The 144179-nt window shown below is 47.8% G+C and overlaps 3 protein-coding genes across 6 annotated transcripts in view; 2 read left to right on the forward strand and 1 right to left on the reverse strand.

Annotated features, from left to right (window-relative positions):
• The first annotated feature begins 56140 nt into the window (after positions 1–56140).
• On the forward strand, positions 56141–92646 carry LOC137437409 (homeobox protein BarH-like 2). 2 transcript variants are annotated; one of them, XM_078766505.1, is made up of 4 exons: positions 56141–56506; positions 78400–78521; positions 81850–81934; positions 92120–92646. In XM_078766505.1, the coding sequence occupies exons 1-4, from the start codon at positions 56317–56319 to the stop codon at positions 92209–92211; spliced, it is 489 nt and encodes a 162-aa protein (XP_078622631.1). In that variant the 5' UTR covers positions 56141–56316; the 3' UTR covers positions 92212–92646. The 2 variants fall into 2 exon arrangements, with proteins under 2 accessions (XP_078622631.1, XP_078622630.1); XM_078766504.1 differs by having other exon boundaries at positions 56176–56506; positions 78371–78521; positions 92120–92625.
• Positions 92647–92669: 23 nt separating this feature from the next.
• NDUFA12 (NADH:ubiquinone oxidoreductase subunit A12) lies at positions 92670–99142 on the reverse strand. The gene is made up of 4 exons (XM_068133186.2): positions 98845–99142; positions 94463–94545; positions 94205–94292; positions 92670–93003 (listed from the first exon to the last, which is right to left on the reverse strand). Exons 1-4 carry the CDS (start codon positions 98934–98936, stop codon positions 92829–92831), a joined length of 438 nt encoding a protein of 145 aa, XP_067989287.1. The 5' UTR covers positions 98937–99142; the 3' UTR covers positions 92670–92828.
• Positions 99143–127082: 27940 nt separating this feature from the next.
• The window catches only part of MTMR14 (myotubularin related protein 14), a 50865-nt gene continuing 33768 nt past the window's right edge, over positions 127083–144179 (forward strand). For 2 of the 3 annotated variants that reach the window (XM_068133194.2, XM_068133195.2), the window contains exons 1-7: positions 127186–127407; positions 128109–128266; positions 132338–132446; positions 132550–132625; positions 132870–132933; positions 136853–136978; positions 137225–137298. In XM_068133194.2, coding sequence (XP_067989295.1) covers positions 127318–127407; positions 128109–128266; positions 132338–132446; positions 132550–132625; positions 132870–132933; positions 136853–136978; positions 137225–137298 — 697 coding nt within the window. In that variant the 5' untranslated portion in view covers positions 127186–127317. Of the gene's footprint in view, positions 127408–128108; positions 128267–132337; positions 132447–132549; positions 132626–132869; positions 132934–136852; positions 136979–137224; positions 137299–144179 lie in introns of all 3 variants that reach the window. The other variant, XM_068133193.2, reaches the window with a different exon arrangement.

The raw sequence follows: 144179 nt of genomic DNA on the forward strand, positions 1-144179 counted from the left end.
GGACTTGGTATGTGGAATGAATGGTGTGGAACGAGTGGTGTGGAGTGCATGGTGCGAAGGAGTGAATGGGGGAAGATGGACCCCTTCACGGATACTCGGGGAGGGTAGTTTAAAAGTCAGGTAGAGGGTTTAGGTAAATTGTTGAATATTGACACCTGTGGTGCAGGTAGTGGCAATGAAGTGCTTGGATGGGTGTGTGAGTGAGTGGAATGGCTGGGCGTGTGGGCTTTGTTGGTGCGTATGGTTATTGGGGCACTCCTCCACAGGTAGTTTGTCGGCCAGGTGAGGCCGCAGGTAGGCTCTGGGAGCCAGTCAGAGTAGTGTTCAGTGGGGCCCGAGGATCCTAGGAAAGGACCCAGGTAGCCCAATGCCAGAGAGGGCATCAGAGGGGTGAGAGAGCCAGGAGGGGCCTTCCCCGATTTAGGGTAGTCGCAAGGAGCAAGGTAAGCTTGGGTGGCGACTTCAGTGGCGGAGGTGCGCAGGCAGGTAGACCTGCTAGGGGAGCCACATGACCCAGCCCCAAAATTGTGCAAAGGCACAGATTGAAAAATTGGGAGTGAGACCCAAATTGGAAGGCACCACAGGGTGGGTCAATGGGAATTGGTTTTTAGAACCACATAGTGTAAATATGCCGATTGGCAGGGCATGACCCCGGGTAGTGTAACGGAGTTAATGTTATTAGAGTATAGTTAGGATGAGGAATCTCTTCGCACCATCCACATCCACTCACCAAGGAGACGGAACTACACACCGGTTTTGTGAACGATTTGGATGGTAAAGACGCATCATGACGTGATTTGACATTGTGTGTAATTCCATCTCTTCCTTCTTGGGAGGGATTGGACGACGAATTTGGCATAGAGGGGGATATGGGAGACAGATATAGTGACGAATTTGTAAATTGTAAATACAGTGAAGGGCAAGGGTAGTGTAGGCTGACATGGGGGGTACGAACGGTTAGGGACGAGCTTTCTCTGCTCGCTCTCCCACGCCCCTCATGTTGCATTGCCTTGTATTGTGTGTACCTTTGCGTCCTTTCCTTGGCTAACTGTGCTTTGTCTTCCTCCTCACCCATGGACCCATTTTGTAGGGGAGTGTGCAGGAATCTTGAACTGTGCGCATGGCTACACTTGTGCGGCGCCCCTGCTACCTTTTACTGCACCAATACACCTTATGGACCACACGTTCTGTGGCCTGGCATCTTTACTGAGCGGTCATTTGCTGCGAACGTTACCTTGCACCTGCGGACCACTGGTTTTAAGTGGTGTCGATGTCACGCAGATGGACCAAAAGTTTGGCTCTGCTGGTCAATAAAAACGGACACGGTTTGTGCATTTTATTCTGGTGTGTCAGGAAAGAAGACCTGTAGGTCTTTATTATGGCACACCGAAGACGAAGCAGGAAGCAAGAAGATGCAGCCAAGCAGCAGCCAAGCAGCAAATGTAACATTTTAATATGACATTTGAAATGGTGAACTGTGCATTTTTGTGTATTGGTGTATTGATGCATTGGTGCATTGTTGTTTTCCCCCCTCCAAATTTCTTTCCACAAAAGAACAGGTCCTGGGTTATAGAAATTTATATAATTAGTTTAGTGTTGTAAATAACATGCTCCCCACCGGCTTTATGTGTAGTTTGAGAATTCATTCCGCAATTCGGTTAGCTGTGGGTGTGAGTCTGTAGTTAGTTACACAACGCAGTAGGTACAGGTAAAACTGTCACATACAGGGTGTTAGATTAAATGTAGAGGGAAACCACATCTAAGTGTCACACATAATTTGTTAAAACTAATCCCGAACCTTTCTCAAAACCGGTCGTTCTCACCTGTGTGAGTTCACCTCGGGGACGAGTCTGGCAAGGGAGGGGGGCAGTGCTACGCTTTTGAGAATTGCACATCTTGATCATTAAAGGTTAAAGGGTTTCCCCCCATAGTTAGTCCACGAGCAACACGTAGGCCACCTGTAGTATTACTTATGTCATAGTATGTGTAAGTATAGGCCATTTCCCCTAGTAATATCTGCCTTGTGTAAAGACATGAGTTTAGGTCCCGGTCATTTTGCGTCCACCCTCCAATTCCACCTCAATGGGCATAATTGATCCCGCGCCCCATTTGGCTGACCCGCTCCGTTTATTACGCTTTGGCTGCCCGCAGCATTTTGCTGCCCTTTGCTCGCTCCCTAGTCGAGTAACACGAGGTAGGCCTAAGAAGGAGGAGCGCGAGGTTGGTGTGGGGCGGCATCAAGGCGGAGCGTCAGAGGCGATGATGGTAATAGCCACTAGCCAACCAGGGCTCAAACGGCATGGCATGAGGGGGCGTGGAGAGGCGCGTCTGGTGAGTTCTAGAAGGTTCGCGGGGCGTGCCTGTATAAGTCGATGCACAAAGCCCTTGAACAGGACTCACGAGGACTTGTTGGGAGAGCACTTACATCGGAGGACTTATGAGAAGGACTGGCGCTGGAGGACTCGCCTGCACACGGCATTGGTGACAAGACTTGTGTGGAGAGAACTTGACTCGCATCACTCGCTTTGGAGGCATTGAACTGTAACTCGCGCAGTATAACGTACGCGCTAGAGGAGAGGAAGAAGAGGCGTTGAGTACACGGCTGCACCCAGACGCGCCGGTGGCGAATAGCGCCTACTTCAGCCATGCGAGTAAACGCGGTAATACCTGCCAGTGATTAACCGCCGAAGTCCGCTCCCTACCAAATCGCCCCGTATTAACCCTTGTGCGCCAAACGACACGTGGAGAGCTCCTGCCTTCTCTACTTACCATCTGCAGGGGCGAGCCGGAAACGGGAGGGAGCTGCACGGGAGCCATCCTTGGATGCGGACCATCATCCTGTAGCTGCAAGCCCCATGTGAGTGTGTGTGTGACGGGCCCGTTTGGCCTGGGTATTAAGTTAAGACTGTTTTAAGGCTGCACTGTGTCCCCTTTTTCTCTGAACCATTGTGAATAGTGTAAATAAATCTGTTCTTCCTTTTTCCAATTCGACCGCTTTTATGATTTATCCATTGACTAAGCGTGGTACGAATAAGATCGCTAGAACCGGGTTCACCATATAAACGGCACGGATCGCGTGTACGCACCGCTCGGCGTCTCAACACGCGTGGTTCGTGAGGGGCTTATTTCCTCGTTTCACGGCAGCGTGAGTAATTAGGTAATAGCGATTCTAGTCCTAATACCCTATTTCGCGCTGTCTGGGAAGGACGTCATAGGTCCCGGGTCCCACCAGGCCAGTCAAAGACAAGGGGACTAATCTCCCCTTGGTAAGGGGAGAAGGCCGGCGTCGAGATCCGCAACAATATATTGACCGAAGCATTTCAACCTTTGAAATGAATTTCTTCTGTTTTTATTGATTCACCAATGCAAATAGATGATTGGTTTCTTTTTCTGTCTGTATAATGTATTTTTTACTATGTGAAATTATTTACATTTTAAACTTGACATTATTAGTCCGTGGACTACAGTCATGTACATTTTTTCTTTTTTTTTCTTTCATTCTAATAAAACCGAATTGATTGATTGATTGATTGATTGAACTTTATAGTCAGCCCAAGTGTATGTTCGTTCGGCAAATCATCCAAAATATTCTACCATCTGCTCATTCACCAAAACAGAAGGAACCCTTGAGTTTAGAAAGATTTTGAACAACAAATACAATCAAAATGCCAATAGCTGTAACGACAAAACTAACAAGACCATCACCTACCATGGAATGAATGATTGCCATTCGCTGAAGAAGAACCGGCGTACAGAAAGGCCGGAATCACCAACGTCACGTGGACCAAAATGTATTTGAAATTATTTTACCAAACTATCCCATTTCTCTTACTCGTATGTCCGTGTGGCCACCTTCAGGAGACAGGTGCAGACAACATGCACAATCTTTGGGAGAAATCTCAGCTTCCGTGCCTCGTACCTGGTTCATGTCACACACATCAATAAAAGGATTAGACAATTAGAGAATCAGGATGAAAAAGTACAAAAACTGATTACTTTGCGTTAAATTTTATCGAATGAAAAGGGCAAAGACTTTTTGTCTAAACTTCATATTTGTTAGTAATGGTGCCTCTATCCTAGTTCTGATGATGTTCATTGTTCTGCTCTCTTTCAGGTACGGCACTACGTTTTGCTAATGGCAAAAGTGCAATTCAATATGTGGCAAGGTGGTTACTTCAAAATAACCTCACAAAGTATTATAATATGAGTTACCTCACAAGGAACTTTGATGCAGGAGGAGGCCATTAGGCCTATCAAAGCATGTGCAATGGTTGCCAACATTTGGTTGTTTGGTCTGCTGCTCTATTCTTTACAAATTTCGAGCATAAAGCAACGAAGCAGCTCGTACCATTTTTGAAGTCTTTTGTATAACTCAGCCGGGATTCCAACCAATGACCTACCAGACTCAGAGCGGACCTTCAAACCATAACCCCACACAGTCTGGTTCTATTCCTTTACGTAAACCGTCATAAGTCCATAAGTCTAGTGTTATACTGGGTGGTTTGCCATTGCCCTCCCAGCAGGAATTTGTCACCCTTCCCGTGAAACACCACAATGACAGTTTACAGCCAAGTCGAGATTCGAACCTAGATTAGATAGCTTAGAGATGAGTGTGTGTGTGTGTGTGTGTGTACCCTTCGGGCCTAGGCCATCCTGCCAGCCTTTACCTTCTATAATACCAGGTTAAAAAGTACTAAATAATCTGCACAGCACAAACACACCCATGAAGTAGATGCTGCTGGTGCTTAAGGAACTGTGAAAGGTTGAAAGGTTGAGTTGATGCTCTGGGTTTGTCCTCGTTGTCTCTAGGAAGGCCTGGTACACCAGGGAACACAGACCGCAGTGGCCAGAGGAACTGCGCAAACTTTTGTACACACAGCAGCTGTTCACGTGTCTGTACAGCGTTAGGGCGGCGTCTACGTACAGCTAGCACGGCCTGATCAGCCGAGAATCGAGCAGAATACACCAGGTAGCATGATATCAGCACACCTGCAACAGCGGATGCAATGGAAATAAAACATGTTGATAATTTTGCTGAAATCTGAATTTTTTTCAAAAGTTGGAACATTTTTGCCATAGTATCAAAAAACCAACGTAATCGTTATTTTGTCAATAAAACAAGATACTACTAGTCAGGTTCACTATGTTTTTTCGTTCAAAATTTTGGGATTAGCAAAACTATACATCATCACTGTCCTGAGTGTCATTTTCGCAAAGGTGTCTACGCAAATGTAAACATTAATTTTTGGATTCCTCATGCTCTGAATATTCCAAAAATGTATAGTTTTGCTAATCTACCAAAATGTTGAACGAAATTATATTTGTTAACATAGTGAACCTGACTACGCCATGGAATGAATGATTATCTTTAGTTGATATAACTAATGAACTAATATAGGAATGGAATGATATAACTAATAATATAACTAATGATGTAACTAATTAATATACGAATGATATAACTAATACAGGAATGAACGATCATTAGTTGATATAACGAATGGTTTATGGAGAGCGGGACATGCATTGATAACAATGATGATGTATGCATAAAGAGGGTTAAACTATAGTACCGTACATAGAAGGGAAAAACATGATGAGAAAGAAAATGCATGAAACGTCACTCAGTAGAGAGCAAACTGTACCTCCACCTGGTTGGCCATATCACTCAATGGTGAAGAATCACTTTAAAAATTCTACGAGCTGGATCCTGATGCTTACCAAAATGGAATCGATTCTTCCTTGTCACACACACAACCTGTCCCACAAGTTTCGTCCAAATCCATCCATAACTTTTTGAGCTATTCTGCTATGTATCGTTTTTGGCCCTGTCTCCCAATGGTGAAGAATTACTTAAAAAATTATAGTAGCCGGATCCGAATCTGTACCTTCACCAAAATCGAATCATTTCGTCCTTGTCACATACACTACGTCTCTGCCAAATTTCGTCCAAATCCGTCCACAACATTTTGAGATATTTTGTTCACAAACAAACAGACAGACAAGACAGACAGACAGGGGGTGAAAACACAACCTCCATCCACCTTTGGTGGCGGAAGTATCTAGAACAGCGAGCAGTGATGATAGTCTTCAAGGCAAAATGGCTGCCATACCACATGACTGATGTCAGTTTGCAAAAAAAAATCCTCATGTGGATACAATCATACGTATGAAGTTTCGTATTGATCCCTTCAGCAGTTCTGAAGAAAGAGCTGTTTAAATGTTTTCCTTAAATCCAAGATGGCCACCATACCACATGACTGATGACATCACAGTTTACAACTATTTTCCCCCATCAGTAGTTGATCATATGCATGACATTTCGCATTGATCCGTTAAGTGGTTCTCTGGAAAACGTTATTTAATTTATTGCTTAAAGCCAAGATGGCAGCCAAACCACATGACATGACATCAAAATTTGCAAATAGTTTCCCCCCATCGGTATGTGGACATATGCTTCAAGTTTCGTATCGATCGGATAAGCGGTTTCGGAGAAGTGTATTTTTAAAGTTTTATGTTTAAATCCAATATGGCCACCAAACCGTGTTATTGATGAAGTTTCTTTTGGAAGCCTAATTATTGAAAGGAAAAACAAAACAATATATGGTATAACGGCCGAAGAGTGTTCCAGAATGAGCATTCGGTGCCATCAGTTCACTTATAGTCTTCTGCTGACAAAGTCTCACTCAGACGAACAGGTATCTTACCGGTACGGCCCAGACCAGCATGGCAGTGAATGGCAACCTTTCCTTCCTGCAAGGCAAATGTCAACACCTTCACCATATCCAAGATGGCGGTGAGGGAAACCACACCATAGTCTTTCCAGCAGAAATTGTAGAAAAATACTGGCAAGGTAAAAAATAAACAAATAATTATAATACAGGTTTATAAACAGTAATACAATCAGATTTATTGTATATTCTTACTTGAAAGACAAGCTGGCCTCACCGTTTGTTAGGTATTTTTTGTGTTGAAGAACACGTGACTTTCGAAATTATGAAAGAGTGGCAATTTCAAAATGGTAAACCTTAATTATTCTGTCCATGGATGCAAAATCGGACTTACGGAAATATAGGAATGCGAGACATATCCGTGGATGAGACGTGTCGAGTTTGTACCACTTCCTGTTACTAGAAGCGAGCAGTGGCAGTGCAGCTACCATATAAAACACAGTGTGTGTGTGTGTGTGTGTGTGTGCGTGCGTGCGTGTGTGTGTGTGTGTGTGTGTGTGTGTGTGTGTGTGTGTGTGTGTGTGTGTGTGTGTGTGTCTGTCTGTCCCCCAAAAGACCCAAAAGAGCCCGAGGATCTAAGGGACCCAAACAACCCTGAGGACTCAAATGACAAAGAGGACCCAAAATACCCCAAGGATCTGAAGACCCAAAATACCCTGAAGACTGTTAAAGACTCTGGAGATCCAAAAGACCCAAACAACCATGAGGACCCACCAACCCAGAAGACCCAAATGACACAGAGGACCCCAAATACCCCAAAGATCCAAAAGACTGAAAAGACCCTGAAGACCCAAAAGAGCCTGAAGACCCAAAATACCCCAGGGATACAAAAGACCAAGAGGACCCAAAAGACCCCAAGGACCCAAAAGACCCCCAAGGGCTTTGAAGACCCAAAATACCCAAAAGAAGAGCAATCATGCCTCTTACATTGGAATTGTAGACGGTAGCTTGAAAACTACCGTATGTGGTGAGGACACTCAAGCCTGAGCCTCAAGGCCGGTGTACAGAAGCGGTATTTTTGTAATCACAATGAATACAAGGCACAGGGAGGCGAAATTTGCTGCACGTGACGTGCAATGTGCGCAGAGTAAAACGAGTGTTCATTTACGTCTGATATAAGCACCCCTGACACTAGGCCCAGACTTCAGACTTTGGCATGCTCACGCAGCTGTACCGTCAAAAACTGTTCCAACCCGTCATTTTTGACGGGCTTTATACTAGTAAATAAATAAAACACCCACACAACCAAGGACATAATGCTCACGGACGACCTGATGATCCCATCCGGCGTGAACAAAGAAAACAAAGCATTGTGACCTTACATAGTACTCAGGAACAAAAAGGAAAATAAATATATATATTTTACTTTAAAAAAAACAAAAAAACTTTTTGTGGGCCTGGCGCCACATAAACTTGTAGGCCCCCATTTGGGTAAGCATTGCAAAAGACAGGAGATTAACGCAGAAGTCTTAACACAGCACACAGGTGTATGTACGTTTAAATTACAATCTATCTATAATTCCAGTAATCTCTGTACGTCTGTACGTTTGTACGTCTGTACGTTTGTCTGTGACCGCTGTTTCTCGACAACCACGGGTCCGATATACTTTTAACTTGCCAGGTATATTGCTGGGGACCCGAGGATGTGCCTTTTCAAGGTTTCATATTAATCGGACAATTACTTACCGAGCTATGTCCAAAAAACGATTCAACCAATCAGAGAGCAGCGAACGATCGCGTGTGCCGAACGTGGAAGACACACTCTGCCTCGGATGGCACATTTGAGAGCGTATTCATTTATTTCACGTTTGCAAACTATGTTGGCGTTAAACTATGTTTTAAAACTAATAAAACCGAATTTGCGATTCATTCGCTTTCCTGCGCGTTTGTGCACGCGATGGCGATTTCTTTACCAAACTCCGGAAGCCGTTCGCTTTGGACCAAACCATTGCATGTAAATAGAGGGGGGGGGATATAATTTTAGATATAGATATAGTACGGGCAATGCCCTAGTATGTATAAATTCAAGTTGCAGATGGAGCAGGTCAGGTAACTCGTCAAACGTCAGGTCTGGCCAGCCGTTTTGTGAAGACTTAGGCCAACCCACAATAAAGGTGGGATAATGGTGACCGTTAAAGAAGAAGAGGACGTGTACACTTAAAAAATATCTTGGTCGCTTTTGGGCACCTTCTGATTGTGGGTCCGGTGCCATGGTAACCCGGCACTGACCTTCGTTTACCAAGCGAACTTTCAGCATTCATGTATGTGGGATGTATTCATGTATGTGTTCATGGGATGTATTCATGTATGTGTGAGTCATAGAAAAAATAAACAAGGTCGCATTGCGAAAAATAAATAAACCATGCTGCGCGGCCATCATGGTAGGCCACACCGACATGAGATTTACGTCATACGCTAAAGCACACAAAGCCATGTGCACCATGACATAGATAATGGAGAAACAATATTACATGCTTAGAGAGGAAGAAGAAGAGAACATAAAGGAATTTGTGTAATTGCAACGATGCCGAATGCTAAGGCCGTGAGTGCTCATTTCCACGCCAGTGCTCCAACATAGCATGACTTACAGGTAGAAATAGAGTATGAATAAACAAATAAAGAGTTTGAAGGTATCAAAATGGGCATAAAAGACAATTTATAGAGATATACGATGTATTTATATACGTAGATATTCAAAAAGTGTAAGAAGCTGAGATTCTCACTGCCATTGTCCATAAATGTACGAGGTAAGTAGGTAAAGCCACTCTCAGGCTTCAATGGAAACCCACAGCTGCTGTGTTCACCCCTTTGCTGTAAATTGATCACTGACTTGATGTTATTCCTGAGGATGGGGGGTGGGGAGGAGGGACAGTTGGGGTTCGGAAGGGGAGGAGAGAGAGCAAAGATTTGACAGCTTTGGAAGGAGAGGTTGAGACTTTGTCTGGCCGGGGAGAGAGGTGGGATAGTTGAGAAACTGGGGGGGGGGGGGGGGTGAGGGGTTGAGGACTTTTGGTTGGGGGGGTAGTTGATGACTTTTGGTTGGGGGTGAGGAGTAGTTGAAGACTTTTTATTGGGGGGGTGGGGGGGTTGAGGAGTTGTGGTGCAGAGAGGGTGAGGGAGAGGGGGAGGGTTGGGAGGGGTTTGAAGGCTTGGAGTGTGGACAGGAGGGGGATTGAAGCCTTTGGTTTGGGAGGGGGATGTTGAGGACTTGGGAGTGGAGCTTGTTGAGTTGGGGTTTGCAAGGAGAGCTTCAAAACTTGGTGTAGTGGACTTGAGGCTGTGACCGGTGAAGGGGTTGAGGAGTCGAAGTCACATTTTGCATTACGCGAAATTTCCACGGGTCCTGCCATTATGCTGTCAAAGGACATTCCTGTCAAACTCCCTAAATATTCCACTCCATTGGAAACAAATTCCCTTACAACAGCCTAGTGGAACCAGGTTATCTGCAAGTCTATCGATATCTCCCTAGAAGCCTGGTATTGGCTTAATAGTTAAGGTGGCTGGCTTAAGGCCCTAGGGTCGGCCCATGTCGTGCCGTTGAATTAACACCAGGAGGGTTGACTCAGCCTGTAATCCTTCTGAGGTCAGCGAGAGTGAGAAGAGCAGTAGGGAGATACAAAAACTGGGAGTTCACCAACCCGCCTGCATGGACGACAAGCAGATTTTGGTTGTTTGGCCTTTTTCTGAGATAGACCAACAACATGGAGAGCCATGGACTTCATAGTCTCGAGGAAAGCAAGGTGGGAAGTAGCTACTCCAGCCCAGATTGGGGACCTTATCTTCCATTGTACTTCAGATGAAGTTATTATATACATTGTAATGCACTCTAAGTGACTTAAAATGGACTTTGCTCTCCAGAGAATACCAAGTGTCAGCCAGTTTTACTGCCCAGTTTGGCGATGTGATCCGTCCAAGGATGACAAATTGTGGGCCTAAGAGCTCCAGGGACCTTGAGCCAGAGACATACACTGGAGGAGGAGAGCAGGCGGGTGGAGGGGTTGTTGAAAGCTAAATCCTTATGGAGGGAAATAATGAGAGCATGGGATTTTCCTGCTTTGAAAGATATATTCCAGGTAGCTGACCAACAACTTATTTGTGTTCAACATCATTGAAATGAATCGTCTGGGATTCGCATTGATGAATCACCTCCTGAGTTTATGGCTGGTTCAAGACAATGTAAAAACAACTTGGGTAATGAATCACCATATTTGCTGGACAATGTCCACAGTAAACCATATTTGATGGACAGTGTCCACAGTAAACCATATTTGATGGACAGTGTCCACAGTAAACCATATTTGATGTCCATACGCTGTCATATCCCAGGTGCTTCATTAAGGCCAGGATCAATGAGCAATACCTTCCATTTGAAACATCCCCAAGTCATGTCACATCGACTATCGTATCTACGAAAAAAAGCAAACCCGATAGGAAGTATAGAGTGAAGTTTGAGTTATTAGTACCGTGAAATGGGGTGAATAGGGACAGCAAGGTGAATAGGGACACAAACTGAAAAAAAGTTCGGAAACTTTTTTCGCTGAACATTGATAACCATACTGATTTGTTGATATTTGGGTTGAAAGTGTTCTCTTGTTTTTTTTAAAAAGCAACTTATAGTCCCTATTAACCCCATATATGGGTTAAATAGGAATAAATAGGATTTTTATGGCTGTCCCTATTCACCCCGTTTTACGGGTGAATAGAGACAGTCACTAATACAAAAAAATAATAATCAAGAAATCGGGACAGTTTGGAGAAACTTTTTATCCCATATTTTTTTTCATTGGCACCGTGGTTTATATTATGGGTGCATATTATGTGCATCCATCTGAGCTATCAATTTATCATTAAGTTGGAAACTCAGGATTGTTTCTTGATTATTATTTTTTTGTATTAGTGACTGTCCCTATTTACCCGTAAAACGGGGTGAATAGGGACAGCCATAAAAATCCTATGTATTCCTATTTAACCCATATATGGGGTTAATAGGGACTATAATTTGCTTTTTAAAAAAAACAAGAGAACACTTTCAACCCAAATATCAACAAATCTGTATGGTTATCAATTTTCAGCGAAAAAAGTTTCCGAACTTTTTTTCAGTTTGTGTCCCGTTTCACCTTGCTGTCCCTATTCACCCCATTTTACGGTACATAAACTGTGATGGAATAGACACAACACGAGGTAATAAAAAGGTACGACACAATGGCATAACTCACTCTTGGAACTGCGTAATGATGTCATATTTGTGAATGACTTCTGTAGATGGGCGGGCCATGGCCAGGATGCCATCCGTTACCCTGCAGAAAAACAAGGCATGAAAAAGGCTACAGAGTTGCACAAAAACCCCAAAATACACTCTTCATCAATATCCTTCATAGTTTATCATTCAGGAGTGTCTAAATGATTTTCGACGTGATGAGGAGCAATGGTGAAAAAGCGAATCCGAGGATGACAACTGGACACTCACCAAGAAGAGTAGACCCCGGAGAGCGCTTGTTCCTCAGGGCGAAGTCGTTCAGGATTTTCATACTTGCACAAGCGGCCCCGACACGACACTGAGCATTGAACAGGGCCAGGGACGGTCCGCCGCAGCCGCTCGCCCATACGTGAGTACTGTGGCAAGGCACGCCGGTGACCTGCAGAGGAATAGATACGGTGAGTTTACAAAGGGGAGCAAAGAAAAATGATACCAGACTTGAAATCTAATTTAAACTATAAGAGCACTCAGTAAAGAGCATACCTCCACCAGGCTGAACAGTCTACCTGTTATATCCCACCGATAGGCCGGATCTGGATCCGGACCTGAACCAAAATGTAATCGGTTTGTTCTTGTCACCTACCCAACTCATCCACCAAATTTTGTCAGAACTTGTCCACAACCATTTGAGATATCATGCTCACAGACAGACAGATAGACAGACAGGGTGAAAACACAACCTCCATCCACCTTCAGTAGCGAAGATAAGAATGGCACATACGACAAAATCTCTGAGCTTCCAGAGGGATGTACATGGGAGGAAAATACTGGATATGTATGTCTAATACTACATCTCATGGGCACAATTCTTCGCACCTTGTGGGCCAGTCGGGGATGATGTTTGGCTTGTTTTTCACAAACCGACAGGCCAGGCCTGACATTCGACTGAAAAAAAAACAGGAAATTGTAGTTTTTTTTGCCTTGGGACGGTGGGTGGCAATAACTAGCCCACTTTTCATAACCGACACCCTGGGATCTTTAACGTTCACCAAATGAAACACTGGTACCAGTTGAATACCAGTTCACTGGTAATTCCCTGCTTGTCGTAAAAGGCGACAAAAAGGGTTGGCGTCAGGAAGGGCATCCGGCCGTAAAACATTGCTTCAAAAAGGGGACCAAAAAAAAACAACAACAACCACGGTCCCCGAAAAAGGCCAACCCCCGCTTTGCGAGGAAAAATGGCCTCTAAATGTGGTTATTAAATGAAACAACTATTTTCTGAATGATTTGTAGCAATAAAGTCTCTGAAAATTTCTGCTCATGTGGAACCCTCGAAAATTAATCTACCATTTTTTATCCATATGGTAATGAATATTGGGAGTTCTTTTTGTGCTTAAATGAGTACACCAGACTTGACCTTTCATCCATTCAACGGGAATAAACAACACAACCAAGAATATCTCAATCGGCATCCCTTCTCATTTCCCAAACTGTGCCATATACAAAGTTATTCCAAACCCTATGGGCTGAAATCTTTCCCTAACCCCCAACACTTTGCCAACCTAAAAAAAGGGTAGTTCATTAAATGTCAGTCCCTGCAGAGCAGCTTACCTTTCATGTGCTCATTAAAAGGTCACTGTGGCAACACAGCACTGAATATAGGACTAACAGAAAACAACAATCGGGGCTATAAATTGGAAACATAGCAATGGATCTTGTCCACACAGGGATAATGTTTCCAAAAGTGAATCTCATGGAATAATTACAAGGACATCAACACCGAATTGCTTTGCCCTGTTTGATGTTCCTCTTTGGGCACTTTTTATGATGCTGTAACAATAGGTTCATCCCAAACGTTGTGCTTATTTATCTACGCCTTCTAATATCCTTGTTACCCATAAAAAAGTACTTGTCAATTGTCCAAACCAAAAGCAGATACTGGTGTGCATTGTCCAGGCAGACATAATAAATATAAATGTAAAGCTAGAAAGAGCAATCAGAGATTGCAGACCCTTGCCCGGATGTGTTTTAGTGTTTTTCATGCTTTTAAGGTTAAAACAAATATGGCGGCAGAACCACGTGACCGATGACGTCATCGTCTTATTTTTTTCTCCACCAATTTATCCCCAGGTGACGCTCAAGAAATTTCATCTTGATCGGATGAAGTTTAGTACTTGTCGAATTATGACGTCATAATGGAGGCACCTATGACATCATTACCATATATATTATTCCCCATGGAGAGTTCTTTACAATGGGCCATGTCTCAATTTTTTTTAGAGTACACCAGAATTGACATTAGAATTTGCAGCGCTTTTGGAGATAGAGAGGTGCAAACTTTTTGATTTTTCTAAGATGGTGCCCACACCACGTGACCTATGACGTCATAATTATCTTTTTTTTTTTCTTTTTCTTTTTGTTTGGATACAGATTCGAGGCTCGTTAAAGAGCTAACATTTATTTCACAAACAAATCAAAGAGGCATACAAAATATATAAAAAGAGGGAGCGGAAGACAAGATGGGGAGAGAAGGGGAAGCACACAAACACAACATTTGAGAGCAGGGAGATGTGTGGGAGGGAGAGGGCTTGGGGGGAGGAGGCGTGGAAAGGGGTGGGGGTGGGAGAAGTATAAAACACAAGGACACCAAGGACTTCCAGAACAGAAGTTGGTATTTCAAAAAAGTGGATTTGGGGTGAAATTAGTGGGGGTAGAAAAGATCAAGGTTTTGGATGGGGGAAGATAAGAGATGGTGGTGAACAGCTGTTTTAAAGACCTGGAGGGTGGAGTGGGATTGAAGAGAGTGAGGGAGTTTGTTCCAGAGGCGGGAGAAAAGACGAATGAAGGAGTGAAGGTGAGCAGAGAGTCTGAGTCTGGATTTTGGCAGTTTAACCATAAGAGGGTTGCAGGCAAATCTTGTGCGACCTGTAGGAATATTTGGGGGACAGAGCCCAGAGAGAGCTGGGGGGGCAAGGCCAGAAAGGAGTCGGTAGAAGACGGATAGACCACCAACCTGCCTGCGGTGAGTGAGTGAAAGGCCCTTGGAGTTAGCTTCATCGCGGGAGATTCCAATGATTCTGAACGCTTTGGTTTCAACAGCATGAAGACGAGCTAGGTGTGAGGCAGGAGCACCAGCCCAGACGGGAGACAAGTATTCCATTGAGCTGCGGATGAAAGCCTTGTATGTGGTGAGGAGCTCAGGTGTGCCAAGGAAGGACTTCGCACGACGGAGGATGCCCAGTCGGCGACTGGCTTTGGAGGCCAGATTTGAAATGTGGTTTTCCCAGGAAAGATCATGGCAGATAGTGAGACCCAAAAGCTTGAGTGACAGAACTTCTTGGAGAGGATTATTCAGAAAGTGGATGGGAGGGTTGTCCAGTCGGTCTTTTCGGAGAGACATCGTAAGAGTGTGAGATTTGTCAGGATTGAAAGACATGTTCCACTTGTTTGCCCAGTCTGTGATTTTGTCCAGGTCTGCAGAGAGTGAGGAGGCTGCAGACTGCCGATCTGAGGGATGAGGAATGGAGCGACAGAGAGTAGAGTCATCAGCAAAGAGATAGAGAGGATTTTCAAGAGAGTCAGATAGATCATTGATGAAGACCAGAAAAAGCACAGGGCCCAGAACACTGCCTTGGGGAACTCCAGCCTGAACAGGAAGAGGAGATGAGAGAAACCCATTCAGGGCCACACGTTGACTACGACTAGAGAGGAAGTCCGCCAGCCATGCTGGGAGATTTCCATGGATACCAAAGGAGGAGCGTTTGGCGAGCAGAGCGGGGTGCCAGACCGTATCGAAGGCACGTGATATGTCAAGGGAGACAGCTCTAATTTTCTGTTTGGCATTGAGGACCTCCATCCTTTGTTGAGAAAGCAGAAGCAGCATGTCCAGAGTAGAGTGACCAGGTCTGAAACGAAATTGATGATCAGAGATCAAGCCATTGGAGAAGAGGAAAGATTTCATATCCGAAGCAATGATGGATTCCATGACTTTGCTGATAATTGGGAGGAGGCTGATTGGTCTGTAGTTGCTAGGATCTGTTTTTGCACTTTTTTTGTGCAAAGCAGTGATGTTGGCTGATTTCCAAGCAGATGGCAGATGACCTTGCGCAAAAGAGAGGGTGAAGATAACAGAGAGAGGGAGTGAAAGAGCGGAAGAACAGGATTTTAGGACCCGTGGGCTGATGCCGTCAGGTCCAGTTGCAGAATCAGAGTCGAGGGTTGACAGAAACTTTTCCACCTTTTCAGGAGTAAAGGACACAGAGTCCAGGAGCAGCTGGGTATGACTGGGTATGGTGGGTACAGAGAGGGATGGTTTTGGGACACAAGATTTAGAGGCAAACACAGAGTTGAGGCATTCAGCTTTTTCACGTGCGGAGTCAGTCGTGTAGCCGTTTGAGGTGAGGGAGGGGGAACAAACACCAGAAACAGATTTGACCAGACGCCACCAGGATTTGGAAGAGGGAGACAGATAAGAGAGTTCGGTCTTGAGAACGGAGAGATATTTAATAAATTATACAGGTAGAGTTGCACCTATGGTGAAAATTTCCTGTCAATCGGACCAACGGTTGCAGAGAAAATCATATTTATTCTGTGCGGACAAACAAACAGACGAACAAACAAACAAACAGACAATCTAACAAAAAACAAACAAACAGACAAACAAACGGACTCAAATGCAATACCCTCTCCTCTGGCGAGGGTAACTAGAACGGCACTCGGTCGAGCACATACCTCCGCCAGGCTGAACAGTTTACGTTTTGTATCCACTGATAGGCCGGAACTGGATTTGGATCTGAACCAAAATCGAATCGGCTTTTTTTGTCTCCTAACCAACTCATGCACCACGTTTTGCCATAATCTGTCCACAACCTTTTGAAATATCATTCTATACATCGTTTTTGGCCCTATAACTCAATGTTGAAGAATCAATTTTAAAATAATCACCAAAATATAATCGATTTGTCCTTGTCACACACCCAACCTGTCCACCAAGTTTCGTCTGAATCCATCCATAAGTTTGTGAGACATCCTGATCACCGACTATCAAACAAGAAATATGTCGTTGATAGCACGATACTTGTGAATACCCTCAGTTAAGTTGTTGGCCTTTGGCCTCTGTTGACCTAAAAAATCATTGGTGGTTAAATTCAGTGATCTGATATGAAAATCCTCTTCAAATTTCATGTCAATCGGATGAAAATTGAGGATTTTCGAAATTAGACAAAGTAGTTGACCTTATGGGTATATAGGCTTATTGTCTTATAATTAATAGACATAGACAAACATTGGCAGCAGAATGGGCCGTACTGAAGGGCTCAGTGACTTTCAACGTGGCACCGTCATAGGATGCCATCTTTCCAACAAGTCAGTTTGTCAAATTTCTGCCCTGCTAGAGCTGCCCTGGTCAACTGTAAGTGCTGTTATTGTGAAGTGGAAACGTCTAGGAGCAACAACAGCTCAGTCGCGAAGTGGTAGGCCACACAAGCTCACAGAACAGGACCGCCGAGTGCTGAAGCACGTAGCGCGTAAAAATCGTCTGTCCTCAGTTGGAACATTCACTACCGAGTTCCAAACTGCCTCTGGAAGCAACGGCACAACAACTGTTCATCAGGAACTTCATGAAATGGGTTTCCATGGCTGAGCAGCCGCACACAAGCCGAAGATCACCATACGCAATGCCAAGCATCGGCTGGAGTGGTGTAAAGCTCTCTGCCATTGGACTCTGCAGCAGTGGAAACGCGTTCTCTGGAGTGATGAATCACGCTTCATCATCTGGCAGTCCGACGGATAAATCACGGCTTGGTGGAGTGCCAACTGTAAAGTTTGGTGGAGGAGGAATAATGGTCTGGGGCTGTTTTTCATGGTTCAGGCTTGGCCCTTTAGTTCCAGTGAAGGGAAAACTTAACGCTACAGCATACAATGACATTCTAGATGATTGTGTGTTTCCAATTTCGTGGCAACATTTTGGGGAAGGCCCTTTCCACATCAGTGCCCAACCTCACGAATGCTCTTGTGGCTGAATGGAAGCAAATCCCCACAGCAATGTTCCAACATCTCGTGGAAAGCCTTCCCAGAAGAGTGGAGGTTGTTATAGCAGCAAAGGGGTGTGGGGGGGGGGGGGGGTGGGGTGGGTGACCAACTCCACATTAATACCCATGATTTTGGAATGAAATGTGTGATGTTCGGGTGTCCATATACTTTTGGTCATGTAGTGTATGTGTGTACGCATGTGTGTATGTATGTGTGTGTATGTATGTCTATATACAGTATGTATGTGTATAAACAGTATGTGTATTGTCGCGATCCCGGCTGTGAAATGGTTCCCAGCACGGAATACGGACGTTAATGTCCGGGCTTCAAGTAGTCCACGGAGTGGACAGAGAGAACTCAATAAACACAATTGTGTTTTAATCGGCCTTCTAGGGGTAAGGCACGATGCTTTATTGGCTCGATCACAAAAACCATAAATGGTAACAGAATGGAATACACTGCACAAAGCCTGCAGGAACTGTCGGCCCCAGAAGCTCCAAACAGGACGCAGGTAAGATCACTCGCGGCTCCAATCGACGATCTCCGGGACTCGGAGGGTAACAGGATGGAATTCACCGCACAAGGCCGGCAGGAACGGTCGGCCAGTAGCTCCAACACGAAGCAGGCAATCACTCGCGGTTCCAATCTACGAGATCCGGGAATCACTCGTTCTCTTCCGGAGTTACTCGCTCGTAAAATACCGAACTGTAATCGACCAGCCCAACTCGGCTGTCGTGAGGATTCAAGGAAAGCCCTTTTTAGATTTCCCACTCGGAGCCTTTCGAGTCGCGTCCGTTGCATAAGATGGCGACCGCGCTCTCTGACCCTCCACCAATCGCGTGAGGCTCCAAGGAGGTCACGTCACGTGGTGGGCGGGGCACTCATTTGGGTGAGAACAAAGGTGGTTCCACCGGTGGTTTCTCACAGTCCTCCCCCCCTAAGTAAAAACCCCGTCGGATAGACGGCGTTTTGAAACCAGCATTTGTAGTAGGTGCAAATCACATGGCAATATGATGGCGGTAATCGTGAACAGGCAATTAACGCAATTAACAATTAGTAACAATTATTAACAACAATAACGCACCAACGCAACAATACACGCAACGCAAATACGCAACGCAATAGCGCAACAATAACGCAATTATTACCGCACAGGCAATTAACAGGCAACAGGTTAACAGGCGTTAACAGGTTAACAGGCGTTAACAGGCAGGTTAACAATGAACAAGTTTTTTTTTTTTTTTTTTTTTTTTTTTTCACACAAAGTTAAACACCATACACCACATTAATATCTACCCCCCAAGAGTTACCCTTCACACAAGCACAATAGAGAGGCAAGGGGGCCAACTCAAGGTGGGGAAACGTTTACAGGAGGGAAACGGACCGAGGAGCAAGTCTCTTTCGGGAGGAATAGAGGAACACCAAAATCGGTATCCCCTCTCCGCCCGTGGGCCCCGCTTAACCTTGGGGCTCCTTATCTACTAGATGGCGACTAAGGAGGTCAGCTAGTCTGTTCTCCACTCCTTTCACGTGTTTGACTGTGAGGTCGTATTCGGAGAGGAGAAGCGCCCAGCGCAGGATACGCTGGTTGGAGGTTTTGGCGTGGCTGAGCCAACCGAGCGGGTGGTGGTCGCTGTAGATGGTGATGGGTCCATGGCCAATGTAGACAGCGAATACCTGGATTGCCGCCATGATAGCGAGGAGCTCCTTCTCCACGGTACTGTAGTTCCGCTCCCTGGGCAACAGTTTGCGAGAGTAGTAGATGACGGGTTTCGCAACCTCATCCTCGTTTTGCGTGAGCACAGCTGAGATCCCGAGATCGGATGCATCGGTGAAAATTTGGAACGGCAAGGAGAAATCGGGTGCCTTTAGAACCGGTCGGTTTGCAAGGCTTCTCTTCAGTGCATCGAACGCCGCGTCGCACTCTGAGGTCCACAGAAGAGATATGGACCCCTTCTTACTGCCACGGAGAAGGTTGGTTAAGGGGGCAGCGATTTCCGAGAACCGCGGAATGAACCGTCGGTAGAAACCGGTGACTCCCAAGAATCGTCTAAGATCCTTTTTGGTGGCGGGCGGCGGGAAATCCACTAAGGCCTCCACTTTGGCTTTGACCGGAGCTAATTGCCCACTGCCCACTTCATAACCGAGGTACTTCACTCGGCCGCGCCCCATATGGCATTTGACGGCGTTGAGAGTCACGTTATGCTCCGATAGTCGTGAAAAGACGGCCTGGAGGTGCTTAACGTGGTCTTCCCACGTGTGGGAGAACACGGCGATGTCGTCGATGTAGGCCACGGCGAAGTCGTCGAGCCCAGCGAGAACCCGGTTAATGGCTCGCTGGAAGGTGGCCGGGCCACCTCTGACTCCAAACGGCATAACCATGAACTCAAAGTGGCCAAACGACGTGCAGAAGGCACTGACCTCACGCGCCCGATCTGTGAGCTGGATTTGCCAGTAGCCTTTCATGGCATCAAGGACAGAGATGAAACTCGCGGTCCCTAGACGATCAACCAGGTCGTCAAGACGGGGTAGCGGGTACGAATCCCCTTTTGATACGTTGTTGAGGCGACGGTAATCGACGCAAGGTCGCCAGGTGGCGTCGGCTTTCTTGACTAAAATGAGCGGAGAGGCCCACTCACTGTTGCTGGGTCGACAGACACGCAAATCCAACATCTTGGAGACTTCTTGTCTCATGACGGCAGTTTTGGCCGGGGACACACGGTAGAATGATTGACGTATGGGCGGGTGGTCACCGGTGTCGATGTTATGGAGGACACCTTTCATGGTTCCAATCCCGCCAGAGAACAGACTAGGATAGCCCCGAAACAACACCTGCATATCTTTTCTCTGTGGCTGAGTCAAAGTCTCCAACTGCGGCAACTGATCCTCCGCGGGTCTTTGATCCACCCAATATTGGGTTGGGTCATAGGACACCTCGAGGGGAGTTGGAGTAATATACTCCGGGAGGCATCCTGCGTTGCCTCCGTCACCTAAGAGGTCGCGGCTGTGCTCCGCGGCACCTATTAGGGCGATCGTGTGCGGCCGCCCCACCCATGGCTTCAACGCGTTGACATGGGTGATCCGTTTTTTTATCCGCTTATCTGGCATGTCCACCACGTACGTATGGCTCCCGACTTTCTCACGGATAAGATAAGGCCCCTGATAAGAGGTTACCATGGGCCGTCCGGCATGGGGCAGATGGACCAAAACCGGATCGCCAGCCTTGAAACTCACCGCCTTCGCCTTCCTGTCGTAACGGAGCTTTCGCTCTACGGCTTGATCCGCCAGGCTGATACCGGCAGCCTTTAAGGCATCGTATATCCTCGAGCAAGTCTCGTGGATGTGGTCCGGTATGGAACGTTCAGTGGACGGCGGGGATTCCACCCAACGTTCAAACAGGAGGTGCAAGGGCCCTCGGGGCTCTCTACCATACAACAAGAAAAAAGGAGAATACCCGGTACTCCGATGTGGAGCACTCCGGTACGCGAACAAGAGCCAGGGGATCACCTGATCCCACTCACCACCTACTTGCTCCGTCACCGCCTTGATCATCGATTTGAAAGTCCCATTGAACCGCTCACAGGCGCCGTTGCATTCAGGACGGTACGGACTGGTGGTCAGGTGCTGAACCCCTAGCTCGGTCAGGAATCCTTCAAATACTTCCGACAAGAACACACTGCCTCGATCCGTAAGGAATTTAGTCGGAAGGCCATGCCGACTAAACAAATCCTTGAGAGACTCTACGGCATGGGCGGAGTCAGCTTGCTCCAAGGAATAAGCCTCTGCATACTTGGTAGCCTGACATATGACCGTGAGCAAATAGCGTTTCCCGGAACTGGTTTTGGGCAAAGGTCCGACAAAATCAGCGGCAACAAACTGGAAAGGCTGACTGACCACGGGGAGGGCTTTAGGGGTGCCTTGAAAACCTTCACTCCTTTTCCGAGTCGTTGACAAATGGGACAGCTAGCGCAATAGCGCTTGATGTCTCGCGACATGGCGGGCCATATGAACTGATTCTTGACCTTGGCTAAGGTCTTGGCAGCTCCGACATGACCCGAGGAAATATTGTCATGGGCCAATTGCATGACTGACTGACGATGCCTCCCCGGTACGACAACTCGGTGTCGGACCTTCCACGTCTGGGTGGAGGACATGTTCTTCGGGGAATACTTCTGCATCAGCACACCTGCACCATTCACATAGTAGCCTGTTCGTCCCGGCTCGGAGTCTTCTCCCATTTCCCAGAGGATGGCAAGGGTGGGATCGAGGTGCTGATCCTCCACTAAACTGGTTACCGCAGGCAATGCGGGAGTAACTTCCGCCCCAGAACTGAGGTCGCTAACCGCCTTGGAGGACTGATTCTCCTCCCCGGATTCGCCGACCGGCGAACACGTAGCTGGGGTCCCTGTGTTACAGGCGGGAGCGGTCCCTGAGGAGCACGGCACCTGAGGTTGGCTTGACGGGAGGCTCGGATGGGCTTCAGCTGACGCAACGTCACCGTCGGGAACTGGAGTCGAGGCGCTAGGCTCCTCGGGCCAGAGTGACGATATGTCGGACTCCGCCACTCCCTCCGCCTGTTTACTCTGGGATCTAGTGACCACCCCACAGGTCAGAGTCAATGACTCCTCCCTGGCCATGGCATCATTGCCAATCAGCAAGGAGACCCCGGGTACCGGGTAGTAGGGTACCACCGCACAGGTCATTGGACCTGTAAAAATGTCACTCCGGACCTCGAGGAGGGCAAGGGGATACCGGCCAGGAACCTGGTTAATGCCCCGAAGGATGATATACTCGCCGGTATAACGCATCTGAGAGGCCGGAACTACCCCCGCCCGGAGAACACACAGTGTCGCCCCAGTATCCCGAAGGTATTGGGCCTCAAACTTCAGCATCGAATCAGGGCCACCCACTAAGGCTGTCCCTGAATAATCCTGATACAGCGGATGAATGGCATTAGCCTCGGTGGCAGTGACCTCTGTCACCGATGCCACCGTCGGGTGCGAGGGCTCAATTGATGACCTCCACTGACCTTCCTCCGATTTAACAGCAGGGTTGCCTCGGTAGGCCGGACTAGCTGGATTAGAGAAGCAGCGGTCTCCACCGTGCCCCACGCGTTTGCAGAAATCGCACCAGGACCGTGCCCTGGCCTGCAGCTCGCGACCGCCACCAGTGGAGGGCCTCGGAGAACCCTTCCCCTCAATCCAGCCGCCGGGCAGACGGGGGGCGGTCTTGATCGCATGATCCTCCGTCTTACGACGCGACTGCGTGACTTGCAGCATTTTGCACGCCAAAACATGTTTATCAATAAGGTTGACGCAGTCTGCCAAGGAAACAGTGTCTTTGTCGACAAGAAACAATGCTAAGTCAGGCGGAAGCTGTTGATCGATACGGTAACGCACCAGGAGTTCCGCAACCGCTTGAGGTAACTCCACCTTGCTCCCCTTGAACCATCTCTGCAGCTGTTCCAACAAGGCCCGCGAATGTTCCTCATAGGTTTGACTGGACTGACGAGTCCAGCTGAAAAAATTTCTCCTATAAATACACGCGGACACCGCATAGGCGTTCAAAATCTCGGCCTTCAATGCCCTGTATTTGTTTGCGTCCTCGGTTGCCATCCTCGCATATACCTCCCTCGCCTTCTCAGATAGATGGCTCACAAGATGGCCGACCCACAAGCTCTCATCAATGCCACCGGCAGCCAACAACTTCTCCGCCATCTCCAGATACGCTTCTGGCTTCGTGTCTCCCGTCCAGTCCGGCAAACGAACATGAACAGTTTCCGGGACTCTTGCAGCAGACCCCTCTGCCCGCGGTCGTTCAGTCAACATTCGCAACTCATGCTCTCTGACGTGTTCAGCTTCTGCTGCTGCCTCTGCTGCTGCCGCACGCTCTCTCTCTCTCTCACGCTCTCTCTCTGCTGCCGCATGCTCTCTCTCTGCTGCCGCAGCACGCTCTCTCTCTCTCTCACGCTCTCTCTCTGCTGCCGCATGCTCTCTCTGCTGCTGCACGCTCTCCCTCTGCTGCCGCAGCACGCTCTGCCTCTGCTGCTGCCGCACGCTCTCTCTCTCTCTCACGCTCTCTCTCTGCTGCCGCATGCTCTCTCTCTGCTGCCGCAGCACGCTCTGCCTCTGCTGCTGCCGCACGCTCTCTCTCTCTCTCACGCTCTCTCTCTGCTGCCGCACGCTCTGCCTCTGCCCTGTCATTCTCCCTGTTATACATGTCAAGTTGTTGAACCGGAGTCAGCCCGGTCCAGAAGGGCGAACGCATGCATTTAGTCATGATGGAATCGCTTCCTAACATATCGGGTTTAGTGACTGGGTCAAGGCTGATTGCGTCGCTCGCATCGCCACCCACGCGACTGTCAACATGATCAGGTTGAACTCTCACTTCTCTGGTCGACATAGCTTGGCTACGAGTTATCATAAGACAAGGCACAAAACACAACGCTCAAACACAACGCTCTGTTGGGGAAATACGACACGAACTACACAATATCACCACCGCACATCAAATTGCCAATGAGAAAAATACCACGTACAAATACTCACGTTTTTTTTTTTTTTTTGTCGGTTGTTTGGAGGGATCCGAGGCTCACTTATTCTGCAGTGAAGCACCACCCAAGACAGCGTCCTACGGCGAGAAAGTTCCTCCAAGACGGCGTCCGCTGGTGAGAAGATGCAGAGAAGATGCAGATGCCGAATTCCCGTCTCAATTCGAATGTCTCTCACTTGAAAGATCCTAGGACGAGCAACCCATTTGTCGCGATCCCGGCTGTGAAATGGTTCCCAGCACGGAATACGGACGTTAATGTCCGGGCTTCAAGTAGTCCACGGAGTGGACAGAGAGAACTCAATAAACACAATTGTGTTTTAATCGGCCTTCTAGGGGTAAGGCACGATGCTTTATTGGCTCGATCACAAAAACCATAAATGGTAACAGAATGGAATACACTGCACAAAGCCTGCAGGAACTGTCGGCCCCAGAAGCTCCAAACAGGACGCAGGTAAGATCACTCGCGGCTCCAATCGACGATCTCCGGGACTCGGAGGGTAACAGGATGGAATTCACCGCACAAGGCCGGCAGGAACGGTCGGCCAGCAGCTCCAACACGAAGCAGGCAATCACTCGCGGTTCCAATCTACGAGATCCGGGAATCACTCGTTCTCTTCCGGAGTTACTCGCTCGTAAAATACCGAACTGTAATCGACCAGCCCAACTCGGCTGTCGTGAGGATTCAAGGAAAGCCCTTTTTAGATTTCCCACTCGAAGCCTTTCGAGTCGCGTCCGTTGCATAAGATGGCGACCGCGCTCTCTGACCCTCCACCAATCGCGTGAGGCTCCAAGGAGGTCACGTCACGTGGTGGGCGGGGCACTCATTTGGGTGAGAACAAAGGTGGTTCCACCGGTGGTTTCTCACAGTATATATAGTATACCAGCCGAATGCACCCGGCGTTGCCTGGGTTCTTTTTGAATGAATTTACTACTATAATTCAGCTTTTACTCGTGGCCGTAGAAGATTGACTCCTATAATTCAGCTCAGCTTTTAATTGCGAAATGGGCCCAGCCCGACCGAGGCAGCCCCGTCCCGGGGCCCGTCCTGACATTTTTTGTTTCAGAGGTTTCCTCCTATCTTTCACCGTTCAGGAGAATAGCGCGTGCAGACAAACAAACAAACAAACAAAAACTTTCTTTTATATATATATAATATGTTCAGCGTGAGTACTTAGGTAATAGCGAATTTGGTCCTGAAACCCTATTTCGCACTGTCCAGAAGGGACGTAATAGGTCCCGGGTCGTGCCAGGTCAGTCAAAGACAAAGGGACTGATCCCCCCTTGGTAAGGGGAGAAGGCCGGCGGCAGATCCGCAACAATATATATATATATATATATATATATATATATATATATATATATATATATATATATATATATATATATTGTTGTTATGTTTATGAGGGGTAGGCAATGGAATACCTTAGGCCAGGTAGAATTATATAGGTAGTGTGCTCCGAATGTCGCGACAAAGAAGAAAAACCTCCTGTAATTAAGTAGGGATCCGTTAGACCGGATGTCGTGTAAAGTCGTGTATTTGTCCCCATGGCGAGGGGTGGGGCTATGTTAATTAGGTAGGGTTGAAGGGTAATTAATTCCCTGTATGTAAATGACGTCTGATTTTTCCCTTGTTCCTTATGACACACGCCACACCAGCCATGCACTCGGCACCTATACTAAAAACACCATATAAAAGTAACCGGAACCAGGGCATTCAAATACCGCTGATGCCACCAGCCGAGTCATCATCGGGGACAGTGAGAGGGGCCATGGGGCCCTGCCCCGAGGGGTGGTGATTGGTCCAGGCCATGGAGCGATGAGATGGCACTTGCTGATTGGAGCGGGTGGGTGACGTCAGATAGAAGGTTCGAGGACCGTGAACGAAAAGGCGAAGGAGCTGCCATTTCGGTCTCTCTGGGCTGGCCTTGATCACGTGCAGTTACACATTTGCTCGCTCCGTGTTCGGACATTTGAAGAACAGTCGCATTTCCCTCTCTGGTTTTGTTGATGTGATCGCAGGCAGACGCATTGCTATTTTTTCTCTCTCCTGCGTTGGGTTGGATTGAAGGTACAGTCGCATATACTCTTCTTGCGCTGGGTTTCATCACGAGCGGATGCACTCTTGCTGCGTCGAGGAGCGGAATCATCCTTCGCTTTCCTCTCCTTGGTGCTGGCTTTGTGATGACTGCGTTTGGTGCCGTGTGCACCTGAAAGGAATGTCGGGGCTCGGGGCAGCTGAGCGAGGAGCTTGTGGGAGAAGCTCGGGCCTGTTCGCTTTGCGTCAGCGTGATGGTGAACGGACTTCGCGCCAAGGCGTGTGTTTTCCCGCGCACGGACCTGGGGACACATTTGAGGACCGACAGAGGTTGAGGGTCGCTCAAAGCTGATTATACACAAACACCTTTATTTTTCATTTATTTATTCCCCTTGTGTGTATTTGAGTCTGTTTGGAGGATCCTCAACTTAGGAATATTTTAACGTGCATTCTTTGTTCCCTGGAATTATTTTATTAAACCCGTTAATTGTTGCATTTTCATTCCGTGTCGGTCTTGTTTGATTATCGTGGTTCGAGAACGCTCCAGTGGAAGCCGTCCAGGTAAGTTTGTCATTCTCCTTTCCCTCGGGTGTAAAGATGATCCACCATAGGTTGACTGAACGCCTCGGAGGTAAGCTCGATCGGCTATTCATCCCCAGGGTGTTAACCTCCGGAAACACGACTATATTTATATATATATATATATATATATATATATATATATATATATATATATATATATATACATACATATATATATACATACATACATATATATACAGACTTGGCATTTAATATGGAATATTTTTTTTTTCTTGACTTGGGTTTACTTTCTGAACTCGGTATATCAATCTGGTGAGTTTCTTTTACACTTCGGTGATTTCTTTGTTAAAAGAACCATGTCACTGATTGTCTGTCGCAGCAAGAAGTCAATAACAGGATTATATCACAGGTGGCGTGACAAAATGTACGGACAGGTACATTTGACGATTGGCTTCACAATCGGGTATATAAGGGTTGTTGCGTTCTGTATTAGTGGAAAACAACTGCTGCATGTCTACAAAAGTTATTGCCGCTTCCCCTGGAGATGGTCCGTCAACTCGACAATGCTGTTTGTCATTTAGTGGTGGCTTTACGAAATTCCGGCATGAAACAGCGTGCTATTGCTCGGCAGTATGGCATCACTCAAGGTCAAGTGTCAAAGATCCTGAAACGAAATGCTCAGAGGGGTGTCCCTACTCCATTACCGAGGTCAAGACGTCCCCGCAATACCACCAGGAGGGTTGATCGCCAGCTGCACCGGTTAGTCCGCAATGGCCGTACCAAGTCAGCTAATCGGCTTCGGGCTGAGTGGCAGCAACTGACAAATGTGCCTGTATCCAGAAGGCTAGTCAACCAACGACTGGTTCAAGCAGGCTATCGTGCCAGGCATCCCCTGAGAAAGCCACGTCTGACCAGACAACACCGCCAGCGCCGATTGCAGTGGGCCAGAGAGCACCGTCAATGGCAGCCAGGACACTGGAATCACGTGATCTTCAGTGACAAGTCTAGATTTCTGGTCTATCGTCAATATGGCCGCGTCCGAGTGCGCAGACAAGTGCATGAAGCCTACAACGAAGATTGTATAGTGCCAAGAGTCCAAGCTGGAGGTGGTGGGGTGATCGTTTGGGCTGCTTTTCATGCAGGGGGCAAAACTGACCTGGTTGTTCTGAATGGAAACCTGAACCAGTTCAAGCACAGGGCCATTCTGGAAGAAATATTGCCTCCATTTGTTCGTGCAGCCTTTCGAGGAAACTTTGTCTTCCAAGATGACAATGCACGGCCTCATCGTGCTCGCGTGATCCAACACTTTCTTGCTGACCGTGGTGTGGAGCATATGGAGTGGCCTGCCATGTCCCCGGATATGAATCCGATAGAGAACTTGTGGGCAGAATTAACGCGTCAAATCGACAACTTGGACCAGCAGCCGACCTCTGTGCGTGAATTGCAGCAGGCTATTGTCACTGCATGGCAAGCGATTCCTGTCCAAACCTTGGCAAATCTCGTGAACAGCATGCCTCAACGTGTACGTGCTCTCCTGAATGCTCGTGGGGGTTACACGAAGTACTGAACTGTAATTTTACTGTCCGTAATCCCAGTCGTAATTTAACTTTTGTTTTTGTTAAAAAAAAATTTGGGCTAATGTGCAAAATAAAGAGATACTTCTGGAAAACGCACAGAGGTTTAACACAGTACTGTCTGTGAATTGAGTTCGATATCAGTTTACATCACTTTCAAGGATCAATTTATTTGTTTCGAAATGTCAAATGTGGTTTTTGTTTCTTTTAAAGGTCACATTAACAAAATCTAGAATAATTTCAACATAATTCCAATGAACTTTTGGTTCTAAGTCATCTTGAAAAGTAAGTTCACCCCCACAAAAAAAATATTCCATATTAAATGCCAAGTCTGTATATATAGATAGATAGATACATGTGTGTATGTGTATGTATATATATATTTGTGTAAATATGTGTGTGTATGTGTGTGTGTGTGTGTGTGTGTGTGTGTGTGTGTGTGTGTGTGTGTGTGTGTGTGTGTGTGTGTGTATGCGAGCGTGCGCATGCTTCATTACAAGCCTTAAAGTTAAACGATGTATTTATCGATGTTTGGGGAGGGTTAATCGGTGTAGTAAAGATCATGGTATTGGATGGGGAATGATCTGAGATGGTGGTGAACCCCAGCTGTCTTGAAGAACTAGAGGAAAGAATTGAGATTGAAGAGAATGTGGAAGTTGCCTCCACAGGTGGGGAAAAGAGGGAACGAATGAGTGGAGGTGAGCAGTGATTCTGGATTTTGGAAGTTTCACCAGAAGGGGATTGATGGAGAAACAACATCTGCCCTGATGATACCTGAAGGGGGAAAAGCACAGAAAGAGCAGAGGGTGCAGGCCCAGAAAGGAGGTAGTACAAGCTAGACAGAGACCACCGACCTGTCTGCGATGTGAAGGTGACAGGCCCATTGACTCAGCTTCATCATGGGAGAATGCAATGATGTTAAACGTCTTGGTTTCCACGGCATCAAAATGAGGAAGGTGTGAGGCAAGAGTGCCAGCTCAGAGGGGAGAGCAGTACTCCAGATCAAGCTGCGGATGAAGGCCTTGCAGGTGGATAAGAGTTCGGGTGTAAAGGAAGGACTTTGCATGACGGAGGACTCTGTAAACAACAATGAGAAAGTTGAATAGCTACAAATAGGAATTTGATGCAAAGCAATACCTTAAACACCTTGCTGTCATTAGTTTCCATGACAAACCACATTCCTGGAGTATGCCATAATGGAAATGACATTGCAAGACCCTGCCTTAAGACCAATCCCTGAAAGGGATTGGAAGACCAATCCCAGACACCAAATGATTTTAGCCAATTGGTCAGGTCAATGATAAGCTCATGGGTAATGCCAATGATTGGCCCAAAATTCTGGAAACATGGTATACTTTTGCAGTAGTGAGGAATAAAAGACGAAGAGGGAAGACTACAGGGTCGGTCTATGAAGAGGAAGGATTTATGAATAAGATTGATAGAAATTCTGCAACAGATGTTGGTGAAATGAGAGGTTGGAGCTTGGAGAGGTTCATCTGTGGAGGAGGCTGGTGAAACAAGGAGCAGAGCAGTGATAGGTTGTCGGTGAGGGAGAACAGAGATCAAGAGTTCATCTCACTTGTCCGGGATGGTGTCCGCTGTGTTCTACCACTTACGGACCACTGCAGCGGTGTGGCTGGTTGAGCAGTTCCCAGCAGAAGCCTCAGATGGCATCGTGTCCTTATGCTGCCTCACCTCTGAGGTCGAGGTGTGTCTTTTGCCAATACCTGCTGGTACACACATTCATCGGGGGTAACCTCCATCTTGGAAACTCAGTATCTCCCGAAGCAATGCTTGCACTTCTGCTTCCTTGCCCAATGCAGTTGCAGAAATCAATTAAAATTTGGATGTGGATCTGTGCCAATATGGTGTGCCAATCGCATTCGGCTGATTGTAATCTTCCGACGTCCATCAAACATATCTGCAATCAATCTGACACGGCTGTTCCACCACTGAAGGCGGACGGATATTATGTTTTCACTCATGTCTGTTTGTCTGTCTTTCTCTCTGTGAGCAGGATATCTCAAAAAGGTATGGACAGATTCACAACATTTGGTGGACAGGATGGGTGTGTGAGAAAGAAGAATTGATACGATTTTGGTGAAGATCTAGATCAGAATCACATAATTTCTTCAAGTGATTCTTCGCCATTGAGAGACAAGGCCAAAATCGATACATAGCACGATATTTCAAAAAGTTGTTGACGGGGTCGAATGAAACTTGTTGGATGAGTTGGTTAGGTGACAAGAACACGCCAATTAGATTTTGCTTAAGGTTCGGACATAGATCCGGCCTATCAGTGGGATTCAAAATGCACAGTGTACAGCCTGGCGGAGGAGTGCGCTCTCCCGAGTGCCATTCTAGTTGGTATCTTTATAATGATGTTGATATATTTATTTGTAAGTTGATTATTGTAATAAACAATTATTGTAAAATTATTGTAAAATAAGGCTAACCCCCGCTCTTGCAGGGAAAATGGCCTTAAAATGCCTGTTGTTGTTGTTGTTGTTGTTGTTGTATTATTGTAATAAACACAGATTTTTGTCCCAAGGTCTTATAATGTGATCTCTCCTCAACGAGCAACATTGGCCTCCAATTACCTCAATTATTGTAGACACTAATTGGCTCCAGGCTTGGTAGTGCAATGTCTTCCCCTGGGGTGTGGATCCGCCAAGTCTCCTTAGGTGCTGCTAAGCCTTTCAACGCCCAGTGAGCCATCTCAAACTCTATTCACGTGATGTTTCCTTTGTTATTCCTTCTGTAACCACCCTTCTATGTGGTGACATTCTTTCATTTATGAAGAAGACTGATGGTCACAATATTGAGATTCGTATGCCAAGTGAGTTGAAATTATGGCAATAATGGACATGTGCAAAAGGATATGGTGGATAGTCAGGTGTGCTCATCAAACAAACATTACAATAAATGTCGTGGCACGACAACCAATGTGTTTTTATTGCTGGAAACCCTTTAACCACGTGCACCAGTAAAGCGCAATTGCCATGTGAGCTGTGCTAGTACAGTATCCCAGGCAACCTATTCTCACCGCCATGCTGGTCTGATCCACTCTCGGGTGCCGGTCCAGCCGCCATTCCAGTGGGTGCTGTACAAAGAATTCCCTTTTCTGTAAGAAAGAGCAAGAACGACACATTAATGACAAGATATTGCTAAGAGAGGCATGAGAGTTTAGCACTATGAAATCTGAACCGTGAAATGATTTTAGTTAAAAAAAACTTGTGAGCCAAAAAACAAAACACTCGATAATGAATATTTTTGCTTTAAGGTTTCTTCAGCTCTCATCTATATGAGGAGGGCCCAACCACGAAGAAGAAGACCACTCCTTTTTGCAGATGCAGATGCATATGGCTGCCGGAGTAGTTTATAGGCTATTGGGCACAATCCTGGATGGGTCGCCACTCCGACGCAGGCCACCAACCAAAGTCAGTAGTAAACAACCCTTATCACGATAGGTTCAAACTAGAGCAATGTAACTGTGTCGCCAATATGCCTCCGCAAAGTCCCACAACAACGGGAAGATGCCCTTGTTCACTATCCTAAAAATAAACAAGTTTGATTCAAATCCCTTCAGCTGTTTTCAAGTATCACATTTTCACCAGCCATGACAGGTTTTGCATTGATCCGTGAAGCGGTTTCAGGGAGGGGATTTTTTTAAATTATTGGCTTTCAAGCTTATATGACTGCCACACCACGTGACATATGACCTTTTAAAATGTACACTCTGCATATGTATGGGTAGAGGATCACGTTTGTGAAGTTTTGTGTTGTTCGGATAAGGTTCGTTTTTCTATCCAAAATGGATGCCAAACCACATGACCTACAGCATCATCATTTTCAAGCTATATGCCCCAATGGTGTTAGATGGTATTTGTAAAATTTCACATCGACAGGGTAAGCGGTTTCAGAGATATAATTATTTAATATTTTCCTTTAATCCAATATGGCTGCCACACCAAGTGACCAATGACGTTTTCATGGTCATTTGTTTTTTAATCGCCTTGACTAGTCAATGACACGTAAAGTTTCGAGTCAATCGATTTGGTGGTTTGGGAGAAGATGTTTTTTAGGGTTTGAGGTTAAATCCAATATGGCTAACCAAACAATGTGACCTCTGATGTCATAAATTTAATATTTCGATACAAATGTGTCATAGATCATGTGCATGCAATTTCAGATTTTTAGGATAAGGAATTCGATTATAACATTTTTGGCTGGTATACCACTTCACCGAAGATGTCATCATTATCGTGCTTTTGTTCCCCATTGGGAGTACTGTACTTGACAATGTGGCAAGTTTCAAATTTTTCCATTCAGCGGTTTCCGAGAAAATTTTTTTAATTATTCGCATTTAATTCAAGATGGCTGCCATACATGTATGACATCACAATTATCATAAAAACATTCTGCATGGGTGTCACTCCTACCCTGAAAGATTCGTCTCAATCGGACATGTGGTTGCTGAGAAAAACGAGGTTTAGCCCGAACGGACGGACGGACGGACAACCCGAAAACATAATTCGTCCAGCCACCTTCGGGGGCGGAGGCATAAAAATAAATAATTATATTGCCTTTACAGTTAAAAGCACAAAAAAGTACAATGAATCCTGAGAAATAGCAATGATTTGACTGGTTTAAATACCTTTATATAACAAATTTTACAATTTATTAACAGAACCATTGAAGAAAATATTGATCTAAATCATTGTGTATAAATGCTACTCCATGTACCCACTTAAGAGACGAAGGAACCAATAGGACAGCTCAAGACGACATATATACGTAGACGATACCTATATATGTAGACTATACCTATATACGTCGACGATACCTATATATTGTTGCGAATATGGAATTTGGCCTCCATATCCGCTTGTAAATATTCCCCTATTTTCCCCAATACTCCCCAACTATCCCCAATCCCCCATTCCCAAGTCCCATTGTCTGTAAACAACAATCAGTAGAGCCGACCTTCCCCTTTTTCCCCCATTAAATGTCGTGCCCAGGTCCACCGCACCACACGTAGACCACTTTCGGACATCTTGCTAGTTATTCTTAGTCTATGTCAGTTAAGGCCTCGTTTCCATTAATTATGACTCTTCGTTGCACCAGAATGTGATTATATGGCACCAGTAGTGAGTTTAGGACCTTTCCCATACCTCCTCCCATCTTCTTCCCCGTCTACAACAACAGAGGGGCACGGCGCTGCGCGGGGGGGAGTGTGCGTCCTCCCACCGGCTCGGTTAGCCGCCATCGACAATGCGCTCCAGACAACGCGCTCCAGACCATGCGCTCCACGGGGTTACCACAAAGGGGCTCCTTGTCAGCTCCTCGTCAAGGGCGGAGCCGGTAACCCCCCCGCACGCACCCAATGAGAAGCAACGTGCCGATTCCACGAGGCGGAGCTAACGAGCCGAGGGCGTGTCACTCCCCGCCGGATATACGCGGCCCCGCGCCGGATGTGACGTCAGATGCGCCCCCAGCTGGAGACGAAAAGACGCCACCTCGAGCGCTGTGCAACCTTCCGCATCTCTGGACCGGACCGGGTCGATCCTGCCCTGAGCCCAGGTGCACCTGGAGCCATCGACAACCGCTTTCCTGCCATCAACCCCCGTGTGAGTCAGCCTTGTCCCGTTTACCTGTCGTCTGTTGGGGTTAATATAAGGTTGTGTTTAAGTGCCTATCTTCCTTTGCTGTCCCTCTCGTCCCTGTAATCTGACCTTCCGTAACGAATATAATCTCCTCCGGAGGTCTTGAGAACCGTATCCCTGGTGTCGTCATTTTAATCCCAGCCGTGTGTCTGTTCCTTCATTGACCTAGCATAGCGCGACTAGTCAACTTCGAGTATAATCGGTAACTTGTGCAGACGTGGTCATCCCAAAACCGCTCGGTAAAATAACATCTAAGCCACGTCTGTAACAATTGGTGTCGAGGAGTGGAATTCGAACCCGGGACTAAATTTATTAGGCCCAAATTTGTAACAAGTAGAATCGATTCGGAGCGCGTTTCCCGCGCGTTATTAGGCCCAAATTTGTAACAAGTAGAATCGATTCGGAGCGCGTTTCCCGCGCGAAATTATAACGGCGAAATTTGAATTTGTTTTACGAAAATAAAAAATAAAAAAACCGAATTTTGAAAGTCGCGCTATGGCGGATCAAGACAGCTGGGGTCCGGTAAAGGAGAGTGAGGTAGGGTCGATCCAGGACCAAATTGAGGGACAAGAGGAGAGCGAAGCAGTGAGGGCGGCAGGTTCGCAAAATAGCGCCGTCACGCACGAAGTAGCGGGCGCGCAAAATGGCGCCTCGCAAGAGCGCGTGGTAGCCGAGGCCGCTGTATCAACGGGCTTTAACATGCAGCCGATTGACATGCAGGCCCTCATTGCGCAGTTACAGGCAGCTGTACAGATGAGTATGGAGAGCCAAATTGAGCGATTGGGTGAGCGGTTGGGGAACCGGATGGATGCTCAGGGTGAGCGATTGGAGGGCAAAATAGGGGTAATGAGGGACGAAGCGAGGGGTACCAGTAAGGGATTAGACAATAATTTTAAGGGATTAGACAATAATTTTAGGGGATTAGACAATAATTTTAAGGGATTAGACAATAATTTTAAGGGATTAGACATGAAATTTGGGAAATTAGACGATAGATTAGGGGAAATACAGGAGGGGTTAACGGGGGTAGAAAACAGAATGGCCGCTCAAGAGAATCAAATGGAAGGGATGCAAAAAGGGTTAGAGGGGTTAGAAAACACCATGGAAGGCAAATTGAGGGACATGAGGGACCAAGCGGAAAGGGAAGTTAACCAAATGGGGCAGCAGATAGAGGGGGTCAGAATGGGGGTAGAAACCAAACTGGATGCTCACAGGGAGGAAATGGAGCAGATGAGGGTGGCATCTGGGCAGGAGATGCAAGTGATGGGAGAGGAGATCAGGAGAGGAGTGAGTGAGGAGATCGGAGGAGTGCGCGAGGAGGTGAGGCACTGTAAGGAGCACATGGAGAAGGAGGTGAGAAAGGGGACTGTAAAGTTACAAGGGGGCATAGAGGTCCTGACGCAGGAGGTGGAACAGCTGACGGAGGGACAAAAAGGACTAACGGAGCAGGTTCAAAGGAACACTGCGGTATTAGGAGGTTTAAAAGCGACACAAAACGACATAAAAAACGACTTGATAGCGACAAAGAGGGAATGTCAGATGGTACGTGAGGGACTGACAACGAGGTTGGGCGAGGTGATAGAGGTAATGGAGACGAAGGACCGGCAGGTGAGGACGCACCTGGAAACGGTCAAGGTAGCCTTAGAGGATGAGCTTGAGGAGACGTACCGGGGAATAAAAGAGGTGAAGCACAAATTAGAAGAAGTGGAAGAAGGGATGAGCGAAATTAAGAAGCGACGGAGAGGGGATAAGAAAGAGATAAAAGAGGAGATAAAAGAATTGGTCCAAAGTCTGTGTTTGGATCGTGATGATGTGCTCATTAACCGGATGAGGGATTCGCAGGTGATGGAGGAGAAGCGAAGAGGAAGAGGACCCGGTGTAAGTGGTGACCAATATGGTCGTGCGTATGATGCGCCAGGGGATTTAAGAAGCTTGGGGGTCGAGATAGACCCGGGTGTTCGTGAGAGGCCGTTGGTGAAGTGTGCGACAGGTCTGGTGTGCGAAAAAGGAGGTGTGCGAGAAAGTCCGACTCTGGGGTGTGTGAGGAAAAAGTGTGTGCCAAGGAGTGAGGGTGCTGGCGAGAGTGAGTCGGTCGTAGCGTGTGTGCGAGGGGGCACATGGAAGCGCGGTGTGGTAAGTGTTACAGAGGGTGTGACGGGAGAGTGTGCGCGAGAAAGGTGTGCTCGAGGAAGGTGTGTGACGGACAGGTGCATGAGGAAAGAGTGCGCTGTCAGAAGTAAGGAAGAGTGTCCACCTGTGGTGAGTGTTACAGAGGGTGTAACGGGGGAGTGTGCGAGAGAAAGGTGTGTGACGGACAGGTGCATGAGGAAAGAGTGCGCTGTCAGAAGTAAGGAAGAGTGTCCACCTGTGGTGAGTGTTACAGAGGGTGTAACGGGGGAGTGTGCGAGAGAAAGGTGTGTGACGGACAGGTGCATGAGGAAAGAGTGCGCTGTCAAGAGTAAGGGTGAGTGCGCTGTCAGGAATGGAGGTGAGAGTAGTGAGAGTGACAAGGAGAGTGAGCTGGTTGTGACAGGTGAGCGAGGATGTACACCTGGGATGGAAGGATGCACACCTGGAATGGTAGAGCGTGAGTGGGAATGCACGCTGGAGTTGGTGGTGAGGCACGTGGTTGGGTGTGCGAATGAGGGCACACCTGTGATTGTCACAGAGGAGGTGACCGAGGAGGGGGCGCGAAGCGGTGTATTGGTGAGGTGTGCGAGCAACGAATGTGTGCCAAGGTGTTCGGTGGTCAGGTGTGTGACCAAGGCTGTGAGTGGAATGGGTGTACCTGGGTGTGTAAGGAAAGGTACGAGGAGCATGGGCACGGCTGGATGTGTGAGCAAGGAGCGGGCTGCGGGGTGTAAGCGTCCAGGCGAAGCATCGACGTTAGACGGGGTAGAGTTTAGAACGACTTATAGCCGAGTCGGGCCCTCGGTGCGTGCTGGGCCTCGCTTTGAACGGCCGCGTCCGTGCTCCACTAGGCGGAGCGGGCAGCCCGATAGAAAGGGTCGTCATGGCGACCACTTTTTGGTGAGGCATTCCGGCAGGCCGAGATCGAGCCATTGGATGGCTCCGTGCCGAGATGGTGCGTGGGATCTCGGCCCGGGTAAACCTCCTTCCCTGCACCGAATGCGGGATGTATCCAGCCGCTGGCACAAAACAACCAGCATTCATTGTTTGGCTTTACGAAGCCGGGCTTTGGACAGGAATTGGCGCACCGAGAGGTATTAGTGAGTCGACTGGGTGATGAGGATAGTGTTTTGGACCCAAAATTAGAGAAAAACAAAATTTGATGATTGGCAAGGGATTGGCAGTAGTGATTGGCAGATGATGGGTAGTGATTGGCAAATTTTTGATTTGTTGAAATTTGATGTGCAAAATTGGTAGTGAGAGACCCCCGATGTGGTGGGATGGCATCCCTGCCACCCTTCCCATGGGGGGGCAAAGGAGCAATAGCTTATGGGGTGTATGGCAGTGAAAACTAGCCCGGGTGGGTTAGGATATGGTGTGTAGGGATCTAGCGAGGATTGACATTAGGTAACGTTAAGATTAGTTAGTGACTGATACCTGTAGTGGGGACGCAGGTAGATTAGTGTGGATGATAATGACGAGGGAGCGCAATAGTTTAAAGGGACGACTGGGAAGCGCAAGTTTCAGAGGGGAGTAGTTAGCTGAGATGATGCCGTGTTTGTGAGAATTGAACAGGTGTGATTGCACAGGTGTGCAACTGGACAGGTGTGTGGAGCAGTGTATGAGTAGTGAGTGTGTGGATCAGCGCGAATGCGCTTGGGGAGAGAAGGGTGCAGGTGGCACCAGGTGTGAGAGCACAGGTGTGCCAGTACAGGTGTGTGGGGAGAGTTGGAGTGAGTGGTACGGAGTGGTGTGCATGGTGCGAAGGTGTGGATGGGGGAAGAGTGGACCCCTTTCACGAGTACCCGGGGCGGGTAGTGTAAGTGTTAGGTAGAGGGTGCAGGTAAATTGTGGTTGGATATTGGCATTTGTGGTGCGGTTGCAGAATGGTATTGTGGATGGGTGCATTAGTGTTGTGGAAATGGCTGGGCGTGTAGCCTGTTAGTGTGTGTAGTTGGTTGGGCACTCCACCACTGTGAGGATGTCGGCCAGGTGAGGCGGCAGGTGGGCTCTGGGAGCCGGTAGTTGTGAGTGGGTGCCTGAGGATCCCGGGTGTGGATCGGGCAGCCCAGTGCCAGACAGGGCACGGAGTGGGGAGAGCGCCAGAGGGCCTTCCCCAGGTAGATAGGTTAGGGTAAGGAACAGGTAAGCTCGGAGGCAACTACAGTGGTGGAGGTGTGCAGGTGGGTAGACCCGCTGGGAGAGGTACACGCCACAGCCCAGAAATTGTGCGAGGGCACCGGGAGATGAATCGGGGGAGTGAGACCCCAAATTGAAGAGCACCACAGTTTGGCCAATGGGAATTGGTTTTTAGAACCCATAGTGTAAGAGGGCCAATGGTTTGGCCGGAGAAAGACCCCGGGTAGTGTAAAGTTGTTAAAGTCATTTAGGAGATAGTTAGGATTGATGAACCTGTCGCACCATACGCAGCCACTTACCTGTGGTGATGATGATGACTCCACACCTGTGTTTTCTTTGTTTGTTGCAGGAAATGAGATTGCTGTGAGGATTTGTGAGACGCATCACGACGTGGATGAGACATTGGGGTGATTCCATCTCTCCCTCCCTAGGAGGGACTGATGATGAATTGGTGATGGCAAATTATGATGTTGAGTTGGAGATGGCAAATTTTGATGTTGAGTTGAAAATGGCAAATTTCATTGGTTAGGAGGGAGAGAAGACGAATTTGGTTTGTGGGAGGAACGGGGAAGACAGTAGGGATGTTTGTTGATTTGTAAAGTAGATGTTTATGGGTAGTGTTGTGTTTTGTGGATACAGTAAGGGGTAAGGGAGGGGCCATGTAGGTTACCTGGTGGGGGGGGGGGGGCGTACGATAGGAACGTACCTGTCTCACCTGGTTCCCATGTGCCCCCAGTGTGCATCATCTTACATTGCGTGCACTTTTGCGCCCTTACCACCTTACTCACTTGTCTGCTTCTTTTGTCTCCCACCTCCGAGGATCTGGCTTTGGGGTAGAGAGAGAGGAGAGAGAGGTGCTGGCTACGCAGTTGTGGGCCTGCACTTTCGCTGCTTGCTGCTTGGATCGATACACCATACGGACCGCAATGTTTGTGGCCACCCACAATGGACCGCAGTTCTTTTGCGGCCAAGCACCACCCGTGGAAGGACCTATGGGTCAACGTGGCACCTATGCCAAACAGGTGAACCACTTATAGTTGACACCACTGAAGGCCAAAATACAGAAATGGACGCGGTTGGCGCCTTTCTTTATTTTTGAAAAGAAGTAAGAAGGCCAAGTGCACCACACGAAGGCAAGACCAGCGGCAGAACATCGGCCGGCTGCGACACCACACAATGATTTATAAACACTTTATTGGTGCACCGGATGGTGCTCACTGTGTGATGGGGTGGTGCTTGATGCTTGGAAGGGGTGCTCTGCACGTTATTAAAGGCCGTCGGCCACAGAGCACTCGTGGGTTGGTGTATCGATGCTGGCAAGCGTGCTCTCTCTATGCATAACATCTGCATGTGTTCCTCCAAAAACAGGTCCTGGATCGTAGTGTAAATATCAGCGTAGTCTTGTGTAAATAATGCTCCCTACCGGCTGTATGTTTAGTTTGAGAATTCTTTCCGGATTCGGTTATCCTGTGGGTGTGTTTCTGTGAGGAGAAGGGTGCAACGTCGCAGGGGGACATATTTACTCATTCGTGAATATCTGTAAAACTGTCGCACTCAGGGTAGAGTTAATAGTAGAGGGAACTACATTGCGTGCCACACTAAAGTAGGTAAAAATTTATCGGGTCGGGACGCCCCGAGGGTAGAGAAGGGTGCAATGTTGCGAATATGGAATTTGGCCTCCATATCCGCTTGTAAATATTCCCCTATTTTCCCCAATACTCCCCAACTATCCCCAATCCCCCATTCCCAAGTCCCATTGTCTGTAAACAACAATCAGTAGAGCCGACCTTCCCCTTTTTCCCCCATTAAATGTCGTGCCCAGGTCCACCGCACCACACGTAGACCACTTTCGGACATCTTGCTAGTTATTCTTAGTCTATGTCAGTTAAGGCCTCGTTTCCATTAATTATGACTCTTCGTTGCACCAGAATGTGATTATATGGCACCAGTAGTGAGTTTAGGACCTTTCCCATACCTCCTCCCATCTTCTTCCCCGTCTACAACAACAGAGGGGCACGGCGCTGCGCGGGGGGGAGTGTGCGTCCTCCCACCGGCTCGGTTAGCCGCCATCGACAATGCGCTCCAGACAACGCGCTCCAGACCATGCGCTCCACGGGGTTACCACAAAGGGGCTCCTTGTCAGCTCCTCGTCAAGGGCGGAGCCGGTAACCCCCCCGCACGCACCCAATGAGAAGCAACGTGCCGATTCCACGAGGCGGAGCTAACGAGCCGAGGGCGTGTCACTCCCCGCCGGATATACGCGGCCCCGCGCCGGATGTGACGTCAGATGCGCCCCCAGCTGGAGACGAAAAGACGCCACCTCGAGCGCTGTGCAACCTTCCGCATCTCTGGACCGGACCGGGTCGATCCTGCCCTGAGCCCAGGTGCACCTGGAGCCATCGACAACCGCTTTCCTGCCATCAACCCCCGTGTGAGTCAGCCTTGTCCCGTTTACCTGTCGTCTGTTGGGGTTAATATAAGGTTGTGTTTAAGTGCCTATCTTCCTTTGCTGTCCCTCTCGTCCCTGTAATCTGACCTTCCGTAACGAATATAATCTCCTCCGGAGGTCTTGAGAACCGTATCCCTGGTGTCGTCATTTTAATCCCAGCCGTGTGTCTGTTCCTTCATTGACCTAGCATAGCGCGACTAGTCAACTTCGAGTATAATCGGTAACTTGTGCAGACGTGGTCATCCCAAAACCGCTCGGTAAAATAACATCTAAGCCACGTCTGTAACAATATGTAGACTATACCTATATGCATAGACTATACCTATATGCGTAGACTATACCTATATATGTAGACTATACCTATATACATAGTAACGTAGACTATACCTATATACGTAGACTATACCTATATATGTAGACTATACCTATATATAAAGGACTATACCTATATATGTCGACTATACCTATATACATAGTAACGTAGACTATACCTATATACGTAGACTATACCTATATACGTAGACTATACCTATATACGTAGACTATACCTATATATAAAGGACTATACCTATATATGTCGACTATACCTATATATGTAGACTATACCTATATATGTAGACTATACCTATATATGTAGACTATACCTATATATGTAGACTATACCTATATATGTAGACTATACCTATATATGTAGACTATACCTATATATGTAGACTATACCTATATACGTAGACTATACCTATATACGTAGACTATACCTATATACGTAGACTATACCTATAAACGTAGACTATACCTATATACGTAGACTATACCTATATATGTAGACTATACCTATATATGTAGACTATACCTATATATGTAGACTATACCTATATATGTAGACTATACCTATATATGTAGACTATACCTATATATGTAGACTATACCTATATATGTAGACTATACCTATATATGTAGACTATACCTATATATGTAGACTATACCTATATACGTAGACTATACCTATATACGTAGACTATACCTATATACGTAGACTATACCTATATACGTAGACTATACCTATATACGTAGACTATACCTATATACGTAGACTATACCTATATATGTAGACTATACCTATATATGTAGACTATACCTATATATGTAGACTATACCTATATATGTAGACTATACCTATATATGTAGACTATACCTATATATGTAGACTATACCTATATATGTAGACTATACCTATATATGTAGACTATACCTATATATGTAGACTATACCTATATATGTAGACTATACCTATATATGTAGACTATACCTATATATGTAGACTATACCTATATATGTAAACTATACCTATATATGTAGACTATACCTATATATGTAGACTATACCTATATATGTAGGCTATACCTATATATGTAGACTATACCTATATACGTAGACTATACCTATATATGTAGACTATACCTATATATGTAGACCTATATATAGGTAGACTATACCTATATAAACTATACCTCGACCCTGCTGTTGCTGTCTCCCCTTCTTTCTACTGTTCGTTTTCTTCTGTTTGCATCCTGATCCATTCTGTGTTCTAATTTTTCCATTGAGTCTTGACTCGGTATACAACCCCCCCCCCCCCCCCCCCCAAAAAACATCTTTTGTCAATTCACTGAATTCACTTCCTCCCATCCTTACCATCACCCCACCTTTCCTTCCTTTGCATATGTAATACATAGATGGTGCCCTTTGGAGCGGACTGCCATCAGATTACCAAGAGATTCTGCCATCCACATACGTAGACTTTAATGTAATTTTACATGAATTTCAAGGACATCAGTAGACTAATGGACAAACAAAAATGGCCGCGTATGGTGGCATCTGAACCTGGATTGTCCCTGCACCTTGAGCCAGGGTTTCACATGGGAACACAAACAAGTTTTGGAAGTACACCCTTTAGTGGTCCTATATGGTCATACCATAATTGCGAAGATCTTTATAAAAAATTTTTTTACCCTAATTCACTACACTTACCCTATACATTATTTTACCCTATACACTCTAAGTCTGGCATTTTGGATTTTTAAAAAACAATTTAATTTGATCTTTTTTTACATTTCTCAAAAGTACAGCAAACCTTAAACAAAATTCGGACAGATTCAGCCCAAGTGATGGTTGTTTCTCGTCTCGGGATTTGAACCCAGGTAGCTTCACTTTGAAGGATCTCCAACACCATAAAGCACCTGCAAAACGCGCACTGGCAATCACAGGTACAGGTAGGTACAGCCATAATTGCTATGGACGATTAACCTCATTCCAGGCGCAAAAATCAAATTAAGACGCAATAATGCACAGGATTGCAAAAAATAGAGGATTTATAATTTTAGCACAAATAATCTTGTCAGTCTGTGACGCACGCAATAAGGGGCTGTTGGGTTTAATACCGCGGAAGGATATGATTCCTAAAGTAGTGCATCTCCGAAATATTTACAACACAATATAATAAAATATTATGTAATAAATTACATAATGTATTATCATGGCTGTTTGAGCGTGCAGCGAACGCCTTACCCAGGCTATCGTCGGCAGTGCAGCGGTGTGTGTGTGTGTGTGTGTATGAGTGTGTGTGTATGTGTGTGTGTGTGTGTGTGTGTGCGGGTGTGTGTGTGCGGGTGTGTGTGTGTGTGTGTGTGTGCGGGTGTGTGTGTGCGGGTGTGTGTGTGTGTGTGTGTGTGTGTGTGTGCGGGTGTGTGTGTGTGTGTGTGCGAATGAGTGTGTATGAGTGTATGTATGTATGCATGCATGTATGTATGTATGTATGTATGTATGTACCGAGTCCCAGCTGGAATCCTGGACAGGACGAATATGAAAGATTGAAAGTGCCGAAAATTTAGCCTCAGGCCACGCCCCATCATCGGAGCGAAGGGCCGTCATTGGAAGAGAAAGAGAGCGAGAGGCGGGATTAGCGAAGGGCGGGGCGAACTAGAATTGTTTTCAGCTGAGATGGTTTCCATGGAGATTGACTGAGGTTGCGGGACAAGATATTACATAATTATGAGAGGGTTTCCGTTGTGGGATTGAGTTCCCGTGAATTCTACAGTGATATTTAAATACTTAATCTACAACATTGTGTATGAATGCGATATTATACATACCTACTAGTAAGAAGCGAAGGAACCAATAGGAGAGCTCGATTGACCCTACCTGTATGTAGAGCACCATAGCCATAGGTATAGTCTGAGCGTATCTGGGTTCGATTCTCGATTTCACAAGATCCAACTACAATAAGCTGACTGTCTTGCTTGCCAGCACTGACATGTCCAATGTTTAAAACTACCGGTGCCTTTTTGAAAAAACGAAGCCACTGGGTGCCAACGTGTCCATATTCTGCTCTTCATGTTGCTGGGTGTGCAATGACAACCCGCACACGCTAATCTCTCTCTCAATCGTTTTTGTTTTTTTAAAGATGACCACAGGATGCCTCGAGTCCGACATGATGTTGCAGAGGTAACGCAATAAACGCCCCCAGGGCGGTTATTGGGAACAAGCAAAAACAATCGCTACCAAACAATTTATACCTTTGTAATACGTGTTCCTATTATGAAAAGGAGCATCGTCCATCTGTCCGTCCATCCATCAGTCAGTCAGTCCGTCTGTCCATTCATCAGCCAGTCAATCCATCTGTCCGTCCATCCATTAGTCAGTCAGTCCGTCTGTCCATCCATCAGTCAGTCAATCCATCTGTCCATCCATCCATCAGTCAGTGAGTCCATCTGCCCATCCATCTGGCTGGCTGTCCATCCATCAGTCAGTCAATCCATCTGTCCATCCATCCATCAGTCAGTCAGTCCATCTGCCCATCCATCTGGCTGGCTGTCCACCCATCAGTCAGTCAATCAATCTGTCCATCCATCCATCAGTCAGTCAGTCCATCTGCCCATCCATCTGGCTGGCTGTCCATCCATCAGTCAGTCAATCCATCTGTCCATCCATCCATCAGTCAGTCAGTCCATCTGCCCATACATCTGGCTGGCTGTCCATCCATCAGTCAGTCAATCCATTTGTCCATCCATCCATCAGTCAGTCAGTCCATCTGCCCATCCATCTGGCTGGCTGTCCATCCATCAGTCAGTCAGTCCATCTGTCCATCCATCTGGCTGGCTGTCCATCCATCAGTCAGTCAATCCATCTGTCCATCCATCCATCAGTCAGTCAGTCCATCTGCCCATCCATCTGGCTGGCTGTCCATCCATCAGTCAGTCAGTCCATCTGTCCATCCATCTGGCTGGCTGTCCATCCATCAGTCAGTCAATCCATCTGTCCATCCATCCATCAGTCAGTCAGTCCATCTGCCCATCCATCTGGCTGGCTATCCATACATCAGTCAGTCCGTCTGTCCGTCCATCAGTCAGTCCGTCCATCAGTCAGTCCATCTGTCCGTCCATCAGTCAGTCAGTCAGTCAATCCGTCTGCCCATCTATCTGGCTGGCTGTCCATCCATCAGTCAGTTAGTCCATCTGTCCATCCGTCCATCCATCAGTCAGTCTGTCTGTCCGTCCATCAGTCAGTCAGTCTGTCCATCCATCTGGCTGGCTGTTCATCCATAAGTCAGCCAGTCCGTCTGTCCATCCATCCATCAGTCAGTCCGTCGGTCAGTCAGTCCATTTGTCCATCAGTCAGTCAGTCAGTCCGTCCATTCATCTGGCTGGCTGTCCATCAGCCTGTCCATCCATCCGTCTGGCTGTCAAACTCAACACCTCTCATCCATGGATATTTCTCACATTTCCTATATTTCCATGAGTCCGATTTGCATTCAGGAACATGACAATTATGCTTAACCATAATGAAATCGCACGCTTTCATCTAAATCCATCACAACTTTTTCAGATATCCTGCTATGTATCGTTTTTGGCCCGATCTCGCAATGTTGAAGAATCACTTTTAAAATTATATAATCCGGATCCGAATCTTCACCAAAACCTAATCATTTCGTCCTTGTCACATACACTACATCTCTGCCAAATTTCGTCCGAATCCGTCCACAACCTGTTGAGATATTTTGTTCACAAACAAACGGACAGACAAACAGACAGGAGTGAAAACATACCCTCCATCCACCTTTAGCGGCGGAGGTAACTAAAGCAAGAGGTAAAGTTGCTATTTAATACATGTCCCCTACAGGTATGATATTTTGTAAATCCAAAAAGGGCATAACTCTGTGAAAACTTGACGAAACGCCCTGAAACTCGAACTTATTCTGTAACTTGTCATAATAAAGCCATGTACCAGGTTTCAGTTGAATATGTTAAAAGGTATGGGGGAAAAAGTCTGGAAAACCACATAACAGGTGGGTCGTATGGACGAAGAGACCGAGAGCAAACCTATAACATTCACGAGAGATGGTCGTAGAGGTTGTTGTGGAGGTGGGGCTCGGTGGTGGAGCTAATGGTACAACCCAACTGCTCTCCTGATATCAACTACTCGTTCTCTGACACCAAAACACTTTAAAACTTCTCATTTTATTTAATTAACATTATTACCTCCGCCACCGAAGGTGGATGGAGGTGATGTTTTCACCCCTGTCTGTCTGTTTGTCTGTTTCTTTGTCTGTTTGTGAACAAAATATCTCAAAGAGTTGTGGACGGGTTCGGACAAAATTTGGCAGAGATGTAGCGTATGTGACAAAGATGATTCGATTCGATTTTGGTGAAGATTCGGATTCGGATCCGGCTACTAGAATTTTAAAGTGATTCTTCAACATTGGGAGATAGGACCAAAAACGATACATAGCAGGATATCTCAAAAAGTTATGGATGGATTTGGCCGAAACTTGGTGGAGGAATTGTGTGTATGACAAGGACGATTCGATTCGATTTTGGTGAAGATCTGAATATGGATTCGGATATGCGAATTATTTAATTTTTTAAGTGATTCTTCAACATTGGGAGATAAGGCCAAAAACGATACATAGCAGTATATCTCAAAAAGTTATGGATGGATTTGGACGAAACCTGGTGGACAGGTTGTGTGTGTGACAAGGACGATTCGATTTGATTTTGGTGAAGATCTGAATATGGATTCGGATATGAGAATTATTTACTTTTTAAAGTGATTCTTCACCATTGAGAGATAGGGCCAAAAAATATACATGCGGAGATATCTCAAAAGGTTATAGATGGATTTGGACGAAACTTGTTGGACAGGTTGTGTGTGTGACAAGGAAGAATCGATTCAATTTTAGTGAAGATCCAGATCCGGCTTGTAGAAAATTTTAAGTGATTCTTCACTATTGGGTGATATGACCAACCAGGTGGAGGTATGATCTTTACTGAGTGCCATTCTCGTTTGTTTTATGTTTAGAAACTTATTTTATTTCAAAATGTTATTTAATTCAGGAATGTACGATACATGTAGAGTATTTCAACTTTTATCGTTTTTCTTTTAACGAGAAATGTTCAAAGGACCCTAACTCCAGTTTATACATTAATTTTTATGGTAAAATGCAATTCGTTTGATGTTGCTTCGTTTAAAGTCGCATTTTACGAGAACGAAGCAACGACGTTAAGTGAAGACCAAGTGAAAACGAAGCAACGACGTTAAGTGAAGACCAAGTGAAAACGAAGCAACGACGTTAAGTGAAGACCAAGTGAGAACGAAGCAGCGACGTTAAGTGAAGACCAAGTGAGAACGAAGCAGCGACGTTAAGTGAAGACCAAGTGAGAACGAAGCAGCGACGTTAAGTGAAGACCAAGTGAGAACGAAGCAACGACGTTAAGTGAAGACCAAGTGAGAACGAAGCAACGACGTTAAGTAAAGACCAAGTGAGAACGAAGCAACGACGTTAAGTGAAGACCAAGTGAAAACGAAGCAACGACATTAAGTGACGACCAAGTGAGAACGAAGCAACGACGTTAAGTGAAGACCAAGTGAAAACGAAGCAACGACATTAAGTGACGACCAAGTGAGAACGAAGCAACGACGTTAAGTGAAGACCAAGTGAGAACGAAGCAACGACGTTAAGTGAAGACCAAGTGAGAACGAAGCAACGACGTTAAGTGAAGACCAAGTGAGAACGAAGCAACGACGTTAAGTGAAGACCAAGTGAAAACGAAGCAACGACGTTAAGTAAAGACCAAGTGAAAACGAAGCAACCACGTTAAGTGAAGACCAAGTGAGAACGAAGCAACGACGTTAAGTGAAGACCAAGTGAGAACGAAGCAACGACGTTAAGTGAAGACCAAGTGAAAACGAAGCAACGACGTTAAGTGAAGACCAAGTGAGAACGAAGCAGCGACGTTAAGTGAAGACCAAGTGAGAACGAAGCAACGACGTTAAGTGAAGACCAAGTGAGAACGAAGCAGCGACGTTAAGTGAAGACCAAGTGAGAACGAAGCAACGACGTTAAGTGAAGACCAAGTGAGAACGAAGCAACGACGTTAAGTGAAGACCAAGTGAGAACGAAGCAGTGACGTTAAGTGAAGACCAAGTGAAAACGAAGCAACGACGTTAAGTGAAGACCAAGTGAGAACGAAGCAATGACGTTAAGTGAAGACCAAGTGAGAACGAAGCAACGACGTTAAGTGAAGACCAAGTGAGAACGAAGCAACGACGTTAAGTGAAGACCAAGTGAGAACGAAGCAACGACGTTAAGTGAAGACCAAGTGAAAACGAAGCAGTGACGTTAAGTGAAGACCAAGTGAGAACGAAGCAGCGACGTTAAGTGAAGACCAAGTGAGAACGAAGCAGCGACGTTAAGTGAAGACCAAGTGAGAACGAAGCAACGACGTTAAGTGAAGACCAAGTGAGAACGAAGCAGTGACATTAAGTGAAGACCAAGTGAGAACGATGCAACGACGTTAAGTGAAGACCAAGTGAAAACGAAGCAACGACGTTAAGTGAAGACCAAGTGAGAACGAAGCAACGACGTTAAGTGAAGACCAAGTGAGAACGAAGCAGCGACGTTAAGTGAAGACCAAGTGAGAACGAAGCAACGACGTTAAGTGAAGACCAAGTGAGAACGAAGCAACGACGTTAAGTGAAGACCAAGTGAGAACGAAGCAGCGACGTTAAGTGAAGACCAAGTGAGAACGAAGCAACGACGTTAAGTGAAGACCAAGTGAGAACGAAGCAGTGACATTAAGTGAAGACCAAGTGAGAACGATGCAACGACGTTAAGTGAAGACCAAGTGAAAACGAAGCAACGACGTTAAGTGAAGACCAAGTGAGAACGAAGCAACGACGTTAAGTGAAGACCAAGTGAGAACGAAGCAACGACGTTAAGTGAAGACCAAGTGAGAACGAAGCAACGACGTTAAGTGAAGACCAAGTGAGAACGAAGCAACCACGTTAAGTGAAGACCAAGTGAGAACGAAGCAACGACGTTAAGTGAAGACCAAGTGAGAACGAAGCAACGACGTTAAGTAAAGACCAAGTGAGAATGAAGCAACGACGTTAAGTAAAGACCAAGTGAGAATGAAGCAACGACGTTAAGTGAAGACCAAGTGAGAACGAAGCAACGACGTTAAGTGAAGACCAAGCGAGAACGAAGCAACGACGTTAAGTGAAGACCAAGTGAGAACGAAGCAACGACGTTAAGTGAAGACCAAGTGAGAACGAAGCAACCACGTTAAGTGAAGACCAAGTGAGAACGAAGCAACGACGTTAAGTGAAGACCAAGTGAGAACGAAGCAACGACGTTAAGTGAAGACCAAGTGAGAACGAAGCAACGACGTTAAGTGAAGACCAAGCCATGACCATGGTCTTGTTCTGTAACATTTCAAACTGTGCTGATGATGACCAATCAGCCAGAACCATGTTTACCCGGTCGATACCCCCAGCGGTTGTCACCATTTGGCATGTTACATCAAGGCCTAAAGCAACTCTGCTCAGGAATAAAAAGGCGGTTGACGGAAATATTTCCATCCCAAGGAGGTACAACATCTCCGCACATTCTCTCATTTCAAACATGGCCCGGAGACGGAGGCTTGTCCTTGCCAATGGAACAGCGTTAACCTCATTAACATGCCACGGACCCCAAAGGCTTGAGTTGGGTATCGCATGAACTCGTCACCTTGCTAATGAGGCCATTCGAGGAGGATTTGAAGGCGAGCCGCCTTTAAACAAACCCTTTCAATTGCTAGCCGAGTACAGCGTGTTCAAAGCGGAGCTCATTTGTTTCAGCCCTTTCTTCTTCAGCTCTTTGGGAATGGATTGCTGTTCTAATCCCAAAATTAACTTCCTGTGAGCCTTCCACTTTCAACCTATTTTTCACAATGCGGAGTTTCAAGATTATGCAGACCAGCAAAGCCAGGTGAGAAGGTTTCCTCCTGAAAGTGTTAATAAGCGAAGGAACAGACAGACAGGGCAAACTGGCAATGATGAAGCAGAAAATGAAAAGGAATAATAGTTGTGGTACCAAGGGGATTTCCGGGACAATTTGATTGTACACATGTACACTGACCATACTATGTTTTATACATCACATCACACCAGGTTGCGTCGCTGCATAGTAATTCCACTTGATCGAAGTGTCTTTTGTTGAGAAGACGTCATAGTGAAAGGCAGGTTTGTTACATCAGAAGAAAAATCGAAACTTCAAAGGTAATTAGAACCAAAGTTTGTTAGTTATTTCATTGTCATGATAACCTCTCCTTATTGTTGTCCGCTTGTTTGGTGTTGCCATCTGAATCAATGGCTAATTGCAGGGAATCCAGGTTCAAATCCCATATCCTAAATATAATGTGGGGTGGGTTAGATACAGGCCCATGTCTTTCATTAACTTACGGTCCAGGCCTACCACTCGTATTTCAGCCAGGGTACCAGAGGCGATAACTCACCTACTCTTCGCAAAAGATACCGTGGTTAAAAGATACCTTTTAATCCTTAACGTCCACCAAGTGCTGCCAGACACTTCATCCAGCTTAACGTCTTTCCAGTGGATGGTTCACCCCTTCATGCATTGCCCCGCACATGAAATACCAGGGTGACAGTTTATAACTGGCTTAAGATTTGAACCCAGGCAAGACAACTCAAAGGTGAGAGCACACGCCTCTAGAGTCTAGAAGCCATCCTGTCATCCTCATGTTGAAGTACGCTAATGTCTACTAATGTCTGACATCTTGCATTTGATTTATCCATAAGCTATTAGCGGAAATCCACAGAACTTCCATGGCAACAGTCCTTGCTCGACAGAATGCAACATAAACAGTAGTTGGCCATGGGAGAAGAAAGGCTGAGGTATATAAATGTCAACCTTATCCAATTTCTGGCCTTGAGCCTTGTTGAAGGTCATCGGGTGTACAAAGCATATTGGAACCTGGATTCTCCTGTAAACTTCTCCTCCAACAATTCTAGAAGATTCTATTAGATTTCTAGCAAGTAAGAACAGATTCGACTTTGAATCTTAGGCTGATTTGATTAGACTAGATTCTGCAAGAAATCAGAATCTGCTAGAAACAGGAACCAGATGATCAATCTAGCCAGGAACCAGGTGTCTGCAACCCCAACAACTTCAACAACACCAACACGGAATACGCGTCAGTCAATGCGCTAAACAGAAAATCCCATTAAATTGACCCCTCTATATTTTCACACTATTCAGCCATGAAAATTCATGCAAAAAAAATAAATAAATAGCCCCGAGTGGGCTGACAGTCATCGATTGAGGTTGTATTTCAGATCTCTGGTGATTTTCCGGGACTCCCTTGGAGGCCCCCCAATATGAAATCGAAAAATCCAAGACTGGGTGATCCTGCGGACCATTGAGTAGAAGGGGTGTATTGAGTTTCAGGGCAATCGTTTGGTAAATAAATGATGAGTAGGGATCTGAAACCTGGGTGGTAACCCCCCCCCCCCCACCCCCAACCTGGGAGCCCCCATGATCTAAAATCGAAGCGTGAGCGATTGTGCGGGCCATCGAGTACAAGGGCTGTGTCAGGTTTCAGAGAAATCAGTTGGTAAATAAGACACGGGTAAGGATTCAAAGTTTCAGGGGGTAACCCCACATCCCCCTTGGAAATCCCTCCTGGAAACACCCTATGATTCAAAATCGAAAAATTGAAGCCTGGGCGATTATGTGAGATACTGTATTGTATTCATGTGTCAAGTTTCACAGCACTCAGCTGGGTGATAAGGGAGGAGTAACAAAAATTGCAAAAAGTTAACGAACGGACGTTACGGGCGGACAGACATCGGGACATTACAACCCATTTTACAACTTAATATCTTCGAGAATCGAGATCTGAAAGCGCTCCATGGAAAAAAGTGAAAAAGTCGTACAGGCGTTCATCGCCACTTGGGTTGCCCGGTTCGGCGCCCCCTCGGACATCTCGTCCGACTGCGGCCCCCAGTTCACCTCGGAGCTCGGGGGGGCGGTAGCGCGGGGGCTTGGCGTCCAGCTGCACCACACCACGGCCTACCACCCCCAGGCCAACGGCCTGTGCGAGCGCTTCCATCGCGCCATGAAGGCCGCGCTCCGGGCCAGCCTCCGTGACGGCGGCTGGGTCGACAGGCTCCCCTACGTCCTGCTGGGCCTCAGGACGGCGCCCAAGGACGACCTGCGCGCATCCGCGGCGGAGTTGGTCTTCGGACAACCGCTGCGGGTGCCTGGCGAGTTCCTCCCCGACTCCACGGCACCATGGTCCGCGGCGGCAGCAGCGCTCCGCCCTGTAGGAGACCGCCCGGAGGTTCGCCCCGGTGCTGACGGCGCACCACGGTTGCCCGCCAACGCACGTCGCCCCGGAGCTTCGCACGGCGGAGTACGTGTTCGTCCGCCACGACGCCCACCGGACACCGCTGCGGCCCCCATACGACGGGCCCTTCCGCGTGCTGGAGACCGGGGCGAAGCATTTCACCCTGGACATCGGCGGTACTCCTGACCGCGTCTCCGTGGACCGCCTCAAGCCGGCCCACCTCGACTTGGACCACCCCCCGCCAGCGGCTCTGCCCCCCCGGCGGGCAGGCCCCCGGCACCGCCCAACCCCGCCGCCGTCACGCCACCCCCCTGCCCTGCACCCATCCCAGATGCCGCCAGATTCATCCCAGATGGCAAACTGACCCTTCAGGTGCGCGGGAATTCTGGGGGGGGGGGGGGGGCGCGTGTGGCGTACACGATGACTCGCTGGCGCAGTGACATAATTCCGAGCACCAGTGGGTGTCGGCCACGCCCCAGGTGAGGCGTGGCCTCCGGATATACACGCGGGCTCGCAGTCCAGAGCACGGCAGTGCTGACGAGTGAGCAAGCAATAAAGAGCTCGAGTTAACCCAAAGCGTTGTGGCCTACCTTTGTTTAACGTGTGTGCCCAGCACCACAACATTGTCATATTTCCATTAACTAGTAATACCCACTTCCTCTTTGAGCAAGAGGATTTCTTTAGTTTGCCAATGGAACTATATTTATTATTCTACGACAGTCGACAGCAGGAGCCGCAAAATTAAAACTAAATGGCCTTCTTCCTCTTTGCGTGATGTACGAATAGACACATCTCCTTTTAATAATAGTAACACATGTTGCCTCCGTGAATGGAAAAAGGTATCAATACCAACTCTCTCTGGCAAGGGTCAGTGGTTAAACCATTATTATCCATGTACAGGCAAAAATCGCAAGTCATCTTCCCATTGTCGCCGGAGGAGGAGGGTGGGGCGGGGGGGGGGGCGATGAGGGTAATTATATAATTTTGTGCCTTCACCCTGACCCGGGGGACCCCAAGCATGTCTGCAAATTTTGATGTAGATTGGCCCAGCCGTTTTCAATTGTATAATGATCAGACAGACATACATACATACATACATACATACATACATACATACATACATACATACATACAGAGACGCACATTTGGACAGAAAAAAAACAATGAAAAAACGAATGATGGAAAACATTGCAGAATGCATGGAACAACCTCCAAATGGAATTTCTCCAGAAATTGCAGGAAAGGATTCCAAAACGGATATCTGCTATTTTGCATGAAAAAGGTATTCACACCAAATATTGAAATTTCAGCAATTAATAAAAAATACAATTCATTTTTATTTCTTTTATAAAACATAATCATTAGAACACCTTTTATTGATCAAAATATGCCAATGTGACAATGACAATGTTTATTTTCAAGGTGCCCTCAGACTTTTGCATAATAATGTGTATATACTACATTCGCAAAAATAACAAGTGGCAAGTGTTTGGGGTGAGGAGGGGAGGCGGGGGGGGTGAGGGATGTGAGATGAGGGGGTGCGGGGAGGTATCTACATGCCCGGCCCCACTATTCTCAAGACAACAAACACAACTAAACCCTACTCCTTCCAAAAATCTACCCTTTGACCAACTTCCCCCCCCCCCCCCCCCCCCGCCCTACGAGTCTACTCCACATCGGGCCTACACTATCCCTTCCCCCAATTCCAAATCACCACCCCACACAAGTCTCAAAAATATATCAAAGGGAATAATGTAATTTTTAATTAACGCCCTCCCCACCCCCAATGGGCCCTATACTATCCCTATCAGGTTTGGTGACGATCACTCGAGTCATTACAGAGATACCATCCTTCCGCAACCCCCCCGCCCCCCATTCCAAACCTCCCCTAAATTGAAAAATCAATAAAAACTGCATTTTTTTTCACCATAAATTCCCCATGGGGTGCGCGTCCCCGTTATGCAAGCCACGTCTAGTAGAACCGCAGCCCACAGGGCTGACATGAATAGCCGGACCCCAATATAGAGAACCCACCTTCCCCACTATCCCATTCCAATAAAAAATGACCCTCCCTCAATCCCTCCCCCATTATACCCCATTATTGGTGCTAAGTTTGGTTACGATCACTCTAACCATTATAAAAATATCTCCCCTACTTCCACCCCATCTCCCTCCCCTCCAAAATCGCCACCCCACCCCTCATGGCGTCCCCCATTATGTTTGCCAAGTTCAGTGGCCCAAAAATGTTGGGTTCTCAAGACATTCAAGATACAAGGGAATGGACAGACAGACAAACAGAAAATGGAGTGTGACAATAATGACAGCTTTGTGTCTGTGTCAACTTTGCCTGATGAGAGACTCACACAAGGACCAAAAGAACCTCGGCATGTCTTGGACTATTGTCAGTAATCTCGCTTGTATAACTTTTTCATGTCCCTCGTAAGACAATGTTTTGCATCCTGCTGACAGTTCAGAAATCGGAATGGGTACAGAAAGGACAGGGTTATTTGTAGTAAGAAGGTAAGTTTAGGGATTTAGAGTGAGTTTAGGGGTGAAGGGTCGGATTTCTGGAAACCTTGAAAGTCTCACATCAAGGTCGCTTCGTTCAAAGCAAGTAAAAATAAAGATGCTGAGATGACTAGAGCATATGAGAGCACTTGAGATGTGGAATTAGGGGATCTGGGGAAATCACGAGCGGTGGGAGTTGGGAGAAAGAAACTAAGCTGTTAGGGTTAGGGTTAGGGTTAGGTTAGAGTTAGGGTTAGGGTTATCGAGTTGCTAGGGTTAGGGTTAGGGTTATCGAGTTGTTATGGTTTAGGTTGTTAGGGTTAGGGTTGTTGGGGTTAGGGTTAGGGTTAGGGTTCGGTTAGAGTTAGGGTTAGGGTTATCGAGTTGTTATGGTTTGGGTTGTTCGGGTTAGGGTTGTTGGGGTTAGGGTTAGGTTTAGGGTTCAGTTAGGGTTAGGGTTATCGAGTTGTTAGGGTTTGGGTTGTTGGGGTTAGGGTTAGGGTTATCGAGTTGTTAGGGTTTGGGTTGTTATGGTTAGGGTTGTTGGGGTTAGGGTTAGGGTTGTTAGGGTTAGGGTTGTTGGGGTCAGGGTTAGGGTTGTTGGGGTTAGGGTTGCTAGGGTTAGGGTTAGGGTTGTTAGGGTTAGGGTTAGGGTTGTTCGGAATAGGGTTGTTAGGGTTAGGGTTGTTAGGGTTAGGGTTAGGTTTGTTAGGGTGCGTCACAAGAACGTTTCTCGAGATTGTACTGCCGAGTGTATGTTTGGGAATCAAAGAGAGTGGTATTGGCTGGTGTTATGATCGCAGTCTGGCCTTGGTGTCTCCATGGCCAACTCTGGCTTTGAGAGACAAATCGCTGGTGCTGTGTGACCGACCACCTGTTTACGGCTCCAGTTCCATAACCTCACGCACTGGAGCTCGAGTTCCAATGTGTAGTTGCTGCGCAATTACGACATATTTTGTTCTGTATGTTTCTGTTCATGATTGTCTGCAGTCTTGTCTGATCTTATTTATATACCAAACTCGATAGAGAAACGACGTACACGGGCAGCTAAACAGACAGAATCACTAGGATAATCGGGATGGACGACCGACGCCAGCACCGGTTCCGCACGTTCCTGGTCGAAGAGATTCTGGCGGTTAAACCTTGCCAGAAATCCTGCACAAGCGACGAGCCAGGGAAGGAAAGAAGAAGGTACAGAGAAGCGCAACAGTTCGTGGAGAGTGAAAAGCAAAAAGTGACAACTGAGTGCCATTCGAGTCCAAACAGAGGTGAGAAATGTCACGGCCATGCTTGACTGCGGTCCGACTGTAAGTCTATGCTTTTGATGAAACCAGATCTATAAAGCAAAATGTACTAAAAGTCCAATATTTGGGCTGAAGTGTCAGATTATAAGTGTCGCAATGTGTGTTGCCATTATCCTGCATTTCGAGCACTCATGTATCATCCATCGTTTAATCAGTGAACACATGCCGCAAGATGTCGCGCTTTCTTGTACGTATTGACCCATCTTAAAATGAAAATTTCTCCTTTATTCCTCCTTTACGGCACTTCACCGATTTTTCGTCAAACTCTCCACATTAATTTCCTCCTTTACGGCACTTCACCGATTTTTCGTTAAACTCTCCAAACATTTTATGCTGTGCAAGCGCATCATATTCGATGGACTGATGAAGTATGTTCACATATTTTAGGATTTGTGAATTCGCTTCTCAACATATACCGCTGCCTTTGCTGTAAAGACTGAAAACAATGCAACGTTACTGTAGTTTCATCCATTTCAAAACATTTTGTTTGCGAACATACTTACTATGCTGTCGCTTGTTTCCAGTTTTCTATTCATGATTTATTTAGATTTTGGGTGATGCTCGAAGCATAAGATTTAAAAAAATACATTGTCAAAAAATGAGAATTCAAATAAAATCAGATGGTTATGATGCGTCACTTAGTCAACAGCTGCAGTAAACAAAACACTAAGAAGGCAAAAGAAAAAAATATTGGGATTGTTGCACCATTCTGCACCACGTGAGACACCAAGGGCTTCACTTAATGAGAAGGTTTAAAAAAAATCTCAACAATGCAAAAAATCTACCGTATAATGCACAATGTCAGTTTGTGTGTTTGTAGAGATGTCTGTCCCCCTTCATAAGGTTAGGTTTTAAAGGCCAATCTTTTAACACAAATGTGTGTTCACTATGGTCTGTTTTTTGAGGATAAAACAAACTCGAAAAACATTTTCCATAAAAGAGTAATTATGCCTCTTCTATTGGAATTGTAGACGGTCGCTAGCAAACCGAGCCTCAAGGGCGGTGTACAGAAACGTTATTTAAATAACAATAAATAAAAGATGCAGGGAGGTGAAATTCGCTGCACGTGATGTGCAACGTGCGCAGAGTAAAAGGAGTGTTCATTTATGTACGTACGATGTCTTATAACAAAAAAAAAAGATGTAAGCACAGATGACACTCGACCAAGGCTTCAGACATGCTCACGAGGCTGAACCATCAAATAAACTGTTCCAAGCCGTCATTTTTTGACGGGCGTTTTACTGGTGAACAAATAAACCTGCTGTGCATGATGGATGAGAGAACAACCCCATAGCGAGTGAAGTGAGCTCCGTATAAAACATGTGTGCTGGAGGAATGAAATAATAATAAAAAAACAGGGGCGGAAGAATAATAATAATAAAAATTCAGCACAGGAACAATAGATTTTCCTCTACATTGTATGAAAACGATAAAAAAAACCCCAGCTTTAATTTAATTCTTACATTTGGAGTACAAAGAAGAATATACAGGCCAACAAAATAAAGAGTGGAGGGTGAAAAAGGTGGGAATAATGGCCGGATGTGGTGCATCTGTGGCAACATTAGTGATTTGTCTGTTTTTCGTCAAATGTATAAAAACTGGAACAACACTCGGGAGAGCGCACATCTCCGCCAGGCTGAACAGTTTATGTTTTGTGTTCACTGATGGGCCGGATCTGGATTCGGACCTGAACAAAAATCTAATCGGCCTGTTCTTGTCACCGAACCAACTCGTCCCCCAAGTTTAGGCATAACTTGTCCACAACTTTTTTAAATATCATGTTATATATCGCTTTTTACCCGATCTTTCAATGGTGGAGAAGCACTTAAAAAATCAAATATTTCTCGTATCCGAATCCATATTCAGATCTTCACCAACATCCAATCGAATCGTCCTCGTCAGACACACAATCTCTCCACCAAGTTTCGTCCAAAACTTTTTGAGATATCCTGTTATGTATCGTTTTTGGCCCAATCTTCCAATGGTGAAGAATCACTTTTAAAAATTAATAAAACATCGTATTCGGGTTCGGATCCTCACCAAAATTGAATCAATTTGTCTTTGTCAGACATCCAACATGTCCACCGAGTTTCGTCCGAATCCGTCCATAACTTTTGGAAATTTCTTGCTCACAGAGAAACAGACAAACAGGGGCGAAAACATTATCTCCGCCAACCTTGGTGGCGGAGATTATCATTGAAAGAGAGAAGATGAATTTGGTTCAAACATGCAATGAGGAGAGATGAAGACAGTTTGATAAATATGTCTTGGACACCAAGGAAGAAAAGAAGAACTTGGATAAGTAAAAGCTTTAAATGGAATGGAAGCAAAATAAACGGAAGAATTGGCGATGAATAGGGAGAGATGGCGAGATATTGTTGCAACCTTAAGTGTTGAAAGACCTGATGATGATGATGATAAGTAAGTGTGTGGCAAAGATGGGTAGTAGGATAGTTTTGAGGTACGTCTCATGTGTTCAACTGGGTTCAAACTACCTGGGGTTCAAATCCCAAGCCAGGTCATCATGGAGTGTGCGATCCATCCGAAGGATGTTGAACTAGTATCGTCTGCTGGCTTTAGTTGGTAGAGGTTGTAGAATATTTTGAACAAATGAAACAAGCTGAACAAATGACAATGTTCTGCCGGGTTCAGTCGAACGTCTGTCTGGCCTGGCCAGTCGTACAGACGGGACAAAAACGTTCTCCAGCCGACCCCACAATGGAATAATTGTGGCTCTTAAAGAAGTAGCCGGTATTCTATGACAAATAGTTAAATTATACGAATCTTTATTTCAAAGACAAAAAATTGTGAAGTTACATAACTCTCGTCCATTCACTCGGTTGTTGTAGCGACTCTACGGCATTATTATAAACATTGAAACAAACTATGAATTTTTTTTTTTTTGGAGTTGGGTACCCTCTGGCCTTGAAAGGTCAACTTGATATGGTGTTCCAGCAGATTAGAAAAAAAAAACACAAGGATGGATTATTTTATGTTGACATACACTTGAATTGTTTATGTCTGAAAACTTCATTAGCTTCGTCACCGAAGGTGGATGAAGGTTGTTTACATCGTTCCTGTCTGTTTGTGAATAGGATATCTCAAAATGTTGTGAAACTTGGTCGAGAAGGTGGGTGTGTGACAAGAACAAATAAATTCCATTTTGGTGAAGATCCAAATCCGGATCAGAGGATTTTAAAGTGATTCTTCACCATTGAGTGAGAGGGCTAAAAACGATACACTACCGGTCAAAGTTTTAGAACACTTCACTTTTTCCAGTTTTTATTGAAATCTACGCAGTTTAATGTCCAGTGAATAACCTGAAATGGTACAAAGGTAAGCAGTAAACTGCTCGAGGTTAAAAAAAAACCTTTAGGTGAGCAAAAACGGGAAAATAATGTAAATTGCAAAGTTATATTGTAAAAAAAGGCCTTCTTCAGGGAACAAGTAATGGGTTAACAACTTACAGCTGTTCTGTAGCAATGTAAGTAAATTAAGCCTTGAAAGTTGATGCAAACAATTCCTACAGGTGTCCCAACCTCTGCTGATTACTTGATTACAAACCCTCTGTATGTATAAAAGCAATATTGGAACAGACTGTTATTACACCCTCTGAAGCATTATGTGGACAATATTGCACTGCAGGAAGTAGCATATTGGAAACTGGAGGAAACTCTGACAGGAAGAGGTCTGGCAGACCCAAAGCCACAACAGAATCAGAAGACAAGTTTCTGAGAGTCAACAGCTTGCGTGACAGGCGGCTCACAGGACAACAGCCTCAAGCACAGCTTAACACTGGTCGAAGTAAGCAAGTGTCAGTTTCAACTGTGAAGAGAAGACTTCGAGCTGCAGGTTTGACAGGTCGAGTGGCAGTAAGAAAGCCATTGCTAAGATGACAAAATAAGAACAAGAGGCTTGCCTGGGCCATGGAGCACCGCCAGTGGACTACTGAAGCCTGGAAGGAGGTCTTATGGACCGATGAATCAAAATTTGAAATCTTTGGTTCATCACGCAGGGTTTTTGTACGCCATCGAGTAGGCAAAAGGATGGTTTCTCAGTGTGTGACACCAACTGTCAAACATGGAGGAGGAAGTGTGATGGTCTGGGGCTCTTTTGCTGGATCCAGAGTCGATGACTTGCACAGAGTGACTGGCACCCTGAACCAAAAGGGCTACCACAGCATTTTGCAGCGCCATGCAATACCTTCTGGTATACGCCTAGTTGGTCAGAGATTCATCCTACATTCCTACAGCAAGATAATGACCCTAAACACACCTCCAGGCAATGTCAAAACTACCTTCGAGGAAAAGAACAAGACGGTAGGCTTCAAATAATGGTATGGCCAGCACAGTCTCCAGACTTGAAACCCATCGAGCTGGTTTGGGATGAACTGGACAGAAGGGTGAAAGTAAAGCAACCTCCAAGTGCAACACATTTGTGGGAACTCATGCAACAGTGTTGGGAAGAACTTCCCGAACAATATTTGATTTCCATTGTAGAAAGAATGCCACGAGTGTGTTCGGCGGTGATATCTGCAAAAGGTGGCTACTTTGCTGAGTCAAAATTTTAAATTAAATTTTGTTAAACAAAATGATTCTTTGATTTCTTTTTTATCTCCAATTGTTTTGTTTGTTCTATGCTTAATTTCAGAGTACATTGAGACATTAAACTGCGTAAATTTCAATAAAAACTAGAAAAATTGAGGTGCTCTAAAACTTTTGACCGGTAGTATATAAAGCAGGATATCTCAAACAGTTACGGGCGAGTTCGGATGAAACTTGGTGGGTGAGTTAGTTAGGTGACGAGAACAAGCCAATTCAATTTTGGTTCAGGTCCGAATCCAGATCCGACCTTTCAGTGGGATACAAAAGGTAAGCTGTTCAACCTGGTGGAAGTATGCACTCTACCTCGTGCCGTACTGTAGGTTCATCATGTGATGCTATCATGTTGGGTGATACAATATGCCAAATCATTTAAAAGACAGACGCAAGATTGATGTCGCCATTGCTGAAAATGCAACACACAGAGAAATAATTTATATTCAAGGGGGGAAATGTAAGACTGTGCAATAGGTACTGTTTTCATGGCTCATTCAGTAAGACAATTACATGGTATGTTTGCAGGTTTGGGTTCTAAACACTGATGAACCTTGAAATTTCCCTGGTTTTTCTCCTCCTAAAGTTTTTTCCCCTTTTCACATTGTAAGATAAAATCTCCAGGTTCAGGCCTCATTGTCCTAGTTTTATTCTATGTTTATATTTCTCATCTTTGACATGACTGCCGAAGATGCAATTGAAATTTAAAGGTTTTCTAGAAATGGCCAAAGGGTTACTGTTGTTGTATTTTGCTTTTGAGATAGCACGATGACAGAACAATGTTGACTGTAATTAGGGTGGCCCTTAAACGGGGTGAAAATTTTAAAATGTTAATTTGAATGTTCTCATGGCCTAAATGTGATCCATTTGGGATAGAAACACTGTAATCAAAATTTCATACAAGTCTGTTTATATTTAGAGGTAGTCCGGGAACCTTCAAGAATTAAGATTTTATATATATTTTATTTTTTTATATATTTTATATTCTGAGTACACAGATGCGATAAATTATTCATAAGCATGTTTTATCAAACGCTGTTTATTTATTTCTGTGATACATACTGTATTATCTGTGATATGTGTTTTTAGTGTTACGTGACCTCAATCACATGGCTGACAGGGGGAAATGTTCAAGGGTGTTGGACTACCTGTAAATATTTACGCCTTTAGCTGACATTTGGCCTGGTTTGTTTGTAGGGCAAATGCACCAGTTGTAGAGGGTGAGAGCGTAATATTTAGCCTTTCAAAAATAATGGCCACCCCACTATATATTATACAAAAACACCATGCGCATGTCTGTCGATATCAAATACAATTACATTTACGGTATATAATTTTACCTTTAATATTGCTTGAAATATGTACGAGCAAAATTATTGGTATTTTTCCCTCATTTAAGAATACTAGGGCATGCCCGTACTATATCTATATCTAAAATTATATCCCCCCCTCTATTTACATGAAATGGTTTGGTCCATGAAATGTTTTGGTCCATTCGCAACGCCAAAGCGAACGGCGAACGCTTTACATGAAATGGTTTGGTCCATGAAATGTGTTGGTCCATTCGCAACGCCAAAGCGAACGGCGAACGGCTTGCGAGTACAGTGACAATCCCCCCCCCCCCCCCCCCTCTATTTAGATGAAATGGTTTTTATTAGTTTTAAAACATAGTTTAACGCCAACATAGCGGCAACATAGTTTGCAAACGTGAAATAAATGAATACGCTCTCAAATGTGCCATCCGAGGCAGAGTGTGTTCGCCACGTTCGGCACACGCGATAGCTCGCTGCTCTCTGATTGGTTGAATCGTTTTTTGGACATAGCTCGGTAAGTAATTGTCCGATTAATATGAAACCTTGAAAAGGCACATCCTCGGGTCCCCAGCAATATACCTGGCAAGTTTAAAGTATATCGGACCCGTGGTTGTCGAGAAACAGCGGTCACAGACAAACAAACGTACAAACGTACAAACAAACAAACACACAGAGATTACTGGAATTATAGATAGACTAGGGCATGCCCGTACTATATCTATATCTAAAATTATATCCCCCCCCTCTATTTACATGAAATGGTTTGGTCCAAAGCGAACGGCTTGCGAGTGGTGACAATCCCCCCCCTCTATTTACATGCAATGGTTTGGTCCAAAGCGAACGGCTTCCGGAGTTTGGTAAAGAAATCGCCATCGCGTGCACAAACGCGCAGGAAAGCGAATGAATCGCAAATTCGTTTTTATTATTTGTAAAACATAGTTTAACGCCAACATAGTTTGCAAACGTGAAATAAATGAATACGCTCTCAAATGTGCCATCCGAGGCAGAGTGTGCCCGCCACGTTCGGCACACGCGATCGTTCGCTGCTCTCTGATTGGTTGAATCGTTTTTTGGACATAGCTCGGTAAGTAATTGTCCGATTAATATGAAACCTTGAAAAGGCACATCCTCGGGTCCCCAGCAATATACCTGGCAAGTTAAAAGTATATCGGACCCGTGGTTGTCGAGAAACAGCGGTCACAGACAAACGTACAGACGTACAGACAGACAGACAGAGATTACTGGAATTATAGATAGATGTATTTATTTAGTGCTTTATTTTGTGTTGCGGTTACCATAATCATCTTCTTTATCATCAATGTATCGCACTCTTTACAGAGCGTCAGTACTACCGAAACAGTCTCTTAAGGCAGGGGTTAAACTGGTGGCTTGATGTTCTCTTCCCAGCCGTCAAAAAGGAGAGGCATTTGTAATTTATTCAGTATGCCGGCGATAACTCACCTACTAAATTTTTTTTTTTAAAGACCGTGGGATTTTCAACATCTAACAACACCCCCAGTGCTGGCTAACGGTTCCTTGCGCTTAACGTTGTTCCAAGGGACTGTGCGCACATCGATAGATCGCCTTTTGTGCGAAACACCAGGATGTCATTTTATGCCGAAGTCGAGAATCAAAAAATAGTGCAAGACACGCCAACTTCCGTGTACTTTTTTCAAGAAAGATATCTCTCAAAATATATATATTTAAAAATAAAAAGAGAGATTGAAATCTATGTTTGAAAAGAAGTATATATTTAAAAAGAAAAACATGTTGGTAAAGCGCGGCGTTACGCGCGCTGCTTGTGAGCAAGGAGGAAGCGGACAAGCGGTAACATATAAACGTCTTTATTGTAAGACTATACTGTAACACTCAACTCCTCCGGGCTGGTCGCCCGGGGTATATCATGAGGCCACGCCTACCCCTCGGGCGTGGCCACCGCCCACTCGGTGCGTGGAATGATGTCACCACGCCAGTGGGCTTTTGTGTCCGCCACACGCGCCCCCCCAGAATTCCCGCGCACCTGGAGGGCCAGTTTGCGGGGCAGACGAATGACCCGGCCGAAGCGCCCCCTGGCGATCGGCGGCGTCCGGGGTGCAGGGATACCAGGTGGGATGCCCCTGGCTGCCCCTGGGATGGGTGCAGGACCGGGGGGCGCCGTGGCGGCGGGGCTGGGCGGTGCCGGGGGTCCGTCCGCAGGAGGGCGGCCCCGACGTGGGGGTCGGGCCACTGGCGGTGGATGGTCCACATCGAGGTGGGCCGGCTTGAGGCGGTCTACCGAAACGCGGTCAGGAGTACCGCCGATGTCCAGGGTGAAGTGCTTCGCCCCGGTCTCCAGCACGCGGAAAGGCCCGTCGTACGGGGGCCGCAGTGGTGTCCGATGGGCATCGTGGCGGACGAAGACGTACTCCGCCGTGCGAAGCTCCGGGGCGACGTGCGTCGGTGGGTGCCCGTGGCATGCCGTTGGCACCGGGGCGAACCTCTGGGCGGTCTCTTGCAGAGCGGAGCGCTGCTGTGCCGCGGACCATGGTGCCGTGGAGTCGGGGAGGAACTCGCCCGGCACCCGCAGCGGTTGCCCGAAGACCAACTCCGCCGCGGATGCGCGCAGGTCCTCCTTGGGCGCCGTCCGGAGGCCCAGCAGGACCCAGGGGAGCCTGTCGACCCAGCCGCCGTCGCGGAGGGTGGCCCGGAGCGCGGCCTTCAATGAGCGGTGAAATCGCTCACACAGGCCGTTAGCCTGGGGGTGGTAGGCCGTGGTTCGGTGCAGCCGGACCCCGAGCCCCTGAGCAACCGCCCCCCAGAGCTCCGAGGTGAACTGGGGGCCGCGGTCGGATGAGATGTCTGAGGGGGCGCCGAACCGGGCGACCCAGGTGGCGATGAAAGCCTGCGCGACATCGGCCGCCGTTGTCGACGCCAAGGGCACGGCCTCCGGCCACCGGGTGGTGCGGTCCACCATGGTGAGGACGTAGGTGAAACCCCGCGAGGGGGGCAGAGGTCCCACCAGGTCCACGTGGACGTGGTCAAACCGGCGTTCCGGCACCGTGAACGGGGCCAACGGGGCCTGGGTGTGCCGGTGCACCTTGGCGCGCTGGCACGCGAGGCACGTCCTGGCCCAGCCGCGGACGGCCTTCCGGAGGCCATGCCAGACGAACTTGTCGGCGATCAGCCTTTGGGAGGCCCTCGCGCCCGGGTGGGACAGGCCGTGGATGGCGTCAAACACCTGGCGCTGCCAGCCCACGGGCACAATGGGGCGAGGACGCCCGAGGGAGACGTCGCACAAGAGAGCCGCGCCCGCGCCGTCGAACGGCACCTCGGTGACGCGGAGGCCCGTGACGGCGGTCCGCAAGGCCTGGACGTCGGGGTCAGCGGCCTGGTCCGCTGCCATCCGGGCATAGTCGATGCCGAGGTGGACTGCGTGGGCGACGGCCCGGGAAAGGCAATCCGCCACCGGGTTGTCCTTCCCCGCGACGTGCTGGATGTCCGTCGTGTACTCGGACACGGCCGAGAGGTGACGCTGCTGCCGGGCCGACCACGGCTCGGTGACCTTGCCCATCGCGAAGATCAGCGGCTTGTGGTCGACGAAGGCAGTGAACGCCCGGCCATCGAGCAGATGGCGGAAGTGCCTGACCGCCAAGTGAAGTCCGAGCAACTCGCGGTCGAAGGTACTGTAACGGCGTTCGGGCGGGCGAAGCTGCCGGCTAAAGAACGCCAGCGGTTGCCAAGCTCCACGCACCCATTGCTCGTGCACCGCGCCCACCGCGTAGTCCGAGGCATCGGTGGTGAGGGCGATCGGTGCATCGGGCGCCGGGTGCGCGAGCATGGTGGCGTTAGCCAAGGCGAGCTTCGCGCCCGTGAACGCCGTGTCCATCTGCTCGGTCCAGGTAACGTCGCCTTTGCCCGGCTTACCTCGGAGAGCTTCGTGCAGGGGGCGCAGGAGCTGGGCGATACGGGGCAGGAACCGATGGTAAAAGTTCACCATGCCCAGGAACTCCTGCAGCCCTCTGATCGTGCGGGGGCGCGGAAACCCCTTCACCGCCTCCACCTTGGCCGGCAGGGGGACGGCGCCGTGCCTGGTGACACGGTGCCCCAGAAAATCGATTGTGGCGGCGCCGAACCGGCACTTTGCAGGGTTCACAATCAGGCCATGCTGGCCCAGGCGTTCGAAGAGTGTGCGGAGGTGGCGTAGGTGCTCTTCGCGGGACGCGCTGGCGACGAGGCTATCGTCCAGGTAGACGTAGACAAAATCCAAGTCGCGCAGGACGCTGTCCATCAGTCGCTGGAACGCCTGAGCCGCATTCTTCAGACCGAAGGGCATGCGCAGGAACTCGAAGAGTCCGAATGGCGTGATGACCGCCGTCTTCGGGACGTCCTCCGGCCTGACGGGGACCTGATGGTAGCCGCGTATGAGGTCCACCTTCGAGAAGAAGGACCTGCCCGCCAAACGGGCGGAAAAGTCCTGAATGTGGGGGACGGGGTAGCGGTCGGGAGTCGTGGCGTCATTGAGACGGCGATAGTCCCCGCACGGTCGCCATCCCCCGCCGGGCTTCGGCACGATGTGCAGCGGCGACGCCCAAGCGCTCTCTGAGCGCCGAACGATGCCGAGTCGCTCCAGGGTAGCGAACCCCGCTTTTGCCACCGCCAGCTTCGTCGGCTCGAGGCGGCGTGCCCGGGCGTAGACCGGTGGCCCGACGGTGGGGATGTGATGGGCCACCCCGTGCTTGACGGCCCCCGCCGAGAAGGTGGGCCGCGTGAGGGCCGGGAAGCCGGCGAGGAGGCGGGTGAATGCGTCCGCTGCCGGAAGCGTACAGACCAACGTGGCCGGAACCGAATCGTTCGGCAAGCCGCTTGGCAAGCCGCTCGTTGAGCTGGGCAACGCACATGCGAGCGAGCTGAACGTCTCGGCCTGGACAAGCCGTCTGCGCTTGACGTCGACCAGGAGCCCATTAGCGCACAGGAAGTCCGCGCCAAGCAGTGCCATGGGCACGTCGGCGGTGACGAACGTCCATCGGAAAACCTGCCCTCCAAACCGCAGAGAGAGGCAGCGTTTTCCGTACGTACGGATGGGCGTCCCGTTCGCGCAAGCAGCGCGGGGCCCCCACCCGCGGCGTGCTTGTCTGACGTGCCGGCGGGAATGACACTCACCTGTGCTCCCGTGTCGCACAGGTAACGGCGCCCGGAGAAGGTGTCCGTTATGAACAGCAGGCTGCTCGAACGGCCGGCGCTCATCGCCACAATTGAGCGCCGGCCCGGGCGTTTCCCGACCCGTTGAAGGAGCACGGCGGATGACACCGCCGAGCTTCATGGCCGAACTTGGCGTGGAACCAGCACCAGGTGGTGGAGCTGGAGGAGTGCGGCTGGCTCCGCCAGGCCGGTGGAGTCGACGGGTTTCCCCGCGGTGGCGGTTTTCGCCGCGGCGGTGGGCGGGGCGTGGCGGCGTTCACGAGGTGCGTATCAGCATGCTGCTGAACCACAGCGTGCTGTAGAAGATGATGCTGTGGAACATCAGCGTGCTGTAGAAGATGATGCTGTGGAACATCAGCGTGCTGTAGAAGATGATGCTGTGGAACATCAGCGTGCTGTAGAAGATGATGCTGTGGAACATCAGCGTCGAAGGCCGTGACGGCCACGCCAACGCTCGCCCGCGTGTCCGAAGCGGCGAAGTACTTGTCCGCCTCGGCCGCCAATGCTCGGGGTTCCGTTAGCCCGGTCCCGGCCAACGCGAGGCGAACCTGCGCTGGAAGTTGGCGACGGAAAAGCGCCCGGAATAGCGAACCGGGGGCTTCGTCGCCCAACAGTGACAGCATATGGTCCATTCGGACCGACGGGCGCGTCTCACCGAGCTCGGGGAGATCCAGGAGGCGGTTGGCCCGTGCGTCGTCCGTGAGGCTGAACGTGGCTAGGAGTAGCCGCTTGAGTGCCTCGTACTTGTGGCCGTCCGGTGGGTGGCGAAGGACGGACACAACTCGAGCGGCCGTGCCGGGCCCGAGGGAGGCGACGACGTGGCAGTAGCGCGTGTCATCGCCGGTGAGGTGCCGAAGCTGAAATTGGGCTTCGGCCTGGACGAACCAGACTTCGGCCTGAGCCTCCCAAAATTCCGGAAGTTTGACGAAGGCGGCCATGGCGATGGCGTCGCGTGTGGAAGGATCGCTCCGGCAGATCCAACGTCGAGGGTCACCAGTAAAGCGCGGCGTTACGCGCGCTGCTTGTGAGCAAGGAGGAAGCGGACAAGCGGTAACATATAAACGACTTTATTGTAAGACTACACTGTAACACTCAACTCCTCCGGGCTGGTCGCCCGGGGTATATCATGAGGCCACGCCTACCCCTCGGGCGTGGCCACCGCCCACTCGGTGCGTGGAATGATGTCACCACGCCAGTGGGCTTTTGTGTCCGCCACATTGGTGTACATCTTCAAATATTCTGAGAATGTCGTTCATTGAATTTCCTGTATGGCAAATATCTACACTATAAGAAAGCCATTTTGCATTTACTATGGTACAGACACGGTATTTATGAGTAAAGATATGCGGCACACTTATAAATCGATCAGCACAACACCGTGATGCAATGCCGGTAAGCGATGACGAAACAGACTTATATATGATGGTAAAGCGCGGCGTTACGCGCGCTGCTTGTGAGCAAGGAGGAAGCGGACAAGCGGTAACATACAAACGTCTTTATTGTAAGACTACACTGTAACACTGAAATGCTCCGGGCTGGTCGCCCGGTGTATATCATGAGGCCACGCCTACCCCTCGGGCGTGGCCACCGCCCACTTGGTGCGTGGAATGATGTCACCACGCCAGTGGGCTTTTGTGTCCGCCACACGCACCCCCCCAGAATTCCCGTGCACCTGGAGGGCCAGTTTGCGGGGCAGACGAATGACCTGGCCGAAGCGCCCCCTGGCGATCGGCGGCGTCCGGGGTGCAGGGATGCCAGGTGGGATGCCCCTGGCTGCCCCTGGGATGGGTGCAGGACCGGGGGGCGGCGTGGCGGTGGGGCTGGGCGGCGCCGGGGGTCCGCCCGCAGGAGGGCGGCCCCGACGTGGGGGTCGGGCCACTGGCGGTGGATGGTCCACATCGAGGTGGGCCGGCTTGAGGCGGTCTACCGAAACGCGGTCAGGAGTACCGCCGATGTCCAGGGTGAAGTGCTTCGCCCCGGTCTCCAGCACGCGGAAAGGCCCGTCGTACGGGGGCCGCAGTGGTGTCCGATGGGCATCGTGGCGGACGAAGACGTACTCCGCCGTGCGAAGCTCCGGGGCGACGTGCGTCGGTGGGTGCCCGTGGCATGCCGTTGGCACCGGGGCGAACCTCTGGGCGGTCTCTTGCAGAGCGGAGCGCTGCTGTGCCGCGGACCATGGTGCCGTGGAGTCGGGGAGGAACTCGCCCGGCACCCGCAGCGGTTGCCTGAAGACCAACTCCGCCGCGGATGCGCGCAGGTCCTCCTTGGGCGCCGTCCGGAGGCCCAGCAGGACCCAGGGGAGCCTGTCGACCCAGCCGCCGTCGCGGAGGGTGGCCCGGAGCGCGGCCTTCAATGAGCGGTGAAATCGCTCACACAGGCCGTTAGCCTGGGGGTGGTAGGCCGTGGTTCGGTGCAGCCGGACCCCGAGCCCCTGCGCAACCGCCCCCCAGAGCTCCGAGGTGAACTGGGGGCCGCGGTCGGATGAGATGTCTGAGGGGGCGCCGAACCGGGCGACCCAGGTGGCGATGAAAGCCTGCGCGACATCGGCCGCCGTTGTCGACGCCAAGGGCACGGCCTCCGGCCACCGGGTGGTGCGGTCCACCATGGTGAGGACGTAGGTGAAACCCCGCGAGGGGGGCAGAGGTCCCACCAGGTCCACGTGGACGTGGTCAAACCGGCGTTCCGGCACCGTGAACGGGGCCAACGGGGCCTGGGTGTGCCGGTGCACCTTGGCGCGCTGGCACGCGAGGCACGTCCTGGCCCAGCCGCGGACGGCCTTCCGGAGGCCATGCCAGACGAACTTGTCGGCGATCAGCCTTTGGGAGGCCCTCGCGCCCGGGTGGGACAGGCCGTGGATGGCGTCAAACACCTGGCGCTGCCAGCCCGCGGGCACGATGGGGCGAGGACGCCCGAGGGAGACGTTGCACAAGAGGGCCACGCCCGCGCCGTCGAACGGCACCTCGGTGACGCGGAGGCCCGTGACGGCCGTCCGCAAGGCCTGGACGTCGGGGTCAGCGGCCTGGTCCGCTGCCATCCGGGCATAGTCGATGCCGAGGTGGACTGCATGGGCGACGGCCCGGGAAAGGCAATCCGCCACCGGGTTGTCCTTCCCCGCGACGTGCTGGATGTCCGTCGTGTACTCGGACACGGCCGAGAGGTGACGCTGCTGCCAGGCCGACCACGGCTCGGTGACCTTGCCCATCGCGAAGATCAGCGGCTTGTGGTCGACGAAGGCAGTGAACGCCCGGCCCTCGAGCAGATGGCGGAAGTGCCTGACCGCCAAGTGAAGTCCGAGCAACTCGCGGTCGAAGGTACTGTAACGGCGTTTGGGCGGGCGAAGCTGCTGGCTAAAGAACGCCAGCGGTTGCCAAGCTCCACGCACCCATTGCTCGTGCACCGCGCCCACCGCGTAGTCCGAGGCATCGGTGGTGAGGGCGATCGGTGCATCGGGCGCCGGGTGCGCGAGCATGGTGGCGTTAGCCAAGGCGAGCTTCGCGCCCGTGAACGCCGTGTCCATCTGCTCGGTCCAGGTAACGTCGCCTTTGCCCGGCTTACCTCGGAGAGCTTCGTGCAGGGGGCGCAGGAGCTGGGCGATACGGGGCAGGAACCGATGGTAAAAGTTCACCATGCCCAGGAACTCCTGCAGCCCTCTGATCGTGCGGGGGCGCGGAAACCCCTTCACCGCCTCCACCTTGGCCGGCAGGGGGACGGCTCCGTGCCTGGTGACACGGTGCCCCAGAAAATCGATTGTGGCGGCGCCGAACCGGCACTTTGCGGGGTTCACAATCAGGCCATGCTGGCCCAGGCGTTCGAAGAGCGTGCGGAGGTGGCGTAGGTGCTCTTCGCGGGACGCGCTGGCGACGAGGATATCGTCCAGGTAGACGTAGACAAAATCCAAGTCACGCAGGACGCTGTCCATCAGTCGCTGGAACGCCTGAGCCGCATTCTTCAGACCGAAGGGCATGCGCAGGAACTCGAAGAGTCCGAATGGCGTGATGACCGCCGTCTTCGGGACGTCCTCCGGCCTGACGGGGACCTGATGGTAGCCGCGTATGAGGTCCACCTTCAAGAAGAAGGACCTGCCCGCCAAACGGGCGGAAAAGTCCTGAATGTGGGGGACGGGGTAGCGGTCGGGAGTCGTGGCGTCATTGAGACGGCGATAGTCCCCGCACGGTCGCCATCCCCCGCCGGGCTTCGGCACGATGTGCAGCGGCGACGCCCAAGCGCTCTCTGAGCGCCGAACGATGCCGAGTCGCTCCAGGGTAGCGAACCCCGCTTTTGCCACCGCCAGCTTCGTCGGCTCGAGGCGGCGTGCCCGGGCGTAGACCGGTGGCCCGACGGTGGGGATGTGATGGGCCACCCCGTGCTTGACGGCCCCCGCCGAGAAGGTGGGCCGCGTGAGGGCCGGGAAGCCGGCGAGGAGGCGGGTGAATGCGTCCGCTGCCGGAAGCGTACAGACCAACGTGGCCGGAACCGAATCGTTCGGCAAGCCGCTCGTTGAGCTGGGCAACGCACAAGCAAGCGAGCTGAACGTCTCGGCCTGGACAAGCCGTCTGCGCTTGACGTCGACCAGGAGCCCATTAGCGCACAGGAAGTCCGCGCCAAACAGTGCCATGGGCACGTCGGCGGTGACGAACGTCCATCGGAAAACCTGCCCTCCAAACCGCAGAGAGAGGCAGCGTTTTCCGTACGTACGGATGGGCGTCCCGTTCGCGGCAAGCAGCGCGGGGCCCCCACCCGCGACGTGCTTGTCTGACGTGCCGGCGGGAATGACACTCACCTGCGCTCCCGTGTCGCACAGGTAACGGCGCCCGGAGAAGGTGTCCGTTATGAACAGCAGGCTGCTCGAACGGCCGGCGTTCATCGCCACAATTGAGCGCCGGCCCGGGCGTTTCCCGACCCGTTGAAGGAGCACGGCGGATGACACCGCCGAGCTTCGTGGCCGAACTTGGCGTGGAACCAGCACCAGGTGGTGGAGCTGGAGGAGCGCGGCTGGCTCCGCCAGGCCGGTGGAGTTGGCGGGTTTCCCCGCGGTGGCGGTTTTCGCCGCGGCGGTGGGCGCCCCGCATGGCGGCGTTCACGAGGTGCGTATCAGCATGCTGCTGAACATCAGCGCACTGTAGAAGCTGATGCTGTGGAACATGCTGCTGAACATCAGCGTCGAGGGCCGTAACGGCCACGCCGACGCTCGCCCGCGTGTCCGAAGCGGCGAAGTACCTGTCCGCCTTGGCGGCCAATGCTCGGGGTTCCGTTAGCTCGGTCCCGGCCAACGCGAGGCGAACCTGCGCTGGAAGTTGGCGCCGGAAAAGCGCCCGGAATAGCGAACCGGGGGCTTCGTCGCCCAACAGTGACAGCATATGGTCCATTCGGACCGACGGGCGCGTCTCACCGAGCTCGGGGAGATCCAGGAGGCGATCGGCCCATGCGTCGTCCGTGAGGCCGAACGTGGCTAGGAGTAGCCGCTTGAGTGCCTCGTACTTGTGGCCGTCCGGTGGGTGGCGAAGGACGGACACAACTCGAGCGGCCGTGCCGGGCCCGAGGGAGGCGACGACATGGCAGTAGCGCAGGTCGTCGTTGGTGAGGCGCCGAAGCTGAAATTGGGCTTCGGCTTGAACGAACCAGACTTCGGCCTGGGCCTCCCAAAATTCGGGAAGTTTAATCGCCATTGCCTTGTCGTTGGCCATTGCAATGGCGTCGTGTTCGGAAGGATCGCTACGGCAGATCCAACGTCGAGGGTCACCAGTAAAGCGCGGCGTTATGCGCGCTGCTTGTGAGCAAGGAGGAAGCGGACAAGCGGTAACATATAAATGTCTTTATTGTAAGACTACACTGTAACACTGAAATGCTCCGGGCTGGTCGCCCGGTGTATATCATGAGGCCACGCCTACCCCTCGGGCGTGGCCACCGCCCACTTGGTGCGTGGAATGATGTCACCACGCCAGTGGGCTTTTGTGTCCGCCACAATGGAATCGGTTAGTGAGGATTCAACCCCCTGCAGCACCACCTCCTCAATTCGTTAATGGATTTGCTTAATTTGCATTATGGATTTGGATTTGGTTAATGGATTTGGTCAATGGAGCCTGGTGTTGGCTTAGCGGTTAGGGTGCCGGCTTGGGATCCTCGGATCCTGGGTTCGAATCCCGATCGATTGCTGAATCAACGCCAGGTGGGTTGACTCAGACTGCCATCCTTCCGAGGTCGGCAAATTGAGTACCAGCTTGCTGGGATGAATGATCACGGTGTGTACCCCGGTTTAGAATAGATACACCGTATCCCTGTGCATCGTAAGAGGCGACCAAGGGTTGGCGTCAGGAAGGGCATCCGGCCATAAAAACATTGCCTCAAACAGGGAATCATGATTGTCATGGGGCCCGCAAGGCTAACCCCCGCTCTAGCGGGGAAAATGGCCTTAAAACGATCATTCGTTCATTCATTCATTTGCTTCTTTCAATTAATCTCCGAAATAACATCAATTCACCACCTAAATGACATCAATTCACCACCTAAATGACATCAATTCATCACCTAAATGACATCAATTCACCACCTAAATGACATCAATTCACCACCTAAATGACATCAATTCACCACCTAAATGACATCAATTCACCACCTAAATGACAAACTCACCACCTAGATTACATCAATTCATCACCGAGATTCGATCAATTCATCACCTAAATGACATCAATTCACCACCTAAATGACATCAATTCACCACCGAGATTACATCAATTCACCACCTAAATGACATCAATTCACCACCTAGATTACATCAATTCATCACCTAAATGACATCAATTCACCACCGAGATTACATCAATTCACCACCTAAATGACATCAATTCACCACCCAAATGACATCAATTCACCACCTAGATTACATCAATTCATCACCTAAATGACATCAATTCACCACCTAAATAACATCAATTCACCACCGAAATGACAAACTCACCACCTAAATGACATCAATTCACCACCTAGATTACATCAATTCACCACCCAAAAGACATCAATTCACCACCTAAGTGACATCAATTCACCAACTAAATGACATAAACTCACCACCTAAATTACATCAATTCACCACCTAACTGACATCAATTCACCACCTAAATTACATCAAGTCACCACCGAAATGACATCAATTCACCACAAAAATGACATTAATTCACCACCTAAATTACATCAATTCACCACCTAAATTACATCAATTCACCACCTAAATTACATCAATTCACCACCTAAATTACATCAATTTGACACCACCCAAATGACATCAATTCACCACCTAAATTACATGTAAATTACATCAATTTGACACCACGCAAATTACATCAATTCACCACCTAAATTACATCAATTTGACACCATGCAAATTACATCAATTCACCACCTAAATTACATCAATTCACCACCTAAATTACATCAATTCACCACCCAAATGACATCAATTCATCACCTAGATTACATCAATTCATCACCTAAATGACATCAATTCACCACCCAAATGACATCAATTCATCACCTAAATTACATAAATTTACCACCCAAATGACATCAATTCATCACCTAAATGACATCAATTCACCACCGAAATGACATTAATTCACCACCTAGATGACATCAATTCACCACCCAAATGACATCAATTCATCACCTAAATTACATAAATTTACCACCCAAATGACATCAATTCACCACCGAAATGACATCAATTCATCTATCTATAATTCCAGTAATCTCTGTGTGTGTGTGTGTCTGTGTGTATGCGACCGCTGTTTCTCGACAACTACCGGTCCGATATACTTGAAACTTGCCAGGTATATTGCTGGGGACCCGAGGATGTGCCTTTTCAAGGTTTCATATTAATCGGACAAGTAGTTACCGAGCTATGGCGATTTCTTTACAAAACTCCGCAAGCCGTTCGCTTTGGACCAAACCATTTCATGTAAATAGAGGGGGGGGATTGTCACCGTACTCGCAAGCCGTTCGCTTTGGACCAAACCATTTCATGTAAATAGAGGGGGGGATTGTCACCGTACTCGCAAGCCGTTCGCTTTGGACCAAACCATTTCATGTAAATAGAGGGGGGGGGGATTGTCACCGTACTCGCAAGCCGTTCGCTTTGGCTTTGTGAATGGACCAAACCATTTCATGTAAATAGAGGGGGCGGATATAATTTTAGATATATATATAGTACGGGCATGCCCTAGTCTATCTATAATTCCAGTAATCTCTGTGTGTCTGTGTGTCTGTGACCGCTGTTTCTCGACAACCACGGGTCCGATCTAATTGAAACTTGCCAGATATATTGCTGGGGACCTGAGGATGTGCCTTTTCAAGGTTTCATATTAATCGGAGAAGTAGTTACCGAGCTATGTCCAAAAAACGATTCAACCAATCAGAGAGCAGCGAGCTATCACGTGTGCCGAACGTGGCGAACAGACTCTGCCTCGGACGGCACATTTGAGAGCGTATTCATTTATTTCACGTTGGCAAACTGTGTTGTCGTTAAACTATGTTTTAAAACTAATTAAAACTAATTTGCGATTCATCGTAACTGCGATATGCGACCTTCCGGACAGTCAAATGAGGACGTCACTTCCGGACTTACGGACTCGCAAGCCGTTCGCTTTCCGTTCACGCAAGCCGTTCGCTGGACCAAACCATTTCATGTAAATAGAGGGGGGGGGGGGGATATAATTTTAGATATATATATAGTACGGGCATGCCCTAGTCACCTAAATGACATCAATTCACCACCCAAATGACATCAATTAATTACCTAGATTACATCAATTCATCACCTAAATGACATCAATTTACCACCCAAGTGACATCAATTCACCACCTAGATTACATCAATTCATCGCCTAAATGACATCAATTCACCACCTAAGTAACATCAATTTACCACCCAAGTGACATCAATTCACCACCTAAATGACATCAATTCACCACCTAGATTACATCAATTCATCACCTAAATGACATCAATTCACCACCTAAATAACATCAATTCACCACCGAAATGACAAACTCATCACCTAGATGACATCAATTCACCACCCAAATGACATCAATTCACCACCTAGATTACATCAATTCATCACCTAAATGACATCAATTCACCACCTAAATAACATCAATTCACCACCGAAATGACAAACTCACCACCTAAATGACATCAATTCACCACCTAGATTACATCAATTCACCACCTAAATGACATCAATTCACCACCCAAAAGACATCAATTCACCACCTAAGTGACATCAATTCACCAACTAAATGACATAAACTCACCACCTAAATTACATCAATTCACCACCTAACTGACATCAATTCACCACCTAAATTACATCAAGTCACCACCGAAATGACATCAATTCACCACAAAAATGACATAAATTCACCACCTAAATTACATCAATTCACCACCTAAATTACATCAATTCACCACCTAAATTACACCTAAATTACATCAATTTGACACCACCCAAATGACATCAATTCACCACCTAAATTACATGTAAATTACATCAATTTGACACCACCCAAATGACATCAATTCACCACCTAAATTACACGTAAATTACATCAATTTAACACCACCCAAATTACATCAATTCACCACCTAAATTATATCAATTCACCACCCAAATGACATCAATTCACCACCCAAATTACATCAATTCACCACCTAAATTACATCAATTCACCACCTAAATTACATCAATTCACCACCCAAATGACATCAATTCACCACCTAAATTACACGTAAATTACATCAATTTAACACCACCCAAATTACATCAATTCACCACCTAAATTATATCAATTCACCACCCAAATGACATCAATTCACCACCTAAATTACACGTAAATTACATCAATTTAACACCACCCAAATGACATCAATTCACCACCCAAATTACATCAATTCACCACCTAAATTACATCAATTCACCACCTAAATTACATCAATTCACCACCCAAATTACACGTAAATTACATCAATTTAACACCACCCAAATTACATCAATTCACCACCTAAATTATATCAATTCACCACCCAAATGACATCAATTCACCACCTAAATTACATCAATTCACCACCCAAATTACACGTAAATTACATCAATTTAACACCACCCAAATGACATCAATTCACCACCCAAATTACATCAATTCACCACCTAAATTACATCAATTCACCACCTAAATTACATCAATTCACCACCCAAATGACATCAATTCACCACCTAAATTAAACGTAAATTACATCAATTTAACACCACCCAAATGACATCAAGTCACCACCTAAATTATATCAATTCATCACCTAAATGACAGTTCTTGTGAGTTAGATATAGAAAACGTGACGATTAAAAATTTCGCATTCCCTCGTCTTGGTCGCATTTGCATTTTTTTTTCAGAAGTACGATTTTTACCTTTGAACTACTTTGTGTTCAATTTTCAACCGGACGAGAAACCGTCGGATTGGTGATTCGCAGACAAGGTGTTGCATTACAGAGTACGCCGTTCCTTGGATGGATGTTGCTGCCCCGTCTGATAGCATTAGGTGGTGAAAGTTGAAAACCCTTAAATTTGTCATTCACAAGAGTAGTTATAATCAACAGCAATTGGAAGATCAATCATTGTTGTGCTTTCTTTGCACGATATCTGGGGAATTGGACATCATTGGTAATGTGCAGGTTGTATGTGCTGTGCAGAATCCTTACAATGTATGGGTGGAGACCAGGTAACCACCCAGGGCTCACAGCCCATGAGGCGACGTCGATCCCGCAGTGTCTTCACGGAGGTGCAGCTTGCAGGACTGGAATGCCGCTTCGCAGGACAAAAGTACCTGTCCTCACCAGACAGGTGTGTGCACAGTTAAACATTATACATAATTAAATGTACTAGAAACACCCAATCCCTCCGGGAGCGGCAGGGATTTGGGGAGGGATACTTCAAGTTGTAGATAGCATCCCAACTTAGTAGAACGCTCCCTTGCATACCCCAAGTACAACCACAAAGTTTTAATAAATTTCATCTCACACAGTATCGCTGCATAGCACGATACTTGCGAATCCCTAAAATAAGTTGTTGACCTTTGGACTATTGTTGACCTTTTGGCCTATGTTGACCACAAAAATAATTGTTGGTTGAATTAAGTAGCCGGATATGCAGAATGTGTTCAAATTTCAAGTCAATCAGATGAAAATTGAGGATTTTAGAAACTTCACCTGTTGTTCACCTTTGGCCTATGTTGACTGTTTTAGCGAGGCGACGTTTTAGCGAGGCGACGACGCTAAAATTCACCTTGTTCGCCTTTGGCCTATGTTGACTGTTTTAGCCGAGGTTGACCTCAGAAATAATTGGTGGTTGACTTCATTGACCTGATATACAAATCCTTTTCAAATTTCAAGTAAATCAGATGAAAATTGTCAATTTTAGAAATCTGGCCTATGTTGACTTTTTGGCCTATGTTGACCTCAGAAATAATTGGTGGTTGACTTCATTGACCTGATATACAAATCCTCTTCAAATTTCAAGTAAATCAGATGAAAATTGTCAATTTTAGAAATCTGGCCTATGTTGACCTTTTGGCCGATGTTTTTTTTTTTTGTATACTGAATCGAGGCTCGTGAAAGAGCTAACATTTACTTCACAAACAAATCAACCAGACAAACAAAATACCCAAAAAGAGGGAGCGGAAGACAAGATGGGGAGAGAAGGGGAAGCACACAAACACAACATCCGAGAGCAGGGAGACGTGTGGAAGGGAGAGGGCCCGGGGGGAGGAGGCATGGGAAGGGGGGTGGGGGGGGGGGGAGGGAGAAGTATAAAACACAAGGACACCAAGGACCTCCCGGACAGAAGTTGGTATTTCAAAAAAGTGGAATTGGGGTGAAATTAGCGGGGGTAGAAAAGATCAAGGTTTTGGATGGGGGAAGATAATAGATGGTGGTGAACAGCTGTTTTAAAGACTTGGAGGGTGGAGTGGGATTGAAGAGAGTGAGGGAGTTTGTTCCAGAGGTGGGAGAAAAGAGGAATGAAGGAGTGAAGGTGAGCAGAGAGTCTTGATTTTGGCAGTTTGACCATAAGAGGGTTGCAGGCAGATCTTGTGCGACTTGTAGGAATATTGGGGGGACAGAGCCCAGAGAGAGCTGAGGGGGGCAAGGCCAGAGAGGAGTCGGTAGAAGACGGAAAGACCACCAACCTGCCTGCGGTGAGTGAGTGAGAGGCCCTTGGAGTTAGCTTCATCGCGGGAGATTCCAATGATTCTGAACGCTTTGGTTTCAACAGCGTGAAGGCGAGCTAGGTGTGAGGCAGGAGCACCAGCCCAGAGGGGAGAGCAGTATTCCATTGAGCTGCGGATGAAAGCCTTGTATGTGGTGAGGAGCTCAGGTGTGCCAAGGAAGGACTTCGCACGACGGAGGATGCCCAGTCGGCGACTGGCTTTGGAGGCCAGATTTGAAATGTGGTTTTCCCAGGAAAGATCATGGCAGATAGTGAGACCCAAAAGCTTAAGTGACAGAACTTCTTGGAGAGGATTATTCAGAAAGTAGATGGGAGGGTTGTCCAGTCGGTCTTTTCGGAGAGACATCGTAAGAGTGTGAGATTTGTCAGGATTGAAAGACATGTTCCACTTGTTTGCCCAGTCTGTGATTTTGTCCAGGTCTGCAGAGAGTGAGGAGGCTGCAGACTGCCGATCTGAGGGATGAAGAATGGAGCGACAGAGAGTAGAGTCGTCAGCAAAGAGATAGAGAGGATTTTCAAGAGAGTCAGAGAGATCATTGATGAAGACCAGAAAAAGCACAGGGCCCAGAACACTGCCTTGGGGAACTCCAGCCTGAACAGGAAGAGGAGATGAGAGAAACCCATTCAGGGCCACACGTTGACTACGACTAGAGAGGAAGTCCGCCATTGGTGGTTGAATTGACCTCAAAAACAATTGGTGGTTGAATTGAGTGACCTGATATGTAAATCATGTTCAAATTAAGTCAATCGTTGACTACATTCAAATTAAGTCAATTTACATACTTCATGTATGTAAATTTGAGTCAATGCCCCCCTCAAATTAAGCATGAGGGGGGCATAGTGGTGAACACTGTACAGGTGTGCACACAAGCTGAATGAAACCCAACAAGAGTAAGGGGGAAAGCGGGGATGAAACAGATGAACCGTCTCAGGTGGATGTAACGTCCCAAGTGGGACAGACACTCATTTCCCGATGGAGGGCGGTCGTAGTTGGGGTGCTTAAGGTGATTTTCGGTTTGATCCGATGGGAAATTAGGGGCTCGTGGGGCTGAAAGGCCTGATAACACGATTGTATTCGCGCAGTGAAAACGATGTACAGGGTGAGCGGGTCCTTAATTGATGACAAAGGTTCCATTAGTTCTTGTCCAGTGAAAATCCTTTTAGACCCGAAAGGGTGTAAGGGTCTAAAGTGTTGAAAGTGTCTGAAAAGGTCTAAGGTGTCTAAAGAGTCTAATCAGTCTAAAGGTCAAAAGGGTGTACAGGTGTAAGGGGTCTATAGGAGTTCAAAGGGTCATAAGAGGTATGTCTGTGGGTCTAAAGGATATGTTCCAAAAGTAGTAGGGTCTAATAGGTTATACAGGATGTAAATGTCCAAAGGTGTCCAAAGGTCTATGAGGTCGAGCAGGTATGTTCCAATAGTAGTTGGAGTTTCAAGGGTCCAAAAGGGTTTAAAAGTGGTCTGAAAGGTCTAAAGGGTGAAAGGGTCTAATGTGTTGAAATGGAGGAAAGAGTCCAAAGGTCAAAAATGTCTCCAGGTATAAGGTTTAAAGCGTCATAGGGGCTTAAAGCGTCATATAGGGGTTTAAAGCGTCATAACGGGTCTAAAGGTCCATACGGTATGTTCCAAAAGTAGTTGGGGTTTAATGGGTCTCATTTGGGTCTAAAGGGCTCCATAGGATGCAAAGGATGAAGGGATCTTAAGAGGTCATAGGGGTTTAAAGAGTCGAAATCATCAAAGCATCAATGCGTCTAAGTCGTCTAACGGGTCTAAAGTGTTGAAGGGTCCAAATGCTCTGAAGGGGTCTAATAGTCTTAAGGGTATATGAGGTCTAAAGGGTCAATAGGGCCTTAAGGGGTCTAAATGGTGTAAGACAATACGACCACTCATTTAGATAGTCATTATGAATGAAACCATACAATACAATGTGAAGAGGTCTCTCCCCAGAATGGCGCTTGCCCAGGTGCTCGGCCTAACGCAGCTCCAGGTGAAAACGTGGTACCAGAATCGGCGAATGAAGTGGAAGAAAGCGGTGGGTTTGTTGGTGTGTGTGTGAAATGTTCATTGGGTGAAATTATGTCATCAATGCATGTACCGTGATTACAAACAAAACAAGAAAGAGCAATCAGAGATTGCAGACCCTCGTCAGGACATGTATGTGTGGTGTATTTTGTGTGGTGTTTATTACCTTCGCCACCAAAGGTGGATGGAAGTTGTTTTCACGCGTCTGTCTGTCTGTCCGTTTGTGAACAAGATATCTCAGTTGTGGACGGATTCGGACGAAATTTGGCAGAGAAGTAGCGTATGTGACAAGGACGAAATGATTAGATTTTGGTTTTTGATTCGGATCCGGCTACTAGAATTTTTAAGTGATTCTTCACCATTGGGAGATTGGGCCAAAACGATACATAGCAGGATATCTCAAAAAGTTATGGACGGATTTGGACGAAACTTGGTGGATCGGTTGGGTGTGTGACAAGGACGATTCGATTTTGGTGAAGATTCGATACACACACACACACACACACACACACACACACACACACATACACACACACACACACACACATACACACACACACACACACACACACACACACACACACACACACACACACACATATACATACACACACACACACACGCACACACACACACTATCCAACCCCAGATACTTCATGTTAACATCGTTTTACTCACGCAGGACATCCGAAGGAACAAAAAATACCAACCAGGTAGAATACTGGGGGTGCACGGCCACCTATGGGGCCCACGGACAACGTCGGCCGCAATACCAAGCGTGTTCCGTTAGCAAGCAGCTCGCTTACCGCTCGCCAAGCGGCTCGCTTGATTCAAAGCGCTAGAGGAAGCACTCCAACGTAACGGAACGGAGTGCTCGACACCTCTTATCACCGATAACAAGCTGCTTGCTAACGGAACACACCTCTGCTGCTCATCTCCTTCCTTCAACCTTCGCTCCTCTCCCCCATTCCTTCTTATATCAATCCTTCGTGCGACCTCCGTTACCTCAGAACACCGTTGCTCGGCAACCGAAGAGGCGGAAGTGGCAGACAGAGGATCAGGCGTGAAAGTTCAACTTGGTCAAAGAATAAATGTGAATATTACGCAGATGGATTGTAGAATGGCTGAATTATAAATATAACATTGTTAAAACCAGGACGAAGACTTCTCTAAACACAAGAATTCACCTTTAGGGGCGTGGTCTGTATTCCAAGCACCTGCGGATCGCGCGAAATTCTCGAATCTTCTCCCTCAGCTGAGGTAAATGTTGTTTTTTAAATCCGTGGAGGATAATAACAAGAGATCGTTTGGGGATTACTCACCGGAGGTTTCAGGGAAAATCACTTCAATTTATTGAAATCCTGCGGGTCAAACGGCACGAACAACGGCGGGAGAAGGTCAAGAGAAAACACGAACGAACGGAAAATCTGATCGGTGTTTCCGACGACGTCCGCGTTTAGTTATTAAATGCTTTACATTTCCGTTTTCACATCAGTGTTTAAGATGCCTAATATGCCTAAGATTAGAGTGAACGGTCGCAGATCTTCCAACCTTTGTTTTTTTTTTCCCCGTCCCATTCGCCCCCTACCTTTTCCCCTACTCTACCTGAAGATCTCGCGAACGGTCCCTTCTATAAGGGGAAACCTTTTATTTCTTATTCTCTCTTACTAACGTTATTCGGCACACTCACATCGTTTCAGAGATAGGCATCTTTGACCATTTCGGTGTCTTTTAGGTCTTCAGGGTCTTTTGGGACCTTAGTGTCTTCAGGGACTTTTGGGTCTTAAGGACATTTTGGTTCCTCTGGGTTTTTAACGGTCTTTGGGGTATTCAGTGTATTTCGGGTCTTCAGGATGTTTTGGGTCTTCGGTGTCTTCAGAGGCTTTTGGGTCTGAAGGGTCTTTTTGTTCCTCTGGGTGTTTAAGGCTCTTTTGGGGTCTTCAGGGTGTTTTGGGTCTTCAGGGAGTTTTGGGTCTTTGGGGTGTTTTGGGTCTTCAGGGGTCTTGGTGGTCTTAAGGGTCTTAAAGGGTCGTCAAAGTTCTGAAGGGTCTCAGCAGTTTAAACGTAAATTAAGAGGGTGGTAATTATATTTGAAGAAGAAGACGTTTTGGTTGCGTATAAACATACATATTTCAATTTCAATTATTAAATTCAATTCTTCCAATTCTGATATTTTGCCTTTTTATTTGGGCCTCCAATTGAAGCCCCGCACGTAGGGCGGGTACCATCTTACTATAATCCACCAAATGTCCGTCCGTCTGTTCGAAGGTACTGTAAAAACTGCTGAAGCGATCGCAAAGATATTTTGGGTGGGTAATCCTGGGACCCCTGGGAGTAAAATAGGTTATTTAGTTTTCCCAATTTCAGCTTTTGTCTCCAGCATTCTCAGGTTTGGACTCCCGCATAACATTCGCGTTCGCCTAACGTTCATTGTGACGATGTTCTCATTGTGACGATGTATGTGTTCACGGTAGTGTTTGACGTGACGGTGTGAACGTAATTCCGTAATGTTTTTCGTTTCGTAATCCTTTAATAAACGTTTAATGCTTAATGAACGTTTAATGCCCTTCGATGTCCGGGGCCGCACGCGCGCTACACTGGACAGGCCAGTGTGTACCTTGCCCTTCGCCATCATGCTCGGGTAAACCGCTGAGCCCCATCCGTGATGGGGACTGGGGCTTGAGAGTGTCCCACGAACGAAAAAAAATTCTGCCTTAAATTTCTGATATTTTGGGTGGATAATCCTGGGACCCCTGGGAGTAAAATAGGTTATTTAGTTTTCCCAATTTCAGCTTTACTCTCCAGCATTCTGTTACGGGGTCCTCCCCTATCCTCTGGTCTCGGCAAACCTCCGAACCCCGAGGAAGTCCCCGGCAGAAAGATGTGTTGTCCTTGGTTGAAAACAAGCCAATCAATAACGAGTCCACACCAAGGGTTACGAACAAACCACAATCTATATATATAAAACACAGTTTGTGTGTGTGTGTGTGTATGTGTGTGTGTGTGTGTGTGTGTGTGTGTGTGTGTGTGTGTGTGTGTGTGTGTGTGTGTGTGTGTGTGATTTTTCACATTTGAGCGAGGAACATTGCCATTCACACCACATAGGTTTTTTTTCTTTCATCTTTAGATCCATATTTTTTGCCATAACGTAGCGCATTATGGCTCTCTCGAGCTCGAGTTAGCCAATCACCTGGGAGCATGAGGCCACGTTGGCCACGCCCACGACACGACGCACAGTTGCAATCGATCGCTCAGAGCGATCACGTGATGTTCCTTGCCGCACGATTGCGTTTTTTCACATTTCAGTGAGGAACATTGCCATTCACACCACATAGGTTTTTTTTTCTTTCATCTTTAGATCCATATTTTTTTTCAGCGAGGAATATTATACACGGAATCTGAATCAGTGGCAGAGCAGCGCGCTGATTCGACGATTCGTGCGCCCTCCCCCCTCCCACCCCTCTCCTCTCCCATCCCTCCCCCCTCTCCTCCCCTCCCCCCGTTCCCCTCCCCTCCCCCCGTTCCCCTCCCCTCCTCTTCCCCCTCCCCTGCCCGGCAATGCCGGGTACTTCCCACCCCTCTTCTCCCCTCCCCCCCCTCTTTTCCCCTACCCCCTCTCCTCCCCTCCCCCCCCCCCCGTTCCCCTCCCCTCCCCTTCTTTTCAAGGACGCAAAGTTCCCTTGTCCTGCACGTTCGACTGCTCGGTCCGGAGCTGCAATCAGAACATGTCTCCCTACGATCTTCCCCGCTTCTCCCCTTTCTCTCCCTATATCTTCCGGGTCACGATCCGGTATTTGAGGTATGCTCTACACGTTCGTACACAAAATAAAGTAACACGACCCTCCATTTCTGAGATATTAACATGTCAAAAGGAAGCAAATACAGAAATATTGTCATAAAACTTTGACAAAAGGAAGCAACTGAGCAGGTCTTAGTTAGCCAATCATATATCAGCATAGAAATGGCAGATTGAGGGAGTTAACCAAGACCAGGGAGTTAACCAGTATGAACATAAGTTTTGCTAAATTGGGTGAAGAAGAATGTGAGCTCTGTGTAGTGTATGACAAGCATGTGCATGATAATGAAGATACGTCAAAATGCACTCAATGCACAGCATGGAAAGAACACAATGAAAATGCACGAAGAAGCAGGAAGGCTTATCGAGAGGACTCTGAAAAGGAGCATGGGGACAAGGATGCATTCTTTTCCGTTGACATGCAAAAAGTCATCATGCTACCATGGCTGCTGGGTGTGAAGACTTGTGTATTTACGCGCAGACTTGTGTTATTCCACGAGACATTTGCACCTCTTGGAGGCAAACAAGCAGGCAGAAATAGACAGCCAATCGGAGTAGTGTGGCATGAGGGCATTGCCGGCCGGCAAGCAGAGGATGTCGTCAGTGCTTATGACAAGTTGATTCATGACAGGGCCTACCGCGATTGTGAAAATTTCACATTTTGGGTCGACAATTGCTCAGCCCAGAATAAAAACTGGGTTCTCTTCACAGGCATGGTGCTCATGGTCAACGAGGATGGGGGACCAAACACTGTGACTCTCAACTACTTTGAGAAAGGACACACCTTCATGTCTGCAGATGCATTCCATGCACAGATTGAGAGGGGCATGCGATCAAAGAAGAACATCTACGACTTTGCAGACTTCGTTGAAGTTGTTGACAAGAGTGGTGCTGCCAGCCAGATGGGACCAGCAGACTTCAGTTTGTGGGAGAATGGAATGAGCAGCGCAGGATTCACCAACAAACTAGTTCTCCGCACGGTCCATGTTGCTCAGTTTCGGCGAGGCTCCAGCAAGATCGACTGGAAGACATCAATCGAGGATGATGATTTCTCATGTGGGGAATTTCTGAAGAAGAAAGTTGCTGAGAAGATGTTGAAGGGGCAACGTTTTCCCTCCAGGAATAGTGCACGGGGAATCCCAAGCAACAAGAAGGATGACATCCTGAAGAAACTGTGCCCCCTCATGCCTCCAAACAGATGTCAGTTCTGGAGAGACATTGCCAAAAACCAAGCATCTCAAGATCTCATTGACAATGAGTGAAACAAAATGAGGACAAGATATGTGTGACCATGTAAATATCAGGTTTTTGTGATGTACATTTTTATGTAGCATTTTTTTTTTTTTTTTTTTTGGATACAAGATCGAGGCTCGTGAAAGAGCTAACATTAATCACACAAAAAGACAAACCGACACACAAAACACAAAAAACAAGGGGAGCGGCAGACACGATGGGGAGAGAGGGGGAAGGACACAAACACAACATTTGAGAGCAGGGACATCGGGAGGACTTGGGGGGAGGTGGGAGAGGAATAAAACATATGAACACTGCAAGGACTCTGGGGTGAATTACCGGGGGTAGAAAAGATCAAGGTTTTCGATGGGGGAAGATAAGAGATGGTGGTGAACAGCTGTTTTAAAGTCCTGGAGGGAGGAGTGGGATTGAAGGGAGTGGGGGAGTTTGTTCCAGAGGCGGGAGAAAAGGGGAATGAAAGAGTGAAGGTGAGCAGAGAGCCTAGACTTTGGAAGTTTAACCATAAGAGGGTTGCAGGCAGATCTTGTGCGACCTGAAGGAATATTAGGGGGACAGAGCACAGAGAGAGGGAGCAAGGCCGGAGAGGAGTCGGTAGAAGACAGAAAGACCACCAACATGCCTGCGGTGAGTGAGTGAAAGGCCCTCGGAGTTGACTACATCGCAGGAGATTCCAATGATTCTGAAAGCTTTGGCCTCAACAGCGTGAAGCCGAGCAAGGTGTGAGGCAGGAGCACCAGCCCAGAGGGGGGAACAGTATTCCATTGAGCTGCGGATGAAAGCCTTGTATGTGGTGAGGAGCTCAGGTGTGCCAAGGAAGGACTTCGCACGACGGAGGATGCCCAGTCGGCGACTGGCTTTGGAGGCCAGCTTGGAAATGTGGTTTTCTCAAGAAAGATCATGGCAGATAGTGAGACCCAAAAGCTTGAGCGACAGAACTTCTTGGAGAGGATTGTTGAGAAAGTAGATGGGAGGGTTGTCCAGTCGGTCCTTTCGGAGAGACATTGTAAGAGTGTGAGATTTGTCAGGATTGAAAGACATGTTCCACTTGTTTGACCAGTCTGTGATTTTGTCCAGGTCTGCAGAGAGTGAGGAGGCTGCAGACTGCCGATCTGAGGGTTGAGGAATGGAGCGGCAGATGGTGGAGTCATCAGCAAAGAGATAGAGAGGATTTTCCAGAGAGTTGGAGAGATCATTGATGAAGACCAGAAATAGCACAGGGCCCAGAACACTACCTTGGGGAACTCCAGCCAGAACAGGAAGGGAAGATGAGAGAAATCCATTCAGGGCCACACGTTGCCTATGACCAGAGAGGAAATCCGCAAGCCATGAGTGGAGATTTCCCTGAATACCATAGGAGGTGAGTTTGGTGAGCAGAGCTGGGTGCCAGACCGTATCGAAGGCACGTGATATGTCAAGTGAGACAGCTCTGATTTCCTGTTTGGCATTGAGGACCTCCATCCATTGTTGAGACAGCAGAAGCAACATGTCCAGAGTAGAATGACCTGGTCTGAATCCAAATTGATGATCAGAGATCAGGCCATTGGAGAAGAGGAAGGATTTGATATCTGAAGCAATGATGGATTCCATGACTTTGCTGATAATTGGGAGCAGGCTGATTGGTCTGTAGTTGCAAGGATCTGTTTTTGCACCTTTTTTGTGTAAAGCAGTAATGTTTGCTGATTTCCAAGATGCTGGCAGATGACCTTGAGCAAAAGAGAGGGTGAAAAGAACAGAGAGAGGGTGAGATAGAGCAAAACCAATAAATATTTGATTTAATATCATTTTATCTTTTTCAGCTTTTTAAATTAAATATTGCCTGTAAAGTAACGTTCTTATTACACGTATTTTGCGGTTTCATGTTTAATGTAATACATTTACATGTACAGTAGCATGTTAATTCCATGTACCTGGTAACACGTTTGTATTACATGTAATTTGTTCGACCTTTCCGTAATGTACATACACATGTTTGTACTCTGTCATGATTTAACACTTAATTTGTTTTTCCTTGTCATCTTCCACTAAAAATTAACTGAATGCATGACCAAAGAAATTACATTTCTCCACATATCTGGTTGTTTATTCTTTTTCCAGTTGTGATACACGTTCTTCTGTAGCAGAAGTGTTTGAGTGAGTATTTAAACAAAACAAAACAAACAAAAAAAACAAGCCCAAAACAAAATAATAACAAATGGTCTGCTTTAGGATAGTATTGTGCATTGAAAGTATTCTGCCTTTTTATAGGGGGGACGGGGACGTTGATTACGTACATGTGCCTGCACATACCCTTCCCGCCTTGTCACTCCTTGATATGTAAACAAATTTGGATTATTAATAAATACACACAAAACCAATAAATATATATCTAGCACAGTTTCATACCAGAGTGATCAGAAAATTTGAAAAGTTGCTTCCTTTTGTCAAAGTATTAGGCCTGGAACTATTACCATAATACTTTGACAAAAGGAAGCAAGTGACATAATTCACACAAAAATATGAATTCATATCTCCAACCATGGTTGCCTAAAATGTCTTCTTTGAGTACAGTTTGAAAAACTTTATACCCAGGAAGTAAGAAACTCTGCCAAAGAGAGCAGAAAGAAAAACACATTTTCCTCATTTACAAGAAAACTCCTTTCAGGCAGTTGCTTCCTTTTGTCAAAGTAGGGCAGTGTTGACTTGGTAGTTTTTACAATGAAGGAAACACGTATGGGGAGTACATACGACATAGCGATTGTGAATGTGACAGCTCGAAGGCGTCTTTCGCTTTGCATCGCATTATTCATTCATTCATTTAATGATCATTACGCTCATTAAACGCTCATGAAACATTAAACATTCATTAAACGATTACGAAAATAAAAACTAAAAACATTACGAAATTACGTTTGCACTGTCACATCAAACACGACCGTGAACAAAAACATCGGCACAATGAAAACATCATCACAAACGTTACGTTACGTAATTCAAACCGTGAACACATCGAATATTCGAGAGCCCATTGCCCAAATTTGAAACACGATGGAATAATATTTACCGATATGAACAGTGATGTGGCTTTTATTGAAATTCTACAAACTAGCAACGGCACCCGCCCTAAGGGCGGGGCTTCAATTGGGAGGCGCAAATGATTAAACGATTTATATAAACATCCGTTAAATATCACACACAAATCATCAAAATCTAAACAGTATTTCTAGAATTTCAATTTTAAAAAACCACATCACTGTTCATATCGGTAAATATTATTCCATCGTGTTTCAAATCGTGATATCAACTGTACGCTTTTCTTTCGGGAAAATAATTGAATGATTTTGTACCTCTTCTTCAGCTTAGAACTTCACGATAGACGACATTGCTGATAAAAGTTCCTTTTCTCTCTTTGAAGTTCTTGGCAAACATTTTTATATTGTCACTGCTGCCAACGCGACGCCATGGCATTATTCATTACATTCATTCATCTAATGATCATTAAACATTATTCTTACGCTCATTAAACATTAAACGTTCATTAAACGATTACGAAAATAAAAGCGAAAAACATTACGAAATTACGTTCACACCGTCTCATCAAACACTGCCATGAACACAAACTTCGTCACAATGAAAACATCGTCACAAACGTTACGTTACGTAATTCAAACCGTGAACACATCGAATATTGGAGAGCCCATTGCCCAAACGATTTGTTTTCTCTGGTATGTTTATCTTGTAATCAGATGTACATACACGTTAATCTTGCAGCCGCTATGTTGGTGCTCGCCATCACTGCGATGCGAAGGAAACGTTATGCGGGAGTCCAAACCTGAGAATGCTGGAGACCAAAGCTGAAATTGGACAAACAATATACCCTATTTTACTCCAGTGGATCCCAGGATTACCCACCCAAAATATTGTTGCGATCGGTTCAGGTGTTTTTGCGGTACCTTCCAACGGACGGACAGACAGACAGACGGACGGACATTTGGTGAATTATAGTAAGATACTTGGACAGTAGAACACAAATCCCCTTTTTGGCACTTTCAAACACCTCCAATTTAGCAGTACTTAGACAAAATATTACGCTGCGTTACGTCATCTCGACCAATCAAACTTGCCTCTTGTGCTCTCATCATTGTGGAATATCGAGATTCAGAAAAAAAGCGGCTTGTAGGAAACATAGATTGAGCAAGAGCTTAAAAGAGCATTCCCATGGGTAAGGTGTTCCATAAACTCTCTAGGCCTGGGAACTTTTAGACTATGCAGAAGGTCAAGGCTCGTTATAAAACTGCATTAGGAATTCGGACTGGAGACCTGTCATCTTCGGAGATCTTCTTGACGTTCTCCATTCTGTGGAGTGATACTGCAACTCTCCTGCGCATCCGCACACCTGCACTAGTGGAAGAACATCAGAATTTGCCAGCCTCGGTAGTACTAGTGACCAATTTGTAGATCCTAGTCTCATTAGAAATACTAGGGCATGCCCGTACTATATCTATATCTAAAATTATATCCCCCCCCCTCTATTTACATGAAATGGTTTGGTCCAAAGCGAACGGCTTGCGAGTACGGTGACAATCCCCCCCCCCCCCCCCTCTATTTACATGAAATGGTTTGGTCCAAAGCGAACGGCTTGCGGAGTTTGGTAAAGAAATCGCCATAGCATGCACAAACGCGCAGGAAAGCGAAAGAATCGCAAATTAGTTTTAATTAGTTTTAAAACATCGTTTAACGCCAACATAGCGGCAACATAGTTTGCCAACGTGAAATAAATGAATACGCTCTCAAATGTGCCGTCCGAGGCAGAGTCTGTTCGCCACGTTCGGCACACGTGATAGCTCGCTGCTCTCTGATTGGTTGAATCGTTTTTTGGACATAGCTCGGTAACTACTTGTCCGATTAATATGAAACCTTGAAAAGGCACATCCTCGGGTCCCCAGCAATATACCTGGCAAGTTTAAAGTATATCGGACCCGTGGTTGTCGAGAAACAGCGGTCACAGACATACATACATACATACATACATACATACATACATACACACAGAGATTACTGGAATTATAGATAGATATAATTGCAAGCACTCTAATTTAATGGCAAACACACAAACACAATTTTATTAACATTGTTTATCCTTCTCCCTACAAACTCTTCCTTGAACAGATGATGGAGCTTACAGCAGCCAAGGTGCACAGACAGTCATTGGCCGAGACAGCTGGAGACAAATGCTCACCAAGAAGCAGCAACATCAATAACTCAACCATCATCAAATAACCCTCATTATCACCAGCTGCAACTGGATTCTTGACTAATACTGTAGAGGTGTAAGAAGTGATGCTTACCTGTATGTTGATTTTGAAGTGTGCCCTTTGGCTTTGTTGAAACTTTCTTATGCTAGCATCACCGTTTGGGTTCCCAACGGTTTAGCCCCTGCAACTTTTAACTGAAAGCAGCAATGAAGTCACGGCCTCAAAGCAGTTTTAAAATAATTTATATTTTTCTACACCGAGCCCAGTATTATGCACATTGGTGTGGATGATTCGAGTTTTATCCAATTTTGGCTGAATCCGATTACCTTTGATGTACAGTATTGGCAGTACAAGTCGCGAAAGCTTTACCATCGATACGCCACACAATGCAGTACAAAGATCAATAAACAGCAATGGGCTAAAAAGAACTTTGCACATTTCAATGACTTTGTATCAGTCAGAAGTCTCATAGGGATTTTAATAGCACACAACAGGTTGCCAAGGCTGCCAAGAAGAAGAAGAAGAAGAAGAAGAAACCAAAACATTGCAATTATTCATGAAGTCTTGGTTCAATGAAGACCTATGCATGGGTAAGGCTTTCTCAATGTTCCCCAAACTGCACATCACTGGCCACCCACAGGTTTCCAGGCATGTATTTTCGGCGGTGTCGTGCTGTAGGGTACGTAACAGCGATCGGTGCCGGTAAAGTTGAACTGGTGCTGCTTCCAAATGAATTTTCGAGGCACCGGTGGGTGGGTCGTGGGCGGGTGATCAGTGATGCTGTGCAACCAGAGGTGCCTTAAGGAGCAATGGGATGTGAAAAGGATCTTAATGAGAGGAAGTCCAGATGGAGTGAAAAACAAAAAAAATTTATAGGTTATGGTGGAGAGGCAACAAAAGTAAAACAGGCGAGATTCACAACATGGGTTTACTGGACTGCCCAGGTATGACATCATTTTCTATTAAGAGCCAGGAAAGTCATGACCAGCCAAAGATCTTGACTGCTGGTTAGAGGACAAATGTCAACAATAAATATGAATCAATATTTAGTCGAAGAAGAAATGCAGGTTGACCAATTTTGTTTTCCCATCTAAACTCAAGGGTCACGATTCTGGGATCCCAGGTTCAAACCCCATATTACTGGGTTAATTTGTTAATTGTATACAAGTGTCCTTATGATTCATGAAAAATAATCAGAATATTTCTTCTTAACTGCCTCAATTATTCCCACCTTGTGCTGTTGGCCGGGGAACATTTTTGGCGCAAGTCTTTCACGAACTGGCCGCTTTTCACGAATGCATCGATTTATCGTCCTGCTCATGAAACACCCAATGTGTGCCATTTTTTTGCTGGATTGGTATTTGAACCTAGGCTCGACTGATCAAAGGTAAGTACACATAACTCCAGGCTATCTTGTAAGCTCATGCAAAAAAAGACGTTTAATAATGTTGAGGGATGGCAGGATGGCCTAGACTAGAAGTGTGCACGCTCTTCTCTAAGCTGTCAATCTATCCTGGGTTTGAATCTAGGCCCAACTGTCATCCCGATGTTTCGCAAGCAATTTGGCTATCCATCAAATGGACGTTAGACTGGACATCCCGTCTCCCGGCGTTAGTTGGTCGACGTTAAAGATCCCACGGTAACCTTCACGAAAAGTAGGCGAGCTATCGCCGGCACTACGCATAAATTACAAATTCCTGTCCTAACTACTTAGTCGAACGTCAGGCCTGGCCAGATGGTTCGTGAAAGACTTGGGCCAAAAACCTCCCGCAGCCAACCCCAAAATAACGTGGTACACAACAGTGTGTTGCCACAACAGACGAGTTGTGGCAGTTAAAAAAAAAAGTTTAACAAAGAAAGTCCTTATTTTGCATTGGGCACATGAAAAGCTGTTTCATGAGGTTTAAATCACGATAAAAAGGTAAACAAATCTAGGGTTAAATTTGAGGTTAACTACAAACCTATCATTTTTAAATATCAAGGAAGTAACCCAACGTACCACTCAGGTGGTATCATAGAGGCATCCACGTCCCAATACGTGTACTTTCCATTCATGCTCGATGTGTAGTCAATCCACCGATGACGACCTGTACATGCAGCGCAAGCACTTGGTTTGCCATTCATTATTAACACCTTTCAACACCTCAATCACTAATATTTGCTCCATGAGTATCGTACACATCCATTCCTCAATAAACATTCATAGTCTCCCTCACACATTTTGATTTTTCAACTCGGTTTTATCCCCTAGGTTTACCAAAGAAGTTATTGGTGTCTTCATAGTAGCAGTTGCCATAGTGATCTTGCCCCACCAGAGTCCCAGTTTTGAGGTCAGCTACCCTGGATCGAAAGAAAATCGAATAAAAGTCAAACAATCCCCAGAATTATAACAAACATCATTAGAACTTTAAAATTATTTCGACATGCACCTTTATCAAGATCGACCTCATCAATCAAACCCTTCACCCACCCCCCCAAAAATATCAAAATACAAGTACAGATACATACAAAGTACACCACCCTGATGCCAAATAAATAAATAACACATCCACCAGCGAGCAGAACATGGAGACGGTATTGGGAGGAAGAAGTGTACAATAATTGATTGATTAATTACATAATGAAAATAAATAAATAATAACTGCAGAATAATTAATTTCTCAATCAATTGGCGAATAGCATACCGAAACCGTCAGTGCTTCATCTGAATCTGTAAATCCTACGTCACACATAGGCGGATTTGTCGGCGACTACTGGCGACTGGAAAAATCGCCACCACCCGCCGACAATCGTAATGAAACCGTAATGGACGGTCTTCTGTAGTCGTGGTTATCCTCCCCCAGGTCGGCTGCAGTCGGCAAGAGCCGCAAAGGGGTAAAATATTTTTTTAAATGTTTAAAAACGGCGCGCTCAGTCGTCCTCAAAAAAGATCCGCCATGCTGTCGTGATGGAACCGCCATGCCGTCGTCGGTATCCGTAATAAGACCGTAAAGCGGCCGCAACCCAGTCGCTCATAGTCTTCCGCAATCGCCCCCACCAGCTGGCACGGCAGAGATGCGAATGCCATACGGCCTTCCTGCGGCATCTTCCCGACTACGGGCCGACACTGTTGCGGCTGCATATCGACTACAGAAGAACTGCCACGTCTCCCCTGCGGCTATGGGAGACTGACGACGACAGCAGTAGGACTAGTGGCGGCCGAGTTACGGCCATTGGCGACAGAGATACGACTGCCTGGCGACTGCATTACGACATACCACGATTCCATGGCAAGACAGGATGGTGTGAGGGTCTCCGTGGATTGAGGTCCTGTGGTGCCGACAAGGATATGGCTTTATTGTTTGGACTTGGGACTTTTGGGAACTTTATTTTTGGGACTTTGGTCCTTTGGAAACTTTATTTATGGGACTTGGGACCAGTGGAAATAATTTGTTGGACTTTATTTCCATTCTCTCTCCCTGCAGAAAAGTTTGATTATTACATTACAATGATACATCTTTATTAACTTTCTTATTGTACATCAAACATCTTTATGCTTCATGTCATACATCATTGAAATGAATAAAGTGAAATGTAAAATAGAGAAATAAAGATTTAAAAAGTTGTGTGAATCGTCTCCAATCGCCGGCGGTCTCATTGCAGTCTTGCGGACGTCGGAGTAAACCGCCATCCGGGCCCAATGCAGTCGCCGCCATCCGGGCCCATCCGCCATCGGTCGTAATCTAGCTGCCAGACTGTCGCCACGCTGCCGCCGTGCATCCGCAATGCAGTCGTCGTCGATCTCCAACAGTCGCCATCCCACTCGGGGCGTCGTCGCAATGCAGTCGCAATGTGGCCGCCTGCAGTCGCCATACTGCCGCCTGACCATATTTGACCGCCCGAAATCGCCAGTAGTCGCCGAAAAATCTTGATCGCCGGCAGTCGCCAAAATATCCGCCTATATGTGACAGGGGCCTAACTGTTTGAAAATTAAATAAATAAATAAATAAATAAATAATCGAAAAAATTAAATAATTAATCGATTAATTGATTAATCAATAAATCAAAAATATCCTTTACAGCCAAATCACTTGGTCATTGTCGTGTCCAAATATCAGCTTGCCCAGATGATATGAGATAGTGCCCAGACGAGAAAGAAAATAAATAAGTACTTAATAAATCGATAATAATTAAGTAACAAATCAATTAATTGATTGATTGATTAAAATATATAAAATACCGTTTTTGCCAAAGCACGTGCTCACTATTGTGGCAAACTTTCAGCTTCGTAGCTCAAAGGATGGCTGAGATATTGCCTGGACAAACAAACAAACAAGAAAACAACCGGAGTGAAAACTGAGTACTCCCTTTCAGCGCGCGTCATCATCGGGCCCCCTTTGGAGTCCGGCGATGACGTCATGCAGCATCTGGAGATAGAATATGAAAGGAGTGGTGTACAAAAATGAATCTCAGCATGTTTGGCCAGAGTGATGAGAGCTGCAAGAACCCATGTATGAAGCGGTGCCAGGACGGAGTAAGTGAAATCCAGTGATAAGATGCCATTTATTTAATAGGGCTCAGAGTTTGTGCAACCAATAGGAAGAATAGGTGTGGTGGAGAATGAATGAATGAATGATCGTTTTAAGGCCATTCTCCCCGCTAGAGCAGGGGTTAGCCTTGCGGGTCCCATGACAATCATGGTTCCCTGTTTGAGGCAATGTTTTTTATGGCCGGATGCCCTTCCTGGCGCCAACCCTTAATCGCCTCTTACGATGCGCAGGGATACGGTGTACCTATTCTAAACCAGGGTACACACCGGGATCAAAGCATGCACCCACAATTACATTCTAAACATTCGGAGAATGCTTCATGAGACCAACGATGTTCTGGTGACAGTCCTGTACAGGTAAATTGTGCGGAATCAGATGAACATTAATGGCACCCCTTAATCCACTTCAAATACTTTGTTTGTTTAAATATGTGCGAGAAGGGATTCTTTTTAAACGCAAAGGAATAAAGAAAAAAATAGGAATTCTCAAATCGGTTCGGTACTGAAAACACCAATGAAAGCAGAATGTTTTTGTCTAGAATTATGGGATTTGTGAAGGACTGCAACTACCAGATGAGAATGCAATTCCGAGACCACTGCTCTTGTCTACTGTCGCAAGTCAAACTAGAACGACCCCCGGTAGAGCGAGTACCACCTCCAGGCTGAACAGTTTACGTTTTATATCCCACCGACAGATCGGATGTGTATGCGGAGCATAACCAAAATCAAATCGGCTCGTTCTTGCCATGGACCCAACTCATCCACCAGGTTTTGTCATAATCCGTCGACAACGTTTTGAGATATCGTGCTACATATCGTTTATGGCCCAATCTCTCGACAGTGAAGAATCACTTTTAAAATCCTCCAATTCGGGGCTGGATCTTTACCAAAATCCAATAAATTTGTCACTGTCGACCAAACCTATCCACCAAGTTTCGTACGAGTCCGTCCATACCTCTTTGAGATATCTTGGATTCAAATCTTGGCATGACGATAAACTGCCAGATTGGTGCAATGCAGGGATGGCGTTTTCACAAAATGTGCACTTGTGGAAAAATCGTTCGATTGCGAAACGACGACGCGATTGTGGTGAATCTGCCAACAAGCTCTGTGCTGAAGCCGCAGATGAAAGCTTTCAAATATACGGAGTCCTAAGATTACTTTCGAAGCAGATGGGTACAGGAAGTGACCGTGAAAGGTTTACATATGAAAAAGTTTTATTACCAGCAAAGGTAAGTTATCGTCGACGTGTTCAAGTTGTTGATTCTGATTCCAATTGTGACTCCCTACCAATGTATCTTGACCAGAATATTAAATGAAGAATCAGTACAGAATTTACAAAAATATTTATTTAAATCAGATAAATACGAAAAAAATTGGCGGAGTTGACTACGGTACATATTAATGAGCGACCTGCACAAGCGACCTACTGCCGTAACTCACTTTTAAAATAAATGGACGTTTCTCAAGCAGCAAAGAGCAGATAAAGACTAAAATATATTAATTAATACTGAGTCTAGTATGGGACATACCACTGATGAAATGGTCCCAACCCACACAGACTCCCTTGCTGTCAACGAGGTCGGCACGTGAAATGTTTTTGAGCTACTTTTCCCGCAATTTTCATGATGAGTCCTCACTTAATTTGTTGCAATTCCTGGGATGTGATTAAATGATCTATCCTTTTCTCTGTTAGCACGATTAGAGAGCCTCAAAACAGCACAGATTCACGAGGTTTTCACTTTGAAATCGCACCAGCTCGTATGTACTTCCCAGTGTAAACACCGCGCGTTGTCTCCCATAATGGCGGCAGCATTATGCAGCCTCGCACTCACAGCGGAAGTGACGTAGATTAAACACTCCTCCAAGAGACAGGGAAAATGACCTTGCAGATCAGCTGAATGAGCAGAAAAAGTAAAATGACGGTAAAAGAACTTGTCGCTGTTAAAATAAATAACTACGAGAAAGGCAAGTGAACTACGAAAGCCGTTATTATCGAATACGTAAAAGTAATCTCAGACCGAAGGACATTGCCACTGTCACTGCCAGGCTCGACGCACGGCATTTTATTCAAACGGACTTCGCTGGCTCGACTCACGACTCAGACGAACCTCAGGAACTGCCAAGCAGCGCCAAACCAACCGCCGTGCCCAGTCAGCTGGCCCAGGCCTCGCCGGACAACCTCCATCAGGGTTCTTGTCATTTTGGATAAACCCGGTGCGCTGTTCTAAACACACTATTCCCTACCTGGTTTGCTTCAGAATTCGCGGCCTTTTCAGATTTACAGGGATCTATGGAAGCAATTAAGTTCAGCCGATGAATAAATATCGAATTTGTGATCGTAATAGGGAATTCAGCGGAAAGCAAATAGTAAGTTTTGTACGACATTTGTATAACGCCAATTACACCGCCATGGCCAACATTTACAGCACAAAAGTGAAACCAAACTACAATTCCTGGTTTGCTTCGGAGTTCAGACTTCGCGGCATAAAACGTTGTAGTTCATAAAACCCATTTTGCATCAAATTTCTTCTGTGCTTCCTTTATTCTTTCATTCCTACACCAGCAAATACAACCCGTTAGCGAGTGAGAGAGGGGAGTGGGGAAGGGGGAAGGGGGAGGTTGAGGAGAGAGGGGAAGGGGGCGGGGGAGAATAGAAGGGAGTGTGGAAGGGGCGGGAGGAGGGAATATAGGGGAGTGGGGAAGGGGGCGGGGGAGAATAGAGGGGAGTGGGGAAGGGGGCGGGGGAGAATAGAGGGGAGTGGGGAAGGGGGCGGGGGAGAATAGAGGGGAGTGGGGAAGGGGGCGGGGGGGGGGAATAGAGGGGAGTGGGGAAGGGGGCGGGGGGGGGGAATAGAGGGGAGTGGGGAAGGGGGCGGGGGGGGGGAATAGAGGGGAGTGGGGAAGGGGGCGGGGGGGGGAATAGAGGGGAGTGGGGAAGGGGGCGGGGGGGAATAGAGGGGAGTGGGGAAGGGGGCGGGGGGGGGAATAGAGGGGGGTGGGGGGGGGAATAGAGGGGAGTGGGGAAGGTGGCGGGGGGGGGGAATAGAGGGGAGTGGGGAAGGGGGCGGGGGGGGATAGAGGGGAGTGGGGAAGGGGGCGGGGGGGGAATAGAGGGGAGTGGGGAAGGGGGCGGGGGGGGGAATAGAGGGGAGTGGGGAAGGGGGCGGGGGGGGGATAGAGGGGAGTGGGGAAGGGGGCGGGGGGGGGAATAGAGGGGAGTGGGGAAGGGGGCGGGGGGGGGAATAGAGGGGAGTGGGGAAGGGGGCGGGGGGGGAATAGAGGGGAGTGGGGAAGGGGGTGGTGGTGGGGGGGGGGAATAGCGGGGAGTGGGGAAGGGGGAATAGAGGGGAGTGGGGAAGGGGTGGTGGGGGAATAGAGGGGAGTGGGGAAGAGAGATGGTGGGGGTGGGGGGCGGTAATAGAGGTATTAGAGGGGAGGGAGGATAGAGAATGGAGTGGGGAGGGGAAGGTGAGGGAAGGAGGAGAATTAGGGGGTAGGATTATCTAGATTGTAGGCTACCGAATTTAACGTTACGAGCCCTACGGGCGGGGCTTCAATTGGGAAGCCCAAATGAAAAGGTAAAATATCAGAAATTGAAGGCTTTTTTATTTTAAACGATTCATATAAACATCCGTTGAATCATATCACACGCAAATCATCAAAATTTAAACAGTACATGGCTAAACAGTACATGGACGATCACGTACCACGTATTTCTCGCTCGCTCTTTTGTTGTCCCGATAATGATCCTTCTGCAGGTTCACTGACGGAAACCTTGTTACGACTTTTACTTCCTCGAGACAGTCAAGTTCGCTCATCTTTTCGGTGCACCGGCATGAGCCAAGAACGGCCCGTGCAGGGGCTGATCCGAGGATCTCATCAAACCGTCCGATCAGTAGTAGCGACGGGCGGTGTATACAAAGGGCAGGGACTTAATCAACGTGAGCTGATGACTCGCGCTTACTGGGAATTCCTCGTTCGTGGGACACTGTCTCAAGCCCCAGTCCCCATCACGGATGGGGCTCAGCGGTTTACCCGAGCCTGACGGCGAAGGGCAAGGTACACGCTGGCCCGTCCAATGTAGCGCGCATGCGGCCCTGGACATCGAAGGGCATTAAACGTTCATTAAACATTAAACGTTCATTAAAGGATTACGAAACGAAAAACATTACGAAATTATGTTCACACCGTCAGGTCAAACACTACTGTGAACACATACATCGTTACAACATCGTCACAATGAGAACATCGTCACAACGAACGTTATGCGAACGCGAATGTTATGCGGGAGGCCAAACCTGAGAATGCTGGAGACCAAAGCTGACATTGGGAAAACTAAATAGCCTATTTTGCTCCCAGGGGTCCCAGGATTACCCACCCAAAATATCTTTGCGATCGGTTCAGCAGTTTTTACGGTACCTTTGAATAGACAGACGGACATTTGGTGAATTATAGTCAGATTTATATGTATATATATTGTTGCGGATTTGAGAATCTTTTGTTTGTAAATATGACCCTCTCGTAGTAATTCTTGTAAATACCTCCGTTTTGTGTGTAAAGGTCAAAGGTCGTCCCCTTAGTTAAGCCATCGCATGCACGTAGAAAATCATATACCCTTCTAAATAGTTATTTCTTATTCTATGTAGTTTAAGGCTCTGTTTCCCACTAGTTGACTCTGCATTGCACCAAATGACATAAGATAGTTCCCTTTTCAAGTTTCCCCCAATCATCTCTTCGAAGTGCCAGTGCATTGGGCGGTTTTCTTCACCCCAAACTCCATCACGCACGCGGTCAGCTCGGAGAAGAAAGGCGTGTCTCCACCTCGTCATGAGAAGGAGGAGTGAGCCAGCCCCCGATCAACCAACCAAGGATGAGGGGTTTGGCCTGAGAGGGCGGAGAGAGAGCGTTCGAGGAGGTTCGCGAAAGTTCCATGGGCGTGGTTATATAACCCGTCGCCCGTCGCCTCCCACCGCAGTCCACCGGAGCCCAGTTGAGAGAGTTCAGTTGAGGAGGAGAGAGTGAGTTCTGGAGAGGAAAGCGAATGAAAATCGGCACGCCCTGCTCGCGATACCAACCAGCACTCTGAAGAACAACCAGGGCGGGCACGCGAACCTCGACGTGCCGCGGTCTTCGGATCTCCCTGTCGCCCGTTCTGTGAACCAGAGTGCGAGGAGTCGGAGCTGTCACCTCCAGCCCTGCCGTTTGCACGGACCTGAACCTTCTCATCCCTCCACCCATTCCTGCCATTCCATCCTTTTGTGTACGTGAGTTTGTTTTGTGTGTCTTGTCCCTGGGGTATAAGTAAGCCTGTATAGATAAGTAGAATTGCACTGTGTCTTCCTCTTCTGTAAATTGCTTTCATTTTCTATCCTCCTCCTTGGTTTCTTTGGTTTTGTGTAAATAGTAATTGGTTAATAAATCCTGTTCTTCCTACCTTTGCCTTTCTTTCTTCACATCCGTTCGTCTTTGTGATTTTCCCATTGAATACCTGTGGCACGATTTGGCCAACGAATAAGAATCGGGTCTAGTTTTGTTAATGACTCGAGCCGCGGGCTGCTAATCCGCTCGGCAAAATAACATCTTGCCCGTGGTCTCGAGCGAAGTTGCTCACCTGCCTCGTGGAGGGAGCTGGGCAGCTTCAGGAGCAGAGACGGTCAGCTTAACAGGACAAGGGGCTAACCACCTCTTGCTAAGGGGGAGAGCCGTACTCCGTTTCCGCAACAATATATATATATATATATATATATATATATATATATATATATATATATATATATATATATATATATATATATATATATATATATATCTATCTATAATTCCAGTAATCTCTGTGTGTTTGTATGTGTGTATGTGTGTGTGTATGTTTGTCTGTGACCGCTGTTTCTCGACAACTACCGGTCCGATATACTTGAAACTTGCCAGGTATATTGCTGGGGACCCGAGGATGTGCCTTTTCAAGGTTTGAAATTAATCGGACAAGTACTTACCGAGCTATGGCGATTTAGCCGTTCGCTGTTCGCTTTGGCGTTGCGAATGGACCAAACCATTGCATGTAAATAGAGGGGGGGGGGTTCTGTGGTCGTTGCGAATGGACCAAACCATTCATGTAAATAGAGGGGGGGGGGGTTCTGTGGTCGTTACTGCCACGTGGTTTCAAAGTTTTTTTTTGTTGTTGTTGTTGTTTGCACGCATGTTTTTTTGCACCCACGTACGGGCACGCCCTAGGATGTTTACACACACACACCCCTACACAAAATTTTTTTTTTTTTTTTTTTTGGCAAGGAACGGGCACCCACGTACGGGCACGTCCTAGCTTATATATAGTACGGGCATGCCCTAGTATATATAACTGTAAGAAATAGTAGAAACTCCACAGTACGAGCAGGGCGTCTCATTTGCATTGAATAAATAATCGTTAGATTAAATAAGACGCGGATGTAGCTTCAGGACGTCGATCTTTAATTGTCGACAAGCTTTCGACCAACAAAGGTCTTCTCCTGAGTCTACAAAAACAGCAGGCCTGTATATCAGTCAATTATGTATAGTGATGTGTGTAAGATGTGTGATATGTGTAGAAAATGCATACAAAGGGAAGAGCCACGCCAAAGTTCACTCACCGGCCCCAAGTTCAACGGAAGTGAAGCGCACCTTCCAGTTACCGTTTGCGTTACAGTTCCGGTGCACGTGCATATACAAATATAGAGATATACATACATAAACACACAAGCATATATTCATATACCATTTATATTCATATAATATATTTATATATTTATATAAATGACATATAAAGGTAGAATGAATGAATGAATGAATGAATGAATGAATGAAGGAAAGAATGAATGAATGAATGGGTTACGGTTAACAATTTGATTGGGTTGATGCACTGAACTATAACACTACGTGGAACGGACAGTCTGCGAACACACACACAAAAGGCCCATAGGCAGTGAGTTTTACATGAAGCCACGGGATCGCAATGCATTATGGGATTTAGTCACGCAAAAAGCGTATTGCTTTTGTATCGCTGTGATTGAACGACGTACACATCTTGCAAGATTTATATAGAGATTTCTTTCATAATTGCACATTTGTTCTTAGTTGTTTCACTTCGGTGACATGATACTAGAGTAAAACAGAATGCCATCCTGTTCTGCAATCAACTGCACGAATCGAGATGTTCGTGAAAATCGCGAGAAAGGGTTGACATTTCACAGGTAAGGAAACGCCAATTTCTTTCCATTTTTTTCCCTTGTCACCCTTTTGTCACTTACATGTAATCACTTTTTTTTTCAGGTTTCCACGATGCAACCCAGATCGGTTGAGGCAATGGCTGATAAACATGCGGAGGGACAGATGGATGCCAACAGCCAGGTCTGTGCTATGCTCCAAGCACTTCACAGCACAAAGCTTCCACACGTTTGGACTGCGTGTAAAGCTCCGTGATTCTGCTGTGCCAACAATATTTGACCTCCCTCGTCATCTCCAAAAGGTATGTTGTATTCACATCTGTACATTTAAATCCAAGTTGCTCTGAGTGTACACTGTTCTATTATTAATAATTATATCAAACTTAGACTAAGAAATACAGGTAGAGTACATTGTGACATGTACAGTATATATGTCACATGTGATTCCATCTTTGATATTGTGTGTCTTGATCAGGTTTTGAGGTACTAAGACAATCCTTCACATCAGAAATAATTGATGCAATTGGTGAGGTGTAAAACAAAATTAAATTTCATAATGAATTTTAGTAACACTTTGGAATAAAGCCATTGTTTAAGGGATGACAATTTTCACCAAAAGAGGCACCTGTCATTAGACGGCTGCAATAAAATAGTTTTAAAGAATTTATCTTTATATCTGATGACATTGTCTATTTGATTGTCTTAGTCTCTTAGACAACTAATGTATTGAAAGAGATCACATTTTGGGAACATTTATGTTACCTGCTAATGCACACTGGCAGAAATTCTGATTTTGTTTGTGTGCACACAAATGGGCAACCAATGTAAGACCTTCTGGTACTTTGTGATTAAAATACTAATTTATGAAATTTACTAGTTCCTATAGTGATTACAGCAATTTTAATTATTAGCTTCTGCAATGTACATCACTGTTTGCATGGAATTACCCTTTGAAATTTTGTTTTTTGTTTTTTGTTTCAGAAAGTGAACAACCGGAAATGCCCAGCAGTCCGCATTTCTACACCACCTTTAAGGGAACCAGATCTTCATTCTTGCCCATTGCCACAGCAAAATGCCCCTGTTGACCCGCTGGCTGAGCACAATTATGCTACAATGGACTCTCCGAGGAAATTGAAGCACAAGTTAGATAAGTCCATAGAGAGACTGGAAATATGTCAAAAGAAAATGAAAGTAGTGCATCAACGAACACGCCGTTTTAAGCGGAAGGTAGAGACCCTGAGAGGTGTCATCAATGAGCTACGGAATGAAAACCTGATTTCCACCAATTGCGCGGACTTGCTTGATGGCACCATTGATGGCATACCTAAAGATTTGATGACAAGAATCGTTGAATGCAAAAAGGGAAAGGGATCATCTGCTTATCCTGAGGAGCTGAAGTCCTTTGCACTCACACTACAATTCTACTCGGCAAAGGCTTATGAATATGTCAGAAAAACTTTTGACTTGAGCATACCCCACCCACGCCAACTTCGGAGATGGTACAGTAGGATTGATGGTGATCCAGGTTTCACGAAACAGGCATTCTCCTCACTAGCAGGAAAAGTGACCAGAAACAGAGAAACTGGAAAGGAGACTATCATCGCCTTGATGTTGGACGAGATGTCTATTCACAAGCATGTGGAATTTGCTGAAGGCAAATATCATGGCTATGTAGATGTTGGAAATGGTGCAACAGATGATGCCACCCCATTAGCTAAAGATGCTCTTGTTCTCATGGCAGTCTCAGTGAATGAATCTTGGAAAATACCATTAGCATATTTCCTCATAGATGGAATGACGGGAGCAGAAAGGGCAAATTTGGTTCTGGAATGTCTGTTGCGACTGAATAACATTGGTGTACGTGCTGTGTCATTAACGTGCGATGGGCCATCCTGCCATATTGCAATGATGAAGGTACTAGGAGCAAACGTGAACATCAATGGAATGGATCCTTCATTTCCACACCCAGCTGACCCTTCCGTGCGCGTATATGTGATACTTGACGTCTGCCATATGCTGAAACTACTTCGCAATTCATTTGCAGATGGTGGGATTTTTAGAACGCAGGATGGTCAAAGTGTGAAATGGACATACATTGAAGAGCTTCACAAACTTCAAGGATCTGAAGGACTCCGACTTGGGAACAAGGTAAAAAATGCCCACATTCAGTGGAGAACGCAGAAAATGAAAGTGAACCTGGCAGCACAAATATTCAGTGCCAGTGTTGCTGATGCTCTGCAATATTGCGAAGAAAAACTTCAACTTCCACAATTCCAGGGCTGCAGTGCAACTATAGAGTTTCTTCGGCATGTTGATTCAGCCTTCGATGCTTTAAACAGCAGAAATCCGTTTGGAAGGGGGCTGAAAGCACCATTGAAAGGGGACAACCATGCATCCATTCAACAACGATTGCATGATGCTGAAGTCTTCCTTCTCGGTCTCAAAGATGGATCTGGTAGGAAAATGTGTGAAGGACCAAGAAAGACTGGTTTTGTTGGCTTCGTTGTTAGCATCAGAAGCATTTTAAACATGTATCAAGAACTTGTCGCACCAACCGATGCCCCACTCAAATACCTACTAACGTATAAATTCTCTCAGGATCACATTGAATTGTTCTTTTCCGCCCTCAGAGCACGTGGAGGATTCAACAACAACCCCACTGCAAGACAGTTCAAAGCTGCATACAAACGCCTGTTGATGAGACATCACATAAAAAATGGCACTGGGAACTGTATTCTTCGTGATGACACAGCCATTCTTCACACTGAGAGCGTCAATGATGTCACAACTATGAACATTACTCGAAAGTATGATCTCATTCCCAGACAACCCAGCAAGACAGATCATGACTACAGTGACATGCCACATATTGAGCCCTTATCAGAATATAAGGATGCGGCTGTCAACTACATCAGTGGATACATTGTGAAATCTCTTAGGCTGCATATGGACTGTATGGAATGTGCCAATGCAATGTCATCTTCTGATGGCAATGCTCATGACTTTGTCACCATGAAAGATCGCGGGAGGCTGCAGAGGCCATCAGCTAGCGTAGTATCTGTATGTAGAGAAACAGAGAAATGTTTCCAGCGACTTCTAAGAATAACTCAAGGAAAGCTTCCTCAAGGCCGTGGAGTGACATCTGCTATCTCTTCCTCAGTTCTGGAGAACACAAGCCACATGAACTTATTTCCTCAGTTGCACCGTCACCAGTTTGATACTACAATTGACAACAACCACATTCACAGCCTGATCAAGAAAATTGCATCACGGTATGGACAGATCAAGCTCTACCACTTAGGAAGGGTAAAAACAGATGCTGCTACCGGGCCCAAAGTAAGGAAGCTCCTAGCCAAAACAATTTTGTTTCGTCATCAGTAGACATGGACTTTATATTATGTAGAAAATGATAATAAATTGGATTTTTTTTTTTATTAGCATACAACATCCAGATATTTCAAAGACATGTATGATCTTAATGATAGTGAAAATTATTGTCACTGGTAATTTTTTTAATAGTATGAAGCTTTGACACTTGACTGTGTACAGTAATTTGCCTTGTTATTTGTATAACTACAGTTGAAAGTTCTTGCCTCACTCTCATCAGCTCATTTCTGAAATGCAACATATTTGTTACTGTATACACTGTACAGAAAATGTTCATGTACCTATCATGGACATTTATGCATGTTTACTCACTATTATATCTATGTATGTGTACATGTATGAAGTATATGATGCAATTTAAGCGCTTTGTTGTGCTACACTTCCTTTAATTTTTTTTGACATGTTTATTGTAATTTGCTTTGTGTGTGAATTATGGACAGTATGCCACAAAATTACCTAAACTCGACCTTGATAGCCATGTTTTGCCTTGTATTTTGTGCAAGTACAGTGTACATTACAGTATTAGTCATGTGTGTAACATTGATAATCATGGATTCAATATTTTTAGTACGTTCTTGCGATGAAAATAATGGCAAAATTTATCTTGGAAAACTTACACCTACCCACAAAGGCTATGGGGGCATTCATTTTTCTGGGTGCATACGATAGGGGGCGCCATACATGTCGGTGGCTTCAGCGGATCACGGGCACCGTCCGTTCCACGTAGTGTTATAGTTCAGTGGGTTGATGTCGGAACATGCTTTAGTCATCAAAATTTATGCCATGAGGGATTTTTGTCCGAAGTTTGTGTATCCAAAAGGACTCACGTTTCAGAATCGTGGTGTGTGATCGATTTGTGATTGATTCAATGGCAGAGATTTGAATGTCATTTATAGAGTGATCCGGTTGATTGAAGTGTATCGTGTAAGGTAGAGATTTGCCCTGACTGGTGTGGAAGTTATTGATTTCTGACCGGGTGTTATTAAATCGTGTGTAGAGTGTATTCTCAGTTTTTCCAACATATTGTTTGGTGCACTTTTGGCAAGTTATTAGGTATATGACCCATGTAGATTTGCAGTTCATATAGAAGGTGATGGGGAATTTTTGTCCAGTGCTAGAACTACAGAATTTGTTTCCTTCTAGTAAATGCTTGTGAATAATGCATTTGTTTGCTGTGCATTTATAGAAGCCAGGGACCCTAGTTTGTTTGTTGTGGGGCTGTGGGTGCTTTGCTTTTACCAAGAGGTCCCTGAGTGTCCGACCACGTCGAAATGATGTCAGTGGAGGTTGAGGAAATGTGGTGCCGAGTGTTTCTGATTGATGGAGGAGAGTAAGGGCCTTATTCAGAATACTTGGCAATTGGGATGAGGTAGCAGAGTAGGTGGTTACCAGTGGGACACGGTTAGTTGCAGGTTTGGGTTTGTAAGTCAGAAGGTCTGCTCTCGGTATGCGTTTTGCTCGGTTTATTGCTTCTTTCACAGAGTGAGGGTCATAGTTTCTTGCAATGAAGTGTGTTTCTAATTGGCAGAGAGAAGTTTCTTCTGCCATTTTTGTTGAACAAATGCGTCTTACTCTGAGTGCTTGACTGTATGGTATGCTTGCAATTGTATGTTTAGGATGAGATGAAGAAGGGAGAAGGTAAGAGTGAGTGTCTGTTGGTTTGGTGTATAGTTCTGTTTCGAGTCTGTTATTTTGAAGCGTGAGTGATGTGTCTAGAAAGTGAACTTCGGACTGTGAGCTGTCGAATGTGAACTTGATGGTCGGATGAATCAAATTTAATTCATTTTGGAATTGTGCGAGACTACGGGGGGATTTTGACCAGATGAACTGGATGTCATCAATATAACGTACCCAGGATTTTTCCAAGATTCCGTGATGAGGTTGTGCATTGATCTTGGCCTCTATCATTCCCATGAAGATGTTAGCGTACGATGGTGCAACAGGGGTACCCATAGCGGTACCTTGAGTTTGAATGTAATGTCGTCCGTTGAATTGGAAATTATTCAGTTTGAGTGTCAGTTCTAATAGGCGCATATATATATATATATATATATATAATATTGTTGTGGATCTGTCGCCGGCCTTCTCCCCTTATCAAGGGGGGATTAATCCCCTTGTCTTTACTGACCTTGCCCGACCCGAGTCCTATTACGTCCCTTCCGGACAGCGCCAAATAGAGTTTCGGGACCAAAGTCGCTCGTACCTAAGTACTAGCACTGCCCTGGAAGTGAGGAAATAAGCCTCGCACGAACCACGTGTGATGGCGATATGCTGAGCGGTTTGCGTACACGTGATCCGCGCCGTTATAGATAATGGAACCCGATTCAAGCGGTTTTACCCGTGCCACGCTTGGTCAATGGAGAATTCACAAAGACGATCGAATTCAGAAGAAAAGGAAGAACAAATAGGTTTAATTATTATGCACGTATTTACAGCTCAGGACGAAGAGACACAGGGAAGCTTAGACAGTCTTATTTCTTAATACCCAAGGACAAACGGGCCCGTCTCATTCACACTCACACGCGGATTGCAGATGGGCAGGATGATGTTCTACAGCACCGCGGTGATCATCCAGGCTCGGCCCCGTCTGGCTCTCCACGGTCCCCGGCACATCCCGCGAAGATGGAGGTAGGTGAAGGCAGGAACTCGTATCGTGTCGCTCGAACAAACGGGTAATAATCTCGGGGCGAACGGTAGAGGGCGGACTTAGCGCGGCTGGCAGTTATTCAGCTGCGTTCACTCGCTTTGGCCGAACCGCGCAAGTTATCAACGCCCTGGCTGCGCCCACGTATCTCTCGTAACCAAGTTCATACAGTGCGAATGATTCTCTTCAAGTGCGTCTCCCTTCTCAGCACTCAGCACTCACGACTTCTTTCAGCGCACCTCTCCCAACTTGACGAGCGCCTCTCCCTTCTCATAACTCAGGTACTGCAACTGACGAGCGCCTCTCCCTCCTCATAACTGAGGTGGGGGCTTCGCGCGATCGGTTTTATTGCCACGCCCTTAGCCCGATCGATGTTCCAACCACGCCCTGTGACAAAGTGCTGCAGCCACACGCTGTGAGCCCCGATTGGTGACTCATGCTTACCGTCCTCGCCTCGCCGCTGCGACGACCTCAACCCTCCTCCACCTGCCGAGGCCCACCTCGTGTTAACTCGCGCCCAGCACAACTAGGGCTTTTTAGCCGCAATGGATCGAGCCTAGGGACGTGGAATGGTTTGTAGAAGTAGGGCCTATCCTCCTGTCTTTACAGCAACGCAGGATTAACATTGGAAGGGGCCTACTCTCACACATACTAAGACATAACTATACTACAAATGAGGCTACATGTTGCTTGTGTGACTATCTATGGGGGGCAACCTTTAACCTTTATTGAACTTTACTGTACAAATCTCAAAACCGCAGCAATGTATATATATTGTTGTGGATATGAGAATGTTTTTTTTATTTTGTTGTTGTGGTAAAATGTTGTTGTAAAAGGTTGTTGTAAAATATCACCCCTCCTCCCTCCGTTTGTGGTTGTATAAAGGTCAAAGGGCGTTTCCGTAGTTAGTCCATAAAACATACATGCAGGACACGATATATCCTTTCTTTTGACAGTTATATCCTTATTATGTGTATTAGCGTAAGGCTGTGTCTTCCATTAATTGAAATACTCCATTGCACCAGTGAAAGAGAATAGACCCCCTTTCCTTCCCATCCCCAAAAGCCTCGATTGCCCATATTACCTCCCCTCCGATCCAATTGCCGCCATTGGCCACGAGGCAGGGTTGGGGAAGAAAGGCGTGTCTCCACCTCGTCATAGAGGGGGAGGAGTGAACCAGCCCCGCTCGACCAACCATGAGCCAGGGGTTTGGCTACAGAGGGCGGAGGAAGAGCGGTGGGGGAGGTTCGCAAAGGTTGAGGGGCGGGGGCCAATATAACCCAAGGCAGGGGTGTGGCCAGGAGAGATGCGTTTTTACAGAGGAGAGCAGAAGACAGAAAGGCCTGGAGTTGGACTTTGAGTTGGTCTGAGTTGGTTGGGAGTCGGTCGTCGAGTGCAGAGTGGTGAAGAGTCAGTCAGTAGAGGTGGTGGTCAAGTGGTTGCGTTGGTTGCGGTGAGGAGTCGGTGGTAAAGAAAGAGAGAGAAATAGTCCTGAAGCAAGAGAGGAAGTTGTTGGACTGGGTGGGACTAAGGAAGGAGAGAGAACCCGTCACACCAATCCCCAAGCTCCGCGTTGGCTCCACCAAGCGTTCAGCTCCACCAAGCTCCGCGTTGGCTCCACCAAGCGTTCAGCTCCACCAAGCTCCGCGTTGGCTCCACCAAGCGTTCAGCTCCACCAAGCTCCGCGTTGGCTCCACCAAGCGTTCACCTCCAGCCATCCACCTCCTGCAATTCCCCGCGTGAGTCCGTCTTTTGTTTGTTCTGTCCTGGGTTAATTAAGTCTGTATAAGCTAGTATTTTCCCTGTCACCTGCGTCCTATGTGCTTGTAAATAAACGTGCCTGCTTTCTTTTTGCTTGTGTGTAAATAGTCAATAAATTCAGTAGTATTTCCAAACCTTTCTTTGCCTTCGTTTTCCTCTTTGCATTCGTCGTTTTTGTCTTTTCCCCTCATTGGGCAGCTACGGTGCGATACGGCCAAAGTCTGGGTGAATCGGGTGAGTTTTGTTAGGTCGCGGTCTTACACCACCGCTCGGTCTATAACATCTAACCGCGATCTGTAACAATTGGTGTCTGGGAGTGGAATTCGGGTCCCGAACCAAATTTTTAAAACATCTAGAAAAAAAAATTTTTGGTCAAAATTACGAGCTGCCGAAATTTGTTTTTTTTAAAGCAAAACCCGAATTTTGAAATCGCGCCATGGCTGTTCAAGGCGACGGGATGCCGGTGGGAGAGATAGACGGGGTGGAATCGACCCAGGACCTCGGGGAAATGTATGTGGAGAAAATGGTGGAGGAGAGTAAAGAAGGTGTGGTTGAGGAGGTATCAGGTGCACTAAATGGCGCTCTCGCGCACGTGGTTACAGCGGCACCAAATTTTGCCGCGCCCTTTGTACCAACGGTGGAAGACATGCAATTATTTATGGCTGAAATGGAGGCCCTTTTGAACCGGAACAGGGAGCGATGGTTAAACCAAATGGAAGCAATAACGAACGGATTGGGAAACCAAATTGAAGCAATAACCAACAGAATGGATGACCGCATGCAAAAATGTGGGGAGACCATGGATCGCATGGTGGGCGAAAGGGTCCCAGGGGTGCACGAGGAGGTAACGCGAGTCGAAAAGCGCTGGTTGAGCGAAGCGGAGGAAAGCACGGGTACAATGACGGGGGTAGAAATCGCGACCCGGGGTTTGGAAAAGCCGGCGACCGATGAGGTAGAGGAGGGTGTTTTATTAAAGCCAACGGTCGTCGAGGTGAACAAAGAAATTATGGGTATAGTTGAAATTGGAGAGACTGGGGACTTAAAGTTAAAAGAGCAACAATCGGAGGAAGGAATGGAAATTGCTCAAAGTCTAAATGCACATCCTGATGCTGTACTCGCTAATCCAAATGGAAGTTTGCAGGTTTTGGTGCAGGGAGGAAGAAGAACCCCGAAGGTGAGACGTGCTGTGTATTGTGCTGGGAGATTTTGTAAGAGGATGTTTAGCGACAAAAGAATTTTCGCGCGCTTGGGATCGAGGAAGCATCCGGGCGTTGGTGAAGGGTCCCGTGTGAGTGGAAATGGCACGCGTGGGAGGAAAAAGTGTGCGTCGGCGAGTGGGTGTGTTATAAAGTGTGGGAGTGAAACCGAGTGCGAGCGAGAATGCACGTCGGTGTGTACGGGGTGTGACACAGGGAGTGAGAGCAATGCGGAGTGCACGCCCATGGTGAGTGTTACGGAGGAGAGGTGTGGACCGAAGTGTGCGCAAGAGGTGTGGTGTGTAACAGAGAGAGCGTTGGTGGAATGTACGGACGGCGTTGGAACGCCAGGTTTTGTGAGGGTGAAAGGGGTAGCGTATGCTTGTAAGCATGCAAGTGAAGCATCGATGGTAACCGGTTTAGTGGTTAGAGCGACGGATAGCCGATGCGAGCACTCGGTGCGAGGGGGGGTGCTTTGTTGGGTGCGAGGCCCGGCGCGGGTCGATGCTGCGTCGCTTCTCTTCGAAGCGTCGTTGCCGATTCGGGCTTGGCCCCGCCCCGCACGGTCGAGTCCGGGCTTTGTCGGGCGAGGCGACCGGTCCGGTTCGAGGGCGAGTGGGAGGAAGCGGAACGGTGCCCCCTCGTGGGGACGGGGTTCCGACCGGGGGAGATGGAGCCATCGGGCCCGGGACCGCAAGGTGCCGCGCCGAGATGGTGCGTGGAATCTCGGTCCAACCAAACCACCTCCCTTGAACCGAAAGCCGGACGGATTCAACCTGCAGGCAACCAAACCACCCGAATTCATTGCTCGGCTTTGCGAAGCCGAGTTTAATGATGTCATGGCGCACCGAGAGGATGTAATAAGTAGACGGATGATGATGGTAGTGATTTGATACGAAATTAATAATAGTGGGTAGAATTGGCAGTAAATGGAAAATTTTTGAATTGGTTGGAATTTAGTGTGCCAAATTGATAGAGAGACCCCCGATGTGGTGGGATGGCAAATCCACCATCCCTCACAGGTGGGGCAAAGGAGCTATAGTTTATGGGGTGTATGGCAGTGAAAACTAGCCCGGGTGGGTTAGGTTATATTGTAGGGATCTAGAAGAGATTGACATTAGGTAACGTTAAGGTTAGTTAGTGACTGATACCTGTAGTGGGGACGCAGGTAGATTAGTGTGGATGATAATGACGTGGGAGCGCAATAGTTTAAAGGGACGACTGGGAAGCGCAAGTTTCAGAAGGGAGTAGTTAGCTGAGATGATGCCGTGTGTGTGAGGATTGAACAGGTGAGAATTGGACAGGTGTGATTGCACAGGTGTGCAACTGAACAGGTGTGTGGAGCAGTGTATGAGGGAGTAGTGGTGATTGTGTGTTGTGTTGACCAACTGGTCCAGGAAGAGGAGGAGGGTGCAGGTGGCACCAGGTAGGATTGCACAGGTGTGCAACAACAGGTGTATGTGGTTGTATGGAATAAATGGTATGGAGTAGTGGAATGGATGGTAGTGGAGTGAGAATGGTGGAAATTGTGGAGTGGAGTGGATGGTGCAAAGGTGTGAATGGGGGAAGAGTGGACCCCCATCACGGATACCCGGGGCGGGTAGTGTAAGTGTTAGGTAGAGGGTACAGGTAAATTGTAGTTGGATATTGGCATCTGTGGTGCGGGTGACAGAATGGTACGTGGATGGGTGCGTTGGTGTTGTGGAAATGGCTGGGCGTGTAGCCTGTTAGTGTGTGTAGTTGGTTGGGCGCTCCACCACTGTGAGGATGTCGGCCAGGTGAGGCCGCAGGTGGGCTCTGGGAGCCGGTAGTAGTTGTTGTGGATGGGGCCCGAGGATCCGGAGGACGGACCCGGGTAGCCCAGTGCCAGAGGGCACCGAGTGGGGTGACAGAGCCAGGAGGGGCCTGCCCCAGTTAGATAGGTTAGGGTGAGGAGCTAGGTAAGCTCGGGTGGCAACTGCAGTGGTGGAGGTGTGCAGGTGGGTAGACCCACTGGGAGAGGTACACGTCGCAGCCCAGAAATTGTGCTAGAGCACCGGGAGATGAATCGGGGGAGTGAGACCCCAAATTGAGAAGCACCACAGTTTGGCCAATGGGAATTGGTTTTTAGAACCCATAGTGTAAGAGGGCCAATGGTTTGGCCGGAGAAAGAACCCGGGTAGTGTAAAGTGTGTTAAAATCATTTAGAGGATAGTTAGGATGAAGGATCTCCTCGCACCATCTGCATCCACTCACCTGAGGTGACAGGTACTCCACACCATGCCATGTTTAATTATTTTTACTGTGCAAATGTTTGGAATGTGAGACGCATCATGACGTGGGTGTGACATTGTGCGTAATTCCATCTCTTCCTCCTTATGAGGATTGATGATGAATTGATGATGGCAAATTTTTGAAGTAGAGGGATTGTGGTGACGAATTTGGTATAGGGGAAATATGGGGAAGACGTGACAGTAGTGACGAATTGGTAATGTGTAGATTTTGTACATATGGCGTAAGGGCAAGGGTAGGCTAGGTGACAGGGGGGTGACGTACGGTAGGGACGAGCTTTCTCACTTCGCCCTCCGTACGCATTTTGCCTTGCATTGCCTTTTTGACGTGTACCCTTGAGACCTTACCCCTCGCTCATCTGTCTTGTCCCCCCTTTTTGTCTCCCACATGAGGACCTGAGCGCCGTTGGGCGCCGAGGGGAGCGTGCGTGGGTCGGCCATTGTGCGCCCGAAATTCCCAGAACCAGCTGTCTGCATCGATGCACCACGTTATGGACCACATGTCAGTGGCCGAGCACCACTTATGGACCCCATGGGTTGGGGCAAGGCCCCTCTGCTGGAACCGGCCATGAGGGCCCGAAATCTTGCTGGCGGACCTTGGCCACAGGGCACCGATGCCCCACAGGTGAACCACACTAGTCGGCCCTGTGGGCCATAAATAAAATCAAATAAAAAAAGGACACATTGGGCACACTTTATTGAAAATAGGCCGCCAGTAAGCAAAGCAAAAGAATGACAACATCTGGAAGAACAAATAATAACCAGCAGAGGGAGCCGAAGAGCAAGAGATCACCTGCAGGGTTTGGGTTTGTTGGATTTATTTTATTGATGAACAGTGGTGACTGCACTGATTGGTGCTTGAGGGTGTGTTGGTGCGTTATAGGTGCTTTCATGGTGCATTGATGCAGAGCAGACTGTCCTCCCCCCAGAAAGAACAATTACAGGTCCTGGGTTAGTTTTGTAAATAAAAATAGCGTCAATTGTAAATAATGCTTCCCACCGTCAGTGTGTAGTTTGAAGACCATTCCGCAATTCGGTTAACTGTGGGCGTAAGTCTGTTAGGCAGGGTGCAATGGAGCAGCGGGACACATTTATTTATGTTTTAAAACTGTCGCACTCAGGGTCAGGCTAAAAGTAGAGGGAACTACACCTACATGCCACACTAAGGTAAAAGTAATAGGCCCGGGACGTGCCTAAGGGGAGGAGGGTGCAGTGTTGTGGATATGAGAATGTTTTTTTTATTTTGTTGTTGTGGTAAAATGTTGTTGTAAAAGGTTGTTGTAAAATATCACCCCTCCTCCCTCCGTTTGTGGTTGTATAAAGGTCAAAGGGCGTTTCCGTAGTTAGTCCATAAAACATACATGCAGGACACGATATATCCTTTCTTTTGACAGTTATATCCTTATTATGTGTATTAGCGTAAGGCTGTGTCTTCCATTAATTGAAATACTCCATTGCACCAGTGAAAGAGAATAGACCCCCTTTCCTTCCCATCCCCAAAAGCCTCGATTGCCCATATTACCTCCCCTCCGATCCAATTGCCGCCATTGGCCACGAGGCAGGGTTGGGGAAGAAAGGCGTGTCTCCACCTCGTCATAGAGGGGGAGGAGTGAACCAGCCCCGCTCGACCAACCATGAGCCAGGGGTTTGGCTACAGAGGGCGGAGGAAGAGCGGTGGGGGAGGTTCGCAAAGGTTGAGGGGCGGGGGCCAATATAACCCAAGGCAGGGGTGTGGCCAGGAGAGATGCGTTTTTACAGAGGAGAGCAGAAGACAGAAAGGCCTGGAGTTGGACTTTGAGTTGGTCTGAGTTGGTTGGGAGTCGGTCGTCGAGTGCAGAGTGGTGAAGAGTCAGTCAGTAGAGGTGGTGGTCAAGTGGTTGCGTTGGTTGCGGTGAGGAGTCGGTGGTAAAGAAAGAGAGAGAAATAGTCCTGAAGCAAGAGAGGAAGTTGTTGGACTGGGTGGGACTAAGGAAGGAGAGAGAACCCGTCACACCAATCCCCAAGCTCCGCGTTGGCTCCACCAAGCGTTCAGCTCCACCAAGCTCCGCGTTGGCTCCACCAAGCGTTCAGCTCCACCAAGCTCCGCGTTGGCTCCACCAAGCGTTCAGCTCCACCAAGCTCCGCGTTGGCTCCACCAAGCGTTCACCTCCAGCCATCCACCTCCTGCAATTCCCCGCGTGAGTCCGTCTTTTGTTTGTTCTGTCCTGGGTTAATTAAGTCTGTATAAGCTAGTATTTTCCCTGTCACCTGCGTCCTATGTGCTTGTAAATAAACGTGCCTGCTTTCTTTTTGCTTGTGTGTAAATAGTCAATAAATTCAGTAGTATTTCCAAACCTTTCTTTGCCTTCGTTTTCCTCTTTGCATTCGTCGTTTTTGTCTTTTCCCCTCATTGGGCAGCTACGGTGCGATACGGCCAAAGTCTGGGTGAATCGGGTGAGTTTTGTTAGGTCGCGGTCTTACACCACCGCTCGGTCTATAACATCTAACCGCGATCTGTAACAATATATATATATATGTATATATATATATATATATATATATATATATATTGTTGCGGATTTCCCGAAGCCCGTCGACGTACAGAGGGGGGGTTAAACCCCTTTTCCCCCTCGGGTCTTCATGTCCACGAGGCCGAATTGCCACTTCTGCAGCAAGCGTGAAAAAGGGTATCGGGTCGACGCTGCACGTACCTTTGACCCACGCTGCCACGAAAACGGGGACCGGACCTCGCACAAGCCACGCTAATCGATTACGCCCGAGCGGTGTGCGTATCACGTGACTCGTGCCGTTACCTTTATGGAACCCGATTCGAGCGGTTTTATTCGTACTATGCTAGGCCAATTAATTGAAGGGACGGGAACGGTCAAATCAGAGGAAGAACACAATTTATTATGATGTACAGTGATCAGGATAAAGGAAAGGGGACACAGAGCAGATGCTTAACCAATGTTAACAAAGCCCAGACACAGGGCCCACTCACTCACACGGGGAAAAAGAAGGAAGGAAGTTCGTGTTCCCAAACGCGCCTGGCGTCGTCCACTCCGGACAGCTCGCTCGGCGTGGCCCTCTGGTGGTCACGGCATGTGCAGGAAAACCAGGCAGGAGGAGATTGCGCGTCTGTGGCCTGGAACGGGTCGTCTTCACAAGCGCGATTAATACAGCGCAGAGCGCAGGGCACAGGGCACGGGGAAAGTTCGTGTACAACGACGATAATAGGCAATTCAATGCAAGTACTTCGACTTGTTCAGGTGCTGGGCGATTCTCTCTCTCTCTCTCGTTCTGACTCGTCTCCTGCGCGTTCTCCAGCTCAACTCGCACTCCAGCTCCATTGACCTGAACTCTCACCTCAACTGAGGCGGGGTGGGGGGGGGGGGGCTCGGAGCGGGGATTTATGGCTCCGACCCGGCCCTACCCGAATGTTCCATGCTCCGCCTCCCGTTGCCGTGGTTAGCCACTCCCCTTGAGCTCTGATTGGTGGCTCGCGCTTACTGGCCACTCCCCCTGCAGCTCCTCCCTTTGGCCTTGCCAGACTTGTTCAGGCCGACCACGTGGCATTTCAGCGCCAAAAGAACACCGAAGCTCACTGGCCTGCTCAACGCAAAACTAACATAGGAAAGGAGACTACGCTTACATTTACTAAGAGATAACTATACTATCGCGAGGCTACATGTTGTGGTGCGTCTACCTACGAGGGGGGTTATCCTTTATTCCAAAACCGTAACACTACACCCCACTCTCACCAGACTCGCCCTGAGTCGAACCCACCAATGGAACGACCGGTAGAGCCTGGCATGCAAAATTAACTTTACTTTTAAATGTGACACATAGGTGTAATTCCCTCTGGCATTTACTCTGACCCATGTGTGCGACAGTTTTAACACTAGATATGTCCCTCCTATTGCGTTGAGCAGCTATCTAACAGTTCACACCCACAACTACCCGAGTACTTCCGGAATTTTCAAACTAAACACATAGCCGGTGGGCACATTCTTATATTTACATTGCACAGAACTTAACTTTATTTACAATTCTATGACCCAGGACCTGTTCTTTTTGGAAGAGAAGATTGGAGGGGAGAGAAAACACAACAAAACACACTCATAAATGGCACTTGCTGCTTGCATCTTGCATCTTGCTTTTTGCTGCTTCAGTGTGCGTCTAACAAACCGGCTGGCCCCCTGACCGGCATACAGGCCATTTGAAGCATCAGGGCCATCTAAACTTGCAGAACTTCTTTATCCCTAGCACACAATAATTAAAAATGCTTTTATTTGCTTTTCATTGGCCAGCAGGGCCGTTCTCACGTGGTCCAACTGCGTGGCATCAATGCCACTCAAACAAGTGGTCCGAAGTTGCAAGATGATTTTGCAGCAAGATGCTGCACAGCAGAGGTGCGAGGCCACAAGGCTTGTGGTCCTTAAGTGTGACAAGGTGCAGCAAGAGGGTTGGCAGCAAAGTGCTGCACAGGTCGGCTGCACAGATGTAATACGGGTGCAGCAAAAGGACATGGCAGCAAGGTGCTGCACAGTTCGGCCTCCAAAATGGTCCTGGGGCGGGGAGGAGAGACAAAGCACAACAAGCAAATGGAAAGGACGCAGTGGCACACAAAAAATAAGGTGTCCAGGCACCACCATGCCTGGTGCGGTGCGATGGACGCAGAAGAGCGAGCAGAGCAAACTCGTCCCTAACCGTCCGTACCCCCCACCGTTGGCTGCACTACCCTAGCCCCCCTTGTATTTACAATCCGTCTGCGTCTTGTCTCTCATATCCCCCTCTATCTCCAAATTCGTCTCCCAATCCCTCCCAAGAAGGAAGGGATGGAACAAACACAATGTCACTTTTACGTCATGATGCGTCTCATATCTCAAATGGCTTACAGAGCCCTGGTGTGGAGCTCGTCCTCCTCGGTGAATGGTTGTGGATGATGCGAAGGGATTTCTTATATCCTAACTACTCTAGTAACATTAACTCATTTAAACTACCCAGGGTCGTACCCTGCCAATTGGCCTCTTTAAACTATGTGGTTCTAAGAACCCGAATTCCCATTGCCCACACTGTGGTGCCGTCCAAAATTTGGGTCTCACTCCCGCAAATTTTCTTACTGTGCCCTCGCACAATTTCGGGGCTGGGTCGTGTGGCCCTACCAGCAGGTCTAACTACCTGCGCACCCCCGCCACTGAAGCCGCCCCCCGAGCTTGCCTGCTCCTGACGACTACCTAAGTGGGGAAGGCCCTTTTGGCACCCAAAAGAAATCCATGGCATACCTGATCAAGGCATGCGGCACTGACCCATATGCATCTATCTATAATTCCAGTAATCTCTGTGTGTATGTGTGTGTGTTTGTCTGTGACCGCTGTTTCTTGACAACCACGGGTCCGATCTAATTGAAACTTGCCAGGTATATTGCTGGGGACCCGAGGATGTGCCTTTTCAAGGTTTGAAATTAATCGGACAAGTGGTTCCCAAGGTATGGTCACCGTACTCGCAAGCCGTTCGCTTTGGCTTTGCGAATGGACCAAACCATTTCATGTAAATAGAGGGGGGGGGGGGGGGGTTCTACCGTACTCGCAAGCCGTTCGCTTTGGCTTTGCGAATGGACCAAACCATTTCATGTAAATAGAGGGGGGGGGGTTCTGTGGTCGTTACTGCCACGTGGTTTCAAAGTTTTTTTTTGTTGTTGTTGTTTGCACGCATGTTTTTTTGCACCCACGTACGGGCACGCCCTAGTTCTCCAAATCCAGCCATACCACCACCACATCCTTCCTTTGCCTCTTTGCCTCCTGTAACACTTGCCAGACCATTGCCGAGTGTTCAATGCATCCTGGTGATCCTGGTATTCCTGCCTTCTGCACAGAACCATCCACAAAACCATTCCCTCTGATGAAGCCTGAGAGCCCTGCCGCAAAGACACTCATCAATATCTTCCCATCTACATCGAGCAATGATATTGGTCTAAACTGCTCCAGTGTCACAGCCTCATCCTGCTTTGGAATATAAACTCCTTCTGCCCTAGTCCATTGACTGGGCACCACTCCTTGCCTCCATACCACCTTCAGAGCCTTCCACAGATACTGCCTGATGCCTTCACAACTCTTAAACGCCATATGGTCCTGGAGCCGATGCCGCCTGTGCCTTCCTCAAAACTGCCTCAATCTCAGACATCTTTGGCTCTGACAAATCAAATGGAACACCTGGCTCTGTCGGTCTCACCAATCCTTCGATGTCCTCCACCACTTCGTTCCTCCTTGTGTCTGCATACGTGACACGCAGGTGACCTTCCAACTCTTCCTTTGGTACCTTCAGTACACCACCTCGAGACGGCTCCAACAGATCCTTCATAAACTGAAAAGGCCTCTCAAAGAACCTCTTTCCCTTCCTCTGCCTCTCCTTTCTTCGCCTCTTCATCCTTTCCACTCTCTTCAACTTCACCAACCTCATCCTCACCTGCTTCGTCAACACCTCAAGCCCATCCCTCTCCCCTTCCACTGCCCTCTTCCATCTTCCATTCAAACTCCTCAACTCCATTCTCAACTCATGGATCTCCCTCTGCCTCCTGCTCGAACATGCCTCCTTCTCACCCTTCTCTACACACTCTTTCACTCCAAACGTGACACATGCATACTCAAACACAATCTCATTCATCTTTCTCATTCTATCTTCCACCCTTCCTTTCAACCTATGAAGCGCCCCACACATCACTCCATCCATTCTCTCCCATACCTGGCCATTTCACTCTCCTCCTCACATCCTTTCCCTGCTGAAGTACAACCCCAGGAATATATATATTGAAGGAGCCGGGGCTCCCACGTCGATCGGAAGAATGGACGCGACAAAAAGCTAGAATTCATCTGAGTTGCTTTAATGAAATCAAACACTCAGGCACTCTGAAAAACCGTTTATCAGTCAGCAATATATATCTATTCCGCCAGGGGGTTTGCCCAGGCCCGGCGCCAGGGGGCGTGGCCCAGCGTCCTGGCTGCGGCCTGGCAAGTTGAGGGCGAGCCTGCCCGGGCATGCCCGGGCATGCCCGGGCGTCCCGACTGAGGCCTGGCAAGTTGAGCGCGGGCCTGGGCGTCCTGGACGAGCCCGGCATGGTGATCGCTCCGCGTCCTTGATAGGTGCAAGGCGATTGTGAAAACTCAGCGGCAGCCGCTACACACGTCCCCCCAGAATCGACTTGCACCGGCAGGGTCAATTTGAGGGGGGTCCTGATGACCCGGCCGAAGCGACCCCTGGCGGGTCGTGGGAGGGGGTCCGGTGAGGTGGTGGGCGGTCGAGTGGGGGGCACCGTGGACGGGGGATGGCCTCGCCGCGGCGGAAGGGCCACCCGTGGTGGGTGGTCGACGTCCACGTGCGCCGGCTTGAGGCGGTCCACAGCAATCCGGTCCGACCTGCCGCCGATGTCGATGACGAACGACTTGTCGTCCCGTCGCAGCACCCGGAAGGGCCCGTCGTACGGCGGCTGGAGTGGCCACCGATGTGCGTCGTGACGCACAAAAACATACTCCGCTGTGCGGAGTGCTGGGGGGACGTAGGACTGGGGGTCACCGTGGTGGGATGTTGGCACGGGGGCAAACCGTCGGGCGGCCTCCTGGAGGTCCGAGCGCTGGTGAGCTGCGGACCAGGGACTGGTAGCGTCGGGCACAAATTCGCCCGGGACGCGTAGCACCTGGCCATAGACAAGCTCGGCGGTGGATGCCTGGAGGTCCTCCTTGGGGGCCGTGCGAAGGCCCAAAAGGACCCACGGCAGCCGGTCGGCCCACCCGACGTCTTGAAGGCCGGCCATGAGCGCGGCCTTCATGGAGCGGTGGAATCGCTCGCACAACCCGTTTGCTTGGGGGTGGTAGGCCGTAGTACGGTGGAGCTTGATCCCCAGGTTGCGGGCGACCGCGCCCCACAGCTCGGAGGTGAACTGTGGACCGCGGTCTGACGAGATGTCCGCCGGTGCGCCGAAGCGGGCGACCCAGGTGGCGATGAAAGCCTGCGCCACGTCGGCGGTGGTGGTGGAGACGAGGGGAACGGCCTCCGGCCACCTGGTGGTCCTGTCCACCATGGTGAGCAGGTGTGTGAACCCCCGTGACGGGGGGAGGGGGCCCACCAGATCCACGTTGACGTGGTCGAAACGTCGTTCGGGCACGGTGAAAGGTGCCAGCGGGGCCTGGGTGTGTCGGTGGACCTTGGCCCGTTGGCAGGCCGTGCAGGCGCTGGTCCAATCGCGGACGTCCCGACGAAGGCCGTGCCAGACGAAACGCGCCGACACCAGCTTCTGGGAAGCTTTCCGGCCCGGGTGGGAAAGGCCGTGGAGGGAGGCGAAGATGCGGCGTTGCCAGGCGACGGGCACGATGGGGCGAGGCTGGCCTTGGGAGACGTCGCAGAGCAGGACAGTGTCCGCGCAGGGGATGTCGGCCAGGCGGAGGCCCGTGTCCGCCGCCCGGAGGGCTTGCACCGTGGTGTCGGTGGTTTGGTCCGCCGCCATAAGCGCAAAATCCACGCCCAGGTGGACCGCGTTCGCGCTGGCCCGGGAAAGACAGTCGGCCACGGCGTTGTTTTTGCCGGCGACGTGCCGGATGTCCGTGGTAAACTCCGACACGGCGGAGAGGTGGCGCTGTTGGTGGGCCGACCATGGCTCCGTGACCTTGGCCATGGCGTAAACCAACGGCTTGTGGTCGACGAACGCCGTGAAAGGTCGGCCCTCCAGGAGGTGGCGGAAATGGCGGACGGCCAGGTGTAGACCGAGGAGCTCCCGGTCAAACGTGCTGTATTTGAGCTCGTTCGGCCGGAGCTGCCGGCTGAAAAAAGCGAGTGGCTGCCAAACCCCGTTCACCCATTGCTCATGTACGGCACCCACCGCGTAGTCGGAGGCATCCGTGGTGAGGGCGATGGGAGCGTTGAGCACCGGGTGAGCGAGCAGTGTTGCGTCGGCGAGGGCCCGCTTTGAGCCTTGGAAGGCCGCATCCATTGCTGCGGACCAGGCGATGTCGTGCTTGGCCGGCATGCCCCGGAGGGCTTCGTAGAGGGGCCGCATGAGCTGAGCAGCGCGGGGCACGAAGCGGTGATAAAAATTCACCATTCCCAGGAATTCCTGCAGGGCCTTTATGGTGCGGGGACGCGGGAACGTGGTGATGGCCTCGACCTTGGTTGGCAGCGGCACGGCCCCGTTCTTGGTGATGTGATGGCCCAAAAAATCAACGGCCGTCGTGCCGAAGTGGCATTTGGCCGGGTTGACGATGAGGCCGTGCTCGCTGAGGCGCTCGAACAGTGTCCGGAGGTGGAGGAGGTGCTCGGCCCGGGACGTGCTGGCGACGAGGATGTCGTCCAGGTAAACGAAAAGGAACGGCAGGTCACGCAGCACGCCGTCCATCAAGCGCTGGAACGCCTGAGCCGCGTTCTTGAGACCAAACGGCATCCGCAAGAATTCGAATAAGCCGAACGGCGTGATGACTGCCGTTTTAGGGACGTCGGCCGCCCTGACAGGTACCTGGTGATATCCCCGTATGAGGTCAATTTTCGAAAAAATGACCCGTCCCGCCAGACGGGCGGAGAAGTCTTGGATATGCGGGATCGGGTACCTGTCGGGGGTGGTAGCGTCATTGAGACGGCGGTAGTCGCCACACGGGCGCCATCCACCCCCCGGCTTTGGCACGATGTGCAGTGGCGAGGCCCACGCGCTATCGGAGCGCCGCACGATGCCGAGGTGCTCCAACGCGTCGAATTCGGCCTTCGCTACGGCGAGCTTGGCTGGGTCGAGGCGGCGGGCCCTGGCGTAGACCGGCGGGCCCGTGGTTGGTATGTGGTGCTCGATCCCATGCCGTACTGCGACGGCCGAAAACGTCGGCCGCGTGAGGGCCGGGAACTCCGTGAGCAGGCGAGCAAACTCGTTCGCCGCCGGGACGGCGCATGCCAGCTCGGTCGGCGCGGAGCTGCTCAATGTGCATACCAGGGAGCTGAAGGTTTCAGCGTTGATTAAACGACGCCGTTGGACGTCCACCAGCAGTCCGTGTGCGCAGAGGAAGTCGGCGCCTAGCAGAGCCACGGGCACGTTGGCGGTTACAAACGTCCAAGCAAAGCGTTGGCCGCCGAAGCAGAGGGTGACGTTGCGCGGGCCGAAGGTGCGGATAGTCGATCCGTTGGCCGCAACTAAGGAGGGGCCGCAAACCGCGGATTTCCTGTCCTGGTCAGAGGCGGGTATGACGCTCAGTTGGGCGCCGGTGTCGCACAGGAAGCGCCGTCCGGACGCTTTATCCGTGATGAACAGTAAGTTGCCCGTGTGGCCGGCGCTCATGGCTGGTAATGAACGCCGGCCCGGCCATTTCCCGGCCTGCCGAAGGTGCACGGGGGTCGGCATGTCCGGGCCTTCTGTCCGAACCTGGCATGATAGTAACACCACGCTTGGTCAGGTGGAGGCCTCGGTCGTCGTGCCGGAGGTGGTCGGCTCGGTAGAGCGGCCGCCAATGGCGTCGGCAGTTCGGCCGTCGACCGTGCCGGGTGCTCGGGCGCCCTGGGTGTTGCGTCGGACGGCGGTGGGTCCCATGTCGCCGCTACGATGCGCTGTCCTGCGGCGGAGATCTTGTCGGCTTCTCTGGCAAGGGCCCGGGGATCTGTGATCGTCGTGCTTGCCAGGGCGAGGCGTACCGGGTTAGGCAGCTGACGGAAGAACAGCTCCCGGAACAGGAATGCCGGAGAGTGCTCGCCGAGCAGTGAAAGCATGTAGTCCATGCGCTCGGAAGGGCGCGTGTCGCCGAGCTCAGGCAGATCGAGCAGGCGCCGTGCGCGTTCCGCCGATGGGAGGGCGAAAGCATCGAGGAGCAGCTTCTTAATCGCGCCGTATTTGTCAGCGGCTGGCGGGCTTTCGAGGAGGCTCAGGGCGCGGGCCGCGGTAACCGACCCGAGCGCAGCTACCACATGGTGGAAGCGGGTGTCGTCGGCCGTGATGCCTCGCAGGGCGAACAGGGACTCCGCCTGTGCGAACCAAACCGCCGCGTGAGCCTCCCAGAAGGTAGGCAGTTTAAGGGCGACTGCCGTGTCCATGTCGATAGGTCACCAATGAAGGAGCCGGGGCTCCCACGTCGATCGGAAGAATGGACGCGACAAAAAGCTAGAATTCATCTGAGTTGCTTTAATGAAATCAAACACTCAGGCACTCTGAAAAACCGTTTATCAGTCAGCAATATATATCTATTCCGCCAGGGGGTTTGCCCAGGCCCGGCGCCAGGGGGCGTGGCCCAGCGTCCTGGCTGCGGCCTGGCAAGTTGAGGGCGAGCCTGCCCGGGCATGCCCGGGCATGCCCGGGCGTCCCGACTGAGGCCTGGCAAGTTGAGCGCGGGCCTGGGCGTCCTGGACGAGCCCGGCATGGTGATCGCTCCGCGTCCTTGATAGGTGCAAGGCGATTGTGAAAACTCAGCGGCAGCCGCTACAATATATCCTGATGAAGGAACACTTACACGGAAGGAAGGAATGAAGGATGAATGGTTATTTATTACGGACGTGCCTGAATTAAATAAACATGTGTAACCATGGCAACACAGTCAGTCTCTCGGTGGGTCTGTATAAGCCATTTAAACACTGGAAGTTTTATTAAAATACCCAACTGTGACTTGAACAAAACTCCCAGAATTTGAGCAAATATAATCGTATCATGCAAATAAATAATAATCAGCGTGATATTATTGTAATGAAACTAATATCACAAACAAATGAAACAGCATTTTGAGAAAATACAATAAAACAAGGTAAGTGTGACCGATACGTTTGTCAGTGTAATAAAGTGTCAAAACAAACAAGAAAAATTATTACAAATTTGAAAAATAACAAATAGCGAAAATTTTGGGAAGAAGAATAAACGGGCCGCCAGGGGCCTGTTGAGGAGGAAGAAGAAGAAGAGGAGGAGGAGGAAGAGGAAGAGAAAGAAGAAGAAGAAGAAGAGGCAAGAGAAGAGGAGGTAGAGGAGGAAGAGATTAGAGATGTGAAGAGGAAGAAGAAGAAAAATAATGGGCGGGGGTAGACGGACACGTGCGCCGGATGGATCAGGGCGCCTATCCGAGGCCGGAGGAGACGTCTCGCTGTGCAGACTGGTAGTTTAAGGCGGAATGGTGCGAGGCGTGCGGGCCCTGGCCGTCCGGGGTGGCTAGCGATGATCAGGGGGAACCGCTACGACGAAATCAAGGACCTGATCGAATATTTCTCCAGGAATCCTTACAAGGCGAGGGAAGGAAATGCCAAGGTTGGTATGAAAGGGGAATTCCGGGGTCAAAGGCCGCGGTTACAGAGTCTGACGGTTGTTGGAGAGACTGCACGATCTGCCTAAGCCTGACTCTTCCGGGATCGTAATCGCTGGGTATTGGAACTCTTCATTCTATTATCCATTTAGCCGGTACCGACACCATTTACCAGAACTCCACCGGTAAAGCGTCTTTCGGGATTGAAATCGCTGGAGATGGAAACCCTTCATTAAATTATCTATTTAGCCGGTACCGGCAACATTTACCGAAACTCTGCGGGTAAAGCGAGTTCCGCGATCGCAATCGCTGGACATTGATACTCTTCATTATATTATCTATTTAGCCGGTACCGGCAACATTTACCAGAACTCCACCGGTAAAGCGTCTTTCGGGATCGAAATCGCTGGATATGGAAACCCTTCATTAAATTAACTATTTAGCCGGTGCCGGCAACATTTACCGACGCTCTACTTGAAAAGCAGGTTCAACCTGAAGAGGCGCATCTTGTATTAAAGATTTATCACTGAAGATCGACCCTCATGGCTATGTTTGACATTTTTGTTCTCCTGATATTAGCCTTGACTGCTTCACTTTACCGGCTAAGTATTCACATTTTTTGATTTGAACTCAGGTGTGCATTTGCTTACATCCTGGGATCACCCCACCATGCACACTGGTCAGCAGTTTGGGATTCTGTTTGCAGGTGGAGGAGATCCAGACACGATGTCTTGAGCTCTTTGCTCGCGACTATGCTTTGTCTGTGCTGGACAACACTGGAGGATTGCTCTGTGGTCACTATCCACCCCGCATCGCGCTTCTTGAGTACCAGATAACGAGTGGCCAGGTTGGACATGACGAGAGGTAAAAATCTTGCTTTCTTACAATAACAATAACATAAACAATAACAATACAATAAATGTTTAGAGTGAATGATCGTGTGATTTCCCTATTTGGTCCAACAGTAGGCAGTATGAAATGACGTCATCACTGGCAGACGAAGCCCGTCCGCCATTATGGGAGACAAACGTATGTCCCTGCGATGGTATAGATCCATATTGCTTGAAGAAACCCAAATTGGCAGACAATGTGTTCAAAGTTGTGGCCCAGGATTGAATATCTAGATATCATGAACTATCTGGTTCTGACAACAAGCTTTGTGACAAAGCAACAGATGAAAGCTTTCAAACTTACGGAGTCCGACAATTATTTTATAAGCGGAGGGGTGCAGGATGTCACTGAAAGCTTTTTCATGCAAAAAAGTTTTATTAATAACAACGTTATCGTTGTCATCTTCAAGTTGTTGTTTCTTACTCAAATTGTGACTCCCTGCCAATGTATCTTGACCAGAATATAAAATGAAGAATTGGTACAGAGTTTACAAAAGAAGAAGAAGAACCACTCTTTTTTGCGTCTTTTGACACAGGGCTGCCAAGGCAGTTTTTCCTTGGCTCGGTGGCACAATCCTGGATGGGTCGCCACTGACGCAGGGTTTACAAAAAGACGAAATGAAATCGCATGAACAGGTAAAAAGACAAGTACAGATACATTCAAAGTACACCGCCCCATGCCAAATAAATAAATATCCTCCAGCGCGGCATTGCCGGAGCACCTACAGCGCCCGGCAATACCGCCGTGCAGCTCATAGAGACAGTATTGGGAGCGAGAGGTGTACAATAATTGATTGATTAATTGCGTAATTAAAATCGACAAATAATGATCGTAAAATAATTTCTTAATCAATTGGCTAATAGTATACCTCGACCATCAGTTTAATCTGAAGCTGTATCTTTTTGTAAATTAATTAAATAAGTCATTAATCAAAATAAATAAATAAATATTTAATAATTGACTGATTAATAAATAATTATTCACTTAATTGATTAATCAATATACCAAAAATAGCCTTTATAGCCACATCACTTGGTCATTGTCATGTTCAAATATTAGCTTCCTAGCTCAAAAGGTGCCTGAGATATTGCCCAGATGAGAAAGAAAATAAATGTGATTAATAATGAAAATAAAGAAATAATAATCATAAGATAATTAAATAATTAATCAGTTGGCTAATAGAATACCTAAACCACGACCGTTTCATCTGCATCTGTAACTTTAGAAAAAATAATTGTCATTAATCGAAGAATTAAAAAATTAATCGATTAATTGATTAATCAATAAATACAAAATACCCTTTAGAGCCAAATCACTTGGTCATTGTCATGTCCAAATATCAGCTTCCTAGCTCAAAAGGTGCCTGAGATATTGCCCAGATGAGAAGAAATATATAAGTACTTAATCGATAATAATTAAGTAATTAATCAATTAATTGATTAATCAAAAAACCAAAAATACCAAACGGAGTTTTTGCCAAAGTACTTACTCACCATTGTGCCCAAATTTCAGCGTGCTAGTTTAAAGGATGGCTGAGATATCGCCCGGACAACCAAACAAACAAGAAAACAAACGAACAAGAAAACAAACAAATAAACAAACAAGAAAGAAACCGGAGTGAAAACTGAGTACCCTTTCAGCGCGCGTCATCGCCCGGCCCCCTTCGGTGCCCTGCGATGACGTCATGCAGCACCTGTGGATGGAATAGGAAAGGAGCGGTGTACAACAAGTGCTACCAATGAACTGTAGTATTAAAAAAGTGGATAAATCCTCTCTTGACCCACCTCAAGACGGGTCTAAATCACGGTATTTCCACTTTGAAATCGCACCAGCTCGCACACCTCGTTGTAAACGCCTCGCTTTGTCTCCCGTCATGGCGGCAGCATTATGCAGGCAGACTCGTTCTCACAGAAGTGACGTTTATTGCACATTACCTATTGCTCTCCGTGTCACCAAAATTGCCTGCTATCTTCATTGCTCTCTTGGCATGTTTCATTATCCAGTCTGAATTTCCTTTCAGGTGTTTCTGCCGTTCAAATTGCGATTTAGGAAATTTCTGCTGTTCAGAAGGAAACGTTATTGAGGGAGGTGGAAATGAACAGAACACACAAGCACTGAAAAGGAGGAAGCAAGTTATTTTCTTCTTCTTTAATGGACACAATTATTCCCACTTCCCTGTGGGGTTGGCCAGGGGAAGTTTGGCCTGAGTCTTTCACGAACAGGCTGGCCAAGCCTGACATGCAACTAATGTTGGGGAAGGAATTTGGAATTTTTAATGGTGCCTGTGATAGTTCGACTACTCTTTTCGGAGGACACCGTGGGATATGTAATGTCGGTAGATGTGATGCGCAGTTTAACGTCCATCAATGGGACGGCACACCCATTGATGAATCGCCCTGCTTGTGAAACACCGGGATGACCGTTTATAGCTGGGTCGGGATTCGTACCCAGGCTAGATGGCTTTGAAGCGAGTGTGCATATGTCTTGGCCATCCTGTCAACCTAAATGAGGAAGCAAGTTGAGTTTATTAAAATAAAATAAAAAGAGAGGCAGAGAACTGATGATTTTAGGGACAGACAGAACATACATACAGACAGAACGAAAGGGGAATGTGGTGAGCCAAAACCTGAAACCAGGAAGGGAACTGATACACGCAGCATCTGGCATCGTTTCTTTTGACCACGTCGTGAAATTATAATCATCAGTTCTTTTTTTTTTAGACAGAATAAAGATGTAGGGATTGGTTCCAGGTAAGAGTTACAAGTAATGTCTCATTTATTCAATATTCCAGGTTACGTGTTTGGGCTTTTCCCTGAAATGATCATGTGTGCTCCATGATAGGTGGGTGTGACGACTCGCTATGCTCTCACTAAACTATAATCGCAAAGGGGGAAAAAAAAACCTGGCACAATGACAAATGGCCAGTTGTCACATGTCTTTGGAGATCACTTTTTAAAATATGGTGAACTTGGGAGAGATAGTGGTTTGTGTTGGTACCCATGTACGCTAGTGAGTGAATTGTGGCCAAAGGCACAACGAGGAGCTTGAACGGCACCCTGAAGAGCACATGCCTCCGCCAGGCTGAACGGTTTATGATTTGTAGCGCACTGATAGGCCAGATCTGGACCTGAACCAAAATCTAGTCGGCTTGTTCTTGTCGCACACTGAACCTGTCCACCAAGTATTGCCCTAATCTGTCCACAACTTTTTGAAATACCATGCTATGTATAGTTTTTGGTTCTATCTCTTGATGGTGAAGAATCGCATGGAGGATTAAACTAGAAATATGTCGTGCATAGCACGATACTTGCGAAGTCCCTAAAATAAGTTGTTGGCCTAGGATGACCTTAAAAATACTTGGCGGTTGAATTCAGTGACCTGGAATGCAAATCCTCTTAAAATTTCAAGTCAATCAGATGAAAATTGAGGATTTTAGAAATTTGACAAAGTGACCTTTGGCGTATGTTGCCAAAAAAAAAATTTGTTTTACCATTTTGGTAAAAAAATACCAAATGTACCAAAAAAATGTACCAAAAATATCATTTTGGCTATTGACCTTTTGACCCAAAAAAACAATAGGCTCGTTGCTTATGCTTGTTGCTTGTTACTACCATTTGGTGTAGTTTCGTGAAGATCGGTTGAAAATTGTGACCTGTAGGCGACTGACAGGCAGAAAGACAGGCAGACAGACAGAATAACGCACAAGACCAACCAATATACAGTACTTGGAAAAATGTGATTTTCGCAAGTAAAAATTCTCGTTTCCGAATCTGGATCTTCACCAAAAATGGAATGAATTTTCCTTGTTGCACACCCAACCTGTCCATCAAGTTTTGTCCAAATCCACCCATTAATTTTTGAGATATCCAGACATACATACAGACGGACAAATAGGGGTGAAAACATAACCTCCGTCCACCTTCGGTGGCAGTGGTAATTAATTTGGTTTCTTTCATGAAATACAGATGAAATATCGATATTTGAAAATGGACGCAGTTTAGATCACCTGTGCTTTAATATTTTGTACTCCCTCACCATCCCTAGGTATGAAAGCACAGCACAAGTGAATAATTTGCGGGAGCTGGTTTCTCGAAGCCGAATGGCACGCTGCCGCAGCCGTTTCATCTGTCCCGTCATTTTGTACAATGGCAAGGTAGAGCTTGTTTCCATCTGGCACGACGTCTTGAGCTTCTTTCACCCACTCGAATATAGCTAATTAGCCTCCTTCTCTTTTTTTTTTTCAAATTGCTCTCCAGCACATATGTAGGTCGTCTACCTTGGCAGGTTGGGGTGAGATTTATGGAAGGAGCGGTTACAACTATCTCTTCTCAGGTGGGACTGGTTTTTTAATTGCTTCAACGGGGCATTTGACGCTTCTCCGCTGGACATGATTTTAAAGAACGAATAACTTTTCATTGAATAATCAGCTGGTCCACTTTGCCCATCCTGTGTTAACGAACGCAGAACGTTTACTTCCGCAAACTCTGCTGTAATGTGGCCTATGATTGACAGTGTTGAGGTGAAAATGATGGTTCCAGGAAAGTTTGTGAAACGGATTTGATTGCGTCATTTGCAGGTGCAGGTGCAAGTGATGATTATGGGGCGATGGAAGACGGACCTGCAGAGGAAGACCAGCAGAGGCAAGGATAAGCGAATAGTAGGCACCACTTGGAATCCGCTAAAATAATTATGTGGTTGTCTGTTTTTACTTGGAACTTGCTTTGTGTTTACTGGGATTGTCTTTTCCTTTTGCCGGTGGACGCATGGGACAAACATAATCCTGTAGCTAAAACTGTGTCCACCGCAGTAATCGTTTCAAGTTTTCAGGATAAATAATTGTCGAGAAGGAATTTAAGATGCTGCACTGTTACTTAGCACTTAGCCTTAGCACTGCACTTAGCCTGGTGTTGGCTTAGGGGTTAGGGTGCCGGCTTGGGATCCTAGGATCCTGGGTTCGAATCCCGGTCGATCGCTGAATTAACGCCAGGGGGGTTGACTCGGCCTGTCATCCTTCCGAGGTCGGCAAATTGAGTACCAGCTTGCTGGGATGAATGATCACGGTGTGTACCCCGATTTAGAATAGGTACACCGTATCCCTGCGCATCGTAAGAGGCGACCAAGGGTTGGCGTCAGGAAGGGCATCCGGCCATAAAAACATTGCCTCAAACAGGGCACCATGATTGTCATGGGGCCCGCAAGACTAACCCCTGCTCTAGCAGGGAAAAATGTCCTTAAAAAAACGATCATTCGTTCATATTTCACTGTTACTCCAATAAGGTTGTAGCGGGGCACATTGCATTTCGGACCGGTAGGATAGCTCGGAGGTAGAACTCCCTTTTGAGCTGTGTATAGTCTGGGTTCGATTCCTGGTGCTGAGCAAGCTTGGCATTGAATCCATGAGTATCAGGGAACCTTAAGGTTTCAATTCAACCTTCAATTCAACTTCCTCAAGCTTAACTGTGATAAATCTGAAATAATCATCATTGGCCCAAAAACGCTCACAAAATCCACCCATAACTTTGCCCTCAACATCGACGGTATCCCAGTATCCACCTCCCCTCACATCCGGAATCTTGGCGTCATCTTTGACCAAACCCTTTCCTTCGACAAATACACTAAACAGATCACAAAGTCAGCCTTCTTTCACCTGAAAAACATTGCCCGTCTCCGCTCATCCCTCTCCTCCACGGCTGCAGAAACCCTCATCCACGCCTTCATCACCTCCCGTCTGGACTACTGCAATAGCCTCCTCTATGGTTCACCCTCAAAAATCACCAATAAACTCCAATACATTCAGAACTCCGCTGCCCGTCTACTCACTCATTCCCGGACCCGTGACCACATCACCCCCGTCCTTTACAAGCTTCACTGGCTCCCCATCCCCCAGAGAATCCAGTACAAAATCCTCCTCTTGACATACAAAGCCCTCCATAACCTGGCCCCATCCTACCTGGCTGACCTCCTCTCCAGACACACTCCCACCCGCAACCTCCGCTCTGCTGGTACCAACCTCCTGACCCCCTCCATCCGGACCAAATTCAGATCCTGGGGGGACAGGGCCTTCTCCATCGCTGCTCCCACCCTCTGGAACTCACTACCTCACACCATCAGAGACTCCTCCTCACTCACCACATTCAAAACATCACTAAAGACCCACCTGTTCAACGCTGCATTCAACATTCAACCCACAGCATTTAACCCCTGACTATCTCTTCTCCTTCTCCCTCCTTTTGCTTTAAATATTTCCCTATTGATTCTTGTCTTGTCTTTTTGATTCTTGTCTTATATATATGCCGTATATCGCTGCTGTTTGTTTTCTTGATTCTTGTCTTTTTGCAATTGTTGTTTTCATGTATTGTTATGCATTATGTTTTCCACTCTGTCAAAGCGCCTTTGGGCTTCTGGAAAAGCGCTATACAAAATAAATGAATTATTATTATTATTATTAAGCTGGCTATTTCATCTGCTAGCAATAAATTGGCTATGTTGAAGTTTCCACTTGTGGTACTACGGAAAGATAGGCCACTGCGTACTGGTACTCAGGCCTGATTTTAAACTCTTGTGCTGGTTGAGTGGTGACTTTGGTATCCCCTTGCTCTGGAACAAACTCCCCCACTCCCTTCAATCCCACTCCTCCATCCAGGTCTTTAAAACAGCTGTTCAGCACCATCTCTTATCTTCCCCCATCCAAAACCTTGATCTTTTCTATCCCCGCTAATTCACCCCAGATCCACTTTTTTTAAATTTCAACTTCTTTCCTGGAAGTCTTTGCAGTGTCCATATGTTTTATACCTCTCCCATCTCCCCCCAAGCCCTCTCCCTCCCACAGTTCTCTCGATGTCCCTGCTCTCAAATGTTGTGTTTGTGTCCTTCCCCCTCTCTCCCCATTTTGTCTACCGCTCCCCTTATAGACATATATATATATTTTTTGTATACATATTCGAGGCTCGTGAAAGAGCTAACATTTATCACACAAACAAATCAAACAGACAAACAAACAAAGTTTATAGAAAGGGGAGCGGTAGACAAGATGGGGAGAGAAGGGGAAGCACATAAACACAACATTTGTGAGGGACATCGGGAATGTGTGGGAGCGAGAGGGCTTGGGGGGAGGCAGCGTGGGAAGGGGGGGAGGGGAGGGGGGGGGGGGAGAAGTATAAACGCAAGGACACCAAGGACTTCCAGGAAAAAAGTTGGTATTTCAAACAAGTGGATTTGGGGTGAAATTAGCGGGGGTAGATCACGTTTTGAACAGATCAAGGTTTTGGATGGGGGAAGGGTAGAACAGATCAAGGTTTTGGATGGGGGAAGATAAGAGATGGTGGTGAACAGCTGTTTGAAAGACCTGGAGGGAGGAATGGGATTGAAGGGAGTGGGGGAGTTTGTTCCAGAGGCGGGAGAAAAGAGGAATGAAAGAGTGAAGGTGAGCAGAGAGTCTTGATTTTGGCAGTTTAACCATAAGGGGGTTGCAGGCAGATCTTGTGTGACCTTTAGGAATATTTGGGGGACAGAGCCCAGAGAGAGCTGGAGGAGCAAGGCCGGAGAGGAGTCTGTAGAAGTCAGAAATACCACCAACCTGCCTGCGGTGAGTAAGTGAAAGGCCCTCGCAGGTAGCTTCATCACGGGAGATTCCAATGATTCTGAACGCTTTGGTTTCAACAGCGTGAAGACGAGCTAGGTGTGAGGCAGGAGCACCGGCCCAGAGGGGAGAGCAGTATTCCATTGAGCTGCGGATGAAAGCCTTGTATGTGGTGAGGAGCTCAGGTGTGCCAAGGAAGGACTTCGCACGACGGAGGATGCCCAGTCGGCGACTGGCTTTGGAGGCCAGATTTGAAATGTGGTTTTCCCAGGAAAGATCATGGCAGATAGTGAGACCCAAAAGCTTGAGTGACAGAACTTCTTGGAGAGGATTATTCAGAAAGTGGATGGGAGGCTGTTGTATGAATGTATTAATATTGTATTAATGTTAGCTCTTTCACGCGCCTCGATCTTGTATACAAAAAAAATAAAAATAGAGTTTCCACTTGTCCAAGGCCAATCTTCTTTTTTACTCGGCACAAGGCTGTGGGGTGACATCATTGGCTGGGGCGATGATGCAGTCCCCAGGTTAGGGCAGGAATTTGGAATTTGTCCAGGGTGCCGACTTTAACACGCTTCTTCTTCACAAAGGGCACAGTGTGGTCTTTAACATCCACCAACTAATGCTGGCAGACATGACGCCCAGTTTACCGCTCATCCGAGGGATGGCACACATTGATGAATCGTCATGCCTGTGAAAAACCGGGATGACAGTTTATAGCTGGGTTGGAATTAAAACCCAGGCGAGTGTGCATATTGGAAATTGAAAACGTAACCACCATCTACTTTTTTGTGGCAGAGGTAATAATCTGAAATGCTGATGTGATATGTTATATCCTATGCGTGTGCAGACATATGGTCGAGTGTATGTGAGGTGTGGTTTTGAAGGTTACATCAAATATTTGTCCACCATTGCCTGATCAATTTGGTCCTTCGCTTTCATGAGAAGTGACCCATATATACTTAACCTCTTTTTCCAAGGAACGGTGGAGATTCACAGCTGTTTAATCGTATACGTGGATATGATATTCGCTTGCTGCGTCATCTCGGAGTCAAGTATATTTGCGACCTCATGGTGGAGAATAAGAAGGTCAAGTTTGGCATGAAGTGAGTCATGTTTGGGGCTGTGGCTTGTGGTGGTGGTGGTGTTGGCGAGTTCGGAACGGATGTGGCAAATTGAATTGGGATCAATTGCATCGTTGTGGTTTTGTGGATTTGAGTGTGACAATTGTCAAAACTTGTTAATGGTTTACCACCAACTTAATAAAGTGTTGTTGATGCATATTGTTCATGGTGTGGAAATTAGGTTTGGTGCTCGTTTTGTAATGAACCTGCTCTTTTCTGTCATGTTAGTGTCACTTCTTCGGAGAAGGTCGACAAAGAAGGGAGGTATGCGGACTTCTGTCTCGTCTCGCTGCCATATCCAGGTGAACTTGTGATGTACAATGTTTATTGATGATTCACATTTTTGTGCTTCGAGTGTGTTCTGTTTACTTGTGCTATTTACTTTTGACCGATGGCTGGGATATACAGAGTCGATGACCTGTGGAATGAATGGGGTCAGCATCGGTTTCTTTTATTTACTTATTCATGTTGGAATTCGTGCATGTTGCTCTGAGAGGGAACATAGCAATAATGAAGAACAAGAAGAAAAACCACTCCTTTCACATGTTTAGATGCAAAGGGCAACCGGAGGAGTTTTTCCTTGGCTAAGGGGCACAATCCTGGACGGGTCACCACTCCGCTGCAGGATACTCGAATGGATCATCCTTACTAGTCATCCGGTACTCATTTTGCCGACCTCGGAAGGATGACGGGTTGAGTCTTTTGACCTGGAGAGATGTAACGGCACAACGGTCTTAAACTCAGGATCCGAAGATCTTAAGCCAGCCACCTTTTCTGTTAATCCAATACCAGGCTTAGCAAGAGTAACGAGTGGCGTAAATTACGCCTCAATACAATGCGCTTTGAAACCAGTTTTATTGTTACCATGATTCGTTGTTTTTCTGGTTGACCAATCAGTTGGGTGGGGTGGAGCATTCCAAGGCAGCAGTCGAGCAGAAAAATGGGACACGTTGGGATTAGTGGTCGTATTACAATATGCATAGGGGAAAAGCAGTGGGTGGGCCTATTGGAGAAAAGTTGTGAAGAGTACAGTGGACCATGTTGGGAGAAAAGAGTTGCTGGCAGTGGGGGGTTGAGGGAGGAAGGGGTGTTGGGGTGGGGGTGGTCGGAGAGAAGGTGAATGGACATGCATAATATACAGGTAGGGTCGGGGTGGGTTTAGGGGTGGAGGAGGGTGGATAATGGACTCTTTATTTTATTTATTTATTTTTAATTATTATTTTTTAATATACATGTGTGTGTGTATATATATATATATATATATTGTTGTGGATATGAGAATGTTTTTTTAATTTTGTTGTTGTGGTAAAAGGTTGTTGTAAAAGGTTGTTGTAAAATATCACCCCTCCTCCCTCCGTTTGTGGTTGTATAATGGTCAAAGGGCGTTCCCGTAGTTAGTCCATAAAACATACATGCAGGACACGATATATCTTTTTTGACAGTTATATCCTTATTATGTGTATTAGTGTAAGGCTGTGTCTTCCATTAATTGAAATACTCCATTGCACCAGTGAAAGAGAATAGATCCCCTTTCCTTCCCATCCCCAAAATCTCCCTTTCCTTCCCATCCCCAAAACCTCCATTTCCATATTACATCCCCTCTCGTCACTGCTGAGCCCTCGATTCCCAATCACCTCCCCTCCAATAACCGCCATTGACCATGTGCTTTGAGTCGGAGAAGAAAGGCGTGTCTCCACCTCGTCAGAGGGGAGGAGGGGCGTGCCCGCCCGTCGTCATCCAAGGCGGAGCCCGAGGGTCGCGCGACCAACCAGGGCCGAGGTGAGCACCCCGATGGGCGTGTCCAAAACGCCGGGGGCGTAATCGCTGGAGGCGCTATAAAAGGCGAAAAACGGAAGTGGTCACGAGGAGTTGGTCAGGGGACAGGGATGCACAAGGAGTTGGTCGCAAGGAGTTGGTCAGGGATGCACAAGGAGTTGGTCGCAAGGAGTTGGTCAGGGATGCACAAGGAGTTGGTCAGGGATGCACAAGGAGTTGGTCACAAGGAGTTGGTCTGAGTCGGTTGCCAGAGGAGGGTCAGTGGTTGCGTTGGTTGCGGTGGTAAGGAGTCGGTGGTCAGTTGGTTGCGGTGAGGAGTCGGTGGTGAGGAGTGAGAGAAACAAGAAAGAGTTGAGGGTTTGGACCAGACGAGTGGGACAAGGCCTGGCAAAGCACGCGACGTACACGGCAGCCAAAACAGCAGCGTGGGGCCTGGCCTGAACGGCGGCTGCTAAACGCGCCGGTTGTGCTGTGGGACCCCCCTTGGACCTCCCTCTCCCTCCAGCCATCCACATCCTGCCATTCCTGCAATTCCCCGCGTGAGTCAGTGTCTTTTGTTTGTTCTGTCCTGGGTTAATTAAGTCTGTAGGTAAGCTAAAATTTGCACTGTGTCTCTAATCCTTCTGTATATTATTTTATTATCTTTCCTTCTCCTTGGTTACTTTGAGCATGTAAATAGTAGGAATAAATTTAGTGGTATTTCCAACCTTTTTGTCTTCTGCTTCTTCTTCTTCACATCCGTGTCGCCTTTGTCTTTTCCCTATTGACTAGTTGTGGTGCGATACGGCCAAAGTTCTGGGTGAATCGGGTGAGTCAGGGATCCTGTTAGGTCGCGGTCATATACACCACCGCTCGGTCATTATAACATCTAAACCGCGATCTGTAACAATTGGTGTCTGGGAGTGGGATTCGAGGCCCGAACCAAATTTTTAAAAAAAACGAATAGAGGAAAAAAGAAAAAAAAATTTGGTCAAAATTACGAGCTGCCGAAATTTGTTTTTTTTTAAGAAAAACCCGAATTTTGAAATCGCGCCATGGCTGGTCAAGGCGACGGGATGCCGGTGGGAGAGATAGAGGGGTTAGGAGTAACCCAGGATCAAATGGAGGGGAGCAATGAGGAGGCGGTTGAGGGGGTATCAGGCGCACAAGATGGCGTCCTCGCGCACGTGAGTGTAGCGGCACCAAATTTTGCCGCGCCCGCGACCGCAGCAGCGCCGCTGGTGGATTTGAACCTTTTTATGATGCAAATGAAGGCCCTTATGGAAAAGAATAGTGAGCAATTGGGAGACCAAATTAGAGGTTTGAAAAGCAGTATGGGAGAAATGGGGGGCCAAATAGGAGAGATGGGGGGCCAAATGGGGGTAATGAGGGACGAAGTGAGGGGTACCGGTGAGAAGTTAGACAATAATTTTGAGGGGTTAGACAACGGGATAAAAGAGGTAAAGAATGGGTTAACGGGGGTGGAAAACAGAATGGCTGCCCAGGAGAATCAGTTAGAGGGGGTGAAAAATGGGTTAATGGGGCTAGAAAATAGGATGGAGGACAAATTGCGGGAACTAGGGGAACAATCTGCCAGGGAAATCAAACAAATGGGAGAGCAGATAGAGGAGGTGAAAATCGGGGTAGAAACCAAACTGGATGCTCAGAGGGATGAATTGGGACAGATGAGGGTGGCATCTACAAAAGAGATTGGGGAGATGAAGGAGGAGATACGACGAGGTGTGGGTGAGGAGGTCTCGGGGCTGCGCGAGGAGGTAAAGCGAGGTGAGAAGCGTATGGAAAAAGAGGTGAGAAATAATACGGCAAAGTTACAAGGGGGAATAGAAGATCTGACGGAGGAGGTGGAACAGCTGACAGAGGGACAAACGAAGTTAGTGGAGCAGGTTCAAAAGAACACTGCAGTACTCGGAGGGTTAAAGGCGACACAAAAAGAAATTAAAAACGAATTAATAGCGACACAGAAGCAATGTCAGATGGTACGTGAGGAACTGACAATGAGGGTGGAGGAGGTGACAGAGATAATGGAGACAAAGGACCGGCAGGTGAGGATGCACATAGAGACGGTCACGGTAGCCTTAGAGGACGAACTTGAGGAGACGCACCGAGAAATAAAAGAGGTTAAACAAAAATTTGAGGAAGTGGGAGAAGAGGTGAGTGAAATTAAGAAGGGACAGACAGAAACTAAGAGAGAAATCCAGGAGGAGGTAATGGAATATGTGCAAGGTCGGTGCTCAACTCATGATGTGATGCTCACTAACCAAATAAAAAGTTTGCAGGTGGCAAAGGAGGTGCGAAGACGAAGTACGGAGGTGAGTGGCAATGTATATGATGTGAGGAAAGCTTCAGTCGGCTTGGGGATTGGTTTGGATCCGGGTGTTCGTGAAAGGCCGTTGGTGAAGTGTGTGACAGGTCAGGTGTGCGAAAAAAGAGGTGTGCGAGAATGTCCGACCATGGGGTGTGTGAGGAAAAAGTGCACGCCGAGGAGTGAGTGTGCCGTCAAGAGTGAGTTGGTCGAAGCGCGTGTGCGAGGGGGTACATGGAAGCGCGGTGTGGTGAGTGTTACGGAGGAAGTAACGAAAAAGTGTGCGCGAGAGAGGTGTGTAACGGACGGGTGCATGGGGAAAGCGCATGCTGTCGAGAGTAAGGGTGAGTGCGCTGTCAAGAATGGAGGTGAGAGTAGTGAGAGTGAAACGGAGCGTGAGTTGGTTGTGACAGGTGAGCGAGGATGTACACCTGGAATGGAAGGATGCACACCTGGAATGGTAGAGCGTGTGTGGGAAGGCACATTTGAGTTGGTAGTGAGGCACGTGGTTGGGTGTGCGAATGAGAGCACACCTGTGATTGTCACAGAGGAAGTGACCGAGGAGGGGGCGCGAAGAGGTGTGTTGGTGAGGTGTGCGACCAACGAATGTGTGCCAAAGTGTTCGGTGGTCAGGTGTGTGACCAAGGCTGGGAGTGGAATGAGTGTACCGAGGTGTGTAAGGAAAGGTACGAGGAGCATGGGCACGGCTGGATGTGTGAGCAAGGAACGGGCTGCGGGGTGTAAGCATCCAGGTGAAGCATCGACGGTAACCAGGTTAAAGGTTAGAACGACTTATAGCCGACTCGGGCCCTCGGTGCGTGCCGGGCCTCGCGTGCCGCGAGAACCAGCGGGGATCCGAGCCACGGCGGGTTCGAAAGGACCGCCGTGCGCGATCCACGCTGGGCCTCGCGTGGAACGGCCGCGTCCGGGCTCCACTAGGCGGAGCGGGCAGCCCGATAGGAAGGGTCGTCATGGCGACCACTTGCTATTGAGACGTGCCGGCAGGTCGAGATCGGGACATTGGATGGCTCCACGCCGAGGTGGTGCGTGGGATCTCGGCCCGGGTAAGCCCCCGCCCCTGCCCCGAATGCGGGACGCATCCAGCCGCCGGCACAAAAGAATCCGCGTTCATTGCTCGGCTGTACGAAGCCGGGCTGTAGATGTGAATTGGCGCACCGAGAGGATGTAATAAGTAGACGGGTGATGAGGATAGTGTTTTGGCCCCGAAATTAGAAAAAAGCAAAATTTGATGATGGTATGGGTAGAATTGGCAGTAAATGGAAAATTTTTGAATTGGTTGGAATTTGGACGAGCAAAATTTACAGTGAGAGACCCCCGATGTGGTGGGATGGCAAATCCACCATCCCTCACAGGGGGGGCAAATGCGCAATAGTTTATGGGGTGGCTATGACAACCGAGCCAGGGAGGGCTTGGATAATTGTAGGGATCTAGCGAAGATGACAATAGGTGACGTTAAGGTTAGTTAGTGACTGATACCTGTAGTGGGGACGCAGGTAGATTAGTGTGGATTATAATGACGTGGGAGCGCAATAGTTTAAAGGGACGACTGGGAAGCGCAAGTTTCAGAGGGGAGTAGTTAGCTGAGATGATGCCGTGTGTGTGAGGATTGAACAGGTGTGATTGCACAGGTGTGCAACTGAACAGGTGGATGGAGCAGTGTATGAGTGAGTGATGGTGATTGTGTGTTGTGTTGACCAACTGGTCCAGGAAGAGGAGGAGGGTGCAGGTGGCACCAGGAAGGATTGCACAGGTGTGCAACGACAGGTGAATGAAAGACAGGTGTATGGAATAAATGGTCTGGAGGATTGGAATGGATGGTCGTGGAGTGAGTATGGTGGAAATTGTGGAGTGGAGTGGATGGTGCGAAGGTGTGAATGGGGGAAGAGTGGACCCCCATCACGGATACCCGGGGCGGGTAGTGTAAGTGTTAGGTAGAGGGTACAGGTAAATTGTGGTTGGATATTGGCATCTGTGGTGCGGGTGGCAGAATGGTATGTGGATGGGTGCATTAGTGTTGTGGAAATGGCTGGGCGTGTAGCCTGTTAGTGTGTGTAGTTGGTTGGGCACTCCACCACTGTGAGGATGTCGGCCAGGTGAGGCCGCAGGTGGGCTCTGGGAGCTGGTAGTAGTTGTTGTGGATGGGGCCCGAGGATCCGGAGGACGGACCCGGGTAGCCCAGTGCCAGCGGGCACCATGGGGTGACAGAGCCAGGAGGGGCTGTCCCCAGTTAGTTAGGTTAGGGTGAGGAGCTAGGTAAGCTCAGGTGGCAACTACAGTGGTGGAGGTGTGCAGGTGGGTAGACCTGCTGGGAGAGGTACACGTCGCAGCCCAGAAATTGTGCTAGAGCACCGGGAGATGAATCGGGGGAGTGAGACCCCAAATTGAGAAGCACCACAGTTGGTCAATGGGAATTGGTTATTAGAACCCATAGTGTAAGTTGGCCAATGGATTGGCAGGGAAAGACCCCGGGTAGTGTAAAGTGTGTTAAAGTCATTTAGAAAATAGTTAGGATGAAGGATCTCCTCGCACCATCTGCATCCACTCACCTGAGGTGACAGGTACTCCACACCATGCCATGTTTTGATTATTTTTTATGATGCAAATGTTTGGATTGTGAGACGCATCATGACGTGGGTGTGACATTGTGCGTAATTCCATCTCTCCCTCCTTATGAGGATTGATGGTGAATTTGGTGATGGCAAATTTTGAAGTAGAGGGATTGTGGAGACGAATTTGGTATAGGGGAAATATGGGGAAGACGTGACAGTAGTGACGAATTTGTAAATGTGTAGATTTTTGTACATATGGGGTAAGGGCAAGGGTAGGGTAGGTGACAGGGGGGTGACGTACGGTAAGGACGAGCTTTCTCACTTCGCCCTCCGTACGCATTTCGCCTTGCATTGCCTTATTGATGTGTACCCTTGTGACCTTACCCCTCGCTCAATTGTCTTTCCCCTTTTGTCTCCCACATGACCTGTGCGCCATTGGGTGCCGAGGGGAGCGTGCGTGGGTCGGCCATTGTGCGCCCGAAATTCCCAGAACCAGCTGTCTGCATCGATGCACCACATTATGGACCACATGCCT

Source organism: Myxine glutinosa, chromosome 12 (genome assembly GCF_964187855.1).
Source record: "Myxine glutinosa chromosome 12, kmMyxGlut1.1, whole genome shotgun sequence".
NCBI classification, from domain to species: Eukaryota; Metazoa; Chordata; class Myxini; order Myxiniformes; family Myxinidae; genus Myxine; species Myxine glutinosa.

What these genes read in the sequence shown, in the direction of transcription:
- NDUFA12 (XM_068133186.2), bottom strand. Translation starts at nt 98,936, where the DNA reads ATGACAAGAACCCTGATGGAGGTTGTCCGGCGAGGCCTGGGCCAGCTG. An exon ending in GCTGCTTGGCAGTTCCTGAG is followed by an intron (nt 94,546 to 98,844) that starts GTTCGTCTGAGT and finishes CTTTCGATCCAG; the next exon opens with GGTAGCTGACCTCAAAACTG. An exon ending in TCTATGATACCACCTGAGTG is followed by an intron (nt 93,004 to 94,204) that starts GTACGTTGGGTT and finishes TTGCTCCTTAAG; the next exon opens with GCACCTCTGGTTGCACAGCA.
- LOC137437409 (XM_078766504.1), top strand. Translation starts at nt 56,317, where the DNA reads ATGGACGACCGACGCCAGCACCGGTTCCGCACGTTCCTGGTCGAAGAG. An exon ending in CCATTCGAGTCCAAACAGAG is followed by an intron (nt 56,507 to 78,370) that starts GTGAGAAATGTC and finishes TGTGCTGTGCAG; the next exon opens with AATCCTTACAATGTATGGGT. An exon ending in GAATGAAGTGGAAGAAAGCG is followed by an intron (nt 81,935 to 92,119) that starts GTGGGTTTGTTG and finishes TTCCTTGAACAG; the next exon opens with ATGATGGAGCTTACAGCAGC.